The sequence below is a fragment of the Acartia tonsa genome, chromosome 13 (genome assembly GCF_053477335.1).
Source record: "Acartia tonsa isolate MP-2025a chromosome 13, ASM5347733v1, whole genome shotgun sequence".
NCBI classification, from domain to species: Eukaryota; Metazoa; Arthropoda; class Copepoda; order Calanoida; family Acartiidae; genus Acartia; species Acartia tonsa.
Window position 1 is genome coordinate 18,865,878 of NC_137272.1, and position 121,896 is coordinate 18,987,773.

The 121,896-nt window shown below is 33.5% G+C and overlaps 2 protein-coding genes across 3 annotated transcripts; one reads left to right on the forward strand and one right to left on the reverse strand.

The window, feature by feature from the left end:
* The first annotated feature begins 23,789 nt into the window (after positions 1-23,789).
* Positions 23,790-49,217, forward strand: LOC145304542 (uncharacterized). Its single transcript, XM_080146448.1, has 17 exons — positions 23,790-23,853; positions 28,687-28,770; positions 30,096-30,177; positions 38,869-38,968; positions 40,191-40,253; positions 40,587-40,620; positions 42,356-42,426; positions 42,952-43,014; positions 43,698-43,775; positions 44,699-44,783; positions 45,256-45,299; positions 45,628-45,678; positions 46,062-46,163; positions 46,460-46,520; positions 47,110-47,158; positions 47,650-47,714; positions 48,122-49,217. Exons 1-17 carry the CDS (start codon positions 23,842-23,844, stop codon positions 48,191-48,193), a joined length of 1,116 nt encoding a protein of 371 aa, XP_080002574.1. The 5' UTR covers positions 23,790-23,841; the 3' UTR covers positions 48,194-49,217.
* Positions 49,218-54,231: 5,014 nt separating this feature from the next.
* LOC145304583 (uncharacterized) lies at positions 54,232-118,392 on the reverse strand. 2 transcript variants are annotated; one of them, XM_080146500.1, is made up of 11 exons: positions 118,291-118,392; positions 90,912-90,962; positions 77,484-77,580; positions 76,966-77,047; positions 74,912-75,016; positions 59,685-59,746; positions 58,862-58,943; positions 57,697-57,759; positions 56,767-56,841; positions 56,299-56,438; positions 54,232-56,107 (listed from the first exon to the last, which is right to left on the reverse strand). In XM_080146500.1, the coding sequence occupies exons 3-11, from the start codon at positions 77,492-77,494 to the stop codon at positions 56,041-56,043; spliced, it is 687 nt and encodes a 228-aa protein (XP_080002626.1). In that variant the 5' UTR covers positions 77,495-77,580; positions 90,912-90,962; positions 118,291-118,392; the 3' UTR covers positions 54,232-56,040. The 2 variants fall into 2 exon arrangements, with proteins under 2 accessions (XP_080002626.1, XP_080002625.1); XM_080146499.1 differs by lacking the exons at positions 90,912-90,962; positions 118,291-118,392 and adding an exon at positions 85,563-85,889.
* Positions 118,393-121,896: the final 3,504 nt, after the last annotated feature.

The window sequence follows — 121,896 nt, forward strand, 5'->3', positions numbered from 1 at the left end:
ACTACTAAACCGATTTAGGTCTCTGGAATCTTCTTTTAGGTACCTGGATGGTTTTATGATATTTGATTCTCATGTATAAGTTTGGTTTTAGGCTATTTTCCTACTTTCCTTTAAATGCACAGTTCCTAGATTCTAGTAGCGCAGCTGCCAGTTCTAAATAACGTTGTTCTAATCTAATATAAGAGATAATATGTTGTTTGAACCAACACAATTTTTAAGATTTGAAACCATCGACTCTTCTAATTAATTAATCAGACATTTTGAAGTTATACCCAGTCAATTTAACTATATCGACTGATACGTCACTAAATTCATAAATCTTTACACAAATACAATTAGTTATAGCATAGTTAACATACTCAAAATCTTCAAAAAACATATATAAATCTTAATGATGGTTTTGTTAAAATTTGCAAATAGTACCCAAAAAAATTCCAATTTCGAATTTCATATTTACAGATTTATTTTTACAAAATCTTAGAAAGATTGCTTAGAATTAAAACAAGGACAATTATGTTCATAAGCAGTACAACACACTTAACCCAAGGCTTATTTTAAGTCAACTGAAGCAGCTAACCAGCAAAGGAATTAATTCGGAAAAATCACGTTATGTTCAGCTTTTGTTGGGGGTTAACACGTAATAGAATTGAGGTCTTTTACTTCTGCCCCCTAATATTAGTTTAGATTTATTTCGCTTGTTAGTTATACCTTATTCCTGCAACTAAAGCCGCAGCCACTTTCAGATACCCTCAGCCGCAAAATTTGATTTAAAGCACCCTCAGTCGTTTCCACAATTAGTCTGAGTAACATTCAGCTTCAGCGCACAGATAAAAATGATATTAGTTATTTATCGCATCGTATTATAAACAGCTTTCCGCGGATAAAAAAATATGCAATTATAAGATTGACATCAGTTTTGTTAGCCCCAATATGCAAGGGCTAAAAAACTGGTGCTAATATTATGATTACACATTTAATATTCGCAGAAAACTGGATATAATACGATGCTATAGATAATTTTTCAGTATGGCTGAGATCCGGTTCGAATCCAGCGGACATTAATCGGTTTCGATGCCATAGTGGGATTTATATCATAAACGTACAGTAAAATTAAATTAGGCGTCAACACAACTTGAGAATCTACTATCTTCCTTATATATGGAATCTACACAGTACACACACACACAAAATAAGTTACCATCATTGTTACTAGCGGAGAAAAATTAAAAACACTAATACTAAAATCAGCTGAAAAACAATAAACTGTAAGCTGGTGAAAGCAGACGGACAAACAGAGGAATATAGTGAATTTTAGAGTAGCTACAATACAATATAAAATTAGCATAATGTCATAATGTCAAGTGTAAATACATGTGTGGTATTCGGCAACCGTGAGCCATGCCTATGGCAACCCTGACCTGGGTTCGGGGAAGGGCCGAGGGCCCTCCCCCGAGTCCTGGGGAAGGGGTCTGCCGACCCCCTCCCTATGCCTAAAATTAATGATAGATTCTGACAGCCTTATTATGGTTAAGCTGTATTGTTAATTCCCCCCACCCTTTCCAGGGATGGGGGATCATTATTGCTAAGGTACTCCCAGCAGTGAAACTGGCAAAACTGACACAAGCAACCTGAATTACCCACCCTGGATAGCAAGGTCTAACTCTGTATCCGGCAGTTGTGGAAGTGAAACCTAGCAAAAGACCACTAAGTGTGGCGGAACCCGAGCTGCGGAGAGTAGCGAAATCGGACGAGAGACTGCGGAGAGCAGCGAAACTTGACGGAGAACCGCGAGAAGCGCCGACATCTAACGGAGAATTGAGCGCTCAAGGGCTGAAACAGGCCTGCGGACGGGCTGAAACAGGCCAAATAAGTGCAAACAGCTGAAAATAGGCCAACATTTACTGCAAGAGATAGCAGGATCCGAACCAGCGGCGCTGCAGGAAGGGACATTCCCTGCCGCCACCAGCCAGATTCGGATACACGGCGCTGCAGGACGGGACATTCCCTGCCGCTGACAGGCTGAAACAAGCCAAATAGCTGCGAGCTGCGGGCGAAAATACGAGTGTAGTGTACCAAGCAGAAGAAAAACTACGTTAACTCCAAGTATCCTGAGAGGCTACAGCGCAGCCACCCATCTAGAAAACAGATATTATATCACATTTTAGGGATTACCACCCTAGCGTGAAAGCTGAACAATAGATTTATGAGCAAGGCTTGGTAAACAAATTTGTTGTGTATTGTGATAAAGCCAAAAATAGAACAGGCTTGGTAAGCAAAGTTGTTGTGTATTGTGATAAAGCCAAAAATAGAACCTAGATGTAATATAACAATGCATTGATAAACAATCTAACCCCCCAAGCCTTCAGCACAACAAATACACCCCTTATCCCAACGGAAGGGGAGGGGCCCACCATCAATTGAAGCAAATACAATTGAGGTGACATAACAATAAGCTCAGGATTAAGGAAAAGGCACAATTACCTCACCACCCAGTTACTTCAAACCTACAGCACCCCCCTCCCCATAGGGGGGAACGGACGGTTTTACCCCGTCCCCTCACAAGCTCCCCCTCCTACCCACACTTGAATAAGTCCGCCCACGGTGTGGAGATAGCGACCGGGAGAACAGAGCGCCATTTACGGGTCGCGCAGCAGAGCTTGGGACGCACAAAAAAATTCAACGGACGAATAAGACAAAGCGGACCAATGAGAGAGCGGATTGAGGGATAGGTGCGCGTTTTACCTGTGTGCGCAAATCTGACGGCGCGTAGGCGCGTTGCAAGGAAAGGATATTTCACGCACACACACACACACAGGAGCGGAGCATCCAACAGAGATATTTTTAGAAAAAAAGACTTGCAAGCTCCTCCCTCCTATCTATAGTGTGATAAGGAAAACCAAATCAGTTCCTGACAGCAGTTCAGACCCTCAACAACTATCTACACCTACCAGCCTACTCTACAACTCAGAAGCTAGTGACAAGTACTCTAGGTACACCTAATTTAAATCTTTGTAGTTAAACTACCAACCTAGTGATAAACAGTGTTGGCTGCTAGGCTAGAAAGCCTCAAGTGTAAACCACGTACAGTATTGACTTAAAACTTCGTGTCCCACCGCTGAACCTTTGACCCGATGGAGCAGCCGCAAGCGCCAGGAGGCGACCAGCTCCAAGGATGGCTCCAGGATGATCCCCAGCCGGCTCCAGCCGAGTACCGCAAGCTGATGCTGAGTAACCTGCCGGAGTATCGAGGACCGCCCAAGCAATCCTGGAATTCCCACATCCGGAGATTAGAAATGTCATGGGCGGCTTACCGTGTGCCCCCCCATGACACACTAAATCGCCGCAACGCCCTTTTACTACCCCTGGCGGGGCAAGCGGCGGAGATGGCCTCTCATCTGTTTGGCGAGGCAGGCCAAGCCTTGACATATGAACAAGTCAAGGCCGAGTGTGAAATGTTATTTCGTCCAGCCTATGAATCTCAGACCCTGAAGCAAGCCTTCAGAGATTATAGGCAGCACTCGACAGAACCTATACAAGCATACATATCCACAAAGTGTACATTGTATAGGGAGGCCTATAGCCACGAGGACCTTGAATTATTAATAGACGAATTAAATCGTGGTATTTGTAACGCTAATGTGAAACGTGAAATGATGGGTCATGAGATCGCCTCGGTACCTGAGTACACGAGGCAAGCCATGTTTACCGTCACCATGATCACCAAGCAGCTGAAGGAGGGTGTGTGCCTAGTGGACGCCACCGACGGGCTCATGGGATCAGCCAGCGTCCAGTTGCCCCAATATGATGAGTCGTAGCCAATGGAGATTGGCGCCTTGGCTCCGGGTCTCCACCAGATGGGGAAGGTCGCCCCAGATGACAAGATTCCAGGCCCCTGCTATTGCTGCCATGGGAAAGGCCACCGAGTCCGAGACTGTCCTACGCCTATGGAGGTCAGCCTAGAAGAGAGACGCACCCAGCCACGCCGTGACCGTCCTGCCAAATGTGACCGTTGCCATTACGCAGGCCATACGGCGGCCGAGTGCAAGGCTGACTGGGACCAGGTAGCCGGCCGGAGACGCGTTGCTGACAAGGGCGCTCCCTCAGGAAAGCCCAGCAGAGTAGCCAACATGGAAGGGAGCGCGCCCCCAGCAACACTCCAGCAAGCAGCCGCCCCCAACGCAGCGGGCCGAGCCGAAGGAATGCCGCAGTTTGGAACCATCCCAGCTAGAATCAACGTGCTGGGAGGAGCGGCTGAACCCAACCGGGTTGGCCAGGGCTTCAGCCTCAACCACTTGGGACCGGAGTTCGTGCAGCCCACCAATATTGCAGAGCCAGAAGTCCTGAGGCCTCAACCCTTCAGCCTCAACATGATGGGGCCTGCCAGATCGAGTCTACCCAGCAAGAGTGGAGGGGCGCTACCCAGCGCCACTGAGACGGTGTACGGGGAGGCCCTGGCGGCCGCTGAACGAGAGAGGCAAGAGGCGCTAGCCAGCGCATCGGAGTCGATGTATGGGGCGCCATCCGGCGCCGCCACCTGGGAAGGACGAGAGGTGCGCCCCCGCACCCCCAAGCTGATGTCTGGGGCGGCAACCGCCGCTGCCACCTGCGATGACTGGGGGGTGCTATCCAGCGCCCCCACCCTGGTGCCTGGGGCGACAACCGTCGCCGCCACTGAGATACCTGGATCCTGGAACGAGCCAGCAGCCCCAGAGGGAGGGGTGACATCCGTCACCCCCAGTCAGCCAGCGCCACCAGCCAGCAGGGAGGGTCCAGCTATCCATCAGCCAGCGCCACCAGCCCGCAGGGAGAGCCCAACCATACACCATCCAGCGCCCCCTGCCAGCAGAGGGAACCCAGCTGCCCACCATTCCCAACTGAGCCAGGATAAGTTAAATTTGACAAATGTATTGTATCCGAAGTATTGTAACCCTCCAGCCTTGCCTGTGCCTCCCGCACCAGAGGCTGGGGAGATTGAAATTTGGGATTATAAGGACTTGCCTGTGCCACATGCACCTGAGTTCCTAGGGCAGGGGAGGGATGTAATACAGGGCGAGCCTGTGCCACACGCACTCCAGCCCCATGCCACTGGGCATGCCATGAACAAGGGAAGGGACACCTTGGGGCTAGGGGAGCCGACACCCAGGCAGGCGCCAGTTGCCTGTCAGTCTGTCATTGGGGAGGGTATCGGGATGCCCCGGGCACCCAAAGATAACGCTCAATGGAAATTTATATCTAGCCAGGAGCAGCCTAGCAGTGTCCAGCCCCAAGAAGCAGCCGTGGCCCGAGCCGAGGATCCCCAGATGCGTGCGCGAGGTCGATGGCTGTCTGGTAGATTCTCACACTGGTGGATGGTCCTGTGGGGCCTACTGCTCGCAGCTGTGTGGCCTACAACTAGCTATGTCCTGGTAGGGTGGGACTGTGCCAACCCCACCCATGTCACAGCCTACAACAAGGAAAAGATGTGTAGCAAGGAGCCGCTACATCAGGAGGTGCCCTTGGGCCATGAGATACATGTCCTGCAGCAAGTCAAGATTAGGGAAACAACAGGATATAGCTGTCAACTCACCGTGTCCCAGTGGACATTTAGGTGTGGAGTATGGGGCCACCTCAAGGTGACCTCGGTCCCCACCCTCATGCGGCCAACCAAGATTGATCCAGAAACGTGCCGAGACCTGGCCAGGAACCGAGTCTACACTCTGCCAGGCAAGACCCAGCCATTGACGTTTCAGCTGAACCATCCCCTGTTCTTCACCCTCGATATGGTGGGCGCCTTGGTCAACAGCCCCGAGGGGGTGGGTTGTGAAGGGGAGGACGTCCATTTCGAGGGCCAGCTGTACCGCAATGAATTAGTGCTCCAGGAGCGCCGGCTGCTGGTCAAGGAAGAGACCTATGTAGTTGAGAATGGACGGGTGGAGTCCCAGTCTGACCACCTGACCCTAGAGTGTCCCCATTCCGAGCTGTCCTGCATCACTGGAGAGGCCACCTACGTGTGGGACCACCTGGGGAGAGATTGCCCCTTGAGGCTGATCCGCAGCCTCCAGCCTAGCCTGGTGATGGATGCGTTTCTGGTTGACCATCAAGCCCAATTCTTCATCAACATGACTACCCCCACCTCAATAGTGAACTGCGACTTTGAGGCCCATGCCACCAACCACCCAGCATTGTTCGTGGCAGCGTATAAGGCCGCCATGCTGACCGGCCTGTCGTATGGCTCATGCGTTCAGCAAGGTAGCTGTTCAGCCACCGGAGACCATGGGATCGTGTCCTACGATATTGACCGACTGGCGGAGGAAGGAGAAGCAACCCTGGATGTCTGGGCTGGGTTCAGACAGGCTATTCACGAGTGGGGAGATGGCGCAGCCATACTGTGTCTGCTGTTGTTGATCCTCAAGCTGCTGGGAGACTTAACCATCATTTCCCTGGCAGCCGCACAAGGAGGTGTACGGGCCGCCATGAACACGAAGTATTCCTGTACCACCCAACCTTGTATCGCAAGGCCTTGGCCAGAGCCAGGCTCACCCATGCCAAGTCCCGGGACTTTTCAGTAGACTGGGATGCCATTCCTATCGGCCGGGAAGCAGCCGAGGAAATGGAAATGCCCCGTTACTGACAGGCCCCTCAGCGGCTGTGCCCCACGCCAACCTGACACCTGCTGGCGCCGAGCTACGTGTCCAACAAAAGCCAGCCTCTACCTTCTATCCCACGTTGGGGGCCCATCAGCCCTGAAAATCACCACTAGGATTCCATTGAATCATTATCGCTTGTATATAAATTAGCCCTAAGGAGCGGGCCGAAGGCCTCAACCACTGTCGGAAGTCTGGCAGGGAAACCCCCTCCCAGCCTTCCGAGGGGAGAGTTGTGGTATTCGGCAACCGTGAGCCATGCCTATGGCAACCCTGACCTGGGTTCGGGGAAGGGCCGAGGGCCCTCCCCCGAGTCCTGGGGAAGGGGTCTGCCGACCTCCTCCCTATGCCTAAAATTAATGATAGATTCTGACAGCCTTATTATGGTTAAGCTGTATTGTTAATTCCCCCCACCGTTTCCAGGGATGGGGGATCATTATTGCCCAAACTGACTATTGTATATATATTATATTGATTCTGTTTATGATTACTTATTCCTATCTGTGTATTTATTGTTTGTTGTATATAACTTTAGTAAACCTTAGACCCTGAATAAAGGAACAACTGAATAGACTCTGTTTATTATTTAGTGATTGCTAGAGAAGCGTAGCTTCTCTATAGTATAGGTGTCCACGTCTGTTCGCACTGCCGTAGTCATTTGAACTCTGGTGTCTGCCATTTAACCTAGGCGGATACCACACATGTACCTTATTTTTCAAAAGCACATCTGTTCTGGTTATTTCTACGGTTGTACGTCTTTCACATAGAGAGGGGGGACAATGGGTTGTTTATTACACTAGTCCCCAAAGTTTTTTGATAACCTTTTCTCATTGGTTGGCTTAACAACTTTGGAGAATTCAGCGAATTTTGATTGGTTGGTTAAATAAGTGTTTAAATGTTTCAACCACTAATATTAATTCACATAAGGGGTAAAATTGTGTATCATCATTGAGAATGTACATCAATTTATCGGCCATTGGCATATCCTTTTAGATCCCTGATATAATTTAGTAATTAGTAATTGACTAATCAATCTAAAGAATATTTATAGCAACTTGATTTTTTTTACAAAAAGTTTCAATGGACATTTAATTTGATAAAGTAGCTTCACTTTTTTATGAATGTTATCATCCTTGTTTTGAATATGGAACGAGAACCTTCATTATGAGGAAATGAAAATAATTTGTAAGTTGAAAATTGTAAAAGTAATTCACACGTTTTCAAGTAGCGTAGCTACTTCTGAGAGACTCTGTCTGTATGTCTGTCTAAGGTATTTTAATGAGCTTTTCTGTTATCACTTATCAAATATTCTAGTGTAATAGGTGTAAGCTGTGGACACGACGGACGGATGTTACTCAGTTTTAATTGTATAAAAGCTTCGCCTATTTTCCCAATAACACAAAGGTTCTATATACAATAGGTATTAGGTTGGGTTAAATGCGATAATAATATAAATGACCAATTTAACATTGGACTGTTGAACGAAGCAGAGGTTGAAGTGATGTTTGGTTAAAAAAATATAGCAGTGGTCTCCAAGATGTAGATATATGTCGAAAGAGAATCCAAAGATATTTGGGAAACTTTTAGAGCGCAGTAATATGTCAGACTGTAGACATCAAACTGATAAAATGGAGATGGTTGGGGCACACTCTTAGGAAAGGACATGGTGATTTAACCAATCAAGCCTTGACATCAATTCCCCAAGGAAGAAAAAATAAGGTAGACCTAACACAATCTTAAGGAGCAATGCCTTAAATCGTGCCAAATCCACGATTGGAGAACCATTGTGCGTGGCCTATGTTCTAAAAAGAAAGAATCAGCCTTGTTTACATAGATATGAATATTTAGATTGCAATATGTTGTAATCTTTTTATAACAAGGATGACAGCATCCGTAAGTACAAAAAGCACAGAAATAATTCGTGTTAATTCGAATTAAAGAACGAGATAATTAAAGCAAAAGTTCATTATTAATTTATCGCATCGTATTATAAACAGCTTTCCGAGGATATAAAAATGTACAACTATAATATTAAAACCATTCTTTAACTAAAAAACCCTGTCTTAATCTTATGATTGTAAATTTTTATATTCGTAGAAAACTGGATATAATACGATACGATACATCATTTTTAACGTGGCTGAGAAGCGACGCTTGTCCACCTGTTATTAATCGGTTTCGAAGCCATACTGGAAATATAATTCCGCCCATCTTGAATAAAACCTTAGAAAATAACGTTTCTTCCGAAAACGATTCATACGGACATACAAACATTTATTGTTATAGAGTACCTTCGCTACAAAAGAACATCATACAATTGAACATTGCCTGGGCATGATTTTATCATCCAGAATTCGCGCTTTAAATTAAAAAGAAGTCTTTTTTTGGTAATTTATTTTTAGAAAAAGTTATTTTAAATACCACCGAAATTGACATTCATTTGAATTGCAACGCTCCTCTACAATTGTTTTGGTCTGTTTGTTTGAATTTTGTGCGATTATCATAAGTATACATGTATCAAAATTACCATGCCCCTAGAGGCTTTGAGGGGCACTTGAGGAAAGGGGGAGCTTAGAATTCTATAAAAAAAATAAGATTTTCTCGGCTGTTATTGAAGATACATTTCTGGATTTCATGTCAAGATTTCAATGGCCACTCTATATTTTCTTTTGATTTTTCTCTATATTTTCAGAGAAAGACTGTTTCTTTTTAGATAACTAGAGGCTGCGCCCCTAGCATCTAGGGGATTTGTATTCGGAGATTGAAAAAAATGCCTAAAACCATCCCATGACTTAAATCTTAGAATTAAATGGCGTACACCAACTCTTTGACCTATGTGAACTTGAAATTGGAGAACTTAATCAGTTTAGTGGGAAAAAAAACTTACTACTTTATAGAATAGGATGTATTATTTTCAGCTGTCAACAAAGCCTGTATCAATTTATCCCTTAAAAACATTCCAATGATTATTCTACAACATACTTTGTCCCTTCGTCAGTCCCGAAGTTTGTTTAAATATTTTTGTTAGCTTTGCTACTTATTAATTGTGTCACCCTTGTTTAATGCATTAAAATTTTCCAGTAAAGTCCTAATTTATAGTAGGTTCAATTTTTATATATTTGGACGTTTTTTTTACGAAAACAAGTATGACAACATCCATACAACATGAAAATATTTTTGGACTTTAGTATAGAAATGCTTCGCTTATGATTGCACTTGTCCTCGGAATCAATAATTCAAAGATCAGATGATTAGGATAATTACACTACTAAAACATTGTTGTTGCCAAAAAGAAAAAAATCAACATTTTTTTATGGACGTACGGACATTCTGGTAACGATTATAGAATTGCTACGCTTTCTAAATTGTTCCTAACTAGGTATAATAGAAATTATCTTCTAATATTGAAATTGATAGGACAATTCTACATGTCTAAATTAACGAAAAGAGTTAACCGTTGCGGACGGAAGTACGGACAGACGTAAAGACGGACCGATCCTAATTATAGAAAAGCACGGCTGTCAACAAGTGTTTTGCTTTAAATGAATTCATTAGGTGCGATATTTTTGGATTTAATAATAAAGTAGTAGATAATTAATGATTTAATAATTGTTAACCAATAAAAATTGGCCTGAATCAGGGCTCAGCAGCTGCGAATTTTAAAGAAAACAGAACCCTCTCGAAGCCCCAGCTGTATTAAGCCGCATCCACCCACAGCCGCAGCCACCATCAACCGCACTCAGACTTAGCCACCCTCAGCAACAGCTGCAATCAGCCGCGCGGCTTACATTGGAATTAGCCGCAGCAACCATTTTCTAATTTAACATGAATGACAACATCCATAAGCAGCGGAGCAGGAAAAGTCATAGAATGGTGGACAAACGGACAAAGTGAGTTATTGAGCATATTTTCAGTTTCTATAACAAAGAAAAGATAGATGATATGCAAAAATCACGAAACCTTAAAAGAAAATAAGGTTTATGCTTCCAATGCATAACCGACAGACAAACGGGTAAAACAATGTATAGAGAAGATGCATATGTTTCATAGGGAACTTCACAATTCAGATGTCTAACTTCAATAGTAGCCGAGAAAATCCCTTTTTCCCTACAGCGTTAAGGACTGACGAACAGACAGACAAAGTTAATTATATTGTAGCTTCGCTAATAAAAACCAATAATCATATCCATAGGTATTTAGGTATTAGTATTTATAGAAAAACAAGGATGACAACATCCATAAAAGCGAAGCTATAAAAGAAGACATTAGTTTATAAGTCTGAACAAAATTGTAAATAAAGTTGTTGCAAAATTGCGTGAATATAGGAAACAGGACATTATTTCATTTTTATATTTTCATTGTAGAATTGCCTTTCTTGTAATACTGTGCTTTGTTGTCCCAGGAATCATTATTCCAAATATCAGACGAACAATATAATTATACCATACAAAAAGATGTCAAAAAAGATATAAATTAGCATACTTTTAATGGATGTATTGACTTTATTGTAACGATTATAGAGTTGCTACCCTTCTTTAATCGTACCTAACTCTTACACAAATCATCATGCAAAGTTTGACATTTATATGACAATTCTAACATGTCTAAATTAAGGAAAAAAGCTGACTGTTATGAACGGATGGATCGACTTTAATTATAGAAAAGCTTTTATTTTAACAATGTACAAAGCATATTATTATAAGTTATTTTTAAATGAATCAAAAAGTCATTTAGGTTTGTTTGCTCAAATTTCCTCAAAAATATATTTATAACTTGTTAATGAAAGCATAGCTATTCATAAAGCTGGTAAGTATGTAAGTGATTGATGTAAGTTTAGGCAAACATTACATGGTTTAATACTTGAAATGTTATCAACAAAGAATGTTTAAATTATTTGCAAGAAACTTTCATTTTAGATTAGATGAATAATACCCACGATTTTGCAAATATATATAACGTCAAGATGGGCGACATTTTCTACATATGTCTGTCTGTCTGAGGCTTTAGATCTGGCTAAATAATGCTATTGGTTCAACCAAAGTTTTAAGATTATTTTCTTGGGAAAGAGCAAATTATACCAATTAATTTAAATTTAATTAATATTCCAAAAGTCAAGAATATTTTTTTCTCGCATCGTATCATAAACAGCTTTCCGCAGATATAGAATGTACAATTATAAGATTAAAACCAGTTTTTTTAGCCCCGAGGTGCCGAAGGCAGCAAAATGTCCTCCCCCTAAAGGGATAACAAATTGTGGATGCTACGACTGTAACAATAATATTCTGAAAACCTAATGAGGACAGCTTAAAAAAAAGGATCAATAAATAATTACATCATACATGGAATTAACCCTTACAGCTCGGGCCCCAATTCCCACCTTAATAGATCGGGGGGGGGGGGGGGGGGGCTCCAAGAGCCCCCCCCCTCTATCTCGGCTCCTGTTACAGATAAAGACGTAAAATTTTTTTCTGGTGGTTCATGTGTAATTTTCTCTAAAATTACTTTTTCTAGTCATAGCAGCCAGGCCGCTCCTTAGCCGCTTTTTAGCGGCCAGCCGCTAAATTTTAAAACAGCTGTAGAGCGGCCAATTTTGCAGCTAGGATGACCAAATTTTAGGACGAACTTTTATTTTTCATAACAAAAAAAAATACTTTTTATGATCATCGCCAAAAAACGGCAAATAACGGAAACCGCCATTTTCGGCGGTTACGGCGGTAAAACGGCGGTTGGCGGCGCCGATTAATATTTTTATCTGTTTGATGTTGCTCAAGGATTTACCAAAAAAATTTATAGGACTCTAGCTGTAATAGAAGCCACGATATTCATGATATATGTCTGTAGTAAAAGCCGGACAAAAATCGGTCATAAAGTCGGTCAGGGAGCGGTCAAACGGTCATAACACATTTTTTCTCAGAAGGTCATTGATATCCAAGTATTCACCAAAAAATTTTAGGTTTCTCCTTATACACAAAAGTCATAATGTAGAAATTAAGATTTTTTTAGAATTTTTTTCTAATTTTGGTGCTACCCAACCGACTTTGACCGGACACCACGACCGACACAGACCAGATATCCTAATAGAATCAACTCTTGCCGACGTATAATTACTAAACTTAAAAAGTCATGAAGTCATAGCACTCCATCTTACCTACAAAAAAAATGAGATTGAAAAAACTAGAGGGGGGGGCTCTTGGAGCCCCCCCCCCCCCCCCCGATCTGTAAGGGTTAAACATAATTAAACCAATACTTACATATAAAGTGTGGTATCACATTATTTCTACCAAAATAAAAATATCGCAAATTAATATTACCGACTAGATATAAAAATTATAATTAAATTTTAAAATATCTTTTGATTTTGGCTATTCGTTGAATCAATATTTTCAAATTCACTAGCAACTGCGACCCTAGGTTTATTAGAAAGGAGAACTCAATCAGTTCAGTATTTAATGAAACCTTAACCTTTAAACAAAAAACTTAATGCTTGAGAGTATATTATAGTTATTAATCGAACCGTATTATATACAGCTTTCCGGATATATAAAAATGCACAATTATAAGATTTGTTAGTCCTGATATGTCGGAGGCACGGGCTAACAAAAATGTTTTTAATATTGTGATTGTAGATTTTTATATTCGTTAAAAACTGGATATAATACGGTACGATACATGATTTTTCAGTATGGCTTAGAACCGGTTCTAATCCAGCGGATATATGTAGGTTTCGAAGGCCATACTGGAAAAGTTTTTATGTTTTCTGATTTAGTGGTTACATTTAAACTGGTTTTTTTTGTGTGTGAAATTGTCGTCACACCTTTTATACCCATATTTATATAATAAATTAATTGTATTTGTTTTTTGCCCTTTAACGCCTTTCAATAAAAATTGTGCTATAAATAACCTTTCTAATTGCTTCTTGGAAATCCGTAATTATATATTGTCGCATGGAGACTACAGCACGGCAGACCAAGAATGTATACAAGCTAAGCAAGTACACGAACAAATAACAACTGCTACAATACATCTTTCAAAAGCAGAGTAATATTTGGTTTGAAAAATCTTCTTTTTGGTAAAATTTGAGAAAAACACATGTACAAAATATTAACTTGACAAATTAATAAAATAGCCTACCATCTGCGTAGCAACTAAATATTTTCTAACATTATAGCTGAAATTGAACAAGAATGTTAAGAAAGATAGCCTAAAAAATTAAATAACCTAAAACTTTTTCAGAACCTAAGCAAAGATTTTCTGCAGTGGTACTCTCATTAGGTTACTTGGTTAGTGAGGTCTTCACAAAAAAAATTTTCTACTTAATATAAATCTGGTTCCTGTTACACATAGCTTCTAAAATTGCCTCAAGAAATTAGTTTAAAATTACCCCCAGATATTTTTAGGGCTTCCCTGAAAAGTAACTTACATTACAGGATCAGTAATAACTGAGATTTCTGGCTTAAGATAAACCAACTTTAATATTTAATATTAAGCCAAAAATAGCGGACGTTCATACCGAAAGAGCGTACATTAATACCAAAAAAGTGTACATTTATACCAAAAATAGAGGACATTTATACTAAAAATAGACGACATTCAGCAAATAGAGACTTACAAGTAACCAAAATATCTTTCCAAAAAGAGGAGACAGGGCAAACGGGCAATAACTCCATTTGAATTGGGATGGGTTGATTTTAGCAGAACCATATTCAACTTCCCTGAAAATATATGTTTTTTTGACATATTCACAAGCAAAATATTTGTCGTCCGAATATAAATTTGTATCCCTATAAGAAGCTTCACTGAAAAGAAGAATCATCAGCGGTCAGCGAGATTCTTCAGTACACACTACACATAGACAAACAGACAGACTCATATATTAGTATGTTAATTTTTATGTAATAAAAATTATAATAGTTTGATAAGACACTCGGATATACCATAATTATAAATTATGCCCTATGTAAATTTACCCAAAGATAGAGGGGACGATGGGCTGTATATTACACTAGTCTGCAAGGTTTATAATACCGTTTTCTAATTTGTTGGCTTGACAACTTTAGGGACTGTAGTGAATTTTGTTTGGTTGGTTCTTTAGCTTGGGTGTTCAAACGTATCAACCACTAATATTTATCTACAGAAGGGTAATTTTATGTAACATTATTAAGGATGTATATCAATTTATCGGCTATTATCTTGTTCCTTTAGATTCTTAAGTTCATTTTATTCATTACACACCCAAAGAACCAATCTAAATATACCATTCATATTAAACACACACACACCCATACATACATATAATGTACGCAAATACGCAAAAATAGATCAATAATCTAAGAAACATGTGAAAATATTTTATATTTTTTTCAAGGTTAAACATTAGAGATAAATAGTTTTTATGTAAAGCTTATATTACTCAAATTTAACTCTAATAAGACCTTTACTTAAACGAATGTATGTCTGTTGTTTACTTTATTCTTTAATATGATTGTATCTGTACGCACATATATAGCGCTCAATAAAGGTTAGGAAGGATATGTGCGCTTATGGTGTGTGTGTGTGCGTGCGCGTAAGAAACAAGGTCAACAAGGGGCGCAAACGGCTGAAGAAAAACAACCAGCGACCTAGCCTAGGAAAAGAGAGATAGAAAGAGAGAAGAGAGACAACAGAGAGAGAGAGAGAGAGAGAGAAAGAGAGAGAGAGAGCGACCTATCCTTACCAGATTGGTTAAGGAATGTGTCAGAATAGATGGAGAGAGAGAAAGAGATAGAGAAACAGACAAAAAAAAAAGAAAGAAAGAAAGAGAGAAAGAGATACACAACAAGTGTTGCAAACACTATGAAATATTTCAAACAAAAATTAATTTTTTAATGTTTTTTTTTTTAAATTTCGTTGTTCTTATATTTCTTAAAGAAGTAACCATATTTTCTTATTTGTTGGCTTCAAAACTTTGAATACTTTTATTGAATTGATGGGTTGGTTTCTAAGAAGTGTCGAAACTTTTCAAATGAAATTTTTTATCTACAGAGAAATCATTTTCGGGATATATTCGACCATTGTTATCCCTTAAGATCCCAGGTTAAAATCCTTATACAAAAGTAACAGGATGTTTGTCTGTGTGTCCCGAAGGATCTCGCTAACCACTGAACCGATCGGGTTCTCATTAACAGGGTAGCTTCTCATAGGTCCCGGGAAGGTTTATAACTATTTTCTTGGGGGGTGGGACACCCCTAACCCCCCAAAAAATTAAAAATAACCCCCCCCCAAAAAAAAAAAATTTCCACCCCCCAAAAATATTTTTTAAAATTTTTCTTTCGAAATCTAAAATAAGAAATTGGGTAATCAAATTCGACTCCCCCATCCTCAAGTGCCCCTAGAGTCCTCTAGGTGGCGTAGCCGCTAGTCAAAAATATAGTGCCTAATAGAAAAAAAACAATATACTATTTTTGTCATATAAAACTCTTAAACGGCACAGCTACTGGTTGAGGCAGCAAATTGTTGAGAAAAAATTTTGGCTGCCTATCGTTAGAAATTTAACTGCAGCCTTTAGGGCACTAGCAGATTATTATAAAACTGCGTTGGACTGCGGCCGCAGATTCTAAGCTTCAGGATTGATATGTACGTAACCAAAATTAAAATATTTTTTCTTTCCATTTTCCATTTTTTTCTACTGTGAAAAAAAAGGAAGGAAAAGGCAAAATATGCATTTCCTTCCCTTCCCCACTCCTCTCTTGTCCATAAGCCCTACATTTTTTGGTTCTTTTTCCAAAGAGGGGGATAAATCTTCCATAAAACAGTTTTGAATTTCTAATTAGTTGAAAAATGAGCTATTTGTTAAAACTAAGGATGTTTATAATAGCACCTTCTTCTAAAAGTATTAAAAGGCTTATTTCATCATTGATTCGGAAAAAGTGAGTAAAACTGCATTAGTTGGTGTATTAACCCCTCAACAATTGTGAAAAGCACTTTACACAAGTGTCATTTTTTTTTTTTTTTTGGGGGGGGGGAAGGTATGAACTACATTTAAAACTCAAATCAAATCCCCCCCAACTTTATTGAGAACTTCCACTTCCAAAAAAAAGCTTGGAAATCCTTGCTAAATAATAGGTATTACCTTAATGTTTTTTACTATTGAACTAAATTATTTGCAGAACACAAATCCATGCACTTTAAAGCGTAAGCTAAGTCGACTTATATCCAACTTCGTATCCAACTTCTTAGGTCAATATTTTAGTGTTGGTAACTTTAAATACTTGAAAAATATTTTTAATTTCAAAAACATATTTAAATGATTTATTAATAAGAAATTAAGTGATCGATAATAAAACTAATATAACAATAAAAAAAAAGAAATATTTGATTTCTTTCTCTTTTACGCTCCCCCCCCCCCCTGCCCCTCAACACACCCCCAACCATAAATCCCTAAAGCGCTAAAAAGCGTGTTGTTGTCGGTTTTAAGACGGTGTTGTTGGTAGTTTTTATTTTGTTTTGTGAATTTAACATGCAAGTATAGCTACAGTGTTTTTTTTGTGAATTTTAGTGGAAATTTATCAAAACAGTCATGTCCATATCAAGCGCAGCAATTTCAAGTTATAATTTTATGAAATTCAAGACATTTGAGAACTGATAATAATAATTTTCAATAATTGGAAAGTATTGTATATGAATAATTGAGAAAGAGGGGACAAAGTTTTATAATAATGTTTTCTTATTCGTTAGCTTAGCAACTATGGAGACTTTTGTAGAGATTTTGATTGGTTGATTCATTAACTACTAGGGGAACCATGCAAATTTTGAAATCGATTAGACATTTATAACATGCCTAAATTAAAAGCTATCGTTTTCGGACGGACGGACGGACCGATCCTAACTATAGTAAAGCTTTATATACTTCCAATCATTTAATAATGGAAGATTTTTTTGGTTAGTATTTTTAGTTTTTTTCTATAATTTATATTTTAGTGAAAATTTGATCGTTAAATCTAAATATAATTTATCTTCAAAATAGATTATTTTGAAGATAAGTAACAAATCTTATTAAACACAAGGGTGGCAACATCCATAAATAGCGAAGCACAAGAATATTGAAAGAATTTAAGAAAACAAACATATAAACGTATAGGACGCCATTCAAAACAAATTTTATTTTATTTTGGAAGATACCATCCTATATCTTGGAATAAAGTCCTTGGGACAGCGGAAAGTGTTATGTGTGACGTCATAAATATACGTCTATAAGGCATCTCTTTTTTCTTTCCCACTTATCCCCTTCATCCCTCCCTTTTAGACAAGGTATTATGCGAGGCATCTATATAATCATGTCCTAAAACGTTGTATTTAATGAGTTTTGCAACAAATATGCTTACAATTTTATTTAGACTTGTACATTTACAATATGCTTATTCAGTTCTGACGCCCTAAAAGTATCAATGCACGTTTGTTCTACCGTTTCAGAGCTTTGTTTTTATTGATGTTGTCATCCTTGTTTTGGTGATATAGATGTGCACGCGATAGGTTGACCAAGTTTAAAGTTTTGGAATGTATATTTCGTTTGTAAAATACAATATTATTGAATTTATATCAAATAGGACGAAGAGCAATTGTGGTGAATTGGAACGAAAAAAAGCTGTTTTATACTGACAGCTGTTCGTGCATCCGCTTATTATTTGAAAAATCTTCAGACAAATTTATAGAATTGCAATTATTAGTCTGACTATTTAAAAACTGCATAATAAGAAGGATTGCAACATCCATAAGTAGTGCTGCATAAAAAAAACATGAATGGACGGTCAAAGTGATTTAAATAGCAGATGTTTAGTTGTCATATATAAAAAAACCTTTCACATAAGTTTTATATTCTTTAAATATAGACTATCGTACAAAGTAAAGGAGGGGGGGGGTTAATGCAACCATCTCGTAATCAGTGAGCAAATGGCACTTACAATTCGAATTTCGATCTGAAATTTTCCATGAGTAATCCTTGGTAGGTCTATTTTCCCTAAATCGAACAAAAAGTTGAAAAAGTAACGGCTAACGGCTCAGCCGTTTAGCCGTTTTTTGGCTATTTTTAGGGCAAATCTGCCATAAATTATGTAGAAATCAATTTTTTGAAACATATTTTTGCTTTAAATCATGTGAAATGATACAAAAAAAAACATTTTTAGATTTCTAGTACCAGCAACTAGCAGCTAGAACCGTTTGAAAACGTTTTGGAGCAGCATAGAGTATTATGTAGGGATAGGCTTCGTGATGATTTCCCTTGAAAATAGTTTTAAAAATGGCTAAACTGCTGAGCCGCCAGCCGTTAGCTGTTACTTTTTCAACTTTTTGTTCAATTTAGGGAAAATAGACCTACTAAGGATTACTCATACAAAATTCCAGATCAAAATTCGAATTCTAAGTGCCATTTGCTCACTGATTACGAGATGGTTGTATTAAAAATCCCCCCCTTATATGCTATATGATTATTGGCATATCTTTACATTAAAAGTCAGGAGCCTATCCTAAAAAGCAGTGGAGAAAATCACAATTTTTCCAATAGCGTTATAAACTGACCGACAGACCCACATAATGACTTACGGAATGACAGCCTTTTAATTTCAAATTTTACATATAGTTATACCATATTTATGTTATAAAGAATTATAAAATCTGTGGATTTTTAATTTATTTTCAGACGGCTTTCGTAGGTATAATAATAAAATATATAATGAAAACAAGAATGACAACACTCATAAAAGTAAAGTCTTTAGAATACTAATGTTTTGCATAAAATAATTTTAAGTTGAAAACAATTACTAAAAAGCATACCATATTTTATTAAAGAAAAGATAAAAATATTCAGAAAGAGTTATGTATATTTTAATCTGCTACTGTCAAAGATGTTATTATTGCAGGGATCTAAAAGGATAAGACAATAGCCGATAAATTAATGTACATCCTCAATGTTGAAACACAAAATTAACCCTTCTGTTGATTAAATGAATCAACCAATCAAAATACACTAAAGACCCCAAAGATGTTAGGCCAATGAATAAGAAAACGTTATTTAAAACTTTGGTGACTAGTGTAATAAACTGTCTATTGTCCCCTCTCTCTCTCGACTGGATGTATTGACCATTATTGAAGATAATTCTTGCTCTTAATAAAAATATAAAAATATATTATCATTATTTTCTAAATAAATTTGACATAACTAGATTTATATACAAGGATAACAACTTCCATAAGCAGCAAAGCACAAAAAATCATTGATGGGAATACGGACAAGAAGATTTAAAGATCATGAATAAAAATAAAGAATGGGTCATTGGAGAAAATATCACAAAACCTCTCTAACATAATTTTGATGGTTCCAGGACAAACGCAGGAGTCCCAAACGTCGGAGTGGACAAACGCAGGAGTGTTAAAATATTAATTTAAGTTAGTATTTCTACACATGTTAGGTTAGGTTAAGATATGAATATTCAAATAAGCCCCCCGCAGGTGTTAGGCATTTTAAAACCTAAAATATGGTTTAAAATAGGTTAGGTTAGGTGTCCACTCCTGCGTTTGTCCACTCCGACGTTTGTGACTCCTGCGTTGTCATAGGACCTTTTTGATATTTATATTTTGTAAACATGATTGTAAGACCGACTGTATATTCAAAACATCGGGTAATTTGATTTTGATACAATTATCCACAAAAATTTTGAAAATCGGACCAAAAACACCAAAGTTATAGGGAAATATATAAAAAATCAAAAAAGCAACCTGTCCTTTCATCTTTAATTACAAAAATCCCTTAGAACAACGGAAAATTAAATTTTTATACTCTTCTCTACAAAAAGTTTTAAAATAGGAACATATGGAGAAATTTAAAAAAAAATATATAAATACCCAAAATTCTTGTATTTTGAATAAAAGCCGAGAAAATTATGTTTCGCACTTTCCGTGTCCTAACGGACAGAAAAAAAGTCGGACGGACAGACGGAATTATAGAGAAGCTTCGCTACTATAAATATATTTTCTAAATAAATGTGACAGAAATACTTTGAGAGATTAATTTCTATACTGTGTTATTTTACAGTAAGGATTATGACATAGATATTGGTAGTTTTTTTTACAGATATTGCTTAGAAAACAAGGGTGACAACATCCATAAAAGCTAAGCTCTGAAATGTTAGGTCAAACGAACATTGACACTTATATGGTGTCAGAACTGAATAATCAGAATATAAATGTATTAAAGTTGAACGAAACAGAATTTTAGGTAAATCTGCTGAAATCACAGAGTTGCTTTGCTTTCTAACTCGTACCTAACACCTATAGGAATCATCATGCAAAGTTTGAAATCAATAGGACAATTCTAACATGCCTAAATTAACAAAAAAAGCTATTTGTTACATACAGATGGATGTATGGACGGACCAACCCTAATTTTAGAAAAGCTTCGTTTTTAAATCCCCCCCCTCTAGTTTTTTCAATATCATTTTTTTTTGTAGGTAAGATAGAGAGTTGCGACTTTATGACTTTTTAAGTTTAATAATTATACGTCGGCAAGGATATCTGGTCTGTGTCAGTCGTGGCGTCCAGTCAAAGTCAGTTAGGTGGCACTAAATTTTGAAAAAATTCTAAATAAATCTTTATTTCTACATTATGACTTTTCACCTAAAATTTTTTTGGTGAATACTTAGATATCAATGACCTCCTGAGAAAAGTGGTGTTATGACCGTTTGACCGCTACCAAACCGACTTTTTGTCCGGCTCTAACTACAGACATATATCATGAATATCTATTACAGCTAGAGACCTATAAATTTTTTTGGTAAATCCTTGAGCAACAATAAACAGATAAAAATATTAATTTGCGCTGCCAACCGCCGTTTTACCGCCAAAAATGGCGGTTTCCGTTATTTGCCATTTTTCGGCGATGATCGGAAAAAGAAATTTTTTTGTTATAAAAAATAAAAGTTCGTCCTAAAAAAATTTTATGTCTCTAACTGGAACAGGAGCCGAGATAGAGGAGGGGGTCAATATGACTCCCCCCCCCCCCCCGATCTATTAAGGTGGGAATTGGGGCCCGATCTGTAAGGGTTAAATTTGTTAAAAATAATAATTTGTGGGACAATTTTCAGTCGCAGAAAGCTTTACTATCTTTTAAGGATGTTGATAATGTAGAATGTGGACAGACAAGAGGTTGCATACACTTCAAGTAAATTAAGATAATAGATATAAGCCACCTGCCCCCATTTTTTGTAAATCTTAAAAGGGATGTTTTGCAGACATAAACCATTGTTTATTTTTTGTTATTCAAGAAAATGCGCAATTAATTTTTTTGACAATATGATTTTAAGAAAGCTAACTTTATTCTAAGAAATTCAATTATTCTTAACTAACTTATTATGTGGCTTTTCAAGTCCTTCACATTATACGAGGGAAGAAGTTTAAACAATATAATTTACTCAAGAAAAGCTTTATCATAAGAAATGCAACAAATTATATCTAACTCATAAAAATTATGCCCTAAGTACTAAGACATGAGTGAGATGTACCATCACTAATATCCTATTAGCTGATTTAGACAATATGTCTTTAGATTATCTCTATTACTAAAATACACCCCCTTAAAGCTAACACCCCGGGCCCCTTGCATCCCCGTCGCATTTTATCAATACAATTATTTCTTTCATAATCCAAACTAGATGATAAATACAATAATTGATTTTCGTTTCTATAGTAATGATGATTTGTAAAAATCATGGACATTTATGCAATTTGTTTATTTAAAACTATTTGCATAAAATGTCTAAGCTGCAATTCTAAGCTGTCTAAAATGGTCACAGCTGCTCCTATTCTATAAATTTTTTTCAACAGCTGGCAGCTAAAATTAGTAGATAGATATATTGATCTCATAAAAAAATAGTTGTAATAATTAGGAATTCCTATTTTATTATGTTATTAACTAATTGATTAATACTAAAATGTAATTGGCGCTTCCGTAAAGTATATTTAAACCATGATCAGATGAAAAGTTTTCTATCCCATCGTATTATAGTCAGCTTTCCGCGGATATTAATAAGAAAAATTATAAATTATTATATTAATACAAATTTTGTTAACCTGAACCTTCGGCTCCTCGTGGCTAGCAAAACTTGTGTTAATTATATGATTTATATTTTAATATGAGTGGAAGAGTGTCTGTAATACGATGTGAAGATTCCTATAACAAACGCCCATCTAATCTATACATTTTTTGCCAGTCTGTCTTTTATTTGGGGTGCTAGATCGATTCTTAGATTTTCACGATATCGTGATTTTCACCATTCCTTCAAGATAGAGAGCTGAAATTTTCAGGAATTAATTGATTTTACATTCTACACATTTTCACCAAGTTTTATTCAGATTTAATTGGGGTGCAGGATCTATTCCTAGATTTTAAGATTTTGTGATTTTCTCTACTTCTATTGATTAAGATTTGTCTATTAATTGCGGTACTAGATAGATTCCTAGATTTTTAAGTTTTCATTATTTTAAAGGTTGCGTGATTTTAAAGGTTTTGTGATTTACCTAGTTTTCAAGTATAATTTTTATTGCATCACACTGCTTTATTTTTCCCGATATCCATTAATAATTTTTAAGCTTCGCTACTTATGGATGTTGTCATCCTTGTTTTTATTTAAATATATATATAATTCATTCTTAGCCTATTTTAATTTTAATCTAGTTGTTTAAATTCTTAAAAGATAAGCTTTTCTATAATTAGGGTCGGTCCGTCCGTATTGATTAGGTATGGTTTAGGAAGCTTAGCAACACTTTAATCGTTACTAGAAAGTCCATACTTCCATTTAAAACATGCTGACTTTTTTACATTTTTGACAACAAATTTTTGTATGTTTTATCATATTCATCTGATTTTTAAAATATTGATTTCTATTACCACAAGGTACAATGTTATAAGCGAGGCATCTCTATAATCAAATCCTAAATGTAAGTATGTCATAAAACAGTATTCTGTCTTTTAGAAGTTTTGCAACAAATTTACTTACAAATATATTTAGACTTATGCATTAATGCTTATCCAGTTTTGACACTCTACAAGTTTTAATGTTCGTTTGTCCTACCGTTTCAGAGCTTCGCTTTGATGTATGTTGTCATCCTTGTTTTATTAAATTTGAAATTAATTTCTTTTTTAGATTTATTTAAAATGTTGGTTAACTGAAGAAAATATATAAATTATATTATAATGAGTTCTAAGGTAATGAATTATTTTAACAAGTAAAGCGTGTTCTTTAAAGCTTTGTTTCCAGCACTTCACTTTGTATATCACTCAGCCGTAGCAGGGTTGAATTTAAAGCAATGGCTATATGTGTCTTTGCAGCGTTTTGGTGTTAGTGGCTTTTAGTTGGCTACGACTTAAAGTATCTGATCCTTTCTTCAAGTCGATCAGGATTTTTAAACTAGAGACGTGTATTGTAGCTACGACTGCATTTTTATCAAAGCTGCTCGTTTAGGTGCACTTGCCGCTAGACCTTGATATTCTTTTGAAGTACGCCGCTTAGATATAGGTGCCCGCGGATGGCTTAGGATTAAAATAGTGGCGGCTGAGGGCGGCTTAGGTGACTGAAGAGTATGTGGTGGCTTTTGTAATGTGAGCTGCGCGGCTGAAATTGTGATGAACGCTACTAATGCATTTTTAATCCTGTTTTCAATTTATGTGAAAGAACCATTTTATTATTAGGTGTTAAAAACATTTATTGATCCGGTTCCATAGAAATATTATTTTTTATGATTGTAAATTCCCCTTATGTGACATATGGATCTTCAACTATACCCCTCCCCCTCCCCGTTAGAGGCTCATTTTTAAGATTTAGGGTTAGGTTAGATTTGGGTGACAGAGTAATTCTGTGGAGGATGGATCCCCTATACTTCCTTGGATGGGGGAAGAAGGGGGGGGGGGGGTATATAGGAACCATACACAATTAGAAAAGTGTTGACACTTTTATCAAAAATATATAATATTTTACGTAAATTTTGCAAAAAATATGATTCTCTTTGTGAAAATTATTTAAGGCCTAATATTAGCAAGTAGACATTTCTCTAGAATTAAAAGGGACAGAGATAAAGTTAATAATAGTTATTTCTCGCATCGTATTATAAACAGCTTTCCGTGGATATAGAATGTACAATTATAAGATTAAAACCAGTTTTTTGCCCCGAGGTGCCGAAGACATGTGCTAAAAAACTGTCTTTAACCTTATTATTGTACACTTTTATATTCGTAGAAAGCTGGATATAATACGATGCTAAATATAGCTTTTTCGTATGGATCAGAACTGGTTCTTATCCTCCGGATTTGAATGAATACGAGAAAATACTTTTACATATTAATAGAATCACGGACAGAACAATAACCAGAAAAGCGAAGCTCTGAAATGATAGGACAAACGATATTATAAGTAAATTTGTTGCAAAACTGCATAATCGATGATACTGTTTAAGGACATACTTACATTTTTAGGACTTGTTCATAGAGATGCTTCGCTATAACATTGTACCTTGTTGTAATAGGAATCAGTATTTAAAAAAGTCAGATGCCTATTTCTTACAGTATGATTATTGATACTTCTATTTCCCCCCCCAAAAAAAAAAAAAAAAAAAAAAAAAAACAAGCAAGATCAAAGGGGTATAGGGGGGTGTAATGCAGATAATAAAACTGAGCTGGATCTTTAAATCAGTTTAGTGGTGAGCCAGCTCTGGTTATTTGGGGGGTGGAAAGAAATTGATTTATGTGCCTTATTAACTAATTAAATTTATTGACAAAATGAAAATCTGAGAATAAAATTCTACCCAGGGATCTAAAGGGATAAGACAATGGCCGATAAATTAATGTACATTATACAGATAATTACCCCTTCTGTAGATTTCAATCAGTGGTAGAAACGTTTGAACACTCAACTTTTGTTACCTAGTAATACAATTATTGAAAGTCCCCAAAATTGTTCAGCCAACGAATAAGGAAACGCTGGTATAAAACTTTGGGGACAAGTTTAATAAAGAGACCAATGTCCCCTCCCTCCCTGACTTCTGCCCGAACAAAATCAGTTTGAACCTCCCAACTATTTAAAGAGTGTACTTACCATTTAAAACCTCACATAAAACGGATCTTCTTTATTAACTTATTTTCTATGATTAAGGGTCTCTACGTCAGTACAGTAATCTTTTAAGATGCAAAAAAAAAAATTGGATGATTTTTAAAAATACTTTATATGTCATTTTAATAATAGCCAGGTATCTTATGGTATAATGAACGACAAATTGATATGAAATTGATTATGAAATTTAGTGAAAGTAAAAGTTTTGAGTCAATGAATAATGAATAACGAGCTCTTATCCCAAAGTTAAGCATGTTAGAATTGTCAATTCAATTAAAAACTTAAAGTTTAGAAAGCGCAACAAATATATTCTTAATATAAAAAAGATAATAGGTATGTCCATTTCAAACCTATTTTTTTAAATTAATTTTAATATAACCATATCTAGCATTTAGTAAGCCAGTAACAACTTTAGGATAAATTTTACACTAAATTATTGAGACTTCTGAATATTAATTTTGTTTAGTATTGAATGCTTTGCTAAATTGCTACTTTATATCTATTTGTTCCTCTGATTGTATCAGCTTCTACCAACATCGAAATTAATTCGAAAAACATCACGAATCCGAGACGTAATTTCAGCTGTCGATCGATAGGGGTCAACACATCGTAGAATTGACGACCTCTATTTCTGCCCCATAAATGTTATTTTAGGTTTATTTCGCTTGTTTGTTATATCTTATTCCTGGATTGGTATGCTTCGCATTTATGGATGATGCCATCCTATATTTTGGTTAAAATGCAAAAACTTCATTTAAGGTTAAAATGTCGGTTTTTATGCATGGTGTGCGTTTAATTCCGTTCATTTATATATAGCATATAATTATTACAACAGCACAAACTGCCCTTTTTTCTTTTGTTTCACTCTCTTCGGTAAACGCTATTTTTAATTTGATACCAAGGACAGACAAAAAACGATGAATTGGTGTGTATCCAATAATGATAAACAAAATTACCCCTTATGTAGAATAAATATTTTTGAACTCAACTAGTTTGGAACCAAGTAATAAAAGTACACAAAGTTTTTTAGCAAATTAAGACAACTTGGTTATACACTCTAGTTAGTGATAGAATTTACATTCTAATGTCTTTTCTCTCCTTTTTGGAAACCCGAAGCAGCTTATAGTGCCTTATAAAAAATGACGTCATACAATACAAATGACCAATGATAGGCTAGTATACATTTTTCTATTGGCCAATTTGCAATGATTCCTGACCTATCATTAGTCCTTTGTATTATATGACGTTATTTTTTATTAGGCACTAAAGATAACACTGCGAATGTGATGATATGCGGCAGTGAATACACACGGTTTTTTGCATATTGTCAGTCAAAAGTTCTACTGATAATATGACATTTCAAATTAAATATTTCCACCTAAATATTATGACTTTCAAATATATACAATTCTTCTATGAATTAGTTGTTTATCTAGAAAATGAGAAAAAAAATATTTAATGTTGTTGGTGTATCTTTTTAGACAGTCGTTGCTACTCCATTTTATTTCACTTTGTCTGAATTTGTATGTCTATCTGTAATGCTACACAGGTATTTTTATTCTACGAGGAATGTTCTTACGTTTAAAAGTATATAATTTGACCCAGATTTTTCTGATATATATTTTTTTAAATTCTCTATGCTTTGCTTCTTATGGATGTTATCATCCTCATTTCTACTGAATAAATAAGGAATGTATTGTTCATTTAACAGAAAAATCTTCACAAAATAATAATCAATCTATCTTTAATAGCTGATGAGTAAATTTCGTTTTTTTACCGAAATATTTCTGGCAAACATTACAGTTTCGTTACTGGAACCCAAATGGATTTAAATAATTTACAAACTTTCTTTCCCCCAATATTATATCAATGACACATAAATTCTAAATGGGAGCTTAATTTAATTTCCACTGTATTATTCATAAATCTTCGCTAAAACCTCTAATTAATATAACCTTCAACCCGTTTACAAAAATTAAGTTAAAATTCGTAGAACTTAATTATCTTCATAATGAAATCAAAGAAATACAATAGAGTACTAACTTACCAGAGGTTTTTTCGCACTCTTCACGTAATCAGATAGATAGAGATAGAGAGATAGATAGAGAGAGAGAGAGAGAGAGAGAGAGAGAGAGAGAGAGAGAGAGAGAGAGAGAGAGAGAGAGAGAGAGAGAGAGAGAGAGAGAGAGAGAGAGAGTGAATTTAGATTGGTTGATTTATTAAGTTAAGTGTTCAAACGTTTCAACCACTAATTTTAATCTACAAAAGGGGTAATTTGCCTGTCATTATGGATGTACATCAATTTATCGGCCACTAATATACATATTTTGTTGAGGGTTACCCTTTTTGACGTTCTTGGTTATGTAGAAGATTCTCGTAAATATTTTCAAAACAATCAAAAGCTACTACATATACTGAAATAGCAAAAAACTGGGATAATAGAAATATTGCAAATTGGATTAGATATCTTTTTTGATGCGTCTATTGGATTGCACCAATAGCTAGCGTGACTTGTTGCACCTTAGTTTTTATTTGTGGCGGAGCTACGTTATAAACAACTAACGGCTTCACCCCTATTGGGATTTTTTTTCTAGAAGCGATTACTCTTGGGATACTTTCCCCCAAAACAGTTATAAACCTTCTTTGACCTATTAAAAGCTACCATGGAAAGGAGAATCAAATCGGATTAGTGGATAACGAGATCCTTTGGTACAGACAATCCTGTTACTTTATTTTAATGATTGAAAGATCATCTAGTTAGTTAACCCTCCATTTTATTTTTGAAAAGTTTTTATGAGGGGGAAGATGGAAGGAACCCTTCACATAAACAGTTATAAACCTTCCCTGGACCAATAAGAAGCTTAACGGTATAGGTGAGCGAGATCGTTAGCTACAAACTTTTGTTACTTTTAGACATGGATTATTGTTAATTTTAGGCAAGATTTTTGTTGTTTCTGACCACAGGGGCCGTTCTTACCGAGGGAAGTGCACTCGAACTACATGACTTCACAGCTGAGGCGGTAAGTTTTAAAATAGTAGCGAAGCTACTCTATAACTAGGATATATCAGTCGGTTTGTTCGTCTATTAGTGAAATATCTTTCATATATCTTTATTAAAATTTACTGTATTATAATCCACTGTTATATTTTCATCATAAATCTTCAAAGTTTGGTATTATGTCACGTAAGGACGTACAGACGCGTTAAATTATAGTGTAGGTTTACTACTAAAATCACAATAAGTTAGATTTTGTAGAAAAAAAATGTTAATGATATGTAAACAAGGACAGTCTTGTTCATTTCAACTGCAATTAAATTTATTACTTTACATAGCATAAAAAAATAATTTTTAAATACCATTTTCCACCCATTATTAAAGGGATTGGACTTTAAAAATTAAATATTAGTATTATCTCCGCTTCTATTGAAGCTAGAGTGCTAAAAATGTTTGATTTTATTCTTTTTCTGATGAAAAGTAATAAATCACAGTCATTTTTGCTTTTGCGTCCTTCACCTCTCTGTTTTTAATTTTTCATAAATGATACATACGTACAGACGTACGTAGAAATCTATCTATAATGTAGGAGTGCTATATTTAAAATGACCATGCATTTTCTATATGATAATCTCATTTGATTGAGAATTATAAACGCTTTAGGTCTTTTTTCATGTAATTTTGAATGGTCATTATAGTTCCTATTATTCTCTCTCTCTTTGTCTCTCTATCTTTCCCTATCTCTCTCTCACTCTCTCTCTCTCTCTCTCTCTCTCTCTTCTCAAGGACGTACAAGAAAGGGGCAGGGGGAATGGGGACAGAGAATTTATAATAGCCCCCCCCCCCTCCACAAAAAATGTATTCGGAAATCTATAAGATCACCCCCCCCCCCACGCCTATAGAACCCTCTAGGGACCTAGAGGTTTTGGGTTTGAATTCGACAACTATTTTTTTTATTTTAGTGAAAATAGAAAAAGTAAACAAAATTTTTGGAAGTCTTTTCTTCCCCCCCCCCCCCTATTTTGAATTTTAGTTTTCAAAATAGAAATAAATAAATTTTTTTATGGAGTAATTTTTTTCTAAGGGCGATTTATCTTCTGAGGGTGGTTATACCCTCTCCCAAAATAGTCATAAACCTTCCCAGTACCAATGAGATGCTTCCCTGGAAAGAAGAACCATATCGGTTCAGCAGTTCTAGATCTTACGGTACAAACAGACAGACAGATATGCTGTTACTTTTATTACAATCGTCCTTAGGCTCACTTTTCCTTTTTGTTTTCTTACTCTTATATACAAGAGCTTCGCTGCCTGTGTATGTTGATCTTATTGACATTGTTTATGTTTATTTAGATCTCCAATGATATAATGGACAGACTGGGCATGCCTGACTATAAAGAAAGATTATCAGTAGAAAAAATTCCTGGGTTTGGAGGTAATATTTTTTAAAACTTTTGAGAGTCACATTTTTTTATTAGTAGCGAAGCCACTCTATAATTCGAAATATCTGTATGACCGTCTAAAACGTTTTGAGGGAAATATGATTTTCTCGGCTCCTATTCAAGATAGACGCCTGAAAATCGTTAGTTAATTAGGGTGCTAAATCGATTACTAGATTGTTAAGTTTTCATGATTTTCGCAATTCCAAACCAAGGAGGCGGCTGAAATTTTCAGGGATTGAATTTAAGTTCTAATTCTACATACTTCTATAAAGTTTCATTGATATTTGCTTGTTGGTTGGGTTGCTAGTTCGATTCCTAGATTTTTAAATTCCTATTAGTATTCACTGCTGAAATCTTCAGGGATTGAATAAGTTCATTGGGATTTGTCTATTAATTGCGGTGCTAGATTTATTCCCAAGTTTTTTAAGGTTTCGTGATTTTAAATGTTTGTGATTTATTTGATCAAGTTTAATGATTATTTATATGACACTGCACCATAGTTAACTTTTTCCCAATATCCATCCATAATTTTGAGCTTCGCTACTTATCCTATCATATAGAGTATAGTAAGGTTGTTTGTCTGAAGCTTAACTTTGAATAAATGTTAAACCGATTTGGTTCTCCAATTTATGGAAGCTTCACATTTGATGGTTTAAATTATCCTATCTAAGTCCTTAGCTGGTTACCCCTTTAAATACCGAGCCCCTGGACGCTAGGCGCGCAGCTGCTAATATCTATATGTAAAACATTATTTTTTCTGTGCAGTTTTCGCAGATAATTGCTTAAACTTAATTGTTAAAATAACTATTGTTATTGTCTTGTCAACTTGTCAATATTTTAACTATTGGTACGTTGGCATCTTGAAATAAGCATGGGCATGTTGCCAGGGAACTAAAGAGATAAGACAATGGCAGATAAATTGATGTACATCCCCAATAATGATATCTAAAATTACCCTTCTGTAGAATACATTTAATGGTTCAAACGTTTGGACACTCAACTTAATGATCCAACCAATCAATATTCACTGTAGTCCCAAAAGTTGTTAAGCGTACGAATAAAAAAACAATACTATAAAACTTTGAGAACTAGGGTATAAAACAACCAATTGTCCCCTACCTCCCTCGGTTGCACATCACCAAGTTACTCTATAACTCTTTTTTTCTGTTTGTCTTTTATGATAAGGTGGTCCATTGTTTTATTCTCCTACATTTGTGGTATCCGCCTAGGGTAAATGACAGACACCAGAGTTCGGATAAAGACTACGGCAGTGTGAACAGACGTGGACACCTATACTATAGAGAAGCTACGCTTCTCTAGCAATCACTAAATAATAAACATAGTCTATTCAGTTGTTTCTTTATTGCAGGTCTAAGGATAACTAAACTTGTACAACATAATATAAATACATATGGATTAGGAATAAAGATAGTTAAAGATAAATCATACAGTAAAACATAGATAATTGCAATGGTTAGGTAGATGGCTATCCCTGTCTGGGGCAGGCAGGATAGCCCATGGAACAGCACAATAGGTAGATAAGCATAGAGTTGCTGAGTGGTAGGTCTGGGTACTAAAGAGGGAAGGTTTGATGATTACTTGTGACAACAACAGTCTGTGTGGGGGTGATTCTATCAGGTGAGGGAAGGCTTAGATCCTTTATCCTCAGGGTTGAGGTGGTGCTGATAACTTGGTGGTTGAAGGGGAAGGTTCCGGTGCTTAAGATGGGAGAGGGAGGGGTAACACCCCTCCCTCCATTTGCAGGACAACTGAGAGATGAAATCAGTACCGTTATCTGCCATATTTTCAGGTGGCCTTACAATTGTAGAATAACAGGATTTAGCTGGGTGCGTAGCATCACTATAATGTCTTGGTTTCTGCATGGTCCAGAGCTGCCGCATACCACAACTCTCCCCTCGGAAGGCTGGGAGGGGTTGTCTGCACCGCCAGACTTCCGACAGTGGTTGCGGCCTTCGGTTTGTTGTCCTTGTGGAATGGGTCCGCCAGGATACCAGCTGCTGAACGGTGGTAGACTCCAGCCCTCCCCAGGTCGAACGGAATCTGCTATCTCTGCTGGAGTAGCTGGTCCTGTTGGATGTTCTGGCCGTTGGATGTGTACCTCTGAGGCCACCCTGGCACCCTCCAGGGGTGGCACAGCACATGAGGGGGCTTGGACCAACAGCCGCCTGGTATACACCTCTTCAGGTTTCTCTACTGGGCTGGTGGTCTCCCTCGTGTTGGTCACCTTGCTGCTGGCAGGCTGGCTACTGGATGCAGGCGCAGCTCCTTCGCCCTCGGGGCTGGTCAGGTTCATTCGGCTTCCAGGGTCTCTGTCAACGCGGGCAGGTGGTGGTTGCCATACTGTAGGAGCGTTGCCTCTCTCAGGCTCAGCCTGGACATTGGCAGGGTGGTGCATGGCAGTCAGACCTGCAGGGTAGGGGAAGGTAACAGTCCATCCCTTATGCCGGAGGCTGTCTTGGATCTGCAAAGGTGGCTCCGCTCTAGTTGGCTGGGAGACAGGCCCATCCACGGCCACTGCTGCTGGTGGACTGGAGGCACAAGGCTCCGGATTTCCTCCCCTAGCCTGAAGGTGTCCAGGCACATCGTCTCCATCTTGGGTAGACATAATTGCTGGGGATCCTCTACTTCTATGGTTAGGCTCGGCACTCGGCGCCTCTAGTTGAGTTACTCCCCAGGCAGCGGTCAAAGCTTCTTCAGTTTGGCTGGTAATGGCTGATATCCTGTCTCCTGGGGCAGATGCAGGGGGCGCAGGCAAGTTTGACCCAGCCCAAACTTCCAGGTACACCAGTGCAATACAATTACCCTGGCTTGGTTGAGGGAGGTAAACAGCTGGATGCAGTTGAGGGTGAGGGACAGCTGGACTCTCCCTGCTGGCTGGGGGCTCTGGCTGACTGGGGGTGACAGGTGTCACCCCTTCCTCTGGGGCTGCGGGCTCATTCCTGGGTCCAGGTATCTCGGTGGCGGCAACGGTTGTCGCCCCAGGCACCAGCGTGGGGGCGCTGGATAGCACCCCCCAGTCTTCACAGGGGTCCAGGTCTCTCGGTGGCGGCGACGGTTGTCGCCCCAGGCACCAGCGTGGGGCGCTGGATAGCACCCCCCAGTCTTCACAGGTGGCGGCGACGGTTGTCGCCCCAGACATCAGCTTGGTGGTGCGGGGAAGCACCTCTCGTTCCTTCCAGATGGCGACGCCGGTTGGCGTCCCATACATCGACTCAGACTCGCTGGCTAGCGCCTCTTGCCTCTCCCGCTCGGCGGCCGCCCGGGCCTCCCCGTACACCGTCCCGGTGGCGCTGGGTAGCGCCCCTCGGCTCTTGCTGGGGGTGACAGGGGTTACTTCCTCCTTCGGGGGACGCGGTCTGACGGGTACCATCATGTTGAGGCCGACCGGCAGAGGCCGCAGGACTTCTGGCTCCGCAATGTTGGTTGGCTGCACGAACACCGGTTCCATGTGGTTGAGGCGGAGGTCCAGGCCAACCCGGTTGGGTTCAGCCGCTCCTCCCAGCACGTTGATCCTGGCCACTATGGTCCCAATCTGAGACACAGTCTCCTGGGTAGCCGCGGCCCCAGCGGCGGCAGCTGGTTGGGGTGACAGCTGGGCATCTCCCTCCAGGTGGACCTGGGTGTCAGACTGGTTGCATGCAGGTTGTTTGGCTGCCTGGTGTTTCTTCATTGCCTGGTCCCAACCGGTTCTACACTTGGCGGCTGTGTGGCCGTTGAGGCGGCAGCGCCCCTTCGTCCAGCTGGGTCCCATCAGGCCGGCTTCCCCTGGGTGTATCAACCTGCCAGGTCTCTCCTCCTCCAGTTGGGGCACCAGCTGACAAACAGGGTCTCCCCTACTAGGGGTCAGGCGGTGCTGGGCTGCTTGTGGTGGCTCCTTGGTTACATTCAGCCTCCTCCCCATACACACAGGTCCCTTCCATCCAACAGCGGCTCTCCTCTCCTGGGTGGCGAGGCCAGCCTCGGCCTCAGCTTCTGCAGGTGCTTCTCCACATGAGGGATCCTGCCTCTGGGTACGCCAGGTAGTTGGTAGCAAAGGCCGTTGATGGTGCCAGTCGGAAGGGGGGCTATGATCTCTGGGGGGTACCTGTGGCCGGTGTGTGGACAGGTACCCAAAGTTGAACCAGCAAGGCTCAGAAGATGCCATACTGATGGTAGCCTGAACTGCATTCTGGACTGCCAGCAGGCTGTTGGTAGCCACCTGAGTTGGGCCAGAGTTGCCAGCTGGTATTGCGTCCCTGCCAGGCTCCGTCAGCTGCTGGTGGGGAGCCCCTGCGGTGGTTCTGGTTTTGGCAGGGGGTGCCCTTCCTATTGACTTCCCTAGTTGGAGCTCTGCATCCTGGTGGGCCTCCATCTTCAGCAGCATGGAGGGACTTGGCTGGGACGTGTGCAGTGGTTCAACAGAGTAGAGGCATCTGGTCTTGGAGTGTGGGGGAACAGCTTCACTGCTGCTGGTCAACCCTGCTCCCTCCGTGCTGGGTAAAGCCTTCCACTGCAGCAGGTCACCATTCCCCATCCTTAGGCCGGTCCCCAGTCGTTCCATGCCTGGGGGCTCCCAGGGAGGCTTGGGTGGCGGCTCCCCCACCCCCAGGTACGCGTCGGGCATCTGGGTGAAGAGCCTATTCCCCTGGGACAGCTCCCCATCCTCCAGCTTGGTGAGGCCAGCGCCAGGGAGGACCTTTCCACCCCAGAAACAGGTGGTACTGGCCCTAGGGCTGGGCCCCCTTGGAGTCTCAGTTCTGGTGGTAGTGTCCATCTTGGGGCTGGCCACTAAGTCTCTGAAGCTTGTCACCTTCTCATTAGGCTCAGTTGCATCGTTCAACACCCCCAGGAGGACACCTACAGGTTTGACAATCCCCAGTCCAGTATCGCCATTTCTCGTGCGTTGAGCACCAACTGTACAGGAGCTGTGCAGCGGACATTCGGTCACCCTTCCAGACAAGGGCATCTCAGGGACCAGGGGTCTGTGACCTGGCATGTGTTTGATGTTTACTGTACTCAACACAGTAGGCCAAAGTAATAACAGAAGCAGTATCTTGTATGAAGAAGCAGAGAGTGGTGGGGTACAGATGTTGGTGGTTCTGGTCCAAATGAAGACTTCTGTCCACCACAGTGCCTGCAGCAGGCCTAGGCACACAGTTAATGCCCAATCAGGAATGTCTTCTATTGCCGCACGTCGGGCTAGGGGCTGACAATTTCTTATCTTGTAGATATAGGAGCAGAGTAGAGTAGCCGCGCCGCAAGGAGGTTCGAGCCGGCTCACCCCTATTATAAATACTATAGCTGTGTAATTAGGGTGGTAGTCCACGTAGCCGTAGGCTCGGTCCTCCTGGCTCAAGAGTTTCTGTGGCTGGCGCGTCCCCATGATAAGTAGCAGGGGGTTGGTCTGTTGGTGCCAGCGCCTTGTTTAACTGTTGAGCCTGAGTTGTTCTCCTTTCCAGTATAGCTCTTGATTTCTGTGACAACCAGCGGATCTTAGCTTAGAGATAAAAGGGAATATGTTAGGTATCCATAGATGTCTCTAGGAGCGTATCCGCTAGTAGATATATGGATAGGTAGGCTATCTATATATATATGGCTACACTCCCATATATATATATACGTGTATAGGAATATCCCCAGAGCTAGCTAGCTTTCCTCCTTGCTCCAAAAAATCACGCTTCCTCTGTATATAGTTCACAACTATGAGGGTCGATGGTCCAGGTACACACCACCACTGCCCAGTGTGGGGCATCAAGTCAGGCTAGATCCACAGGGTGGGCGTACTTTCGTTCAGTTACCATATCAGTTTCCAGTGTTGTATGGTGAGGTTAGTATTCACTTACTTGCACCCATGATACAAAAACAACACTATTTATCACTTGGGTATTTATATATACATATATTTGTTTCACTAACCACTCAGCTTTGAAGTAGGGTTGGCAGGGCTAGGAAGATGTTGAGGGTCTGAGCGGGTTTAAGGAACTGGTTTAGTTTTCCTTATCACACTGTAGATAGGGAGGGAGGAGCTTGCAAGTTTTTCTCCTAAAAAAATATCTCTGTTGTATGCTATAGAGTGGCCCCTCTCCTGTGTGTGTGTGTGTGTGTGTGTGTGTGCGTGAAATCTCCTTTCTGTGCAGCGCGCTTACGCACCGTCAATCCGCGCACACAGGTAAAACGCGCACTTATCCCTCAACTCGCTCTCTCGTTGGTCCGCTTTGTCCGTTGAATTTTATGATATTTCCGCACTCCGTTGCGCTACCCGTAAATGGCGCTCTGTGTTCCCGGTCACTAGCTCCACACCGTGGGCGGACTTAGTCAAGTGTGGGTAGGAGGGGGGAAGCGCGTGAGGGGACGGGGTAAATCCGTCCGTTCCCCCTGTGAGGAAGGGGGGAATGCTGTGGGTTTGAGATAACTGTGTAATGAGGTAATGTTGCCCTCTCTCCTTAATCCTAGGTTTATTGTTATATCACCTTGTTTGTATTCTCTTCAATGGAGAGAGAGCCCCTCCCTTTCCTCTGAAATAAGGGGTGTATTGTTGTTGTGCTGTAGGCTTGAGGTGATTAGATTGTGTATCAGGGCATTTGTTATGTTACATCTAGCTTCTATTTTTGTCCTTATCACAATTACATAACAGATTTGTTTACCAACCCTGTTCTATTTTTAGTTGTTATCACAATACACAGTAAATCCAAGCCTGTTCTATTTTTAGTTTTATCACAACACAACAAATTGTTTGCCAATCTTTGCTCATAAATCTATTGTTTAACCATCACACCAGGGTGGTAATCCCTGCAATGTGATATAATATCTGTTTTTCTAGATGGGTGGCTGCGTTGTAGCCTCTCAGGATACTTGGAGTTGACGTAGTTTTCTCTGCTTTGGTGCACTACACTCGTATGTTGGCTCGCAGCTCGCAGCTATGTGGCGTGTTTCAGCCTATCGGCGGCAGGGAATGTCCCTTCCTGCTAGCGCCGCTTGCAGCTATGTGGCGTGTTTCAGCCTATCGGCGGCAGGGAATGTCCCGTCCTGCTAGCGCCGCTTATCCAAATCCGGCTGATGGCGGCAGGGAATGTCCCGTCCTGCTAGCGCCGCTGGTTCGGATCCTGCTATCTCTTGCAGTAAGGTTGGCCTATTTTCAGCCGTTTGCACTTATTTGGCTTGTTTCAGCCGGTCCGCAGGCCTGTTTCAGCCTTTTGAGCGCTCAATTCTCCGTTAGATGGCGGCGCTTCTCGCGGTTCTTCGTCAGGTTTCGCTGTTTCACTTCCACAACTGCCGGATGCAGAGTTAGACCTTGCTATCCAGGGTGGGTAATTCAGGTTGCTTGTGTCAGTTTTGCCAGTTTCACTGCTGGGAGTACCTTAGCCTCAGCTGCGCGTCTGCTCTACACTTGTGGTTTGCCGTAATCTCACACAGCTGTCACCAAAAGTTGTGGTATCCGCCTAGGGTAAATGGCAGACACCAGAGTTCGGATAAAGACTACGGCAGTGTGAACAGACGTGGACACCTATACTATAGAGAAGCTACGCTTCTCTAGCAATCACTAAATAATAAACATAGTCTATTCAGTTGTTTCTTTATTGCAGGTCTAAGGATAACTAAACTTGTACAACATAATATAAATACATATGGATTAGGAATAAAGATAGTTAAAGATAAATCATACAGTAAAACATAGATAATTGCAATGGTTAGGTAGATGGCTATCCCTGTCTGGGGCAGGCAGGATAGCCCATGGAACAGCACAATAGGTAGATAAGCATAGAGGGGCTGAGTGGTAGGTCTGGGTACTAAAGAGGGAAGGTTTGATGATTACTTGTGACAACAACAGTCTGTGTGGGGGTGATTCTATCAGGTGAGGGAAGGCTTAGATCCTTTATCCTCAGGGTTGAGGTGGTGCTGATAACTTGGTGGTTGAAGGGGAAGGTTCCGGTGCTTAAGATGGGAGAGGGAGGGGTAACACCCCTCCCTCCATTTGCAGGACAACTGAGAGATGAAATCAGTACCGTTATCTGCCATATTTTCAGGTGGCCTTACAATTGTAGAATAACAGGATTTAGCTGGGTGCGTAGCATCACTATAATGTCTTGGTTTCTGCATGGTCCAGAGCTGCCGCATACCACACATTAACCCAGTTATTTGCTGTGTACAAAGATGCAGCTTATAGTGCCTATGGAAAAATGACGTCATACAAAACAAATAACCAATGATAGGCAAGTATACATTTGACGATTAGTCAATTAAAATACTGGCCATATCATTGGTTATTTGTATTGTATGACGTCATTTTTGAGGCACTAAAAGTTGATTTGTCAATATCTAAATTATCTTTTAGAAAAACCGAAAAATCGTTAAAAACTCTTTCAGATTTGGCAGGTTTAGTTCAGCAGAGTACTTGACATTGCTTAATTTTCACGAATTCTTATATTGTGTTGTGGCCAATATATTGATGTACAACCCAAATGATGATACATAAAATCATCCCTTCTGTAGATTAAAATTAGTTGTTAAAACTATTGAACACTCAGCTTAATAAATTAACCCATCAAAATTCAATAAAGTCTCAAAGTTGTTGAGCTGACGAATAAGAAAACGTTATCATAAAATGTTTTTAACGAGAGCAATAAACAGCCCATTGTCCACTCTCTTTCTGGTTAAGATAAATAACTCATTTTTCCTTTTTTTAGAATTGTTAGACGTTGAAAAATTTGGTTATATAACAACAGACAAGGCTCTTATGAATTGTGAAGAGGGGATTAGAGAAACTGTCGAGACAGAAATACAAAGGTACAGTGACGTACAAACCATAATTATACAAAATATTTCCCTTTTAAAAATGTTAAAATGTTTTAAGTTAGAAGGCAAATAAATGACTTGATAGACTCAAGTCGAAAGAGTTTAAAATGCCTAATAAAAAGTGACGTCATACAATACAAATGACTAATGATATAAATTTTGCCATTGGTGAACTAAAATGTATAATGGCCTATCATAGGTCATTTGTATTTATGCGCTGCTTTACTTAAGTCACAAGGTAGAAAATTTAATCTGAAATTGAATGAAGTTACCACCATTTTGAGCCTTTTTAATTATAAAACAAAATAATTTAGAATGTGTTATAACACGTACACGTTGAGAGTTTAATTTCTATCCTCTTTATAAAATAGTAATTTAACGATGAATCGATATGGTTCTCCTTTCCCTTGTGGCCTCTACTAGGGGAGTCGTCTATAGTATAATATATAGTACAAAATTTTTAAAACATTCTAAATTTGTCCCTTTACAAGATTAAAAATAAATTTCTATTTAGCTAAAAAGACTGACGTAAACATGTTTCACACGGATAAGACATAGTTGTAGAATAGATGCTCTAGTTAAAATGATATCATATATTTGGCAAAATGGTTAGAGTTGAAGAGGAAAAAAAAGTTTACGTCAATATACAATAACCTAAAAAGTACTATCTTATACTAGAAATAAATATATTAGTCAAATCACGCAAACTGATATAAACAAGGACGACAACATCCATAAGTAGCGAAGCACAAGAAAAGCATGGAAGGAAAAACGGTCAAAGAGAGCTATAGAGCAAAGGCTAAACTTTATATCTTATAGACAAGGACGTCTAAGCTTTTATTTATTTCGGGGGGGGGGGGGATAAAAATTAAAAATTCCAAATTCAATTGGGGAAGGGGCGGGGGTTAACTACCCCTCACCCACCCCCCACCCTTAAAAATAATCATATATTTCTTTTGAGTCAAGACAGACAGACCATGTAAATTATGTACTGACTACTCAGTTATACAGGTACTCTTCGTGAAAAAGATTTCCATTGAATGATTGTACCATATTAAAATTGTTGATAAAAAATATCTTCTAGTATAAAATGAATCTATGCGATAATTATGTTATTGAGTTTTAAGATACTGGGCTTTCCAAATCATACCTAAATATAAGAGGAAAAGGAATTACCATGCTAAGTTTGAAATTGACATTAACCCTTTTTTAGATTACGAGCAATTGCAGTTGAAGAATTTCTAAGAGTTGGCAATGACCTTGAAAAACGATGCAGGTTGGATTTTAAAAAAAAAATTCTCAAGAAGCATAATATTTATGAAAGCAAAGCTTACTAGACCAGACCGTCAAACAAACGAACATAAATAAACATTGAGTGACAAATCATTTATTATTGAACATTATTTAGAAGTCAGAATAGAAATTTTAAATTTTCTATCCCAAAATTACATAAGGATATCAGATATGATACTTGATATGGAAAAACTTACATTTTTACACTTTACTGGTTAGCTTTTTTCTGTATTATAATCAAATGTAAAAAAATGAATTTGATATCTCTACGTATAAAATGTCGAAAAATTATCATGTTTAATTTCAACTTTTATAGGAGTTATGCAGAATTCGGACTGGGAGAATGTAGGGTAAGTGTTTTGAAAATATCTCATATTTTACTTTAAAATTTTTGGTAATAACTTATAATTCTAAGTGCATAAATTCAATAATGTAAAAGCCTAGAGGTTGCGTGATTTTTAAAAATAATTCAAAAATATACAAATTTTGATATACTTTTATGGGTAAAAAAGGTAAAGGCGGTTTTTTATTGTTGTGTTAGTGATGTTTTGAGTTAAAATCGTTGAATTATGGGTCATATTTAACCAAAGCTATACGGAAATACATTAAATACTATATGGGGTCGATTGTAGCTTTGCACGTAGCGCAACCTTTCGTCATTAAGAAGGTGATTGGTTCGAATCTAGACTTTAAAAGTTTCCCCTAATGCTCATATGACAGATTTATGACGTTAAAGAGAGGACAATCCCAGCTAGAAACGTCGTAAGGAAACTCGCATCCGATATGTAGTATTTTATCGCGAAAATCTTATTTACGATTTTATAGCAAAAATCGAAAAAAATCGCTAGGGATTAATTCGATTTTGTAGTAAAAATCGCGGCAACCACGATTTGCCTAAGAAATCGTAAACAATAGCATTTTATGTGTGTCAACACACACTTACAAACAGACACACAACCAACTTATAATCAAAATCATTGTGTGATAAATATAGTTTATAAAATTGCCGCTAGGTATTCCCATTACTTTATGTAGACAATTTGAATTTTTTTGTTATCAATCAAAATAAATTCAAAACTGGTATGACATAATATCATAATGTGTTAATGATCTATTATTAAAAAAAATAAATTGTTGAAAGCATTTTCATTTTAAACAACTATAAAAGTACAAAAATGTCTTAATGGTACTTAAAATAACCAATATTCGGTGTAACACAACTTCCTCTCTATTCTAATGTAGTGGTAACAGATGCAATATCATCCCTTACAATTAATGAGTACACAATATTCACGTAGAATTTGCGACCCTTTCTCTCTCTCTCTCTCTCTGTATGAAATGTACAAAATTTGATTATTATGAAATAGATTGTATTATGGACCCTTTTCCTTACATTAAACTACACGATGTTAAATATTTCTTAAATGTACTTTTTATTCACGATTTTGGCACGATATCGCTTACGAGCCTTACGATTTCGTGGGTGTGTCGCGCAGCTCTAAGTACCTTTTCGACCATTTATCGTAACATATCGCCGATGTGCATTGGACGACTATTTAGCGATATCGTAAGAACTCGTGCTCGATTGCTACACGATATCGTGCGCTATAGTAGCGCGATAGTGACGCTACTTTCTGGCTGGGATGCCTTGGCCCAAAACAGACACAAACAATCCAATAGCCTTGCACAATTATGACTTCCGGAAATAAGTAGAGCAAAAAATGGTACTGCTATTGTCTGCTGCATATTGGTTGGGATATTAGTGTCTTGGAACCTGCTCTAAATGTCTCCAGAGGTATCTAATACGTATAAGGTCGGAATAATTTGTATAATTTCATTTCCAGTATTGCTTTGAAACCGATTAATATCCAGTGGATTAGAACCGGTTCTCAGCTACACTGAAAAATTATGTATATTGTCGTATTATATCTAGTTTTCTACGAATATAAAATTGTACATCATATGATTTTAGCCTGTCACTTTGGCATATCGGGGCTAAAATACTGGTTTTAATATTATAAATGTACCTTCTATAACCGCGGAAAGCTGTTTATAATACAATGCGATTCAATCTATATATTGTAGGTGAGAGTAGATAGCTTGGCTGGTCAGCTCAAGAGAGCTGGAAAACAGTTGTTTACTGATGAATTATTCAAGTAATTTTTTTTATAAAAAAGTAAGCGGATCATGTAGAGAAAACGAATTAGCGGGATTCGTCGTATTTTCACAACAGCTTTTCTACTAATTTTAGCCCTTGCGGGGGGATCTAACCATGCGGAGCTAATAACCTAACCAAAAAAACCTATTGAACACGGCTGTGAAAATACGGCGAAACCCGCTAAATCGTTTTCTTTTCATGTATCATTTAAGCTTCTACACAAGTGATTGTGTCTGTTTTACTCTCCGTTTGTCTTTTTGTCTGTCCTTCTCTCTGTTATGGTACTTTTTTGGTCTCTTTCTTTTTCGTTTTCTTTATATTATTCTTATTGGTTAAAAAGTCTAAAAATGGACACTGCTGTAATGTACAATCCAATCAAGATTTATTAAAAAGTTCCCTAAATTGTTAAGCCTTGTAAGAGGACTTTGGGTACCAGTATAAATTATAGTCCAATGTCCCTTCCGTTCGCTACTACATGTTCTTAAGTTATGAACACACTTTTAACTTGAAATAATACCGCTAGGTGTCGTGGCCAAGTTATCGATGTTGCCGAGAATGAAAAGGACAGTGAAGAAGTTAGATTGAGGTAATTATAGATGCCTAGCATCTGAAACTAATGATAGTGCCTAAATTATGACGTCATACAATATAAATGACCAATGATAGGTAGTATACATTTAGATTGACAAATGGTACGAGAGTATGACGTCACTTTTAGGCAATATAATCAGTTTCGTAGCATCTCTATAATGTTATACACTTAATTACCTACTAGGTCTCAATAACTTTCAGCACTTGTGTAATTAGAAGTATACCCTCTTCCTATTAAGTGAGTTGTTATAAAAGCGAAATTAGTAAAGCTATACATTGCTAGTGCTACTATGCAATGCAATGTGCGTGACATTAATAGTGAGGGTAGGAGTGATCAAGTTAGTAGACTCAACTAGTATATGCACAGTTAGGACTTCAAGACAAAAGTCATTAAATTATATAGATAAATGATAATTAAGGAATGACTTATTCAGGTTAGTATTGTACTGAAACGATTGGGTTCTCTACTTCAGATAGGCTATACGTAGGTGCAGTAATAGTTAAGGTTATTTTATTTTAAAATCTTAGTCTTTGGATCCTTTTACGCTATGTTTATTTCACCACACAGGCTACCTCCTGCTTCTTCAAATTCAGTAACCCTAAATATCTGGGGATAAGCCGCTAGTAAGTAATAAGTCAGAATAACAAAAGGTATTCTTACATGACATTAAATTGCAGGTCCCTTGGGGAGCGAGAAACAGAGAAATTTACAAGATTTTACACGGATCTTGGTAAGGTGCAAGAGAGAAAAATAAGGTAAATCATTTAAATTTTACTTTTTAAGATATTTATATTTTTATCCTTACTAAATTACATTTATTTTTTGGTTTATTGTAAGAAAACGTGTATTTGTTCTGGATGTGTGGGTGGGGGGGGGGGGCACTTTTATTTCTATTGGAAGAAACGGCCAGACCCCTAAAGTATATGAAACTTCCCTAAAAATTGTAGACTAGATACGATGGTATATTTTAACCAGGGATCGGAAGCCTCACGTAAGCCGCGCATAAGCCTCAGTTTTAAACCTGCTTGTGAGCAGAAAAAAAAAATTTCAGAAAGAAGGATTGTCTGCTAAAGAGCCGTTTTATACATCCAGCTGAATTTTATTGTGATAAAATCACGATTTCACTGAGGCTTACACGTGGCTTACGTGAGGCTTCCGATCCCTGATTTTAACAAATTGGATGATGCTGTCTAAAATGGTGCAAACAATGGGGACAAATTTCAACTTGATTTGACGGGGCTGTTTATTTACGTCACAAGTGAGGGGAAAGAAAAGGGAAGGAGGAAATAAACCCCCTAGAAAAGAGATTGGGGTATGACGTCACACGCCAAAACAATTTGAAATTTGTCCCCATTTTTTGCACCATTTTAGACAGCATCGATAGAAGCTTGATTCTCTCAAATATTTGGTTGTTGTGAGTCCTTGTGGCCGCACCATTTGAGAGCACTTGCAACTGGTTCAGCGGCTTTACACCTGCCTACAGGGCTTTTTAAAAAAAATTTTGAAGCAGCATATAGTGCCTAATAATTGAGGCAACTGACCAATGATAGGCCAGAATACATATTGACCAATGTTAAAATATATCCATTATGTCTTTCATTGGTCATTTGTATTGTATGACATCATTTTTTATGAGGCTACTTAAGCTGCTTCTGCTGTATTGCTTTTTATAATTTAGAGAAGAATTTAAAGAAAGAGAGAAGGTGGCTAGAAAAGAGCTAGAGGAAGAATTTATCAAGCGTGGTAAAGAACAAGAAGCATTGGTAAGTAATTGTGCTTGTCGGACAGACAGACATACATACAGAGATTTTGGTGTTATGTCAGATGCATGATATTACTGCTCGGAATAGGGGAGAATAACCCCAATAAACAAATTGGTGTGTGGTAGGGGGTTGTCAACACCCCCCCTTAGATTGAAGTTGGTAATGCCTGTCATCACTTTCTAATGTTGAAAAGCTGTGCACGCCAGTGGTTGATCAATACTACCATTTATATGCAAGAATACCAGAATGTCGATAATATGTCAGCTATATGAATATTTATGTATGGTTGAACTAAACCATTAAAACTATATGTTTTCCTTTTTTGATTTGGTTTACAAGCACGTTTTACAAATAAAAAAAAATTGAGGATACCTGGCAAATGGAAATACATAGATTACTCAGTAAATACTTAGAAAAGACCACCGTTTAAATTGTAAATGTTATATTATTAATAAAAAACCTATGTTTCTAGATTAGAGAGGAATATCGACTGAAAGGAGAACTTTTCAAAATGGAGTAAGTTTATCTTTTTGAACAACTGACTTTCTGATAATATAATTGCCCCTATACTTTTTAATTATTTTATTTATCTTTCCTCATATTGCCTAGTTTGGCTTCGCCAACCCCTCCCTCACCCGAACAACTTTTAAATGAAATGAAGGGGAGGGGGGGAGAGAAAAGTAGTTTTTTTGTGTGTTTTTTTTACTTTAGTTCTGGTTAGGTTAGGTTATATAATTATTGGGTACTGCGGCGCGCAGGGTTAGGGCACCTTCATTGGTTTGACCGATAATGTTTAGCCATCTAGGGTAATAAATGTATTGGGTAACAGCTAATTTATTTTTAGGCTTAACCAGACAACAACAGAACGTGGTTTCAGAATGATGCAAGAAATTAGGTATGACATATCTTTCCACTTTTCTAAACACCTTGTGGCAACAAAACTGGAATAAATCTAAATTATTTGAAGTTTTCTATCCATGGAAAGAAAGCTCTTTCTAGTGCCTACAAAAAACGACATCATACAATACAAATGACCAATGATAGGCCAATACACAGACTAAATTACCAATGGCAGGTTTTTTTTCGTGGATGGTACCCTCCCCCACAATATTCATAATCCTACCCAGGACCTATAAGAAGCTACCCTGTAAAGGAGAAACAAACATATGCCAATTAAAATCAACATTTAATAAGCTATCTAATTTGAATAGCAGCTGAGATAATCACATTATAGGACTACTAAAGATAATTAACCAGTACACAAATCTCTACTTTTAGGAAAGAGTTTGAAGAAAGAGGAGAAAAATTGAAAAAAGAAATTAAGAAAGAGTTTGAAGAAAAGGGGAAGAATATCAGGAAAGAACTAGAAGATAAAGCTAAGTAAGTCAATATTTTTCCACAATGGCTTCAAATTCATATCTGCTGGTTCTAAACCTTACTGAAAAATCATGTATTGTACCGTATCACTAAGAATTTTCTACAAATCATAAAAAAAAATAATAAAGTTTATCCTTGATTTGTTGGCTTGGAACTTTGACCCCTCGGGTCTAACAAAACTGAAGTTTATTCTATGATTTTTCATTTGACTATCCGCGGGAAAATGTCCATAATATGATACTACAAATTGCATCATAGCACTGTCTAGTGGCGAAGCAACTTGTATTTAAATATTTCAGTAAAGAAGCTCGTGAACTGCGGAAGAAAGGAGAAGAAAATTGTGTCAGAATGTCGGAAAAGGTGGAATTAGTTATTTCTCGCATCGTATTATAAACGGCTTTCCGCGGATATAGAAAGTACAATTATGAGATTAAAACTATTTTTTAGCCCCGAGGTGCCGAAGGCACCGGCTAAAAAAATAGTTTTAATCTTATGATTGTACATTTCTATATTCATAGAAAGCTGGATATAATACGATGCTAGACATAGTTTTTTCGTATGGATGAGAACCGGTTCCTATCCACCGGATTCGAATGAATACGAGAAAAAGTTTTATTCGTACATCCGTCGGTCTGACCCACTTATAGTCGCTTTTTCCCCTTAGAGATGGAAGGAAGGTGTATCATAAATTACACGGATACACAAAGTTTTACAAAATATATCTAGAATCATATTTAAGGGTCAGATAAAAAGGTCACCTTTATGTGAAGCGTTGCCCCCCAAATTAATTTAATTTTTTAAAAAGTAATTCAGTTATTAGGGGCTGTAGGGTGTAAAAACACACATTAAAACTGTTCTGATTTGTAATTTTTTCTGTATTAAAGTTTACTGTTCATTTTTTATCTTATAACAGATTACTACTTTTTCTTCAAAATCTTCTTTTTTTTAGGCTTGTGAGAATGTTATTTTTGACACAGTAGGCGATGACACCTGTCTAAGTAAGATTTTTTTTAAAAAATAGCAAAGCTACTCTACATGTAATCCTTGTCGGTTTGTCTGTAAAGCTTACCTTTTTTGCGCTCTGCTTTCCCCCCTTTTTGTTTGCCCTTATTTAGCTTATCGATTCCCGCATTTCCTGTAAAATAAACTTTATGCACATCTAATTGACAGGGGGGGGCCGGAAGGACCTTGACGCAGGGGCGTCCAAGCTTTTTTATTTAGGGGGGGTAATCAACTATTTAATTCCCCCCCCCCCTTGGACGTCCTTACCTTGATGTTATGCAAGAAAGGGAAAAAGATTTTCTCACAGGAATGTTGACAATCCAATCCATCTATTACAGAGCTCCCATCCTCAAATTTCATGGAGTTAGAGGAAGATGAACTTGCACATTGAATTAGTTAATCATCATTTGTCCTATTCCTGTATTACTTATCTTTTTGTCAAAAAGCTAGCATCGCTTCTTTTGGATAAAATGTTTCTTGTTTTCAGATTTAGATTTCTTCGGTGGGGGTGGAAAGCGTAGGAAGAGAAAGGCCAAGTCGTTGTCATCTACCAAGGAATCGAAAACTATTGATAAGCAGGGATCTAAAGGGATAAGACAATGGCCAAGAAATTGATGTACATCACCAATGATGAAACACAAATTACCTTTTCTGTGGATAACTAGTGGTTGAATCGCTTGAACACTCACTGATTACTTTAATTGAATAAGATACCACAAAACTATTTATATCAAAATTTATCTCAGGCCTCTTGAACCGACAACGGTATAAAATTTAGTGGGAAATTTTTAAAGAAAATTATAAAAAATAACATTTTGTATATTTATCCTTGTATTTAAATTCGCTTTTATAAATTATCATCTTAAAGAGATAAATCTTCGCCTTTTTAAACACTGGTATCACAAAAGACTACTTCCAAAAGATTTTTTTTAGCATTATTAAATAGTTTTCTATGATTAAAGGGAAAACAAAGGTCGTCATCCCTGCGACGAAGATCTAAAACGGGGAAAATATCTGTTGAAAATAGATAAGAAGAAACCTCATAATTAAATCTTTTGTTAAATACTGTGTCAAATGCTATGTTCTAGTCTAAAGAATTTACAGGGTGTAACAAATAAAGCCGGACACTAGTAAAGCTACTAATCTAAACGGTTCCAGGACAAACGTATTTAAAAAGATATTCAAGATTTGTATTATCTATCACACCAGGCTACAATTGAATCAAGACAAAAGTAAGTGCCAAGCCCTGGGACCTATGTATGGTGAAATTAGACAAAAAAAACATGATTATTCCAGGTAAAACCAAAATATTTTAGCAGGGTCTTATTATCTTAGAAAATTGGATTGGAAAATTTCAAGTTCAATTTTCATCCTCTAGGAGTTACCGCATAATCATGACAAGAAAAGCAAAGATTATTTATTTAAAATTTTAAACAACTTTGCTTTTATGTAGTTTTTCATAAAACCTCTCTATATATGATTTATTTAAGGCTGAATTTCCGTGACCTTAGCAAAGCAACTGATAAAAATGGTCATTAATTAACTCCCTTTAGAATGGTTTTATGAAGAACTTTATATAAGAAAAATTGATTAAAATTTTAAATAAATAATCTTTGCTTTTCTTGTCATGATTATGCGGTAACTCCTAGGGGATGAAAATTGATTTTGAAATTTTCAAATCTAATTTTCTCAAAAAGACCCCGCTAAAATATTTTGGTTTTACCTGGAATAATCATGGTTTTATGTCTAATTTCACCATACATAGGTCCCAGAGCTCGACACTTACTTTTGGCTTGATTAAATTGTAGCCTGGCGTGCTAAAATTTAAATATATATTTTTCTATTATAGTTTTCTATACATATTACTTCTTTAAAATAAGCATCAATTATATCCTTACAGTAAGAGATAAGATGTGTCTCTGTCTTTCTGAAGCGATGGAACTTGCTAACCATTAGACCAGTAAGACTCTATTTTACAGGGTTGTTTCACATAGGTCTTGGAAAGGTGTTTTCAGTTGAAGGTTACCTAGAGAAATCGCTATACCATAAATAATGCCCCCCCCCCCCAAAAAAAAAAAAAGTCTCTTGGAATCGGGTTAATCTCCCCCTCTCCCCTTCATTACAGAGGACTATAAAAATAAAAAAGTATTTATGTATAGTTTAGCAACTGTCTGAATTTATTTGCTACACCCTGTAAGCAAGAGCTGTAATTGTTTTGCCATATTGTTATTTGTTGTTACAGCCAACCTAGAAATATTGAAATAGAAATCTCATTTTGTTAATTTGTTACCGAACTAGTTATTGTTGTACATATGCTTAATATATATTTGACACTCTACAGATAAGTCCTTAAGTATGTCTTTGTAATTAATGTTTATAGACATTTATTTACTTGGGTTGCAATGTATTTTGCCTTCTGCCTTATATTTTCTTGATTCACTTCATTGTTAATATTTTATATAATACTGCTACTACTTTTTGTTTACCTTATTGTAAAAATATATTTATTATTATATTATAGCAGGGATAAGGGATAGGAAACCTGGCCATAAATTAGGTCTCGGCCTGGTTTTGAAAGGGATCATGCAACTTTTACCATTTGCCTAATTTAATGACCTTACTGGCGGACGGCTCATATTGGCTACCGCTCTAAACCAATAGTGTTCTGTCAATTGGTGATTGGTTGATAGAAAACAAGCCCAAATCACAGATGGCGGAAATTTTAGAAGCAGACAATTATAGAAAAAATAATGATTTCGTCTGCTACGAAAAAATAAATATAAATGGTGTTAGATCACATTAGTTTAATTATTAAATCTGCTTAGAGTTAAACATTAAAAAAGGGCCACATAGAAAAAACAAAAATAACGGGATTATTTTTTTGGAAAGAAGGTAGCTACAAATTTTCATTTAGTAGTTTATAAATTAGATGTTGTATTTTGAATTTTAAAAATTTAGTACGGAAATGATACAACACCTTCACCCTAATTTTTGATAGCCTGATATCTAGTTGCCGAAAGTCTACGCAGTTTCCTGGGTGTTTCCTCATCCTAGCTCAATATTTACTACTAGCTAAAAAAGCTTCAAACTTCAAAAAAAAAAATCAAAATTTAAAAAATTCAAATTTATAATGTATATTGTATAAATCGTTTACACATTCAAATTTTGATTTTTTTAAGGGAAGTTTGAAGATTTGTAGCTAGTAGTAAATATTGAGCGAGGATGAGGAAACACCCAGGAAACTGCGTACACTTTCGGCAACTAGATATCAGGCTATCTAATTTTTGTACAATACAACACAGTACAGATATATCATTACATTATATCCAGTATAGTATCCAAAGAACTTGATAGAATGTTACCCAAGTGCATATTTATTTATTTATTTTGAATTTTAATTAGCAATGAAATTTTCAAGTAAAATTTTTACTCATTAATAAAAATGCAAATAATACAAACTAAAATCTGTCTGAGGGAAACCCAACGATAGCTTTCTGACAGTTCAAATTACCAAAGTAAAAGATAAAAAATTTTGGGAGAGAAAAAACTTCATTTTAACAAAAGCCATTAATATATAGGTTTATAAAAAGTTATGTTTTTTACTTTAAACTAGCTACCTGAATTTGATTCTATACTTTATCTACACACACACACACAGCTTTTTCATTAGCATTTTATACGAACCACTGCGCTATCCCAAAACTGGTTTATTAGGCTAGAAATAGGCCTAGGCTTGAAATAGGCCTGAAATAATATTTTCCTACGTTTCCCATCCCTTATCCCTGTATTATAGTTTTGTTAAAGTGTTTATTGTTGATAAATTTGATAATATATTGCTAGAAAAATCTTTTGTTTGTGTTTAATAAAAAATATGTTTAGTATAAAACTCTATAATGACGACATTTAGTTTAGGGTTGTACCGGATATTTTTTGGCCGGATACCGTATATCCGGCTGATTTCAAACGCCGGATATCCGGCAAATATCCGGTTATACGGCCAAATTACCGGATATCCGGCCGGATAACCGTCCAAATTACTACATATTAAAGTATCAAAAAAGGATATAATCCCTACCGTGGCAACGCACCTTAAGGGGCGATTTGTTGTATTTTTAAAATTGCTTTTAATAGGTTATTTAGGCTAGGTTATATTTGGTAAGGTGATTGCCCCGCAGGGTTAGGCAATTGGCCCCGCAAGGTTAGAGTCCCCCGCGAGGGGCTATAAATAGGAGGAAAGCTACTGTGAAAATACGAATAATCGCTCCTTAAGGGGCGTTGCCACGAAAGGGACTATACCCGTAAAAAAATTTCTTCATAAACTGGTGTTTTTTTTATACTAGCGGCTGCGTCCCTAGTATCTGGGGATATTAGAAGGAACATGAAAGTGCAGAAAAATAACTTAAAACCTTACAACGACTTTTTATATAAAAATTAAACAGCCTAAAACCACCCTGACACCTATAAGAAGTTTTACTCTAAAGGAGAACCATATCGGTTCAGCGGTTAGCGAGATCCTTCGCTACAGACAAAAAGCTTACTACTTTATATAATAGGACAAAATTAAGGTTAAAACTTAAAAATTAAGTAACTATTAAATGATCTTTAATAAATCTAATTAACTATTACTGCCCCCAATCTGTAATATCAAGGAGGTGGCGTTGAATGCCTGCCCCCCCCCCCCCCTCCTCTGTTTTTTCTATCCCATTTTCTGTGTATAAAAGGTATAGGGCTATAACTGAGTGACTTTCGAAATATGGGTATGACACATAACTGAGAGTTGAAATTTTTTTAATACCTTCTTCCTGGCGGGCACAGGATGCCAGCAAATCTGGTAAGGTCATTCAGGTAAAAAGTAAAAATATTTTTTTACTTAAACAAAACATTTTATGTTATCTAATACTAAAATACCCTATAGTCGTACATCCTCATATGTAATATAGGTGTTCAAGTCGATTTCAGGTTCCAGGTATAATCCTGCAAGTCCTGAACCTCGAGGTCTCCAGAAATCTTCAAACGGTTCCTGTGACCGCAAATTTTTACTTAAAGATTTCAAATGTTAAACTTAGGCTTTTTTATATATCTTCATGACATATTACAATTTCATAAAATCCGTTGCTGCCAAGTACTGCTGCCACCGCCAAAATTGAAATGTTTTGATATTTCTAATATAAAATTTACATAAAGATAAACATTTTCAGAAAAAATTGTTCTTCTAGCTTCAATAATAAGAAAATTACAGCAATTTAAGATTTTTAAAAAAAGAGATTTTTGTTGTAAAATATAAAAGATTATATTGTCGGATATCCGGCCGGATAGTTTCAATATCCGGTATCCGGCCGGATATTGAAAATGGCCGGATAACCGGCTCAACCCTAATTTAGTTATTGCTTTCACACAAAGAGCCTATCGAGCACTGGAAGGCGATTTAATTTTATTTCTGAGATGAATTAAAATTGTGCAAGAGGGCAGTATGTTTTCCTATGTCCACACCTGCAAGGGCCCTAGCCAAGCGGGTATTTAGATAACTTTGAACAGATTTGGTAAGTCACTTATTTTTTTCTGAAGCCATATTTAGATAAAGCAGTAAAGAGAGTAAACACGAGAGGTAGAAAGCGTTAAATAACTGTATATCCCCATCTCAGTGTCCTTGTGCCGACTCTCAATTGGGTCATTGAAAATTGACCAATGGTGTTGCGAATATTAACACAGCCAAGTAGCAGAAAACAATTTAATAGCAGAAAATAGGGCATTGATAAAAGGAGGGAGGTAGTTATCTGTATAGTGTATAAACATCTATATAATAGATCTGTTGATCAAGCTACACACAGCTGCAGCCACATTAAGCCTATCTTAGCCAAAGTGCCGCTTCTCAAGGCCCCACCCAGCCGCAACTACTTTAAACTAAACTAGCCGCAGGTAAACAATTTGAATTTAGTTGTGACAGTTTTTACAGGATATTTAAACAACCTATTTGAAAAGTCGTCTTTTCTCTTGGAATTAATCTATTTATTACTAAAATTGTATAACAAAAAAATCAAGCACAAATGAATTATAGAAAAGTATTTGATTGGTTGTCCATTGTTCCATCCCTCGGATAGAAATCTATCACAATCTAATTTCTACCATTACAAAATATATTAATGACAAGATGATTTAGCAGAAAGGTTTGTTGGCGTCCTGTGACCGACAAGAAGCTATAGATCTCGGTAAATACTGGTCCAATTTTTCTATACTTTTAAAGGAAGCTTTATAAATGTCTTGGGTTGTTTTATGTTATCATCCTGCCCTCCCACGCCCTTCCCCAGAGTCTAGGGACGAAGTAACTAGTATTCTATAAATTGCCATTTATGTCTTTAGTGCCTAATTTTGATGATCGAGTGTTGGCACTTTTATTTTTAAACCCAAACTTGGTAAATTGGTTTTCTTCGACTACATGGCTTTAATAAAAAGTGGTAATGATATGTATACTCTAATCCGGTTTACCCTCTCATATATATAAAGTAGTTTTTTTTTGTCTGAAGATTACGTTTTCAATATCTACAGATTCGATTGATCGAGTTTTCCTTTTAAGGGAAGCTTTACATATTTCCCGTGCGGACTTAGGCCATAATTTTATTAACAGTTTTAACTAATAGAATGGTTTAAGGCTATATCTTCAATCTTAAAACAGAGTTGCTAGGGGCGTAAACATTAGCCTTTTTTAATTCAAAAGGAATTTAACGATTAAGGAAGGGGTATCGTTAGGTATGTTGCTTTCTTTTAAATATAGGAGAACAAGGATGACAACATCTTTAAGTAGCGAAGCCCCAAAAAATCATGGATTGGGAATACAGACAAGATGATTTAACAAGAATGGATTATTGGAGAAAAAATCTTATTTTAAATTTTTTATATTAATGTTTTGTATGATGCCTGACAGACCGACGGTAAAAGTAAAAAACATACTGTATGCTCAGCACAACAGGAAATTTAATTTTGATAAACGTACAGACGGACGGACATTTTTGAATTATAGAGGAGCTTCGCTACTAAAAAGGTACTTAACAATGTATTTGAGAAAAGACACCAGTTTTCAATTAATTGTTTATTAAATACAGACTAAACATGTATTACAGTATCAGAAATCACTACAAATATCTTCATAATATATAATTATTTTCAATTATAAATGCTAAAATTACTATAACATTGTATCATTATATATACATACTTAGGCAGATAAAACTGTGAAAAATGGCATTTTATAATATTATAGGTATCATCATACATTTTTAATAAGGACTCTTAAGCAGGTTTACTATACATTTTTACTGAGTGTATACAAAAAGTGGCCTTTTTTCATCAATATCAACAACAATTGATGTCAATAAAAAGCTCAAAAAAAGTCATAATAATAATATCAACATGATAAAAAAACTATAATACAAGGACAATTATGTCCATAAGTAGCGTGACAATGATAAATATTAAATATTTATGGCATGTGTGTTTATGTGTGGTACATAGTACTTTTATTTAAATACATTATACTTAGTGAGAAATGAAGTGAACTTTAAGAGCTTTTTTATATTCTAAAATACAAAATGAACAGGTTAATTCTAAACAGATATACAGTTTACAATTTTTTACAGGATTGTCTTGAAAGCTAACTTGGGCTCAGTTTTTTTGTACAACATTACTTCCATGTAAGCTAATCAACTTGGAGTTTTTTTAATACTAAAAAGACCCAAATTGACTAAACTTTATTTACAAACATAGTTTTACAACAGAAATTGTAATTCTTAATGTTTTAAAGCTAATTTGAATAATATTAGAATTACTATCTCAAATAGTAAAATAGAGATAATCAAAAGCACTTTTTTGGAGAGAAAAAATGTGCTTATTTTAAAACTGTAATAATATTCTTAAAATAATAATCATAAAATAAAATGAGGACTATCACAGATAACAAATTAAGAAAAATAATACAAAAATCATTTTCTCTTTTTACATTTTTGTAATAAATAAAAAAAATACAGTATTAATAATTACCCTTTGGTACATTTTAATGTTAGAACTTTTGGTCAAATTAACATTAGAGTTTTTATACATACTTTTCAAAGTGATTTTTATATATTTAAAAAAAGATTTTTTCTACTATTTTTTTGACAAAAATGCTAGGTTACATGGTTGAAGATAGGTACTTTTAGATCAGTTTGAGCATTTGAAACTCAAAGAACATTAACAAACTATAGAATGGTTTTTATCTTTTTTGGAATTAAAAAGTTGTTTGATATTTTACAGAAATTTGTTTTTAGTATTTTGCATCTTTAGGTTAATATTGAATCTATAAATAAAAGGAATTATGATAAAAAAAAATTGGCTGAATAATTTTTTTAAAATTAAAAATCCTTTTATAGACTTTCAGGATAATTAATAATAAAATTAAAATTTAAAATGTACATTTACTATAAGAAAGCCAGATAGGATTTTATTAATTTCTAAAAAGGAAGAAAATAATATAGAACAATATATAAGATTATTTTATGCCTTTTATAAAGACTTTCTTAAACCATATATTGTCATATATTTAATACTAGCGGCTACGCCCCAAGAGGCATCTAGGAAGCGGTGAGTTTACCCTCCCTCAATTTAAATTTTAGTTTTAAAAAGAAAAATTTTTTTTTTCTTCTAATGGTGGGAGTTGATACTCTCCCTCAAAATAGTTAAAAAAAAACTTCCCAGGACCTATGACTATGAGAATCTGCAATATAACGGAGAATCATATCGGTTCAGCAGTTGGCGATATCCTAAATTCAGTTAACATCGACAAACAAACATCCTGTTAAAATATTATACAGATACCATAGAAGTATTAAGCTAAAATAAAATAAGATTTTTAACTCTGTTGAGATTTGAGATGGTCAAAACTATGGATAACATATTCCAATCCGTTCATGTAGTCCCTGAAAATATAAAGAATATTAATTTTTAATTTTTAAAACATGGTGTTTATATAATAATCAATTATGTCCATAAATGGCGCAGCAAATGATAATTTGATGTAATCCCCAATGATGATACACAAAATTACCCCCTGTGGGAACTAGTACAACAAACAGCCCATTTTCCTACCATAATTAGAGCTGTAGCTTACCTATAAATGTACCAATCCCTAAGATTTCTGTAGCCATCGTTGGGTATCCACCGCGAGCTTGATTCCATTATTTCACGTGACACGTCATCGTCGGGTTCGATTCCCCGCTCCAGCATCGCGTGTTGCAGCTCACATAAGACCTGAATATAAAAATAACATTTATAAGGTTTCGTGATTATAAAAAGAAAATATTTGTAGTTAGAAAGGTTGCGTGAATATTTTCATATATATATTTTTTTTCCAGGAATAATCTTATTAACTATTTTAAAAAGCTAGATGTATGTGTGTGTTCTTAAGATCTTGAGCTTACTTAACAATTTTAAAGAAACGTTTAATACTTATCCTGAATTTTTAAAGGATAATAGGTCAACCTTTCTCAGAGCTAATGCCCTTCTACAATTATTTTTAACTGTCTCGTATTTTAGTATTTTAAACAAAAAATTATTAGGTTTTTTAAATGGCACCTACCGCTTTTAATTTATATTCAGCTTCATTAAATTCTTGAATAAAGTCGCCATCATAAACTGCTTGATCATAAACAACCTAAAATATAAATATTTATATATATTTTTTTTACTTTATTCATCTAAAGGTTCCAGGACCAATGCAGGAGTGACAAACGTTAGAGTATAGACGCAGGAGTGTCCAAAATATTAAGTTGATTAAGTGTTTCTTTACAGGTTAGGTAAGGTTAAGATATGACTATACAAAAAAGCCCCCAGTGGAGGTTAGGCATTTTAAAACCTATAAGATAGTTGAAAATAGGTGTCCACTCCCACGTTTGTCACACCTACGTTTGTCATATGGCCATCTTAAATACTGTTTCATAAATTAAATATATCTTTTCTTATTCATACTTCAATTCATAAAAAAATACAAAAACAAACTTTTTTGTTCCTTTTCCAGAAACTGTCTTTTAAAAGAAACCCTTAAAAAACATACATTTTGTTCTGATATAAATATTTTTTTAATATATGTAAAAAAAAATAAGAGCATTAGAACTGCATTAGTTGAAATAAAACTGTAAGTAAATATGTTGCAAAACTGCATAAATACAGAATACTTTTTTAGGGCTTACTTTTATTTTTAGGACTTAATTATAGAGATGCTTCGTCTTTGAAATTGTACCTTGCTGTAATAGTAATCAGTATTCCAAAAAAAACTGTAATGGGAACAATCATGCAAAGTTTGAAATCGATACGGCGATTTTAACATGTGTAAATTAACGAAAAGAGCTAACCGTAACGGACGAACGGACCGACTCTAATTATAGAAAAGCTTAAAAAATGATAGAAGAGACAACTGAAATTATGTACTACTGTATTAATATGCAGTATAGGAATTTTCAAATGTGGGGGGGAATTTAATGCACCCATCTAAAAATGAGAATAAATGTACCTGTTCTAAGCCGACAGCAATCTTTTGAAGATGGTTGTAGATTTTTGTCATTGCTGTTTCCATCTAAAAAAAATAACAGTTTAAACAACCGTAAAGAAAATATATGTCTTGCAAGAATTGTAAAAATCGTCTACGGATGAGTAAACAAAAATAATTTTCGTATTCGCGGACAATGCAGGCGATATCGAATTTTATTCAGGTTTTGTCTTTAGCTAAATTGTTAAATTGCATCTTAAATTTTGTAAAAATTTGCCGCCAGCATCAATATTTGGTTCCAAAGTTTGCCGCCAAAAATCTGCGCGCGCTTGGTGGAAGAAAAAAATTGCAAATTGAATCGCGCATTTTTGGTTTTGGCGGAAATTAATTTTTTTTGGAAGGAATATTATTTTTCGCTATATACTTGTTTACGTTGCGTTAAAGGCTTCGAAATATTTATCTATACATTCAAAATCAGTTTTTAATGAATACACAAACCTAAAACCTTCACCCCTACTTAACCTAACCTTGCCAAAAAAATCAAAAGCTCTTACTTAAAAAAATTTTAATTGCATACCAAAAGAGGTCTTCACTTACAAAAAAAATAATAATTCTCAAAATTGCATATTTACAAATAAAAGACAATGCAGTATAGAAAGAAAAACAATCTAAAATTGATTTTCAAAGTAAATAAAGCGCAGAAACGCAAATTATTCCACGAAAACAAATTTGAAACGAAATTGAGGCAAAATTCTTGGAGGTCTTAAACTGCAGGTGGGTATTTGAAAATCACACCTCCAGCAATATCCCTGTAATCATTACTGGGCCATCATAAAACCCTCACCCTTGCTACATAATGTATTGGCGAAGTTTTATATAGGTTAAGTTGTGAGTAATGTCTGGAAGGGTTTCATGCTTTCAAAGGGACTAAAAACTATATTTTATGTTAAAAAAGAAGTGGGGGGAGGGGGTTAGGGAAGTTAAAAGCTTCTCCCTCACCTTTTCATTGATCTGCAGTTCAATAGTCAAACACATATTGCATTCAGTTATTTAACGAGAAAAAAATTGTGAATGTATTTGATAAAGCTTGATCCCTAAGATATGCTTCTTTCCCTCCTTACAAATAAGCAAAACATATCTTAGAAGATTTATTTGACCTCTATTGTCCTAACCCTGTGGGACTACTGACCTTAAGATCTTTGAGATGTGACATCTGGGGAGCCTCGTGTAAATGTTTAGGTATCTGGTCCCAGGATGGCAGCCAGTTTAATCTGAAAAAATGGACATAATTATAGACTGGCTACACAATAGTAACAATATTTATAAATATTCCATTATGTTGATAACAATGTCATAAAGATGCATAAAAACAATAGGTATTTCCTATTCCAATAATGACTTAAACTTTAAAAAAATCATTATTGAGACCAATTATATTATTTTAGGATAAAATAATTATATCATTTAGTTTTTATTATTAAAAATAGGAATTATTATTTTGAACTTTTTGAGGGGTGTTTTCCTTAGACGATAAAGCATAGCAATTTTCTTAATTGACAGTCAGTTAGATGGTTGGTCGGTAGATAATACTCAACTTAAAAAGCATTTGCGTCACTTAAAAGGCATATTTAAAAAGTACTATTACTCACGTAATGGAAACTTAAAGTCCGGGGTATCAAATTTTAAACTTTTTTTTCTCACTTCCTTATGTGATTTTTTTTAGGCATTGAAACAAAAATCTTTTAAGTGTTTTTCTATTGCAATAGGAAAGTGGGAGGGATATAGAGATAGTTTAATTGAAAATAAATTAACATAGCCTCAAAAATAAAGTGTAAAATTCTTCGCTTTAAAAAAACCTTTTTATTTTTTTATAAAAATTTAATTATCCTTTATCCCTTAACTGATTTTGTATCCTTTTTATTCCTCAAATTTCAATCATATGTAAATACAAACTTTTAGTAGCGTAGCAATATTAAATTATTAATTGTGTCTGTTCGTCTGTAATGCATTACCTTTGGTTTTTCCAAGCTTCATGGTGTGCCTGCCAATTCTTACCAGGGAAGGATTTTCTTACCTGAAAAAAAAGATATGTTTATTAAATTATTAATCGCTAGCGGCCACGCCCCTAGCATCTAAGTGATCTGGTTTCAAAGGGGATAGAAATAGCTTAAAACCATCCCAAGACTTGAATCTGAAAATTAAACAGCTTAAAACTATCAAAGGATCTATATGAAGCTTATTCGAAATAGAGAAACTAATCGGTTCAGTTATTGTTGAGATTTTAAGCTTCAGACAAAAAAAAACTTACTACTAAGTTCTCAAAATTCCCCTTTATTTTTCTATTTCTAATAATAACAATATGCAAATGATAATAGCTTTTGTCTTAATGATAAATGTTTTTCGCAAATTTTTGTTTTGTTGTTTTTAGTGTGTGTTTTTTTGGCTTTATAAGCTTTTTATTTTAGATACTAAATATAAAATTACAAAAAAAATAAAATGTCACTCAACGTAAAAACCACCTATTTTGGTGTTTTTATTGATAGTTACAAAATATATATTTGAATAGTGAAAATTTAAGTTTTAACAACATCTATCTTAAATTTTTTATTAAAAACATTAATTACAGAGTAGCTTTTCTTCTAAAATCGGCGGCAAAATGTATTGGCAAAAATGCATTCTTTGAAATTTTAAAATACCAGTATTGAATTAAAACTACAATTGAATTTTATATATTTTTTTTTTGGTTTTTAATAAAAGTAAAAATCACAATTTGCCTCTGTCTTTCTCTTCCCTTCCCTTTTTTATTTTCTATCTCGTTCTTCTTTTTTCTCTCTTTCTTTTGCTAAAACTCATGCTTTACAATTGTATATAATTTTCAAACCCAAAGCTAAAAATCTCCTTTCAATTATAAAAGCATAAAAATTATTTTTTCTAAACAGAAAACTGGCGCTCTCTCAGAGAGTGTGAGAGAGATAGAGACAAAGCAAAAGAGAGAAGGAAAGAGTGCGCAAATTATCAGAATTTTATTTGATGAAATTTGAAAACCACCATGAAGTAGGTTATCCCACAAAACAAAACAAAAAATAAATGAAAGGACAAATTTCTTATTTTGAATGATAGACATATTTATAAAAAATTTAATATAATAAGATAAAGTGATTTCACTAACCACTGAACCCATTTGGTTTTTCTTAAATTTTTCATCTTAATTTAGCAAGCTTCTTTTTCACAAAAATGTTTATTTGCACAAACATAAGTAGGGGGGTAAGCATTTTTTTTTGCGAAGGGTGTTAAAGGCAGGGGGATGTTGAGCGGCGTTAAAATTGGTGTGTTTATGGGCGGACATACTCTTTTATTTTCAATTCTACCCTTTGATTTGATAACTTTTATAATTTGCAACGATTCTAAGAGCTAGCACCCAAGAGATTTTACTCAAAAGTGCGAAATTTTTTGCCAAAATTTTTGGACCTGTTTGATTGATTGGTGTTAAACTATTGATATAGTTTTTAAGTTTAATGCAAAATGAGGCAAACTAGTTTATAATTTCGTATGTAAATAAAATGTCAAAAATAACCATCTACTAAAGAGTTATCCATTCCAATCATTTTTAATAATGGTAATTTTTGTCAATATTTTGTAACAAAAAATAACTCTAAAGGTTGTTAATGTTGTAGTTATAACTAATAAAAACAAGAACACATTTAGTCCAAGATAACCTAGCAGTTATAATTCTACTCTAAAGGATGGACTATGTTATTTTTAGAGTAGCTTCGCTACTTAGAAAGTAATAGCCTCTTGACTTTTCAATTATCCATTTCTAACATTTCAAAATATCAATAGATTAAGGTAATAGAGAAAAAGATTTTGAAAAAAAATTAGAATTATTTTATATTTTATTATTTTATACCAGATAGTTATATAAAAAGTTATAATCCTATTTTGATTGGTTTAATATAAGTGGTTATTATTATATTTGTAAATAAAAAAATTTATGCGTATTTATATCTAAAATGGAAAACGATTTTTATATCTCCCCTCTTTAACAATAATTTACTGATTCCAATTTAAATATTATAAGTAGCCTAAAACCTGCTATAGGATTTGATAGTGAATCCGTTTAAAAGATCAACTTTAATCTATATTCTATGCAAAAACATATTTAGTAAAAAAAGCTTTGTGACTTAAAGATATGATTTTTTTTTGTTTTAAATTAAAAGTGAAGCTTACTCAAAAATAATATTACAACAGGGTGGCGTAATTGAATTTAAAATTGGCAATAATAATTAATATTTCATACCACCCACAATAAAATAATCGTCTGTAAAATCATAAACAAAAACAAAACTTTGTCTTTTACTATCTGATTTTCAAATGAATTACAGGAGGTTTGTCTTCATCATAAATGCCCCCCCCCCCCCCCCCCCCAATAAGAATTACACAAAAGTCGGTCAAAATGTTTTTAAAAAATAACTCAATTCCGGGCTTCTCAGTAATTAAACCCATTGATCCGAAATCTTAAACAAGATCTCTCAAATCTCATCCAAATAAATACCATTCAAAATTCAAATTGGACGTTCAAACAATGTAGTATAAGAGCGAAATTCGCCATTAAACACAAAGGAACTTATAAAAATAAAATTATTATTTCTAACAGTTAAAATTATAGATTTTTAATTGCTTAAAATAATAATTTTAACTTACTATTAAAACATGCTAAAGTACAATAAAATGCATAAAAATTATTTATAACAATTATTAATATTCTAATTGTTGTTTAATTTTTTGGCTGTTTTTAAATAGACCAATTAATTGGTATTTTAAATTAATGAATTAATTTGTTAAGGGTGGTCCCTGTTAATTACTAGTATGAATAATTTTAGACTATTATGTTTGTCTAAAATTACTGGGTAAAATGATCATATCTTTGACAAAAAATATTGTTTGAGGTATATTTACAAACATAATAATTTATCTAATAATTTATCATGATGTTTAAATTAAAATGTATTCTTCATAAGGGAGAGATATGGTTAAATCTACAGTCCTTACTTCACTCATCTCGTAAACTTCATTAGAAGTTGGCTCTTGAGAATTAAGGTAAGATTAATCTATTATCCATTGCTTTATCCATGTTTTATGGACCTCATTTCTAGAAAAATCGCTATTTTTTTCATTAATAAATTATGTTTCCTAAAAACATCATTTAATCCAGTGGCAGTTATTTAGTCAGCTAGTTGTGGGTCAACTTAACCTAATCTAACTCATTGATTCCTACCCCCCTCCCCCTTTTTAAAATTAAACCTTTCCCCTTTGTCTTTTCTCAATCCTATTTCCCCCTAATCCCAAAGCAATTAATAATTTCCTTAAAACTATTTGGACAAAGGAATTTAAATTTTCCCCCCTTGTCAGATTGTTAAAGATATATCAATTGTAAAATTTGTCATTTTGCTGGTCGCGCAGCGAAGCTACTCTATAATTTTAACTGTCTTTTAGTCGGTCCAATCTAAGTAACATAATATTTTGAATCTTAAGTTTATATATTTTTCTCGTATTCATTCGAATCCGGAGGATAGGAACCGGTTCTCATCCATGCGAAAAAACTATGTCTAGCTTTCTATAAATATAAAAATGTACAATCATAAGATTAAAACATTTGTACATTCTATATTGTACAAATGTTAAGATTAAAACATTTGTACATTCTATATGGGCGGACTTACATTTGCGAACACACTTGATATTGTTTGTTGTGAATTCCTGGAAAAAAATTATAATATTCTAATCTTGCTACTCTTTATAGCAAGGCTACTTTATAGCTAAGGAATTCCGTTTGAAAGTCTGGATATTGTTAGTTTCGTGACATCAACTCTTAAGGGGCGCTTCGTCGTATTTTTACAATAGCTTTCCTCCCATATCTAGCCTCTGCAGGGGGTCTCTTACCCTGCGGGACAATCATTAACATTTACCTTACTTAACCTAAAATAACATATCAAAGCTACTGTGAAAATAAAACGAAATGCCCCTTAAGAGGCGATGTCACGAAACCGACAATACCCGAAAGTCTTTATATGTCAATGTACTTTTATTTATTGGCGAATTTAGGCGTTGAGAAAGTAATTATTATTAAATCAATTTACTTTTGAGCTATCGTGGTTTATATACATATGCAATACATACCATACCGCTACTTATGGGTAAAATTGTTCTTTTGTAGTAAATTAGTGCTAAATAACTAGAGTTTTTACGGGATTAACTCTTTATTTTTAGGTTTTATTAAGTCTGTACATCTATTAAGCTGTATGTCAAAAATATTAAACAAATCATCCCAGGACAGGAACAAAGATTCGTAAAAATAATAAAAAACGAGAACAATTATATTAATAAGTAGCACAACAATGAAAAGCTCAGCATATTATATACATTTCATAAAATAATAGGTGGAAAACAAATATTTTGCGAATTTGTACTTAAAATTTTCGAAGATTTTTCCAAAATCACTTTTTGTGATATTTTTTTCATAAAATGTTTACCCGTCCTTTTTAAAATAACTCAAAATACATAATCCTATGTTAATAATAACTCAAAGATAACTCCTGATTTATATTATTTTCATAGATCAGTCCTGTTAAGCTTAAATAGTTTGCGTTGACATATAATTTCAATATTTTTTTTTACGCTTTGTAATCTTTCTAAGAATATATTTGATTTTTTATGTCGACATGTTCAAAGTATAGCATTACTTCTATAAACCCACATCTACGACGTAATTTTATTCGAATAATGACATTGTGGCTGTAGTACTATGTCGATATAATAATATCTTTAAGACTTAACAGGGTCGGGTAAAATTTTATGTCAATTTTTATCATTTAATCGCTATTAATCCCTAATGTTAATAATTCAAAGACATCTTCTCATTTTTAGGGTTTTTTCTTAAGATTAATTCAAATGTCATATTTTAAGATAAATCCCCACCAAAAAATCAATAAATAAATTCAAACTTTAAGTATTTAAGACTTCCTTAAGGTCTTAACATTCAAAGATTTAAAAAGGATTAAAATAAACGTTAACATTTTAAAATAACTCATCGTATTTATAGGTTACTTAGTCCATTTAATCTAAAATTTAATATTTCCGTTATCAAAAGTTTTTTTTTGTCTAAATCCTAATCTTAATTTAAACGTTAAGTATTTAAATAACTTAAAGAATTACAAAGTTTAAAAGTCTTTTTTATAGATTAATTTGCAAATAAATGTACTCACTGAGTTTTCATGAAAAATCTCCCAATTTTTGTATTATTTCTTTGGAAAGATAAGGTTTAAGATATACTTCTAAAAAGTGTATAAACTTTTGAAGAAAAGCCACTCTATAATCTAAAGGTTATGTGTTCTAATCCTTGCCATTAAAGTCAAAATAATACCTTCTGCTGCTATGTCAGACAAGTGAAATTTAGTGGAATACATTATCCCCCAAACAGGCACAACTCATTACAATCCAATTTACCTTAGTTTAAGACTTGCAGACAAAGGTGTTGCAATCAAAGGTCTAGATAATCTAGGGAATTATGTTGAAAAATTATGCCAACTTTTTATTGGGAGGAAGAAAGTGGGGTTGATTTATTTTGTTGTTTTGTAAATTTTAATTCTTGTATTGAAACACTGTACATGTATATTATTATGACTAATTTACATAAGAAAGGTATTAAAAAGCACAATTACTAGTACTACTATCGGGAACAAGTAATGGGAAAAAATATTTTTTTGTATAGCCTATACAAAAAAAGACTTGCAATTACAAAAGAAATCAAGAAAACAGTAAAAGTGTCGGAGTGATTATGACGTAAAAAAAAATTAGCCAATGAGAGGCCCCTATAAATTTTACCATTGGTCAATAATGGCCTCTCATTGGCTATTTTTTTACGTCATAATCAGTCCGACACTTTTACTTTGTTCGAAATCAATTTATTTCAGGTAAGATAGTCTCTCTTCGAGTGCAACATCTTTGCCCAAAAAGTTATATTTTTTAAGTCTCATCATCAAATATTTTTATAGAATACGGTTACCTCTCCGTTCCCAATCGAAGATGATTTTTAAAAAGTACTTTTTTATGAAAAAAATCGATAGCCTGATATCTAGTTGCCGAATGTGTACGCAGTTTCCTGAGTGTTTCCTCATCCTAGCTCAATATTTACTACTAGCTAAAAAAGCTTCAAACTTCAAAAAAAAAAATCAAAATTTAAAAAATTCAAATTTATAATGTATATTGTATAAATCGTTTACACATTCAAATTTTGATTTTTTTAAGGGAAGTTTGAAGATTTGTAGCTAGTAGTAAATATTGAGCGAGGATGAGGAAACACTCAGGAAACTGCGTACACATTCGGCAACTAGATATCAGGCTATCAAAAAAATCTCATATAACATTTAATAAAGGTACACTACCGATTTTATTTATGTAAATAGCTCAGCATTATTCAAAGCGTCAATATATCAACGCAAATACAGCCGAACATGCCCTAGATTTAGAGTAGGTTTAAAATTTTGAAAGATATTTTTTAAGTTTTAAAGTCTTAGATAATAAAATATTAAATATTTTCTCATATAAAACTAAGGTTAGGAGAATCTTTTTAATATCATATTTCTATGTAATGTTAAATCAGGAATTTATGGATGGCAAAAATAATCTTACCCCAAAGAAAAGGCTAAAATTCAAAAAACAAAATTTGTATCTGCCTTTCTGATGAACTAGATTAGAAGCATTGGTTACAAATTTTTGGAAACTATTAATAGTAACCAATTAATATTTAATAAAATCACTTAATGTTTTCCAGCTAACTAATAAGATAATGTGGTCATATAACTTTGAGTAATAGTGTAATTAACAAGTCAAATGTCCCCTCCCTCCCTTCCTCCCTGTGTTATATAGACAAATATTGAACCCTTTCGTCATAAATTTATTGTTACATATAACATCTTTAATTTAGATTTCTTGGAACAGAATATTTTTCACAAAATTGATATTTAAGTTCTTTTCTATTAAATGTAAACAGTACAGTTTGGTCGGTTGTTGGTCAGTAAGGAACATGCCCTGTTTAATCGTTTTGTTCAATACAACTAAAAGCCTTTAGGTTCAGTGGTATCAAGATCTGAATGGAAAACCCTAACATATTCATATAAAGGTAAAAAATTGGCTCTTAAACTATATTGTCGATTTTATGTCAATTTTCAACTCTGTTGAAATAGCATGTCAATACTCTGCTTTTAGGTATAACAGGGTAAACATGCTTTAGATACAAGTTTAAAAAGTACTAAAAAGGGTTAAATTTTCTTACAACTCTATAGATAAAACTTTCTTCTGTACTTTTTTATTTAATTCATATAAAGTTAATTTGAGATTTGTATTGTTTGTTCAATCATTTCATTACTAAAACTAATGAGAATTATAACATTTAGGTCTATTTTTTGGGAAATATTGTCAATAAATTGCAGAGTATGACCTTTTCTATTACTAATGGATTAGTATTCATTTTAGATAACATACATATAGGACGCCCATTACACAGCAGTTGAGCAATACTATGAGCTTCATGTAAAAAAAAGGTTTATTAAACATAATGTAAAAAGTCCTAAAAATTATATATCGATCATATGATTCAGGCATTTGTTCTATTTTTTTTAGATAACACAAAATGTTTGGTGTACCTTACAACTTAAAAATTATTGATTCGGCTTTTTAGCAAAAAAAATTTTATGCTTTGTATTAAAAAGGTTAATATTTTGTCTTCGAAGGGCCATAATATCCAAAAATAGTGAAGGAAGTAACATCATCATAAAATAAAATTTCAAAATTGAAAGTTACTATTAAATTTGCTATCTTAAAATTATTTTTCGGGTGGCGAAAAGGCGTTTTAGGTCAAAGACATGTGTAAAGATAGATCTAAAGGGATAAGGCAATGGCTGATAAATTAATGTCCATACACAAAGTTACACTTTTGTATATTTAAATCAGTGGTTGAAACATTTAGACACTCAACCTAATGAACCAACCAATCAAAATTCAATAAAAGTCTCCAATAAAATTAGAAAACATTAATTTAAAACTTTTGGGTCTGGTATAATCAACAGCTCATTGTCCTCTCCCTCCCTGGAAGATATATCTATATTATTTTAAATAGATAGTAGAAATAATGTACAGTTTTTATAACATACAACATATAGGCGGGGCAATTATTTTTACAAAGTGGGTGGAGTCTAAGTGGCTCGTTAACCAATCAATAAAGCTGAACAGGGGGCGGTCTGTCTAAAACAATCACTTGGACTTAGTGTCATATCTAAACGTGATGTCAAAACTTCAAAATCCTCCCCTCCCCCCCAGGAAAGTTGTTCCTTTCTATTTGTTGCTATGCAGTGGTTTCCTTAATTTTAACTATTTGTTGCTATGCAGTGGTTTCCTTAATTTTAAGGCTTCTAACTATTTAAACAACCAAGATATAATAATTAAACATTGAATTTTTACCTATTCTATTTTCATTTACTATTGTTTTGCAGGGATCTAAAGGGATAAGACAATGGCATCCCCAATGATGTTACATAAAAATTATTCCTTCTGAGAATACAATTAGTGGTTGAAATGTTTCGACACTCAACTTAATGAACAAACCAATCTAAATTCAATTAAAGTCCCCAAAGTTGTTAATCCAAAGAATAAGAAAACGTTATTATAAAACTGTAATTAACAGTCCAACGTCCCCTCCCTGATTGTTTTGCTACTTATGGATATAATTGTCCCTATTTCTGTAATGAAGTAATAAAAATCATCCAAAAAAAGTTAAAAATAAAGAAATATTCTTGTTTTATATGACAAGTAAATTACGGGGTATTTCTCCAAAATTGACGTTTTTAACATCTTACCAAAAATACAAACAGCCTAAAACCTCTCAGATTTTCAGGATTAAATTACGGTTTTAAGTACTAATTGGACAGATGGACAAAGAGACAATCATAAAAGTATTTTAGTTTAAAGACAAATATTTAGCTAAAATGAAATATTTTCGATTTTGCGAGAAGGTTTAATATGCTATTTTCGCTCTCAAATGGGCCTCTAGACAAATTGAGTGCAAAAAAATCCTCAATTTCCCATGTAAATGGCTGGAAAACAACCTCCAACCCGACCTTTATTACTAATGAAAGGAAACAAAAGTAAAAAGTAAAATAAGGGTCCTTTTTACTAATGCTTTTTTTATCTAAAATAATAATGGTAGGGGGGGCTTTTTCAAACGAGTAGTAAAATGTATGAAAATTAGCCAAAAAAGGCTCGTAATGTGAAAATGGTAGGGGAGGTTTGAAAAAAGAACTGTAATTTTCAATTTTGCACTCAGCAACGAGTTCCCTAAAATAGATGCTTTCATCCTACAGGGGTAAAAGGGGGAATAAAGCAGAAAAAAGGGTTCTAATATATTTTCCAATCTATTTTCTTCCAAAAGCTAATCGATTTAAGATATAAGTTATTTGTGTTTTTTCCTATCTGAACACCCCCTTTTATTGGAGAAGTTTCTTAAATTTTTTATCCCGGAATTCGAAATTAAAATAGATACTTTGATATTACAGATAGAGACATATTACATTTTTTTATGTTTTTAAATTCTAACAAAAAAATTCTTTAAACAATTAGGTTATGATATGTTTAACAATATCATGTCATAATAATTAAGACCTTTCTTTATGAATTTAAAAAAAATAATTAGCCGTTAATCATTAGCATTCAATAAAAGGTTCATTATTTTAAACTAATTTACTATTGTTTTTTTGGGATTATTTGAAGAAACACTTTTCATCTTATATAATCTTTAAAGAGAAAACTCGTAAAATACTATAGGGAATAAAAATAAATTAAAACAATAAAAAAAGTTATAGTAATCGTTGACGTTTTTAACATTTTTACGTTTAATTTTAGCAGCTAAGCTAATACTTAAACCTTTTTATTCTTATTTTTCTGTCAGTAAGATTTGTAAATTACAAATTATTTACAAAAATTAATACTAAAAGATTAGTTATATATGAGATAATCATTGATTTTCATCAAAGTCAAAATTTTAGTAAAATAAGTAAATTACAGTATTTGTATAAAGGTGTAAGAGAATAAAATATTGTATAAAATACATTTTGTCTGAATGACGATCATGTTTATAATGACAGAAAACTTGGATTAAAAATTCTTTTTTTTGAGGTGCCAATTTTTTTTCTTTGGAATTTATCTCATCTTTAATTACTCATCAAAAACAGTTTTTTTCTCCAATGATATTTGTTGAATTTGTTAAAAGGTCTTATGATTCATTCTATAACCAAAATAAGCCACAAATTAACATATAATAAATGTCTTAGGCGGTTAGATTCAAATAGTCATCCATTTGCAAGGTTTTGTATTAAAGTAGGCTAATTAAACCAGTTTACATTAACTTCCGCATATTTATGAATTATCAGAACTGCATATATTTTGAACAGCAACTCCCTAGGGATCTAAAGGAATAAGGCAATGGCCGATAAATTGATGCACTGCACATCCCTAATGATTATACAAAAAAATATCCCTTCTGTAGATTAAAATTAGTGATTGAAACGTTCATACACTCAACTTAATGAGCCAACCAATCAGAATTCGATAAAAGTCCCCAAAGTTGTCAAGTCAACGAATAAGAAAAGGTTATTGTAAAATTTTGGTGACTAGTGTAATAAACAGTCCATTATCTCTTCTCACTCTGTTTATCTTTATGCTTTGGTGCTTTTTTTTGTGCATAATAAACATAAATTGACATGATAACATGCAGAACTGAATTATAAAAATCAATTTACCTTCCTTTATATAGAAACATTAAAAAGGCTTAAGTGAATAATTAGGCATAGAGTGCATGGTTTTTTTTTGTTGGGGGGGCGTGGGGCGAATAGGTCATCACTTCATGAGAAATTATGAATGACTAAATAGCCAGGGAGGGGGAGGGCAATGGCAGTCAAATTAATCATTCCTGTAATTATTATGCTAGTTTAGACAGAATACCACATGCTTTAATTAAAGGAAGACTAATTAATCATCCATTGTCCTATCCCTGAAACCCTGCTAAATAGCATGGGGAAATTCTTGTAAAAACTTGGTTTCTACCTATCTATCTATCTATCTATCTATAAGAAAGCAGGAAGTAATCTTTATAAGAAGCATAGCTAATAAAAATTTTGTAAGATTTTCATAAAAAAAACATGACTTAGAAAAAATATGTTGTCCTAAAAAATTATCATTTTAGAACTGTGATAGCAAAACTTTATGTTGTTATTATATTATTGCTGCGCTATTTATGAATATAATTACCCTTGTTCATTCATGAGCCAATTCTAAGTTGGTAAAAGGTCACATATATGTGTTAGATTCCATTCATAAATACCATGAAGGCACATAGAATGGCTAAATCGGAAATATTTTCAATTTTTGTCTTTTGTTTGCTACCATTTATAGGTAGAAAAAATGTCAATTTAATTACATCATTCCTACCCTCCCTGCTAGACTAGGAAGTTTTTTAAAATGTTTATGTTATATAAGGAACATTATTTCGATAGATTAGTGCCAATTAGCCAGATAAATGCGTCACAATCATTGTGTATTACTTCTAGAAATCTATATCTACTAGATAAAAATATATATTCTGGCTTTCAACTTTTACATTGATCTAAAACCGGCTCAAAACTTAAAAATTTTCTGGACTTTTTATATTTCAAAAATGTGCATGAATTTTAAAAATCCGCAAAACATATAATTAAAACTTGTAACGCGGCAAAACTGATTTAATTGCACGCCGCGCACCGTCCATGTAAGGAGAGATCTGGTTAATATATATAGGATAGGATTGCGTGATTAAAGCTGAAATCAGCAACTTTTATGTTATTTGAAATAGGCCACTACCCTACCCACCCTCACAACACCTAAAACATAATTAATTGCAGCATGGGCCTCAATAGACAATTAATTCTCAACCAATTTTGAAAATATACTTCTAAAATAACTAGGTGGGTTTAAAAAAGACTCAAATTAAATTGTATGTAAAATGCCCCAAAAACCTATGAAATAATTCCACGAAATATTAGTCCAATTATCAGAACTTGCAGGAAAAAGTTTTAAATTTGGAATTTTTAAGTTATTCAGTATTAGAAAATCACTTTTTAGGATCAATGAAATAGTCATGTTTTGATATTTTTCATAGAATTTAAATCTAACACAGATTGTTAGTGTTAAAGGTGTTTTAATTGACTTTTAGAGAAGCTTTTCTCCCCTCTGAATACGTGGTCCATATAAAAACCTAAATTCAATTTTGAATGATTATCAAAATTGATAATTGGGATGGTTTTTGTGATACATGTGTTTTGTAAATATTGGTTATTATATGTTAATACATTGCTACAAAAAAACACAAAATCCTTATAATGAAGAAACAGGATGTTTTCTGTCTCTGTGTTTGTCAGTTTGTAAAGAAGGATCTCGCTAGCCGTTGAACCGATATGGTGCCACTTTACAGTGTAGCTTTGCAGAGGTCCTGGAAAAGTTTATGGCTATCTTGGGAGGGTACCACCACCCTCCCAAGATAAATCACTTCTAGAAAAAAATAACCCCCCAAAAATTTTCTAAACATTTTCTTTTTAAAATCAAGGGCCCCTAGAGGTCTCTAGGGGAGTATCCGCTAGTATATATTGACAGAGCTACTGATTCTTTTTGGTGATATCGAAAAAATACCATTGTATGTATAGATGTATAGCATACAATTATAAAAATGAACCCCTTGACAAATTTAAATACTATCTAATTTCATTTCTTTTTCCTTAAACAAAAACACTTTTTATTGAAAAAAAACTTTAATAGGGTAGATTGAAAGTACATATGAGACCCGAAACAATTTCTCTTTACTTTTAAACATAAAATTAGTATTAGTTTATAACCCAAAACAATGTCTAGTGTAGTTTAGAATTGAGTTATTTACTTGAAAGAAGTTGTATCAACTTTTTTTTTTATAGCTAGCCGGTTCTTTTAGTAAGTAGTAGATGTAAAATTTTTCATAGAATTCAAATATGCAATCGGTTTTTTTGTAGACCTCTTATTTTTTAAGTAATTTAAGTTTTTAAAAAAAATAATTAAGTCGGTTTTAAGGTACTAAAACGCAACAAAATAAAAGAAGAAAATGGTCAGTAAGAACAAAAATAGTAAGATCTTTAATTTGACACCTTACTTTTAAAATTCTGTTGAGTAATTATTGAAAAAATCTATTTTTTTAACCTCGGTATAATAAAAACTTTAGACCTAAATATTTTCTCAAACAGACATAAAAAACATGGGTTCATATATACCATTAGAATCAGAAAAATATTACGAATCCATTGTAAGCAAAATTGAAAAAAATTAAAAAATTAAAAAATTACAGAAATGGCCAATTATTTTTTTTGTTCAGACAACACTATTGTCTTCCCTTTTTTACCCCCTCTTTACCCCCTCTTTACCCCCTTCCCATTTTTATACTCAATTGAAGAATTAAGACGTTGCCTGTACAACATAATATGATATTTTCATATAATTCCTTTTATTGTAGTTTATATACTATATTGTAAACTTTTTTTTTCAATTTTGCTTACAATGGATTCGTAATATTTTTCTGATTCTAATGGTATATATGAACCCATATTTTTTTATTTGTGAAATAATAAAATTAAGTTCAAAGTTTTTATTCTCGTGGGTTTAAAAAAATCGATTTTTTCAATAATTACCTGACAGAATTGAAAAAGTAAGGTGTCAAATTAAAGATCTTACTATTTTTGTTCATAATGACCATTTTCTTTCTTTTTTTTGTTGCATTTTAGTACCTTAAAATCGACTTAATTTTTTTTTTTTAAACTTAAATTACTTAAAAAATAAGAGGTCTACAAAAAAAACCGATTGCATATCTGAATTCTATGAAAAATTTTACATCTACTACTTACTAAAAGAACCGGCTAGCTATAAAAAAAATAGTTGATACACCTTCTTTTGAAAATAGGACAAAAAAATGATTTTTTTACAGTTGGCCGTCCCTACAATTAGGTTAAAGACGCGTGGCTGTAAACCATAATTGAAATTTTAGTTTATAGCTAAATTAAGATTTTAAAGTGTATATTTTAAATTGTTTAGATGTTTTAATAATGCTTTTAAATAAGGCATTTTCGGGCATTAAATTAAGGCAGCTTTAAAAAAACAATTTTCACTTGTTTAAAAGGAAAGAAAATGTGCATTAACAGTAATATAGCATGCTGTTATTGTTATCAACAGAGAAGATAAGACATTATTTTTTCAATTTTTTCATAGCTTTAAATGTTTCCAAACTTTAAAAAATATGAAAAAACGCAATTTTATTTTAATTATTATACATATATAAATTAGTAATTAATGCTAAAAAAGGTCATTTAAATGAAACTTAGAAACAATTAAATCCTAAGTTGCATCGTTAATTAACAAGTGTAATATTTTCCAAAAGTAGCAAAGCAATATTGAAAATAAACAACAAAATATGTTCTAAATTAATTATTACATAGGCTATAAGTAATTTCTGTGGATTTTCTAACAGGGAGGAAAGGGAAATTAAACTGTAAATTATACTAGTACCCAAAGTTTTATAGTGTGGTCTTCGTTAGCTTAAAAACTTTGAGAACTTTTACCAAATAATGTCTAGTTGGTTTGAAGCTAGCAGGGTCCAAACTTTTCGACCAATTATTAATTGGAAATAATGTAGAGTATCTTTGCTAACATTACTTGCAAGAAAGCAAGTACAACAAATTTATCTCAAAATTGATGATTCTACAATGTTAGGCAAATCATCAAAAACAACTACCTACAGTTTTTACACAAAAATTTCATGAGAAATTTTATCATAAATTAATATATTTGATTTTGAAAATTTGCTCAAAAAGCTATCCTTGAAGACATTGGGCTCATGGAATGAAAACGAAGTAGTGGGTCGACGTATTTTCACAGTAGCTTTTCTCCTATTTCTAGCTCCTTCGGGGTAGCTCTAAACCTGCGGGACCTATTTTCTAACCCAGCCGGGCAATCATTAACATTTGTCATACCTAACTTAACCTAAACTAAAATAACATATCAAAAGCTACTCTAAAAATGCGATGAAACCCGCTACTTCGTTTTCTTTCCATGATCCAAAAACATACGTAAAAAGGGTACTTACATATCTGTCCTTAAAGGCATCGCTGTGAATGAAAGCATTTTTTGCCGCCAATATAATGTTCTGTATCAATTCTCTATCTGACAACGGGATTCTTGTGTGATGGCTCTAAAAATAAATTAAATTAGAAAAAAATCTATAAAATAATATAAAAATAAAATCTGCCGCCAAATTAAAAGTAATTTTCTTATTATTTGTGTTTAATAATGTTTAAATACAGAGCATGAATAGATTTCAATAAAAAAAAGAGAATTAATATTCATGAGAAAAGATCACATCGTATTATAGATAGTTTTTTTGCAGAAGTGAAATGAAAAATTTCATGATTAATTCCAGTTTAGTTGGCTCCGATGGGCCAAAGACTTTTGCAAATAAGCTAAGAATCAATTAAATTATCAATTTTTATTATTCGTGAAAAATTGCCTATGATACGATACGATACATAATTTTTCAATATGCCTCCGAAACAGTTCTAATCCGACTAATATAAATCGGTTTCGAAGCCATACTAGAAAAGGGTTTCAATGTCACTTTAATTATGGAAATACACAATTTAAAAAAAAAAAGTCAATGAACTGGACAATAAAATTAACAAAAATACGTAATCCAGCATGTTAATTTTTGAAGAAATGTCTATATATGCAAACGGTTATCAGTCGGATGCAAAGCAACTTCCTTATCAGAATAGTGTTAGATTACAGACGATTTTTGCAGTATTTTTAATTCTTGATATATATTATGAGCGGCGGCGTGCATTAAATTCCGCATATTAGAAGCATCTAGGGACACGTTAGGGGCAATTGGCCCTTTACTTTCAATTTTAGTTTTAAAAAGAAAAAAGAAAATTTTTTTTTTGTTGCGGGGGGGGCGCTTTTTCTCGTGGCTATTTCTCTTGGGAGGGTAGTGAAAGTCACCCTTTATGTTTGAGATAAATCATTAAGTATATATAAACTATTATATAATAATTCGCTGACTCCACCTATAAGTGAACAGAAGAGGGGAGAGGAAATAAAGAGAAGTGTGTTACCACAATTAGCTCCGCCCATGTAGAGGAAAATGTGAATAGGGGTCACAAACCCTTTCTAATGAAATACCTTGTTTATAAAAGGGGAGGAGTGATGAACCCCTTGGAGTATGTTACTAAGAAATTATGTGACAAATGAGCACACAAAACCAGATAGCAACAAGGAAATACCAGTGCCTGATGTACAAGATTGAGTTAAGTTAATAACCTGTTTTCAACTATTTGGAACAGGGAGGAACATACAAGAGCTGGGACATTTATTTAATAATCACTCTAATATAAAATTTTTATGACTATATGAGTGCCATTACTAAATATTGCCCAATTCAATATAATATACACATAGTTCTGTACAAGCATACATGAAACACTAAGATTAAGATTTGAACCAAAAGTTTTGATTAAAGATTTAAAAACTTTCAGTAAGAAACAGACCGAAAATCGTTTTTGGAGTATGAAAATTATTCTTACAATGGTCTAATGATAAGCCATGAATATAGTATTGATAACTAATATTCCTTACCAATACCAACAAATAAGATTAATTTTGATTAAAATTACTTAAAAACCCTTTCATACAAGAGGTCTAACTAATTTTGAATGATAACTTCTTTTTTTGAGACCCTTCGCTACAGACAAAAAAAGTTTACTTCTTTAAATAATAGGATATTTTTAATTTAGGGGAAAATTGTTCGGACTATTGTAATAATATGATACATTTTATGATATGCTATATTTGCGAAAGTTAATGGACAACCTAATATGCATTTGAAAAAAGGCCGTCTTATTTAAAAAGACATATAATATGTAGATCAAATATCGGACAACGAACTCTTCAACTGCATGACCTTTGTTTATATGTCCTTACATATTTCTTGTTATTAACCTCTTCAAAGTTGAAAATTTTCTTTATGTCGATCATGTCAGTGTTGCATATACATACATATATACATGAGGTAAAAGTAGTCAAGAGTAAGACTGACTTAAAATCAACACGGAATTTTGCGTAAAATTTTGCGGCTGTTGCACTAACCTGTAGGGGATGAGATTTGATATATTTTTGGTTAATTCCGCATGGGTTTATCCATTTGGGTTTGGGACCTCGTGTCTGCCTTCTAAAATAAAATGTTAAAGTATACTAAAACTTAAGTTTTGGATTTAACTAACGAAAGATTTATTTATCGCCCATTGTCATATTACTCTTTTTGGATCATGGAAAGAAAACAAAGTAGCGGTTTTCGTCGTATTTTCACAGTAACTTTGATAGCTTATTTTGGGTTAGGTTAGGTTAAGTAAATGTTAATGATTGCCCCGCAGGGGATATTAATAGGAGAAAAGTTACTGTGAAAATACGACGAAACCCGCTATTTCGTTTTCTTTCCATGATTCAACTATCTACTTGAAAATCTATCTATCTATACAGTTTTTATCAATCTGTCTCTCTTTCTTCTCTATTTATTAGTGTCGGTCTATCTATCAAATGTATGACGTCACTCAATATTCCACGACACGTAACTTAGCACTCACACACACATGTTGACAAGTACATACCTGGCATACATTGGTACGGCGGCAGCTGTCGACTGAATGAGAATAAAGAAGATGAAACAAACTGCAAATGATGTCAGCCAAGAATCTCCTTTCCACTCTGAAACAAAAAAGAAATATTTTTTTTTTATAAAATTGATCCCTGGGTACAAATGCAGTCTTGTGTTTAACATGTTTGAAAAGAAAACGAACATTAGTTTTTCTTCAGATGTTATTTCCCTCTTAATTGTATAAATGTGAGGTAGGGATAGGTCACATTTCAGAAAAAAAGCCAACGATGAGTTTTTAAAACTTGACCAGTTTGTGTTTAAAAACCGCGCCAAGTTTTGATTGCATGCCCAGATCTAGCATAAAATAATTCAGGGGCGAATATGGACTCTTGTCAGCTACGAACCAGTTCAGTATGTCAAGCGGGTGACATATATTCTAAATGTTTTACAATAATAAGTAACTTGTAACTTTTTGGGATTGTCATATTAACCACAAATCATTTTCGAGCCAAGGCATTCCAACATTTGACATAAAGCACGAAGTAACATTTTAACATCCTTAGTTATACCACAGATAAGGACATGATTCGAACCAATTAATTCCCTGATAGACAAATTTATACGCTGCGGCTACGGTGGCGAGTCTTTTTTTAAGGACATATATACCCCTGTTAGCAATTACATAGTATTGGTAATAATATTCATCAATACGCTACAAAAACTTACAAAGCCACAACATTTTTATAAAACATTTCAAGTTTTCAGCTAAAAATTTAAATGGCCTGCCCAAGAATTGTTACCAAAAGTTTATAAAATACATGAATGGCGAAATTGCATGTCGAATAAACTTATTTTGGCCCCGAAATTTATAAATTTGGCTTAATGTTTTATTTTAAGCACCTTATTGTAAAATAGTATTTAACAAATAAGACACAATACACTGTTATATTTATAAAGTGCGAAAAGGTCGAAGGTGAATTAAGCTTCCAAAAAGTTCATAGTTTCCTCAAATCTTGTGTTAATTTTTTAATTTTCAAAACTTTGGTTAGTTTATCTTTGAGAAAGAGATAGAGAGGGAGATAGAAAGGAAAGGGAGAGTGAGAAAAAAGAGATAGTAAGAGAAAAGGGTATCTAACTGCAAAATTACTCCATGCCTCAAAAATATCTATCTATCTTTCTATCTTGTTTTATATACCTAACTTAATACAAATAATAATGTAGAAAAAAGGAGTCTTTTTGAAAAGCTAAGGGCATTACCGTTTTCGAAATATACATGAGAACATTTTACTATACATGTTTTTATTTATAAAAGAAGACTTTAAACATGCGTAATATAAGCTTAAGAAAACCTTTTTAGATAAAAGAAAAATAATATCAATAATCTACTTATAAATATTAGCCAAATAGTTGATAAAAGAAAAATATGCTTGATTTAATTAAATAAAATTATAAATATAGATTTGATTTGAGGTCTTTAAATGCGATTTAAAAGTTGTAAAAATAATCCTAAAAGTTTCCTTTTTGTAAAGAAAGTGTTTTTTTAACGTTTTACTTATTATGTTATCATTATGTTATCATTATTAAAATTGCAGTTACTCATTAATTGTACTTTAAATGTAAGTCAGATCATCTAATATTACATTTTCTTGAGATATCATAAGATTGTTTTGCTGTTCTTATTTAATTTAAAATTTTGTTTTTTGATATTTTTTCGCTACTCGTGGACATAATTATCATTGTTTTGAATTTGACTATTGCTATTTTTGTTTATTTGTAATAGAAATGAAATAAACTAGAGTTTCAATATTTCGAGAAAAGGGTAAAAATATCACTGTACTATTCTTATGGAATTCTATAGCGAATATATATTATGCTTATGTATCAAATTCAAATCAAATTCAAATATTTATTGGGACAAAACAACATATACATTTAATATTCAACATTCATAAATGGTAATTACATTGCATTAAGAATTTATTAATAAACTATTTTTTATATAAACAATGAATACTATAGGATTAACACAATATAATACAAGTATCCAAGGACTGAAAAACGCCTGAGGGCGGTGTTGTGCGGGGATAGATCTAGCCCCACGCAAAACAGCTAAAAACCTGCTTACGTTGGATTGGTCCAGTCTTAATAAGATCTAACAAATTAAATATAGGTAAAAATAAAAAATAAAATTTTTTTTTTGATGGGAGGGGTTTATTTTCTTTGAATCTCTGTTAATTTGTCAAGTTCCGTTTTAGGCACATTTTTGTATTTCTTATGAGTCACCGATTTAGAGTCTCTACTTTGTTAGCTGTGTGACAGAACGTTAACAGGCTAGCAAAGGCAGGAAGTATACTGTGCTTTCAGGGTGGTAACCAACCATAGGGAACAATATAAGCATTATTAAGCCATCGGAAATTCCAAAATAAAAATGTAAGAATGTTTAGACCATAGCGTTATAGACCAATCAGTTTTTATAAAGTTTTTCAAGTTTGTGAATACTATAAGGGACATTACTATGGTCCTATAAAGGGGAGGGGGATTGATTTTTCATGTCTTTATATGAATAGTATTTATTAAAAGAAGCCAAAGCTGATATATCAAGTTGATTTCTCTATGTTTACTCTATTATAAGTTAATTTTAGTATGTGATACAATTGAAGAACAATTAATTTTTCAATTTTTTTATATGATTATAATTTACTGGTATTTTTCAGTGGGTTATTAGCCAAGGATCAAAGGGATAAGACAATTGCCGATATATTGATTTACATACCCAATGATGATACACAAAATTACCCCTTCTGTAGATTAAAGTTAGTGGTTGAAACGTTCGAACTCTCAAATTAATGTAACAACTAATCAAAAATGACTACCTAAAGTACCCAAAGTTATTAAGCCAACAACTAAGAAAACGTCATTATAAAACTTTGGGGACTAGTGTAATAAAAAGCCCATTGTCCCCTCTTTCTTTATTATTTCGGACATGTTTGTCCTTGCTAAAACTTTATATTCATTATTATGACCTTTAATTTGATATTATTATGATAATCCCCGTATATATGATTTTCAATAAAAGTGGCATTTCAATCATTTTTTTGGAAATAAAAAAAAGTTATAATTTTAGATCCTTGCTTATAGACCTAACTATCATTTAAAAAACAACTCTTTAAATGTACTATCTTAGTCTAGAAGTCTTCAATATGCATGGTAATGACTTGATAAGTGCTTTAACTCAAATCTTTTTTTAACCACTGAAACCCTCCCTCCCTTTTTATTCTACACCTGTAGGGGCACTAGCCCTTTTGGGCCCTATCTTCACGAGGTTAAATTCTACCTAACAACTAAGTTGCTGATTTTAATCAACTAGTCATGGGTATTAGTCATAAAAATATTCTACCGAAGTAAATCTGTAATACTATATTATATTAATAGTTACTATACTACAAAATCTGTCAAATTTAAGATAAGATTATTTTCAATAATCATGTCTCATTTCACAGTTGTCTGTAGTATCGCACAGAGAGATGGGACAATGGGCTGTTTATTACACTAGTTCCCAAAGTGTTACAAGAATGTTTTCTTATTCGTTAGCTTTACAACTTTGTGAACAATTTTGATTGATTGTTTCATTAATTTGAGTGTTCAAACGTTTCAGCCACTAATCTTAATCTACAGGAAGGGTAATTTCGTGTATCAAAATGTACATAAATTTGTCGGCCATTGTCTTATCCCTTTAAATCCCTGTGTTGTGTAGCGCAGCTAATCTATTCCTAGGGTATGTCCTACTGTTTTTTAACACGTAACTTCCAACTTTTGCTTTATAAAATTCTGCCTTAAGTTCAAATAACTAAACCATTCAAGATATTTTCAAGATTGTTTATTACAAAGCTTTTACTAAAGAAGTATTAATTAGGTCAGTTTCTTTAAAAATAGAAAGATTAAAGAGTAAAAAATTATAATAGAATATAAATATATTAAATCCAAATATTATATATATGATTTTATTTATAAATCTTATAATAGAAATACTAGTAAGATCATATTATTAATATATCATACATGAGTAAATAAATTAAATTAAAATTATCTAATATTGTTGGTTTTAAATTAACTTATTTCTTTTATATGTAATGTACTTTTATCTTATTTTTTATACAAAATTTATTTTTAGATTAAAATTTAATTAAAAAGGATATTTAAGTCCGAAAAAAGCGCATCAACAAAATCACTTAAATAATATATGCAATTTTTTTAAATAAATTAACATGTTGAAATAGCCACACAGACTTTTAGAACTTCTTACAATGCTTTTTAAGATGAACCTATTTGTTTCAATAATCATTATTTGAAATTGATAGGACAATTTTAACATGTCCGAATAACCGATAAGAGCTATCATTTATAGATATTTAAACATTATCTAAATAAAAACTATCTCACTTTTAGAGATGCAATGAAAATAATTTACTACTTTTTGTTTTACGTTAATGGATAGAAAAAACGGTTGAGAAATCAAAATAATTTTTCTTAGTAGATTTTATTTCGTCTTTGGATATTTTGATGACCCTTTGAAAGAGAGATTATTTTATCTCCAATTAACCTATACCTATTAAATTTATGAGAGCTAGAAAGCAATATTTAATAATTTATTCGTTGCTACATAGCTAGATTTAATCTTAATATAACACTAAATAGTACTAAGTTAGGCTACGTTAAAACCAGTCATTTTATAATAATTTATAACATATATATATATAAATACGGCTTCGAATCCGATTTATTTCCGCGGGATAAAAAACCAATTCTGATCTGCAATGAACTAATAAGTTTTTTTTCCATTTTTAATAGATATATTTTTCAATCCATACGATAAATATATTCAATAAGTAGTTATATTATTTCCTCAAAAACCTTTCTATAGGTAAGGCATTTTTTATCAATCTTTGTAGTTGTATTTTATTCCTTATAGAAATACAACTATAGCAAGATTGTATACAAAAAATCAAAAGAAAAAACAATACACTTTGCCGAAATAATGGTCTTTATTGACTGGCATATCTTCATTGAAATAAAAAATGTTCACTAAAGAATTATTTCCATTTGCGCTATTAAATGTTGCTATTTTTAAGCCACGTTTGCAAAGAAATTTGTTAAGTCAGAAAATTAAGATAAGTTTTGACTTCTTGGTAACAAGTATGTTTCAGTCCATAATTAGCGAAAATTAACAAGCCTTTCAAATGCTGTGTAGATTGTCTTGTTCTTATGTCCTCTATTTGATATATTTGACTGTAAGTTTAACTTGTACCCAAAGTTTTTAAAATATATTCCATTATTTGTTGGCTTTTAAACTAGAGGGACATTTCATTACCTCTTGTAGGATGGTAAAAAGTGTCTAAACCTTTTCATCAACAATTTTAACTTACAAAAAGTTAATTTTGTTTATCAAAATTTGGTGTGTACATCAATTTATCGTCCATTGTCTTATCCCTTAAGATCCCTAACCCATAACCACCTTAAGAACCATTTTTTTTGTATCAAGAACTCATTTTAGAAAAAGAAGCATTTTTAGAAAGGTTAGAGTAGGTTTTTCAAGTTAATTTGTGACATTGGCTAACATACATACACATTAAAGTATTTTTACGTTTCCTTTCTTAACTAGGCTTCAAACCAAAGCTAATTTTCTTCTTAGAAATTTTGCAGTTGAGACTGGTTCTTAAATTTGATTTTAGAGATATTTAATTATTGTTTTAAGAACTAGTATAATAACCCCTTTAGTCAAAAGTATTTGATGTGACAAAATGTATTGTTTATGATTATCATATGATTTTCTACAAAGAAAATAATGCATCTTTAATGGTGGATTAGTAAGAAAAACATATATGACACATTGGCATTGGGTCAATAATTAAGGATTGAACTTTGGAGACGTAGTTTAATATATATTTTTAAAACCTAACACAACTAAAGTGGCTAATTCGTGTAATTCTAAATGGTAGATAGGTGGTTTTAAATTGTTTATATAGCAATAATAAAAAAAACTAATTAACGGCGACAAGCAGACAAATCGGCTAAAAACGCTTGGCTAAATAATATTTAAAGTAAAATTTTAAAAATTGCGGGTTTTTAAGTATTTAAATTTATAGAATTTTAATAGTGAAGCTACTCTATAATTCACTTTGTTTAAGATATGAACATAAGAACCTTAGGTTAAATAACTGTATCCGTCAGTCAGTCTGTCGTTCATATAATTTATATATTTTCTACTATTATCATTCTTTTTATAATTTTTTTGCGCTTCAGCTTCGCTACTTATGGATGTTGCCATCCTTATTTTTTTACCATTGGGGTAGTAATTTAATTTTGAATAAAATTGAATAAATGAAAAAAAGAGAGTTGAGTTTATAGGGGACGTTTTTACAGCCAAAAAGTGAGACAATTATAGACAGTAAAATTTAAATTTTAACCTCAAAAATCAGCCAGTGCCGCCACTAAAAATTAATAATTTGGTAAAATTTCAATTTTGCTCCCACTGTTTACGTTTTGGTGTAAATGTTACTCAAATTACTGACCACCAACTAAGTGCGCCAAGAGCAGGGATCTAAAGGGATAAGACAATGGTTGAAAAATTGATATACATCCCCAATGATAATGCACATAATTACCCCTTTTGTAGATTACAATTAGTGGTTGACACGTTTGGACACTCTTCTTAATAAACCAACCCATCAAAAACCAATAAAAGTACCCAAATTGTTAAGCCAACGAATAAGAAAACGATATTATAAAACTTGTGTAATAAACAACCCAATGTCCCTTTCTCCCTAGCTAAGATGGAGCTAAGACTAAAAAGTGTATTCAAACGGCGAAAAAAGAATAAATTTTCAGCATTGCTTTTTTTAAAAACAATGATGACTTCATTCATCAAAGCGAAGCTCAACAAATTATATGGTTAGACAAATGAACATTGACAAATATAAAGTAAAAAGTATTTAAAAATCAACATTTTTCAGAAGTCTTGATGGATATTTCATAAACTACAATATATATGTACAATGAACATATGTAGTACAAATGATTATACTATATTATGTACGTTCATACCTACATTTTAAAAATTAAATATAAAGATGCTTTGCTTTAAGTAAATATGTCGAATTTAATCATGTAATTCAATAAACTGCATCAAAAATTAAATAAATTATTATGTTAAACATGGACATACTAACTTTCTGATTATAACCAAAGAGTTGTACCTAACTGTTACAGGAATTATCCTGCTAATTTTGAAATACATACAACAATTCTAACAACATTTCAAAATATAACAAGAATACCCCGCACCCAAATAAAAAAAAAATACAGGAATGTGTAAATAGACAGTCGAATAATGTTCATAAGTATAGCATAATAATGGGGTCATGTCAAGGAAACCAAGTTTCGGGTTTCGTCATATTTTCACAGCTAGCTCTTCTCCCATTTCTAGCCTCTGCGGGGGGCTCTAACCCTGCGGGGCAAATTGCCTAACACTGCGGGACAATCACCTAACCTAACTTAACCTAACCTAAAATAACATTCCTTCACATGACCCTAATAATGACATATATTAATAAGCAATTTGAGAAAATTCTAAAAAGCCTTTTGAAATAATATGAAAAATTCAAGAAATTCTTGACAAATATTTGAAAAACAATTACCTATTTCAAATAAAAATTGTATTAAACTTTAGGGATGTAGAATCAAAATAAAATACAGAGTATCTTCGCAGGAGATAAAATATACGCCAATGATGTCAAAAAATAAATTCATTAATTATTTTATGGAAAATGTAATTTACCATGATAAAAAGACGCCAATTTATCAATTAAATTTTTTTTTACAAAATAAGAATTATGTATCATTTATTTATTGAAAATAGGTTTGTTAATTGATTTGTACTTAAAAGCCAAAAAAATATGATCTACTCTTTTCAGAGCTGTAATTTGTTAACAAAATTAAATGTAAAGTCCGAAAAATCTGCTTAAAAAGCTTTGGTCTGAAACTATTAATTTTTGTCATGTTTTAAAATTGTAGGATAATTCAATAAAATACTTACTTTTACGGGTAAAGAAAATAAGATTCGGGTCGCATGTGAGACAAGCGGGTATGCCCGTGACCGGCCGCCACTGACCGATCTGCCCGACGTACGCCATCAGGGTGCTAGATAGGGTAAGCGCGGTCATGCACTAACTAATTCGGGCACCCGGGCAAATTATTCTTTTATTGTCACTTTTACCAACAAATGTTTTTCTTTCAATCCCTTTCTTTAAAAATCACAAAAGGGATGAAATTAAAAAATTCTCAAATTGTCCGCGTAAAAAAAGGCTTAGGCCGGTTGTTTGAGTGTTGTTTTCACGCCGGTATAGTTTGAAAACTGCGGTCCAAATTTAAGAAGCGACACTTTTAAAATCTTTCGCTCTTCGCTCTCAGAGTAACGGGGAAGAGAAGGGGGGGGGGCGGACTTTAAAGGTGTATGTGGGGAGGGGGGATTAGTGACGTTTGAAAAGGGCAAGGGGGGGATGTTACCCTTATGAGTAATAGAGAAATAAACAGAAATGGTTTATAACATATATATATATTCTTTTATAATATTATTTATTATCATTTTAATATAAAAAAACGAATAATAAATGAACGTACTAATAGATACAGCTTTCTATGAATCTATTATAAATAACTAAGTACTCGTTAAACAAAAATAAACTCACGTAAAAACAAATTCTGTAAAATTTTTAATGAGCCAATTGAATAAACCACTAAAGTTGACACATCCCCTCCCCCTTTTCTACTATTTCAAAATGTACATATTTTTCCAGGGAGTAAAATATTGGACTGTAAAATATGTTGGTAAAAAAAGTTTTATATATAAACATTCTGTCTTTCATAGGCTAAAAAACTTTGGGTACTTTTATTGAATCCAGAAATAAATTGAGAAATGCATCTATGCAAGACGCGTGACAAGAAAATACCAATTTCCATGATATCTATAATCATCCCCCCAACCCATTATTTGACAAACCCCCTATTAATAGCCCCCTCCCCCCAATGTCAAAACCTTCATTTTAAAATAAAGTCACCACCCCCTTCCTAATTTAATCATCTTTTCATTCATTAGGCGCGTGCGTGTGTAGCTTGTGCGTGCGTGTCCACGGATTTGGTAGCGAGCATATTTCACCACATGACGAAATTATTTGGTTGCTTGCTATACACCGCCTACTTAGTTCTTCTAGAAATATCCTTCTTATATCTTATTGCATACGGTTTTAAAAGTTCCTATAATAGTTAGGAACGAATTTAAAAGCGTAGCAACTCTATAACTTTTACCAGAAAGTCTGTACGTCCATTTAAAGCCGACTTTTAACTTTTTTGACAATTTTTATGTATGATATAAATATTAAAATAGACATGATAGAACTATCCTAACAATTTCAAACTTTGCTTGATGATTCCTAAAACAGTTAGGTCCAATTTCGAAAGTGTTGCAACTGATTATAAGCGAGGCAACACTATAATCAAATCCTATAAATAAGGAATGAAACCTTTTACTGTATTCCAACTTTATGCAATTTTCCTTCGGATTTTAAGGATTCGCTTTTATGGATGTTGTCATCCTTGTTAAAAGCAAAGCTTCTCTACATTTATGATCTGTCCTTACGGATGTTTGTAAAATTAGCAATTTTAATTTAGCAATATTAGAATTTTCCTATTATGTTCAAACTATACATGTTAATATTATTTTTAAAAGCGAAGCTTTTCTATAATCAGGATCGTCCGTCCGTAACGGATAGCTTTTTCTTTAATTTAAGCATGTTAGAATTGTCCTATCGATTTCAAACTTTGCATGGTGATTCCAGTAGTAGTTAGGTACGATTTAGAAAACGTAGCAACTCTATAATCATTACCAGAATGTCCATACGTCCATTTTAAACATTTTTAACAACAAATTTTTATGTTATCTAATTATCCGATTGATCTGATTTTTGGTATACTGATTCCTGCGACAACAAAGTACAATATAATAAGCAAAGCAACTCTATAATCAAGTCTTAAAAATGTATGTCCATAAACATTATTCTGTATCAAGCAGTTTTTCAACAAATTTACTTACAATTTTGCTTCGACTTTTATACATTTATATTCTGATTATTCAGTTCAGACACTATACAAGTGTTAATGTCCGTTTTTCCTACTGTTTCAGTGCTTCGCTTTTATGGATGTTGTCATCCTTGTTTTATTAATTACAATAAGAGCATTTTATGTTCTATCAGTGACTAAAAAGAAAACTCTCCAGAAGCTACCAGAGAGCGAGTCCCTATAGTCCTATAATACCGTTTTCATATTCGTTGACTTAACAACTTTGGAGACTTTAATGGATTTTGATTGGTTGGTAAATTAAGTTGAGTCTTCAAACGTTCCAACCAATAATTTTAATCTACAGATAGGTTTATTTTATGTATCATCATTGGGGATGTATATCAATTTATCAGCATTGTATTATCCCTTTAGATCCCTGAGAAGTTAGTCTATTATTCGAAATGTATGTCGGTAAGTAACGGAAACCGCTGAATTTTTATGTAATTATTCCCTATAATAATTAGAATCCTGTATACATATTATACAATTATTCATTCATATATAGAGGTTTCGTGATTTTATATTTATATATTATGGCCACTGAACATCTACTTTATAATTGTTTGTCCTTTTTTCTAACTGTGATTTTCATCTAAGAGAGGGGGGACAAAGGGCTGTTTATTACACTAGGCTCCAATTTTTTTTTATTTGGCTTAACATCTGTGGTGACTTTAGTGAACTTTGATTGGTTGATTATTTTTGTGCATCATCATTGAGGATGTACACAATTTATCGGCCATTGTTACATCCCTTAGATCCGTGGATCTCGTCCATCCTCTGTAACAGAGAACCAACTCTCGAATGACACTTACATTAAAACAAACACCTGTTTACAGTTCAAGGCATATCCACATAATCTTAACATTACAGCCACGCGTCTAACATTGTAGCATAGCAAATCCCAATTACACAAATTATTTGTTATTTCCAAATGATCCGATCAGTTGTAATCAAGAAAAAACAGGATTTTATTCAAAGGGGGGAGACTTTAGCAGGGATCAAAAGGGATAAGACAATAGCCGATAAATTGGTGTATATCCCCTATGATGATACACAAAATTACCCTTTCTGCAGATTAAAAATAGTGGTTGAAATGCCGGAACTCTCATCTTATAATAAATAAAAATTCCGAAGTCTCCGAACTTGTTAAGCCAACATATTAGAACACATTATTATAAAACTTTGTGGACTAGTGTAAAAACAGCCCTCTCTCTTGATTTTAGATTTTTAATCAGTAACTTACATTGATGTAACCTTACTACTATAGTTTATGTTTCTACTGCTGCTATGTCCGACAATTGACATGAATAGTTAGAGCAGGGGGAATGAATTGAACCGAAAACAGGTTCAACATATTTAGTAATTGCGGACAAATGTCGTGCAATCAAAAGGTTGTCAAATGCAAAAATAATGGACGCTATATCAGAATAGCATATTTATTCTAACTGTCGACATAAAAAACATAGAATTTTTTTAAGGGGAAAATTTATTATAAAACAATTCTAGAATATTATAGAAATCTTAAAATTTTCCGTTGATCGGTCACGCGCCTGACGCTTACATTAACCGTGAGAAAACAGGTGTTCATTAATATTAATATAATTAATCCCCAGATTATAATTGATATAATATTCCGATTGATATAATATTTCGAAAGTTCGAGATGTCCCACCTTTGACATTTAAGGTCATTTTTGGTCGACAGAAATGTTTCGTATTTTCAGAAGCTGCTGAAGATGGACGACGAGTGCAAATTATGAAAATGCTCGGCTATCACTAAGAAAGACAACTTTATTTTTTTATGACAGTTTTTGGGGTGTAGTCCTTTTCGTGGCAACGCCTCTTAAGGGGCGTTTCGTCGAATTTCCACATTAGCTTTTGATAGGTTATTTAAGTTAGGTTAGTTGATTGCCCCGCACGTTTAGAAAACCCCGTAGGGGCTAGAAATAGGGGAAAAGATATTGTAAAAATACGACGAAACGACCCTTAAGAGGCTATACCCGGTTTTTGTTCATCAATGAGCATCTATTCTTTAGATCTCTTTGCCCTCTAGCCTATCTGTAATGCCTTAGAGGACAAAAATCTTCTTTAGGGAAATGTATCTTGAATGCTATTAAAGATAAATTGCCGAATTTTGCTAACCAATTAACATCTTTTTTATAGCTTACTTTGTCCCATTTGACTCTAAATATCCATGTTATGTATTGATAAATCGCGATAAAAGAAAAAAATCTATATAAAAATTGGAACTGAAAATCAATAGAATTTAATATTGGATTTGAAAGTTAAGAAAGGATGACAACATTAGTTACTTCAAAGCTGAAAAAAATAACTATTTCTATCTAAGAATATATCTAAGTATATTTATCTTTAAAATCTTTCAATACTCATTAAATTTGCTGTATACCAGATCATTACAGACAAACCAAATTGATATACTAATTGGAAAAAAACAAATGTTAACAGGCAGACTGATTAATTATAGAGAATCTTCTTTATTGAAAAGTTATAAAATAATTGAGTACAAGAAGAATGTGAGTTCTAAATATAACTTGAACAAAAATATGTAAAAGAACAATAAACTACACTACAGTAAATTGGAAATGAATTCAGACAATTGGATCCTCTTAATTAAAATCTTTTCTCGTATTCATTTGAATCCGGTGCAGTGGATAGGAACCGGTTCTCATGAATACGAAAAAACTATGTCTAGCATCGTATTATATCCAGTTTTCTACGAATATAGAAATGTACAATCATAAGATTAAAACTAGTTTTTTTAGCCGGTGCCTTCGGCACCACGGGGCTAAAAAAAAAATAGTTTTAATCTCATAATTGTACATTCTATATCCGCGGAAAGCCGTTTATAATACGATACGAGAAATAACTATTATCAACCTTCTTATGTATGTAGGTACCAAAGTTATTGTTAAATGGGGGCTTAGGGGCAAAATATGGATTATGATGCAAAGGTGTGTGAAGGGGGTGTCAACACACCTCTTGATTTTGAAATTGGGAACGCTTACCTTCCCTTTTCACCCCCTCAAGGATCACAAAAACCCAGGTAACGCCACTGAATTATGATTTACTTGCGGCTGCGCTCCTAGCATCTAAGTGCCCTGTATTCGAATGAGGAAAATAGCCTAAAACCATCCTGGGGCATAAAAGAAGCTTCTTTAAAATGGAAAACTAAATTGGTTTTGTAGTTATCGAAATTTTAAGATACAGACAAAAAAATTTCTTCTTTATATAAAAGGATAAAAATTATTTACCTTTTTCTTATGTTATTTCTACTGCTTCTTGCTTCAATAATTTTCTTTCACCTGAAATATTTATATTCTATTATATAAAGTAGTGAAGTTTTTCCATTAAGATCTCCGCAACCACTGAACCAATTAAGTTCTATATTTTAGGGAATCTTCAAAAAAATATAGAGATGGGTTTTGGCAATTTTATTTCCAAATCTAAGGTCTTAGGATTTTTTTGGCCATTTTTATACCCTCTCCTAAAATAGAGGGTCTTAACTTCACACACCCATATAACACCTCCCCCCATATCTAAACCTAAATCCTCCCCCCCCCCTCCCCGCCAAAAAAAACTTGAATGTCCTTTGGTTATTGCATCGTTTTTTGGCAAAATGTTTTGTAAAATACATTCTATGATTGCGTCAGAAATAGAAATTATTGCACATTTTCCTTATTTGTAACTTTTGACTGTACTTCCTTTAAGATCTCTAAATCGACAATATTTTTGTCTAATTATGTCAATAAAAAAAAGATAATTGAACATATCGCTTTTTAAAATGACAAAGTTTTATTTGGTTTTAGGGTATTTTGATTTTAGGTGGTTTAAGCGTTTTCCTTTTTTTTTGATGCTTTAAAACTATCTTTTAAAAAGAAAATTTTTAAAGGAAGATAAAAAAAATGGTTTGTTCATTTTTTTCTAGGGGCGAGATTGCTTGGGAGAGTAAATGTACCCTTCTTCAAAATAGTTAAAAACATTTCCAGGAGCTATGACAAGATTCGCCATATCGGTCCTACTTTTAGCAAGATCCTTTGATAAGGATACAAAGATATCCTGTTACTTTTATATAAGGATTATGGTAAGAGGTTTAGTGATTATTAACAAGATGGTGAAATACTCCAGTCAAATTTTGTAGTTATGATAATGTTATGTCGATTATATGTCATCCTTGACCAAATGCTTGTCGATAGAACGACATTAGTTTTGATTTTTGGACTATTGTTTATTTTATACGGAAGTACCTACAATATATTTTTGAGTAGTTGTGCTCCTATAAAAGCGAGAAGTTACGTCAACAGACATAAAGATAATTCATAGAGAAACTGCGCTTTTTTATGCATTACATAAACACAAACTAACTGACATTTCAATTGTATATAAGCTGCGCTCCCGTAAAAGTGTCGTGTCACGCCTAAAATTGTAAACTACACTATGAGTAAAAGAATGCGTGTTTATACGACTACGTACACGACGAAAGATAGTCATACGCAATGACGCAATTTTATCTAATGATACAAAGAAAAAAATCCCCCTTTTAAAAAGTTTTTAACAGGGTGAGATTGTCAATTCTAATTGTGGGTTGACATTTACCCCTCAACCCTAAAAAAAATATGACAATATAAATTGAAGGCTTCCCTGAAAAATATAAACTCTTGATATATCAAAAATGAGAAATAGAGAATGAGATAGACCTACATGTTCTCAAAAACATTGACTTTGTGACAAAATCTCATGGAATAACCCTCTATTACAGATAAGAATCTAAAAAGTAATAAGATTGAAAAGCTTGCTCCCGATCGTACAGCTATCCGGCGAAAAAGCCGCAAGTATTTAAATTTGTCTGTTGTGTACATTTTTTTCTACTCCAACATTCCTAGCATTTTTTTCATTCATTTCTGTCAGGGAAAATTATTTGTGATAAACAAATTTTCGCTTTAAACTGTTAGAAATCAGAGAGAGAGGGGGGACATTGGGCTGTTTATTAAACTAATCCCCAAAGTTTTATAATAACGTTTTCTTATTCGTTGGTTTAACATTAGTGAATTTGATTGGTTAAGAAAAGGTAAAGGAAATTTTGCATTAATTGGTATGCATTCTATTCCGAACATGTCTTACATAACCTAATCACTAGAATCGCATATTATTACATCAGTCAACGTATTCTTTCCCCTTGACTTTTTTGTCAAATTTTATAAAACCCTTCCTGTATGTTAGCTATTGTGTCTTTTAGCAAAAATCAAGCACTTTCCGGACCTAATATTATGCGGAAGTGAAGGCTATCCTTTTTAATTAGTTTACGTATAAATGCAAATATACTTTTTTTCTTAACGTTGACAATCAACGTCATTTTAGTTTTTGTGTACTATTGGATTACATACAATTTTTATCTTTTTCAAGTAGTGAAGCTACTCTATAATTATGTTGGTAGTCTGTCCTTCTTTTCTTTATGAATATTTCCTGTATTTACGAGCAACCAATCATCAAAGGTTTTTGTCCGTCAGAGGACATGTTAATTATACTAGGCAAAAATAATAGGGGAGAGGAGAGGAATTCAAAGGATAAGCTTCTTAATCAAAGAGAAGAGTTCAATGGGCTGTTTATTACACTAGTCCCCAAAGTTTTATAAAAGCTTTTTCGTATTAGTTTGACTAACAACTTTGGAGACTTTAGTAAATTTGATTAGTTTGTTCATTAAATTGAGTGTTCAAACGTACCACTAATTTCAATCTTCAGAAGGGGTATTGTTTGTGTCCTCATTTGGGTTGAACCATCAATTTATCGGCCATTGTCTCTTTAGATCACTGCTTCTTAAAAGGACTCTCCACAGAAAAATCAACTTTGGATTTTTGAAAATCTAACCTGAAATTATTATTCTCTGTTCAATTTTAGGCATTTTTTGTTTTTGTGGCATCGCGATCGAAGCCCTTTGACATTTTTTACCTCCTTTAAGTGAATCCTCCCGCCATTTAATTTGTGCTGCTTTAGTGATTTTTAGCTTCTATTTTTGCCGCCGTTGCCGCATTTATCGCCCTTCTCCGCCGCTACTCCGCTATTCATCGCTTTTTAATACATGCTCCCCTCTCCCTTGTTCAGAAATTAAATGGAGGCTGGGGGTGTTGTGTATAGCCACGTACGCAATGTATAGCGGAGTAGCGGCGGAGAAGGGCGATGAATGCGGCAACTGCGGCAAAAGATGGTTATATTTGGCGGAGGCGAACACAAAATGCAGGCGGCAGGATTGTCCAGTCAAGGAAGCGGATAAATCGTAGAGCGGCCGGTTGCAATGAAGCAAATGTTCTTTAGCGGCAAACATATATTGAGTGGAGGAAAGTGTAGTATATATTGTTATAGCGGCAGTACAAATAGGCGGCGGACAAAATTTTCAAAGGGCTTCGATCGCGATGCCACAAAAACAAAAAATGCCTAAAATTGAACAGAGAATAATAGTTTCAGGTTAGATTTTCAAAAATCCAAAGTTGATTTTTCTGTGGAGAGTCCTTTTAATTGTAAAATATTATACTATTCCATTTTTAAAAAAATGCCTGTTATTGCTACGTTACCCACGAACATAAATATACTTGTCCTCTCATTCATTTGATTTATTTTTATTTGTGCATAAGAGATGATGCTGTGAGTATTGGTGCAAAAAAATATGACGTAACAAAATAATTAGCCAATGAGAGTCCACTTTAAATTTTACCATTGGTCAATAACGGCCTCTCATTGGCTAATTTTTTTGTTACGTCATATTTTTTGCACCAATACTCACAGCATCATAAGAGATATTTTTCAAGACTTCTTAATAGTATGTTCATTCCTTTCCGCGTATCACCACAAAAGCAAAGCGTTTCATTTACTCGAAAAAGAACAATAATAGCAAAAAAGGCGCTTTCCCACATAGTATCCTTGTAAGCACCAATAACTAACTGCTCCCTACTCCCCCCCTCTCCCAGTTATTTTGAAAAAAATTAAAATTTTGTTTATCACTTTAATTCATGTTTGTTAGAGTATTTTGGGTACTGGGTAGCCCCAGAGGGTTAGGGAAATGCAGATAAAGGCACAGGAAAAAAAATAAATATCCTTCCATTATCTAAATAAAGGGAGAGGGGTTTTATCAGAACTCAACTTGTACTTTGGAAATGACTTCAGACAATTGGAGTCTCTTAATTAAAACCTTTTCTCGTATTCATTCGAATCCGGTGGATAGGAACCGGTTCTCATCCATACGAAAAAACTATGTCTAGCATCGTATTATATCCAGTTTTCTACGAATATAGAAATGTACAATCAAAAGATTAAAACCAGTTTTTTTTGCCCGTGCTTTCGGCACCTAGGGCCTAAAAAACTGATTTTAATCTTATAATTGTCTATATCCGCGGAAAGCCGTTTATAATACGATGAAAGAAATAACTATTCTTTATATCATCTTATCTCTAAGTGTTACAAGAATAATAATCTTCAATCCTATATACTAAAGTAGATGGTTATTTGACTCTTTGCAGGTCTAGCAAGGTCTTGGAAACGTTTAGTTCAAGATCGGTATGGATCATTAGCAGGTTCTGAGCTATTTTGGAGGGTTACATCACCCTCTATCCCCATTTACGCTCAATAAAATTTATATATTAAAGGGGGGTGGGATATTTTCAACACCTTATTAAACATCCACTTATAAATTTATTCCAAAATATTCATACGTGATTTTAGAGTGGGGGGGGGGGGGAGCGGGTTGGGGGGCGAAATAAAAAAAAACATGTAAAAAAGAAGTCGCTCAATAAAACTAAATATCTCTTATTATTTTCATTAAGCACTTAATAAAGTTTATAAATGCAGATAATCATTTTTTTGGGAATCATGTCATATCTTATTTTTAAAAAATCATTCATTTGTACAGTGTAAGGATGTAAAAGATATAAAACAAGTTTGTCTTCAACTTTTCAGAATGTCAAAGTTATTTCATTGGTCTAGTGTTATGATTTCATTATGTTCATAAAAATATTATACTTTTCAAGGAAGGTTACTTTTATTTTTTTGACTTTTTCTAATCGACGTAAATATTATATTGACTATTATATTGGTTTGCCTAATATAGATCCATCGACAATGTATGATACTATAAATAATAAATACACCATTTTTAAAAGCGAAGCTTTTCTATAATTAGGGTCGGTCCGTCCGTCCGTCCGTACGTCCGTCCGTCCGTACGTCCGTCCGTCACGGATAGCTTTTTTCGTTAATTTAGACATGTTAGAATTGTCCTATCGATTTCAAATTTTGCATGGTGCTTCCTTTAGTAGTTAGGTACGATTTAAAAAGCGTAGCAACTATATAATCATTACAAAAATGTCCGTACGTCCATTTTAAACATGTTGATTTTTTTACTTTATTAAATAGCTTTTTTCGTTAATTTAGGCATGTTAAAATTGTCCTATCGATTTCAAATTTTGCATGGTGATTCCTGTAATAGTTAGGTACGAGTTAGAAAGCGTAGCAACTCTATAATAATTACCAGATTGTCCGTACGTCCATTTTAAACATGTTGATTTTTTTACATTTTTAACAACAAATTTGTATGTGACCTAATTATCCGATTGGTCTGATTTTTGGTATACTGATTCCTGGGACAACAAAGTACAATATTATAAGCGAAGCAACTCTATAATCAAGTCCTAAAAAAGTAAGTATGTCCATAATCATTATCCTATATCAAGCAGTTTTTCAACAAATTTACTTACAATTTTGCTTTGACTCTTATACATTCGCATTCTGATTATTCAGTTCTGACATTATACAAGTGTTAATGTCCGTTTGTCCTATCGTTTCAGAGCTTCGCTTTTATGGATGTTGTCATCCTTGTTTAACAAGATAGAATGCAGATTAAACAGTAAATTTCTCTAAAAAAGGATAATATTCGTCTGGTGCTATTAAAAATTAAAACCTCCCTAAAATCATGATGTCATTTCGAAATCATTTTTTTTACAAAAATTTTGTCGTAAAATTTCACCTAAATTTTTGTAAAACTGTAATGGGAATATTTTCTGATGAAAACACTAAAATGAATGTTATACTATAATTAATATAGATATATTGGCTATAGAGGTTAATTTGTATGTTACTCCATTGGTTTATCCGTCTGTTGTTCCCAAAAAGTAATCTAAGTAAACCTGGAGGATCATACCTGGAACCTGGAATTGATGTCTATAATTTACATTTAAGTATTTTTTTTATGTTTTAATTGCTGTGTTGGCAAAAAAAATTGTAAAAATATAATTGGAATATTTTCTGATGAAAAAACTAAAATAAATGGAATGATATACCATTAAAATTGAGATATTGAGAGATAAAGTTTCACCTAAATTTTTGTAAAACTGTAATGGGAATATTTTCTGATGAAAACACCAAAATGAATGTTTACTATCATTATAGAGATATTGGCTATAGAGGTTTATTTGTATGTTACTCCGCCCGCTCATCTGTCTTAAGGGTTTTAAGATAATTATATGATGATAAAATTAAGAAATAATTGTTTTTTATAGGAACCATTTAATTTTAAAGTTAGAGACCTGGAGGATCAGGACCAGGAGAATCATACTTGTAACCTGGAATTTGGACACCATGGAAACTGTCCCAATTTTGTATAACTTTTGCGGAACATGTTCCAGTTAGGTCATATTTTTCTTTCCCAAAAAAGGGAAGTGGGGAAGAAAATCTCTTCAAAAGAGATGGGGAAAACCCCCTTTTCTCCCATCTCTTTTTTCTTCCCCCCTTCCCTTTTTTTTCTTTCCCTCTTCCCTTTTTCGGGAAAGAAAAATATGACGTAACTGGAACATGTTCCACAAAAGTTATACAAAATTGGGACAGTTTCCATGGTGTCTGGAATTTGCACCTATAATTCCTAAGTAAGTATTTTAATTACTATGTTAGCATGTCATGCACAGAGTTTTTTAAATGGGGGGGGGGGATTGTTGACACCTCCATAAATTCAAAATCAAGGGGTGTGTGAACTCAGAGAAAGAGGTTACACTGTGAGGTTAATTACTCTAGTCCTCAAAGTCCTATATAACGTCTTCTTATTTGTTGGCTTAAAAACTTTGGGGGCTTTTTAAAATTTTGATGTTTGGTTTATTAAGTTGAGTGTTCAAACGTTTCAACCACTAATTGTAACCTACACAAGGGGCAATTTTGTATATCATCATTGGGGATGTACATTAATTTATTGGCCATTGTCTAATCCCTTTAGATCCCTGGTGTAAACTATGAAAGCGTGTTCCTGGGACATTTTTGTTGGTTCAATGTTTGTCATGTCTCTCTAAATCTAACATATCTATTATCATTCAAATTATGAATGTTTTAGCTTGTAAGCTACAACAAGCTTTTACAAATGATATTGAAAAATCAGGGATCTAAGGGGATAAGACAATGACCGATAAATTGATGCACATCCCCAATGATTATACCCTTCTGTAGATTACAATTAGTGGTTGAAACGTTTGGATACCCAACTAAATCAACTGACCAATCAAAATTTAATTAGTGTACCCAAGGTTGTTAAGGTTGAAAAATGGAAAAGTTATTTTAAAACTTTGGGGACTAGTGTAAAAAATACAGCTCAATGTCCCCTTCCTCTCTGTTGAAAACTACATCATCACTAAGTTTCTGAAAGTAAAAGGGAAATATTGAGGGTGAGAGGGAAAAAATGGCGGGGGATTGGGGAATCCGTATTTAGCGTGATTTTTATGTGAATCATACTTGTGACTCTGATACTTGGAAATGGGTAGGCGGTGTTTATGTCTTACGGGATGTACAAATGTTTTGTTGTATGAATCAAATAAAACAAGGACGACAAAATCCATGATTGTTAAGCTAGTACCATGTAAAGTAAAAGGCTATGTAGCCTCTAGCTTCTAGGGAAGGGCCGGGGAGGTGAGGAAAATAGCATAAACCCTCCTCACTCATAACTTTGATTTAATAAAGCTTTCCAAAAAAGTACAACCCATTCGGAATAGCAATTTCCGAGATCTTTAGCTTAAAACACAAAACTTTCCAACTTTACATCATAGGGATGGACTGAAGGATATTACGGAGTTATAGAGTAGATGCGCTATGATTCATCTACCTTTCAAAGCATCCGATATATTTATAGAATGTATCCCACAAAATTTTGTTATTAAGCACCCTGTTATTAAAAATTATGCCTAGCATTTTGAATAATCCGTAGGCCTATTTCCCCCTCTCCTGCCCCTCACATTGCTAACACGTAATGCAAGAACTGCCCTTTAAGCTCTAAGCATTAATGTTCGCTTTTCCCCCATTGGCGTAGCTACTGTATAACTATGGTATGACCGTGCTTAGTTATTTTTTATTAGATGGAAAGCACTATGATGGCTTGTTGATAATTATTACTCGTCTCACTCAAATATTTACTAGCTACTTAAGACAGAATTTTAAACATAAATATAACTGTTCTACAGTATAAACAATGGGTCGCGCTTATAAGAATTAAATGAGTATTACTTTAGTAAAAACTATTGGACAGTATCAGGGTTGTTGCTTCTGTAAAAAAAAATTTGTACAATTTTACAATTTTTCCACCAATCAAAAATACTTTCCTTCTCATGTTTGTTTTGATTGCACATTAGCAATGAAACAATGAAGGATACAATACTCTTATTTAGCAACACAAGCAGCTTAAAGCCAAAATTGTTTAGTAGCTGCCAAATTTATTGGACAATTCGCCGACAAACCGCATTTAAACTGTAATTTTAAAAAGGCAAAATATATTTTCTTCTGTTGCTATATCTCTCTACATAACTATTTACTGAATGACAGTAGATTATATAATAGATAGATATGTCATATCTAGGGAAAGCGAATAATTAATTTACAACCCTTTCTTTTTCTTTAGTTATCAAATAGCGGCTACGCACCTAACATCTGGGGGCTATGTACAGGACAGTCGGGGGGCTTTAACAATAGATTAAAACCATCAAAAGACTTAATTAGCATAAAACATTACAGGACCTTTATCAAGCTACTTAAAATAGAGAAACCTATCGGTTCAGTAGTTATTGCTATCTTTAGCTTCAGACAATAAGCCTTACTATATCATATAATAGGATATTGACTATTGACTCTAGGGGCGTTTTGACGCTTCGAGTACAAGTCCTCTCCACGTCACCTTTGAACATACTCTGCTATTTCAAATTGCAGTGTACCGCGCTCAATCGCCTAGGGTATCAACACCCATCAGACAACCAACCCTTTAATTGCACGACCTTTGTCTGAGAAGTCCTAACTGTGCATGGTAATGAGTTGCGCCTGTTCTGGGCATGGGCATTCCCCCTACTCTAACTAATAGCAGCAGTAGGAACCGTTTTTAACGTCTTTAGTTATGACGCAGTGTCGGACCGAGATTCGAACCTGTCACCTTCCCAACGACGAGCGGATGCGCTACGTGTTGAGCCACGGTCGCGGGTTATATAATAGGATATTACCAAAAGGCAGAATTTCGCATATGAATGTTTGATCAAGGATAATTTACTTACTCCTGGGTTGAAACGGATGACGTCACAAAACTCAAATATCGTGCAATACCTCTACACCGTGACATCACTTCCCCAAAAAATCTTTTTTTTTCATTTCCGCAATTTGTTATCACAGCACAAACTGCCCCTGCTATAATGACTAATTCACCACCCACTACTATTGTTTTGAAATGATATCTTTTTGCAAGAATGAAACACTAAGGGAATATGACAAAATGCGTAAACGAACGTATACCTACAAATCTATGGGTAAATAGGAAATACTTTTTTCGTGTTTATTTTGTGTGTGTGTTTGTGTGTGTATATGAGTAAAATGTAGTAGCGTATAAAAATAGTTTGTAATTCATACATTTTTTTGGCAAGAAAAGAAGATTCTTTTACAATTTATGTACACCGTATAATATGAATTAAAGAAAATGTTCTGGGACTATTAAAAAGCATCAGAATTTTTAGATTTAAAACCCTGAAATTAGGATTAATTTTTAGATTAAGGGAAGGGGGGGAAAGAATATTTTTATGGTCAATTTCAACTCCCCCTAATTAGGTTGATAAAATGTACAATATTAATTTTTAGATTAAGGGAAGGGGGGGAAAGAATATTTTTATGGTCAATTTCAACTCCCCCTAAATGATAAAATGTACAATATTAATTTTTAAATTAAAGGAAGGGGGGGAAAGAATATTATAAAATGTACAATATTAATTTTTAAATTAAAGGAAGGGGGGGAAAGAATATTTTTTTGGTCAATTTCAACATCCCCCTAATTAGGTTGATAAACTGTACAATATTATCAAACGTAAGAAATAAATTTTAACAAACAAATTTTTCTGTTATCTATCGGAACATTGATTTTTACTACAGCAGGACTTTAGCGATAGGGCAATTATATAGAAAAATTTAATAATAAGAACATAAAATGATGTCAGAAGCCAAAGTTCTCTGAAATTGTCGGTGGGGATTAGTTTCACTTTTTTAAAGAAGTTTTATAAATGTCTTTTTAGGCAATTTATCTGACCTCCCCCGCCGCCTTCCCCAAAGGTGGGGGCGAAGCAACTAATAGACTATATGGTATATAAGAAATTACGGAAAGTGCCATGCGTGACGACATAAAAAAAAGAATAGAAAGGAAGGATGAGAGAAGAAGTGGGAAATGAAATCCCTAAAGAAGAGATGGATTTGGACGTATTTTTATGACGTCATACAGCATACTTTCCGTATCTCATTCATTTAAAACAAAACAGCTAACAATGATAAAATAATAGCACATAAGTTTAACGTGGCTAAAATCACTACAAGAAACCAATATCTATTATATATTCTAGTAGTTGAACCAAAACTAGAATCCTACATTGACATTGAGTATTGGAGGGAAGATTAATTAATCTTCCTGATATCTATCCCTGCATCCTATCTATTCATTCATATTTTAAGCTTGTTCATTTTACTTAACATACCATAGGTATGACGTGTAAAGTAAAGATAACAAGAGTGACAAGAATAAATGATCAGTACAGTCAGCAAAACTGCGTGATGGATTTATTACTACTTGGATCTTACACCAAATTTTCATGTTCTATAATAAAATGAACTCTGTAGCGGGCTAAAATAACGATCTCCCATCCCATCACCCTCCTTTACCCCCTCCCCTCACCTACTAATGGATACACGACCCAACCAATAAAAACGAGGGGAAATTGCAACCTAAATTGACGAAATTTTTTTCTCAAGTTATATCATCCACGTATATTCTACATCCATTAAACTGGGGGATGTATCAGCAGCTTTCAATCATCCATTCAAAATTAAAATTAGTGCAGACGTACTCTCTTGATCAGGCCTTCCAATCCAAAGACACTTCCAAACTGGACCTGTCTGCATTAAGCCTTCAGAGCCATTCCTTCTCCTTAAGTTACAAAACCATTTTGCTGACTCATCTTAGGAAGCAGCTTATAGTGCCTAATAAAAATGACAAACGATAGGCCACTATACTTTTTACCATTGGTCAATTAAAATGTATACTGGCCTAACATTGGTCAATTTTATTGTATGACGTAATTTTTTTTAGCACTTTAAGATGCTTCTTTTTTTATCCACATTATTCTATTAGTCAGAGGTTTTGAACCTTAGAGACCTGCTGCGGATATTTAAACATTAATCCATAACAGTGTGGCCCCTTCTGGACCATTATCGGTTGGAAGGAAAGGAGTGGGAGGGGAGGGAGGCGGGTATTATAAATCACCCCACTTATCATCTGCTGTTGAAGTCAAAAATATTTGGCACCCTGTACCCACCAGGATGGAGATATTTAATTTCTATCCTTACAAAGTGTCTCAATAATCAGCCATGTGACGTCATAATAATGAGATATTTTCCATATCTTTTTTAGAGGTTATTTCCCACTTCTCCTTTCATCTGCCTCATTTTTATGACTTCACATGGCTGATTTTTTAAACACTTTGTAAAGCTACTTTAATTTCAATATTCCCATAAGTGTTAAAATAATACATTTAAAAAGTCAGTTAGTTAAATCCTTCTATCTTTTACATTAAAAAAAAGGATGAGGGAAGCTCACTAGTCGCTGGAAGGAAAAAGCAGTTTTTTGAAACAGGCTCTCTGAGATTATTACAGATTCTGATATATACATATATAGACTAATGAAAAATGCAAAAAACGAAATCAAAAGCGTTCCTTCTTGGGAGAAAATCCGGGAAAAAGATTTTAGCTATTTTTAACCTAAAATTCACATTGGCAAGCCTGCAAACAAATATACAGACATTTTAAACATGCCATTGCTCAGCACCTAGAAGTGGTAGAAAAATGCTACGCATACCATTGGAAAGCTTATAGCCTCTAGTTTTCATATTGGTATATAACGTTTTTGTACTATTATTATTATTTGAGCTATCCTCTGAAGTATACACAAGTTTTAAAAATGCAGTTTTTCTTGACACTTGTTACATAAACCTTTTTAAAATTGTATTGCTTAGCACCTAGGAGTTATATAATTATTTTATATAGGTATATTTATATATTTTGAGTGCATTCAATTTTAGCTTAATTAAAAATAATCTTTGAAATGTGTATGGTTTGACATTGTAGTAAGAGGCAAGGAGGGAGGTGGGGGGAGTTTATACACTTATAGGCAATGAAATTAAGTATAAAATTTTGCTCTGGATGTTTTTGGGTTTGTTGTTATAGTTATTTACCTGATTCTCTTTGTAAGATCTCTTATATGATAAAATCTACCAGTAAAAATATTTGAAATTGAATTTTGGCACTATCCTTCGAGGGGCTAGTGGGGTAAAACAGCTCCAAAACACTAACATCTAAGGTCTGAACTTATTTTTAGAAATATCAAGCTAATTTTTTAACATAATTTTTTTTGCATACTTGAGCTAAGTAGCCACTAAAGATTTCATTTGGCACTTTCTTCTTGGGGCTAGCAGTTTATAACAGCCCCCAAAACACTAAAGTTATGAGCCTATTTTTAAAGTATCAAGATGATTTTAATTTATAATTTATTCACATAATTGAGATACATAGCCACTAATCTTTCTAGGGGCTAGTGTGGTGAAACACCTTCAATTGAAAAGTTATAAGATCCAAGGGGGGGGGGGGGGGGGTCATACATTTATAGGCAATGAAATTTAGTTTAAAATATTGCTCTGGATGTTTGGGCTTGTTGTTAAGTTATCAACCTAATTATTTTTTTAAAATCTATCAAATGATTAAATCTACCAGTAAACCCCAAGTTTGGCACTTGCCTTCTAGAGGCTAGTGGGGTAAAACTGCCCCCAAACTACTAAAACTTTAAGTTCTGGGCTTTCTAAAAAAATATTGGGCTGATTTTGTTAAATAACTGAACTAAATAATCATTCATTAAAGTTTAACATGATATCTTTGAAAATAAGCTCAGAACTTATAATATTTGTATTTGGGGGATGTTTTACCCCACTAGACTCTAGAAGAAAAGTGCCAAATTGAAATCTGTAATAGCTACTTAGTTCAATTATGTGAAAAATGTGTACATTAGAAATATTAGCCTGATATCTTTCAAAATAATCTCATAGCTTATAATTTTAGTGTTTTATTGGCTTTTTACCCCACAAGCCCCTAGAAGGAAAGTGCCAATAATATAATTTTTAAGGTTTTACAGGTAGATCCAATCATATAAGAAAATTAAAAAAAAAATCATTTGATAACTATAACAACAAGTCCAAGCAGCCAGGGCAAAATCTTTAGTGGCTATGTATCTCAATTATGAGAATAAATTTTATATTTAAAAAATCATCTTGATAGGCTCATAACTTAAAATATTTGCATTTTGAGGGGTGTTAAAACCCACTAGTACCAAGAAGAAAAGTGGCAAAATAAAATCTTTAGTGACTATTTAGCTTAATTATGCAAAACAAAGTTTAAAAAAATTAGTTTGATATCTCTAAAAATAAGTTCAGACCTCCGATGTTAGTGTTTTGGAGCTGTTTTACCCCACTAGCCCCTAAAAGGATAGTGCCAAAATTCAATTTTCAATATTTATTCTAGTAGATTTAATCATATGAGAGATCTTACAAAAAGAATCATGTTAATATCTATAACAACAAGTCCAAAAACACCAGAGCAAAATTTTATACTGAATTTCATTGCCAAAAAGTGTATACCCCCCCCCCCCTTAACCCTCCTTGGTTCTTACTACAAACTATACACATTTCAAAGACTATTTTTAATAAGGCTAAAATTGAATGCACTTAAAATATATAAATATACCTATATAAAATAATTACATAACTCCTAGGTGCTAAGCAATACAATTTTAAAAAGGTTTGTGTAACAAGTGTCAAGAAAAACTGCATTTTTAAAACTTGTATACTTCAGAGGATAGCTCAAATAATAATAATAGTAAAAAAACGTTATATACCAATATGAAAACTAGAGGCTATAAGCTTTCCAATGGTATGCGTAGCATTTTTCTACCACTTCTAGGTGCTGAGCAATGGCATGTTTAAAATGTCTGTATATTTGTTTGCAGGCTTGCCAATGTGAATTTTAGGTTAAAAATAGCTAAAATCTTTTTCCCGGATTTTCTCCCAAGAAGGAACGCTTTTGATTTCGTTTTTTGCATTTTTCATTAGTCTATATATGTATATATCAGAATCTGTAATAATCTCAGAGAGCCTGTTTCAAAAAACTGCTTTTCCCTTCCGGCGACCAGTGGAAGAGGTATTAAAAAACGCGATGGGGTTAAGCATCTCAACCCCAATGAAAATAGCATAAATCCATCTGTTTTTTGTTATATATCTTCTTTTTGGGTTTCAAGGTTTTGTGATTTTATTCTTATATAAGCAGTACAAAAATTTTATTCATAAATGTCTTAACGTGAAAATTTTATGCATTTATTATACTTAAATTCATAAAAAAAACTTCTCTAAAAATTATAATAAATCCTTTCACCTTGATTTAATTCATTTAAGTTTGAGAGAAACAAGCGAAAAACTGTATAAGTACATATTTCTTAGTAGCAAAGTCACGCTCCAGTTTGTCTGTTGGTCTATAGTGCCTTCATTTGCCCGTGTGTATTTTATTTGTGTTCCCTAATTTTACAATAAAGCTTTCTCATCCTTTTATTTTATTTTTTATGTCCCAGCTAGTGAAATTTTCTAATCAGGAGTAATTTGTATCAATAATCTAAAGGGATAAGATAATGGTCGATAATTTTATGTACATGATGATACACAAAATTACCCCTTCTATTGATTAAAATTAGTCGTTGAAACGTTTGAACACTCTACTTAATGAATCAACCAATCAAAAGTAAAGTTGTTAAGAAAACGAACAAGAAAACGTTATTATAAAACTTTGGGGACTAGTGTTAAAAACAGCTATGTCTCTCTTATAATTGATATGTTTGTTAAATTCAAACCAATTTTGTCTCGTTCTTAATTATTTTTTCTCGCAAAATTTGTTAATTATCTTCGGCTAGCAACCTTGGATGCTGCTACTTTTCATCCTTGTTAGTCCAAAATCTTAAATTCTTGTTCAAACCATAAAGACTTGGATTTAATTCATTTTCAGTTCATGAGAAATAGAAAATAATAAAATATAATTAAGGTCATTAGTCTTTAAAAAGTAAAAAATAATCATTAAATTTGCAAAGCTATAAGCTATTCATTGTTTTTTAGTATCAAATTTAATCTGTCAAGTATAACCATGGCAGATCCTCGCACACAGACAAGCATTCTGTTACTTTTATATAAGGATTATATTTTGATTGTTAGTTAAACTTTGGGTGAAAAATTGGTTTATTAAAAACTAAGGGCAAGAAAAACAAAATCGGGTTTTAGAGCCTTGGGGTGAAAATTTTATTGAGGAGATGGTGTACAAACCAATATATTTTTTTAACTGTGGGGGAGGTAAACACTCCCTTACTCCCCTCCCAACGCTTGGACGTCCCTGGGTTTAATCTAAAATAAACTTTTGGCACTCCATAGCTCAAAGTTCTTACTTTTTCAAATAAGGTTGATTTTTGCCATTTCATACAACATTTGTCTGGTGTTTTACCCCCTCCTTAACCCAAGCAAATTTCTTGTTTTCTACGCCCAAAAAGTTAAAATGAGACAGCGTAAAGTGGTACTAAAAATGAGTTCATACGATAAAATAACCAAAGAGAGTTCAGTATAAATTTTACCATTGGTCAATTTCTGTGTATACTGGCCTCTTATTGGTCAACTCTATTGTATAGCGTCATTTTTTGGTGCCACTTTACGATGTCTCAGTTGAAATAAAAAAGCTTTACCCCCCCCCCCCCTAAAAAAGTGACACTAATAAGAAACTTAAATAAATTACCTCATACAAGTACAAAATTTTGAATTGTGAGCTTACTACGAAAATTTCAAGGATTCATTTTAAGACACTACGATAACGAAATAAATACAATAATTATGCCCTTTCTTATGTAATCAGATTAAGTTGTGTTTTAATGTCAATTAGACATTAACAAAACATTTAATGAACATTATGTAAAGTTTAATTTTAATGAAGTAATTTTAAGTCTAAAATCCTTTAGACTAACTCAAATTAGATGTCTGTGCGTACATATTTGTATTTGTGTGTTCAGTAAGATCTTTAAAACTGCTGTTTTAGTGTTTTTTAATTAACAAGAATTTACTAAAATTCCTAAATACATATAGCAAGAACATTCCCTAAATTTAACCGATCCATTAGATAAAGGTCTCAATGCATTGCAGAAAATCGTGTTTTTTTTTACAGTCGAGTAGCTACTCTATAATTAAGGCATGTACGTTTTTCAATCTGTAAAATCATTTTATACATCGTAAATTTTATGAAATAGCTAAAAACACCTCCCCAGGACATATATTAAGCTTAACTAAAATTGATTAAGTTGTCATGAAGATTCTAATGGACAGAAAAACAACATTTCTACTTTATGTTTTAAAAATAACCTTCAGACAAACGGAAAAACATCGTATCTCTTTTGTATTAGATATATATGGATACTACTATATGTTAAACAACTTTAAGTTAATGGCAGAATGGCAATATTATATTATACATATATTTAGATATATATAATTTCAATTTTCAATTCTTTTCTTCTTAACCCTTGCACATTAATTAAACATTTTTAGGGGGGGAGGGGATATGATAAATTTAATAAATCTATACGGAATTAAAAACGCCGTTTGAAACGTATGTTTCAATAACGTAATTTTCTAAAAAGGGTCCTTATGCATGATTACTTTTTAACGGATATAGAAAAATTAAAATACAAAGTCCACTTTAAAACTATACATCAGTAATTGGGTGTGGAGATATCTCCGCAAATATATTATATTATCAATTCATAATAATTACTGATTTAAAAAAAAAAGATCATCTCTCGATACATCATCATTAATACCTACCCTTCTTATAAATTTGCTCTTCTAATTTTTACCTATCATATAAAGAAGTAAGGATTTTTTCTACAGATAACTACTGAACCGATTAAGCTCTTAATTCTATGAAAGCTATTTTTAGGCTATTTTTCAGCTTTTTCTATCAAATCCAGACCCCTTGATTCAAGGGGAATATCACAGAGAGAGGGGACAATGGGCTGTTTATACCACTAGTTCTTAAAGTTTTGGTAACATTTTCTTATTCGTTGCTTTAACAACTTTGGGGACTTTCAATAAATTTTGATTGGTCGCTTCACTAAGTTGAGTGTCCAAGCGTTTCAACCACTTACTGTAACCTACATAAGGAGTAATTTTGTGTATCATCATTGGGTATTTTTATCAATTATCGGCCAGATCCTTGGAAAATATAAAACACTATGCGAATTCAAGTGTAGTGGTAAGTAATTGCACAACAAGTAATTGAGGTTTTATTCAGGGACTAAGGGATTAGACAATAGTCAATTAATTAATATCTCTACCTGTTTTTAAGGAATTCTTTATTTTTCAGGGGTGTGCAGATTTATTTATTTTTATTGTCTTTTCCCCCTCCCTGGTTTTTAGTACTTCAAGTGTACCAATTGAAATTTCTTTTTAATAGGATTTAAAATTATATCATAACACATTTGAATTATTAACGTTGTATTTTAGAAATCCAGATTAATTGGAAAATAGGATAGAAAGCTGTTTTGATAATAAAGAACATATTGCCAGAAATCTGAAAATAAACCCTTTGTCAGGATAAATAAACTACCCCTTATATAGATTAAAATTAATGGTGGAAAAGTTTGGATACTGTTAGTTTGCACCAACCAATCAAGATTCAATAAAAGCTCATCAAAGTTTTTAAGCCAACGAATTAAAGCACTTGTTTATTAAACATAAAGTTTCACTTTGATTTACAGTCCTCCCAAATATGTACCATAAGAATATTTTTTTTTCTGGGGGGGGGGGGGTGGGAATTAATGATCCATTAAGTTACTAAAGTATTCCAATGACCGATTTAAAAGTTATTTGTTAAATTAATGTGTGTTTTTAAATAACAATCGAACATACGTAAATGGTTGAAACAGAACTTATTTTTAGTAGCGTAGCTTCTCTGTAAATATAAAATTTTGTTGAGCATCTCTGTCCATCACAGTCTAGGAGATCTTAATTTGTAGGGCAGCTTTTTAACCGCCTTTTTAGCGGCTTCTCTATAACTCCAAATTTCTTATGAAACAAAGCGTGACTTACTCAGTTCCTTTCTAATATAAACGCCTAGTTTTTTTTTTAAATTTCTTTGACAAATGGGGAAATAGTCTATCATTATTTTGTCCATTTCTTATAATAAAGTAACATGATGTTTATCTGTCTATTTGTACCGAAGGATCTCGCTAACTGCTGAACCGGCATGGAACTCCATTAAAGGGTAGCTTCTGATAGGTCCTGGGAAGTTTTTAACTTGTTTTTGGGAGGATACAACCACCCTCCCAAGAAAAATCGCCCCTAGAAAAAAATTACCCCCACAAAAAATCATCTTTTGTTTTTAAATATAAAATAAAACTTTGATTCTATATAACTAACTAGTTCCGTTTGTCTATAATGCTCTGAAATTTATATGACCACTAAGTAACTGCTTTATAACTCACTTAGTCCATTTGTCCTTTCTAGATTATGCGTGCTTTGCTAAAAATAAAGGTTTTCATAAACATGCTTGAAAGATTTTAATCTTATTTGTTTTACTCTTGAAAAATGAGGAAATCTAAGCACGAGGGAACAAGCCTCGCATAATTTATAAAAATAAGGAAATATTAAAATAAATCAATTATATATTTACATAGAATTAAAAAACCATAATACACGGTTCATAGAATATAAATCTATTTTAACAAAACTAGTGTATATATACAGAGATATAAAGGGATAAGACAATGACCTATAAATTGATGTAGATACCCAACGATGAAACTCAAAGTTAACCCTTCTGTAAATTAAAATTAGTGGTTGAAACGTTTGAACACTCAATTTAATAAACCAACCATTCAAAATTCAGTAAAAGTTTTCAAAGTTGTAAAGCCAACGAGTAAGAAAAAATATTATAAAACTTTGGTGACTAGTATAATAAACAGCCGATAAATAACGAAAACTGTAGTTCATTTGACTGTCGTCAAGGAGGTCATACCTAATCAGCATTGGTTATAGTCAAGGGTATGCCTTGACCCCCGATAAGGACAGAAATCATATCTCTTTTCAATGCTGCGTTACTTACAGACATACATTTTTTTTTTTTTTTTTTTTTATCAGTCAGTTGGTAATGTGGACGAAATTAATCACGAAACCTATACGTAAATTCAGCTGTCGTTGGGGGGGGGGGGGCAACACTCTATCTGCCCCCAACTATTTTGCTTGTTGGATATACCTTATTCCTGATATTTATCGCTTCGTATTATGTAGAGTTTTCGGTAGAAAAGGAAAAATTAAATTTATTCATGTTTTACTTCTACGTTTATTATTTGTATTTACAAAATTTCCATAAAATTTATCAGGGATTTTAAAGAAAATTAAAAAAAAATTAAACAGAAATATAAAAAAAAGAAATCATACAAGTTATTTTTTTTAGTTTTGAAAAGAAACAAAAACATAAAAGAAATCAGGGAGATGGAAGATATTTGTTTGTAAATTATACTGGTCCACAAATCTCAATTAACACGTTCTCTTATTTGTTGTCTAATTAATCTTGATTTGTTAATGGGGTTTTCAGGACGAAGCCTTTTGAGAACACAAACAAACAAAAAACTATAAACAACTGCGCTACTTAAAACCAAAAATGCAAAAAAAATAATTTAAACAGTTTTTTTGCCTATGACTAAGACTAAAAAAATGAATATCGCCGCATGAATCCTTTTAGTTGGGTCACCAAATTGATAAGGTTGTAGTAAAGTGTAGAAACTATACCTCTTTTTTTTAAATGTACTTATATATTTATTTAGGACTTGATTATTTATAGCTATGCTTTGCTATTACCTTGTTCTCCTAGGAATCATTAATCACAGAATTGGATAATTGTATCACAAAATTTTTTTGTCAAAAAAGTTAAAATCAGCATTCTTAAAGTGGACGTACAGACTTTTTAAAAGCGAAGCTTTTCTATAATTAGGGTCGGTCCGTCCGTACGTCCGTAACGGATAGCTTTTTTCGTTAATTTAGGCATGTTAGAATTGTCCTATCGAATTCAAATTTTGCATAGTGATTCCTTTAATAGTTAGGTACGATTTAGAAAGCGTAGCAACTCTATAATCATCACCAAAATGTCCGTACGTCCATTTTAAACATGTTGATTTTTTTTACTTTTTTTAACAACAAATTTTTATGTGATCTAATCATCCGATTGATCTGATTTTTGGTATATTGATTCCTGGGACAACAAAGTATAATGTAATCAGCGAAGCAACTCTATACTCAAGTCCTAAAAATGTAAGTATGTCCATAAACATTATCCTGAATCAAGCAGTTTTTCAACAAATTTACTTACAATTTTGCTTTGACTCTTATACATTTATATTATGATTATTCAGTTCTGACACTATACAAGTTTTAATGTCCGTTTGTCCTACCGTTTCAGTGCTTCGCTTTTATGGATGTTGTCATCCTTGTTGTAATAGATATGTTGCTAGACAATATAAATTGTTTTAGAAAACAAAGTAAAGTAAAATAATATATTAAGAGCTTAAGTAAACCATAATAAATCTCATGTCCTCACTATTATGTTTCTGTGTATGAAATTATGAATAAACTTTAACACTTTCTCAGTTGCTTTTTATTAGCTTATATGCCTTCAGTGTAGAAATGGATCAATGGAAGAAAATAATATTTTTTTCCCAATATTGTATATAGAACTAGCGGCTCCGCCCCCTAGAAGCCTCTAGGGGCACTTGAGGTAGGAGGGGGAAAAGTCGACCTCATCTCATTTTAAATTTGAGTTTCAAAAGAGTAAAAAAATATTTTTTTTTGGAGGAGGGAGGGGGGTGAATACACCCCCCAAAAAAATAGTTTAAAACCTTCCCAGGATCTATAAGAAGCTTCACTGTAAAGGAGAACAATATCGGTTCAGCGGTTAGCGAGATCCTTCGGGACAGACAAAAAACGCTTACTACTTTATATAATAGGATTGTGCCAGAATCATTATTGAACGGTAATAATTGTTCCGTAGGTGTTTGAATTTTCAATATACTTGATGTAAAATTAGTTGTACCTTTTTACTAAATGACCATATTGTAGGTTTATCATAACTATTTATTCTGTTATGGATTAGCTACCTGACTAAATATCTTTATTGTTTTACCATAGATTAATTAATTATATTGGCCATGTAATAGTTACTATTTTCTACCACTATACCTACCTGTCTATGTTTCTTTATTGTTCCATGCATGAAAGAATGGATTTTAATAATAATACAGGCCTTTATCAATTTAACCTCCTCTCTATCATTCTACATTGTTCCGTGCATAAATAAAATAATATGTTAATTGTTTGGTAATAAATTAATAATTACATTGATCATTTGCTACAACTATACCTACCTGTCAATGTGTCTATATTTTTCCATACGTGAATGAATTGATTTTAAAATCACGTGGGCGATTTATTAATTTGTACTACCTCTCTACGCATCTACATTTCTCATGTATATAAAAAGAATATGTTAACTATATGATATGTTACATCGACTATTTTCTACCACTACACCTACCTGTCTATGTAGCTACAATGTTCCATGTATGAATAAATAGAATATAATAATTATATGAGCCATTTCCTAACACTACTTACCTGTCTATGTAGCTACAATGTTCCATGTATGAATGAATAGAATATAATAATTATATGAGCCATTTCCTAACACTACCTACCTGTCTATGTAGCTACAATGTTCCATGTATGAATGAATAGAATATAATAATTATATGAGCCATTTCCTAACACTACCTACCTGTCTATGTAGCTATAATGTTCCATGTATGAATGAATAGAATATAATAATTATATGAGCCATTTCCTGACACTATCTACCTGTCTATGTAGCTACAATGTTCCATGTATGAATGAATAGAATATAATAATTATATGAGCCATTTCATAACACTATCTACCTGTCTATGTATCTACAATGTTCTATGTATAAATGAATAAAATATAATAATTATATGAGCCATTTCCTTACAGTATCTACCTGTCTTTGTAGCTACAATGCTCTATGTATGATTGAATAGATTATAATAATTATATGAGCCATTTCCATTCACTATCTACCTGTCTATGTAGCTTCATTGTTTCATGTATGAATAAATAGAATATAATAATTATATGGACCAATTATTATCCATTTCTACCTGTGTATGAAGCTACAATGTTCCATGTATGAATGAATAGAATATAATAATTATATGAGCCATTTCCTAACACTACCTACCTGTCTATGTAGCTACAATGTTCCATGTATGAATGGATAGAATATAATAATTATATGAGCCATTTCATAACACTATCTACCTGTCTATGTATCTACAATGTTCTATGTATAAATGAATAAGATATAATAATTATATGAGCCATTTCCTTACAGTATCTACCTGTCTTTGTAGCTACAATGCTCTATGTATGATTGAATAGATTATAATAATTATATGAGCCATTTCCATTCACTATCTACCTGTCTATGTAGCTTCATTGTTTCATGTATGAATAAATAGAATATAATAATTATATGGACCAATTATTATCCATTTCTACCTGTGTATGAAGCTACAATGTTCCATGTATGAATGAATAGAATATAATAATTGTATGAGCCTTTTCCTAACACTATCTACCTGTCTATGTATCTACAATGTTCCATGTATGAAAGAATAGAATATAATAACTATATATGAACTATTTCCTTACACTAACTACCTGTCTATGTAGCTACAATGTTCCATGTATGAAAAAATAGAATATAATAATTATATGAGCCATTTCATAACACTATCTACCTGTCTATGGAGCTACAATGTTCCATGTATGAATGAATAGAATATAATAATTATATGAGCCATTTCATAACACTATCTACCTGTCTATGTAGCTACAATGTTCCATGTATGAATGAATAGAATATAATAATTATATGGGCCATTTTCTGCCACTACCCACCATGCATGAAAATACAAAAATATAACATCAGCGATTATATCTGGTTTAACAAGAATAAAAACTTACCAAATAAAAATAAAATTATGAAAACTTGCAAAAACGGAAAGCTCATATTGTTAGTTTAGGCATGTTAAAATTGTCAGGGAGATTTATAACTTGGCTTGATAATTCATGATTAAAATGTAAGTATGTCTGAATTTTGTATTATTTATACATATTTCTATTTAATGTTGAATATCAAATGCGTTGGTACTCTATATTTGTTAATGTTAGTTTGTCTGGCCTTTTATTATGTTCTGCTTCGATTTAATGGATGCCATTAACCTTGTTTATAAATAATTTATAAATTGTTCCAATGTGAGAGATTAAAAAGTTAAAGATAAGCTTTGCCTTGATAAAAATATAAAATATAAAGAGTTTTCATATATTCATGATATTGTTTCATTCATATTTTAGGGCTAGAGGGATGGATGGGGCAGCTGAGCAAAATTATATTTTTCTCTCAAATTGTAAAGATTTTCAAGCACCTGCCATAAAAGTTAAAACTTTACTTAATAATTATAGAGAAAGCTTCGCTTATTATTTTAAAAAAAAAATAAAATAGTAAGAATTTTTGTCTGAAGCTTAAGATATTAATAACTACTAAACTGATTGAGTTCTTTATGTTAGGTAAGCTTCACATAGTTGCTGTGATGGTTTTATGCTGTTTAATTTTCAGATTTAAGTCTTAGGATTGTTTTAAGCTATTCATTAGTTTCATTCTACCCCCTGCGGTTAGAGAGCCCTAGATGCTAGGGGCGTAGCTGCTAGTCTCTGATACAAAGTAGTAGAATATATGTCTGTCCGTTTGAAGCTTAAGAATACTGTAACCGCTGAATAGGAACTAAAACAAAAAAGATATTCCAAATTTAGAAAAAAATTGAATAAAAGAGGGGAATTTTTAACTTTTTCAACAACAAATTTTTATGTGATGTATTTATCCGATTGATCTGATTTTTGGAATACTGATTCCTAGGACAACAAAGTATAAGCGAAGCTACTCTATAATTAAGTTCTAAAAATGTAAGTATGTCCATAAAAATTATCCTGTATTTAAGTAGTTTTTTTAACATTTACTTAAAAATTTGTTTCGAAATTATGATTTATTATTCTAATTATTCAGTTCTTACACTCTACAAGAGTTAATGTTCATATGTCATACCGTTTCAGAGCTTTGCTTTTATGGATGTTGTCATCCTTGTTTCAATATTTCGATTCTTCAATCTACATCTATCAAATTGCTGAAACTGTGCTTTTAAGTAACATAATTGCAGGAATTGAGGTAAAACTTTCAGAGCTGATACTCAAAGAAAAAAGCTTTACAAATGAGGGTAACACAGAAATTAAATCAAAATAACAGTAAACCAAAGCACAGAAAAAAATTTGAAATGTATACAAATGTAATTTCTATTCATGCGTTAAAGAATACCGCAGCCACTGAATGCATGTGCAACCAGGAATCATTTATGATAAACAACATTTTTGGTAAAAAAGTTTGGACACTTTGTATATCTCTGTCAAAATTGAATAAAGTTTATTTTACAGTCCAATAACAGAGCCCCTCTCACCATTATGTAAATCCAAAAGTGAAAAAATTACTTTAAGAATTAGAGTGGCTTAACTAAAAAAAACATAATTGTATTTTTGTTAAGGAGAAAAGAGTTTTTTAACTAAATAATCCTATTTTATCCTTTTCCTAGAAAATAAGTAAAATTTCTAAGTAAACCATATCCGATTTGGCACTGATTTGCAGGCAGAGTTCGTATTATTGTTTTTTTTAATGATGTACTTTCAAAGTTCAGAATGATTCATAGCACAAATAGGCAAAATAACTCTATTATTTAAAATGGGGTGAATTCTTTATCAGCCAGTTTAAAATATTATAAAACTTTGTACATTTGTAAATGTATATTTGACTAAATGTCGGATTTATTCGCAGAAACAACAGTCATCTGTTCTATATATTTTAGTTGTGCCATATTGGACATGATCTTATAATTCTATTAAAAGAACATTTGATATGTTATACATTTTATTTTAGATACGTGGTCGAGCTACTATATAAATTTTTCAACATTTCATTAGTCTGCTTATTTTTTTGTAATCCCTCTCCCCCTTCCATAACAAATTTTAGGTGCCATGTGCATTTTTGAGGGTGCCACAAAAATTACCCCCACCCCTTAGAAAATTTGTTTTTATAACACAAAAATACTTTTGTCGCTATTTGCCATATTTCAAAGCAGTCGTTCAATACAAATAAGGTATTTTTTTTCACCTACAAACCCATAATGTTAGTTCGCTCCCCCCCCCCCCCACCATAAAAAAGGGAAAGAGAGGTAAAAATAAGAAATATCTAATTATGCTCCATTACTTGCGAATCTAATTGTTTTTGGTTTATACTCTATTATTACATATGTAATAAATAGATCTATTTGTTATTAAGTTTTTTAAGAATTTGGAAAGTTCTCAACAATATTTCGATAAAGTACAACACAAGGAAGAAAAATTTAACAAGTAGCATAGCTTCTATGTCATAGGAATAGAGTGTTTTTAACATTCCCGTACCCCCAAAGTTATTGAGAGAAAAGAATTATATGAATAAGGTGTAATAAGGTCTTCAGTACGAGCGTTACCCCCAAAAATCTCTAGAAAGTCATCTTAAATTATCAAATATTTTTCATTTAAATTATGTTGTTTGTTCCAGCAGGTAGAAATATATTATAAAATTAGCCTTTTAAAAAAATAAGAAAATGCATTTTTCGTCAGCTAATGGAGGGATAGAATCTTCAAGATTATCTATTAGTCCTACTATGAAGGGATGTTTAGGGAAATCTATAATTCAAAGATGCATCTACATTTCATATTTACAGTAAAATCATCCTAAATGAATAATAAAGCTGATATTCTGAAAATTCAGACTTGCCTATTTTTTTGGTTCGCAGTTTATAATTCAAAGTAGAACGATGTCTGTCTGTTAAGATATCAGTAACCATTGAACTGATTGGGCTCTTCTATTCAGAGAATTTACCTACTGGTCCTGTGATCATGATTTTAAGCGATTTTCTAGAGGGGGTTGGATACCCCCCTCCCCCAACCCTTCCCCAATATTTTTTATTTCTTTTTAAGACTAAAATACAAAAAAATAGGTTGTCGAAATCAACCCCACCACCTCCCTTCTCAAGTCCCCCTAGAGGCGTAGCCTCTGGTAAAAAAATGAAGTTTTAATGCCTTCGGCTGAGCACTTCGAGACCACAAAAATGAATTTTTCCTGTTATTTTGATTTAATTTTATATTTAAAAATCATACAAGACTTATTAAAGAGTTGCAGTAGCTCATAATATTAATCTTATATAAATGTTTCTTTTTCTAAAATTGAATTCCATGAAATAATTCGTTTCATATGTCATCATCTATTATACTCAGAAACAATGATGACAACATCGATACGTAGCGAAGCTCAAAAATTATGAATGGATATCGAGAAAAAATTATATAGATTAGATGGGCATATCTTTACTAATAATTTCAGCTGTCTATCTTGAATTAGAGCCGAGAAAATCATGTTTCCCCCATAGCGTTACGGACTGACGGACAAAGCTAATTATAGAGTAGCTTTGCTACTAAAAAAATAATATAGAACAGCCTACTAGAGAGGGGGAGTTATTGGTCTGGTACCCAATCTTTTTTTGCCGTTGAAAGTTGAAACTTTGAAAACATAACAGCCGATGAAGCCTCTTAAAATTTTTGAAAATTTGTAATAACTAAACTTATGTTTCAAAGTAAATTGCGCCTTTGTTGGGCCCTGGCATTCCTACTCAAAGCTAATAATGAATACTGCTTAGAATTTAGAATTAGCATGCATTTTTACGTTTTTTGCATAAGGCGTTACGTTTTAAGCCAAAGAAAATACTAAACTTACCTTTTTCTGTTCTCTTGTATTTTCTTTTTACTTTTTCTTATTTTTCATTTTTCACTTTAATCACAAAAACATCGATATTTAAAAATATATATCTAATTTTCTGAAAAAGATATTATATTTATTAAAATCATTGTTTTACACGTACTTTATTTTGCGAAATAATTTTATATCAAATCACGAAACCTTTCATTTGCAAAAATTTCTCCTTTGAAAAATCCACTGTTATATTGAGCTTTGTAAATAAAACTTATTTATATCCTTAATGGGAGCTTTTTACCCTTCTGAGGTCTTATAACCCATAACTAGCCTAACCTAAAATAAACATTTAGATATTTATTCTTCTCCATTTTCCAATGCAAAACATCATTTTTTTTTATTTCATAACAAAAAATTATAGATTTATTTTTGATTAAAAACAGCTTATAAAACAACCATTCTAAAACTATTCGACAACTGGACTGCTAGCGGCTGATCAGAGGGACAGTTGATTTCATTAGTAACTTGTGCCCCTTGTGCATCATTCTTATTAGGTCTTTCGTCGCTTTCGCTAAAAATACTTGTCAAGCAATCAACCCCCCCCCCCCCTTTATTAAAGTAAATTAGTAGAAATTAAGGGGGGGGGGGGTCGTGTGCCATAAACATATGGGGCCATAACCCTGCAGTGATTCCTCGAATGCAATATAACCTAACTTAATTTTAATTTTTTAACTACCACATTCTCTTATTTTCAATTAATTTCATCAAGTCACTTTAAGGGAATCCAATTTTACTGCATACATTGTAATACTTTTATTGAGATGCTGATTATGTGATCATTATAAAAATTATAGATTATAACTATTGGTGAAAAAGTTTGGACACTTCTAATTTACAGTCCAATGTTACCTCCTTTCCTTAGTTATTCACTGGTTTCCAATGAAATTCAAAACTGTTACAATTTGTGTCAGGGATATGGTAGGCAGGGATTTAAAGGGATATGACAATGACCGATAAATTGATGTACATTCCAAATATTGATACACTAAATTACCCCTTCTATAAAATAAATTAGTGGTTGAAACCAGTCTTTTTGGCCCGTACCTTCGGCATCTCGGGGCTAAAAACTGGTTTTAATCTTATAATTGTACATTTTATATCCGCGGAAAGCTGTTAATAATACGATGTAAGAAATAACTTTTCTAGTTGCTGTACCCTTTCCCTGATCTAGTTATGATGACACTGTCACGGAATTTATGTTTGAAACTAGGCGTTATTTATCATACATTCAATGGGTAAAGGGATAGGACAAAGGGCGAATTAATCTTTCTAAATTTATTGATAAAAATAACAGGGATAGGACAATGGATAATAATTGGGATGGGAGAGAAATATTATATATATTACGCTGGTCCCCAAAGCTAATAATAACGTTTTCTTATTCGTTGGCTTAACAACTTTGGGGGACTTAAGTTAATTTTGATTGGTTGGCCTTTTAAGTTGTGTGTTAAAACTTTCAATTACTAATTTTAATCTACAGAAGGGATACTTTTGTATATCATCATTAGGGATGTAGATCAATTTTTCAGATATTTTCTTATCCCCTTAGATCCCTAAGATTAATTAATTCCATATTATTATTCATTATACTTTCTACACCCTGATCATACACACATCACCTTTATTAGTTATTTTTAGCATTGTTTTAGAGTCAGTTTTCCGCGGATAGTAAAATAACAAAAAAATAGGATTGATTTTTGAAATATTGAACACGAGAGACCAAAGGCCCGGGCCAAAAAAATCAAGGAACAATTTTATACTTCTATTTTAATATTCGTGGAAAATTCATTATAAAATGATCTTTCAGTATGACTCAGAACCAAACTAAAATTTGTGTATATTCCTGTGAGTGTTTAAAATTTCGGTGTTTTGAACTGGTAGGACGGTTCTAAATCGTCTCTTATCTATTATTCATATGACAAAGAAGCAAAAATCTAAATGTTCAAAAACAAAATACTGAGCTTTTTATAATGACTATAAATTTGCTAATTTATCTACACAATATCACACAAAGTTTCAATTTGATAGGGCAATCATAACATGCTTAAAAAGTACATACAAACTGCACAGTAAAAAGCATCTATACCTAATTTACTAAATGTCCTAACAATATGAGACTTAACTTACAACTGATAAACAAAATATAACCCGAACTCTCAGAAGTAAAAGGATATGTAAATGAGTCGAAAAAATCAGACGCTTTTTTAAAATCAATAATAGAGTAGGTACACTTTTTTTCCACTTAATTTTTATGATATTGATTTCTAGAATGATAAAGCACAATGTAATATGCAAAGTATCTCCATAATACAATAATCTTTGAATATTAGGCAGACAGACAGACGCACCTAAAATGTAGAAAAGTTTCACTTTTAAAAATACTATCCTTGTCCCATAAACTCGTATCCATACCTTATCCTATATTATTTTCATAAATTGTATATCGATAGTTAAATTACTAAAATACATACATACACTGAAGTAACTTTTCTCCTTTATTGCTGAAATTAAGTCACAATATATAGAGCAACGTTTTTACAAATTAGCAAAAAAAATTTTTTTTTATATTTAAAACATATCCTGTTCGTAAAAATAGTTTTAATAGTTGAAATAATCATGTTTAATTGGTCACATCGATTAAAAACCTTGCATAAGGATGAATCCTTTAACAATACGGTGTTTTATGTCTTTTTTTGTGTCCTGTTGATTTTTGTATGTAATTTAGGGGACACCTTTATGAAATTTTTGTTTTTAAAACTAAACACAATGCACTTTTTTTTACAAGTGAAGTTTTTCTATAATTAGGGTCGGTCCCTACGTCCGAAACGGATTAGCTTTTTTCGTTAATTTAGGCATGTTAAAATTTTTCTATCGATTTTAAACTTTGTATGGTGATTCCTGTTGTAATTAGGTCCGATTTAAAAAAGTGTACCAACTCCATAATCTTTATCAGAATGTCCATACGTCAATTTTAAACATTTTGATTTTTAACAACAAATCTTTATGTTATATAATAAGCTAAGCAAGTATGTCCTTAAATATTATCCTGTATTTAAGCAGTTTTTCAACAAATTTTGTTTCGACTTATTTACATTTATATTCTGATTATTCAGTTTTGAAACTCTAGAAGCGTTATTGTTAGTTTGTCCTGCCGTTTAAGAACTTCGCTTTTATGGACGTTGTCATCCTTGTTTTTTAATATTTATGTTTCATGATGATAGGAATTTGTTATACTTACTCATATTTAAAATTTTACATCATTTATAGACAAAATAATAGCATTATTTTGTATAAAGATTAAACAAGGATGACAACATATCTAAAATCAAATCTTAACAAATCTGACAGTGAGACTAACGAAAATTGACAAATTTTGAGTACCAAAGCACTTTATATTAAATTCTTAAATTAAATGGCCCCAGGAATATTTATTCCAATAATCAAGTTAACATGATTTTTTAAAAGTCAAGTTTGAAATCGATAGGATAATTTTAACCTGTCCAAATCAACGATAAAGGCTACCTGTAAGGGATAGACGGGCGTACCGACAATAATTATAGAAAAGCTTTA

What these genes read in the sequence shown, in the direction of transcription:
- LOC145304542 (XM_080146448.1), top strand. An exon ending in GTCGAGACAGAAATACAAAG is followed by an intron (nt 38,969 to 40,190) that starts GTACAGTGACGT and finishes ACCCTTTTTTAG; the next exon opens with ATTACGAGCAATTGCAGTTG. An exon ending in TTTACTGATGAATTATTCAA is followed by an intron (nt 42,427 to 42,951) that starts GTAATTTTTTTT and finishes TAATACCGCTAG; the next exon opens with GTGTCGTGGCCAAGTTATCG.
- LOC145304583 (XM_080146499.1), bottom strand. Translation starts at nt 85,689, where the DNA reads ATGACCGCGCTTACCCTATCTAGCACCCTGATGGCGTACGTCGGGCAG. An exon ending in ATGCCTTTAAGGACAGATAT is followed by an intron (nt 59,747 to 74,911) that starts GTAAGTACCCTT and finishes CTTTTTTTTCAG; the next exon opens with GTAAGAAAATCCTTCCCTGG. An exon ending in AGGGATTGGTACATTTATAG is followed by an intron (nt 56,108 to 56,298) that starts GTAAGCTACAGC and finishes TTATATTTTCAG; the next exon opens with GGACTACATGAACGGATTGG.